The 144,179-nt window shown below is 45.3% G+C and overlaps 1 protein-coding gene and 3 long non-coding RNA genes across 4 annotated transcripts; 2 read left to right on the forward strand and 2 right to left on the reverse strand.

Annotated features, from left to right (window-relative positions):
- The first annotated feature begins 29,345 nt into the window (after positions 1 to 29,345).
- Positions 29,346 to 39,676, forward strand: LOC125939981 (uncharacterized). The gene is made up of 3 exons (XR_007463221.1): positions 29,346 to 29,441; positions 29,610 to 29,693; positions 39,602 to 39,676. It is a non-coding gene; the product is annotated as an uncharacterized LOC125939981 (long non-coding RNA).
- Positions 39,677 to 47,506: 7,830 nt separating this feature from the next.
- On the reverse strand, positions 47,507 to 81,548 carry LOC125939980 (uncharacterized). The gene is made up of 3 exons (XR_007463220.1): positions 81,500 to 81,548; positions 53,809 to 54,955; positions 47,507 to 48,077 (listed from the first exon to the last, which is right to left on the reverse strand). It is a non-coding gene; the product is annotated as an uncharacterized LOC125939980 (long non-coding RNA).
- On the reverse strand, positions 65,001 to 72,312 carry LOC125939979 (uncharacterized). Its single transcript, XR_007463218.1, has 2 exons — positions 71,650 to 72,312; positions 65,001 to 66,349 (listed from the first exon to the last, which is right to left on the reverse strand). It is a non-coding gene; the product is annotated as an uncharacterized LOC125939979 (long non-coding RNA).
- A 24,670-nt stretch (positions 81,549 to 106,218) lies between the features above and the next one.
- Positions 106,219 to 107,712, forward strand: LOC119465235 (putative nuclease HARBI1). Its single transcript, XM_049655278.1, has 3 exons — positions 106,219 to 106,289; positions 106,456 to 106,624; positions 107,320 to 107,712. Exons 1-3 carry the CDS (start codon positions 106,219 to 106,221, stop codon positions 107,710 to 107,712), a joined length of 633 nt encoding a protein of 210 aa, XP_049511235.1.
- Positions 107,713 to 144,179: the final 36,467 nt, after the last annotated feature.

Here is a 144,179-nt window from a genome sequence, read left to right on the forward strand (position 1 = left end):
CTCAAGCTCTGCTTGGTACATCCGATGAAAAACATCTGCGAAAAAATTGGATGGCAGAAGATGGCTTAGCCTTACAGCTCCCAAAAGTAACATATCTAAGCCGAGAGCATCGCCTACGTAACAAAAGCCACGGTGGTAAAGCTGATGAGTTAGATGACAGTAGTGCAACTGCTAAAGAAAGGAGGCTTATGGAAAGGTTACGTGTACTACTTTCATTGAAAGGACCAAGTGAGAAGACACCAAATGCTAAAGGGCATGACGCCAATACGCGGATGACTCTTGGGTCATTATGCGCTCTATGCCAATTGTTTACTGTCTACAACACATCAGCTATGTGTACACCTGGAATATAAAGATACGATGTACAGACACGATGTTAAAGTGCAACGCAATCAACCACTGCAATGGTCAAGGAAATGATGAAGATATCTGCACATATTGGGTGCCAGGCGTATCCTGTATGCACGCTGGCTTAGGGTAACCACTATAAGGACGCCGTTTTCGCAATCAAAATTACTTCTAGTCCGTAAGTCTCTGTCAAGCAGTCTGTGATTTTCGCCTTCACCTCTCATCATGGTGTTAGATGTTGGAATAGCATGGTGTGGTGGATGTTGGAATAAAAGTGATTCTGACTCTGCTATCAGATATTATTGCACTAAGTAACCACGTGGAAAACATTTCGGATGAGATTACACTATAGTTATCGCACAACTTAATACGAACGTGTAGGTGCCCCGCTATGGTATATGACGATAAATGGGTCGATCATGCTTTCTAGTTAGTCGCCGCTTTGCAAGTAACACAGAACGTTGCGTAAACGTTGCCTGTTTGTAACAAATGCCAGGCAACGTTAAACAGCCAACCTCAACGTTGAATGTACGTTGCCAGCTGTACGTTCAAGTGATGTCACAAATAAATGTCACAGCAACATCCCAACACTAACGTTGTGTCAACGTTGCTTGTGAACATCAATTGAACGTGTAAATGGTATCAATGTAGCAACGTTGCAAAACAGCACCTTCCCAGAACATTGCCGGATGTCACCAATCTTGGCATTAATGTGATGCCAGGCTGCTGTAGCATTTCGCATGTGTACGTTCGTGCAATTATAAGATATTTTCATTTTTAACTGAACATTCATATTTATCATGCAGTGACGTATGGAGCTGTATAGTGGTTATGCAGTAATACATTCTAAGGAACACCATGTTAAATTATGTTTTTTGTTCTTCTCCACAGATAAGATCTGCTACAAGTTATAATAATAAATAGCATAAGCATTCGCATGACGAAAATGCTAATTGTTGCAACGGTTTGCGTATAGTAGACAAAGTTACGCATAAAAGTATTCCCTTCTTTCGCACTAAATGCACAAGCCCTTGCGACTGCTTGCACGCCACATGCCACAGCAGTAGCCATCATGAATAGGCACAAGCCTCATGATACCAGTTGCATAAAAATAACGAACGCATCCACACTGCACAGTGGATACACACAGAACATATCTTGTCTATATGAAAAACAGTGCATTTTTTCAGTTCACGTATCGTTTACATTATGGAAACGGCACTAGAGCAAATGACTATAGGCCACCAATACGGCTGCAAACACATTGTACACCACCGCACATTTCTACCACACACCACATAGGACACATGCATGCTGCAGAGACATGTATTTTTTAGGAGAAATGTTCGCCAGCCGCCCGATAAACACAGAAGGCACGGACGACAGGTGCGCAACCCGATCACATTCAACACAGCGACACGAAAGGAAATGCGGACGATACGGGTGTAATCTGCGCCACACGAGCTATCAACCGTCGTGTATTTGATCCTTTCCGACTGAAACAGTCACAACGCGCACGAAAACATCGCATACTGCACACGTGTACCTCCGATATCGCGTCAACAATTCCTCAGGCTACAATTCACGTTGACGACATCAGAAAGTTATTTAAAACAAAGTGGCCGCGTAGAAAAAGTAGGCAGCATCACCAAACCTCATGGATTAGCTTAGAGACAGCTTCGAGACAGCCCAAACCGTTCAAATCACGCCACAGCGCCGGCTTGATAAGAATAACCATGGAATAACGTAAGCTGATCTCGAAGGCCATGCTTTTGCTGGCTGCAGACGTCTTAAGCAAATCAAAGGTAAAAATACGTGCTATAATTTTTTCTACGCTAAACTATAGTGTAAAATATAGGTTGTTCTATGGGTATTTTGTGTCGCAACAACTATACGTAGTTGGGTGCAACCCGGCTCAAAATTTTAGCATGTGAGTGCACCGGTAATACTTTTGGCATCACAGAGGCCACATCAGTCTCACAAGTATGCAGGCGGCGCTGTTGTTTTTCCTCCGTGTTCTGTGATGGCGTTCGTATGTGCGTGGTGCAGCGAGGCGTTTGCTCGATCGGGTGTTTTTGTGTTTGCTGCAATGAAGTGGGTCGCAGTTAGCGTGCACAGAAGTGCCTGAAGATACCTTGTGTCATGCTGCAAACTCGCCGTATGCGTGGCGCGCCAGGCAAATGTGGACCAACGCTTTTATGCCGTGGAGTGCGGCCCCTTTGTTCTCGGTGTGGAAAGTTGGGTGGACGTCGCAAAGAAATAATGTGTGTTAGCACGCCTCAGCTCGTCCACTACGCAGCGGCGTGTATGCGGGGAGTAACGTCGTCGACGCAGCACCGGCAACTTGGAGAGCGCTTTGCGAACTCGTCGTACCATTCAAAAGGTAAGTAATCGTGCTGGCTAACTACACGCGTATTGTGCGAGCTTCTCCTGTGTGAATAGCTTGCGCGAACGTAGGAAGTAGAAGTCCCGCGACAACAGCGGAACCTGTGCTGATGCTTGCTGAACGGTGGTTGTCAGCACTTAGTTACGCAAGTTTATTGCTTCGATGCGAAATTGAAAATCTTGATAATCGTTTTCTTCCGATGAGAAATATAACGTTCGGAAATAATCGTGTTCATCATGTGCGCGCTGTGCGTGATCTCCCGCTTTTCTGCTGAAGTTGCATAATAACGACTCATTTGCCTCTTCACCGATTCCTATTCCAATTACGTTTCCTCGCCTTAAATGCTTCGACGTTGTAAATAATCTCTGCGTACGAAGTCTTCGGCTAACGACAGTTTTAGAGAAAAAAATGTAAGCAATCACAGTTTGCTACTAGTACAACTTACTTTTAAAGACAAGATGTTTTGACATACCTTCATCATCATCGTCATCAGCCAATATTTTATGTCCACAGGAGGACGAAGGCCTCCCCCTGCGATCTCCAATTACCCCTGTCTTGCGCTAGCGTATTCCAACTTGCGCCTGCAAATTTCCTAACTTCATCATCCCATCTGGTTTTCTGCCGACCTCGACTGCGCTTCCCTTCTCTTGGTATCCATTCTGTAACCCTAATGGTCCACCGGTTATCCATCCTACGCATTACATGGCCTGCCCAGCTCCATTTCTTCCGCTTAATGTCAACTATAATATCGGCTATACCCGTTTGTTCTGTGATCCACACCGCTCTCTTCCTGTCTCTTAACGTTAGTCCTAAGATTTTTCGTTCCATCGCTCTTTGCGCGGTCCTTAACTTGTTCTCGAGCTTCTTTGTTAATCTCCAAGTTTCTGCCCCATATGTTAGCACCGGTAGACTGCAATGATTGTACACTTTTCTTTTCAACGACAGTGGTAAGCTCCCAGTCAGGATTTGGGAATGCCTGCCGTTTGCACTCCAACCCAATTTTATTCTTCTGTAAATTTCTTGCTCGTGATCAGGGTCCCCTGTGAGTAATTGACCTTGATAAAAGTACTCCTTTACAGACTCAAGAGGCTGACTGGCGATCCTAAATTATTGTTCCCTTGCCAGGCTATTGAACATTATCTTTGTCTTCTGCATATTCATCTTCAACCCAATTCTTACACTTTCTCGATTAAGGTCCTCAATCATTTGTTGTAATTCGTCTCCATTGTTGCTGAATAGGACAATGTCATCTGTAAACCGAAGGTTGCTGAGATGTTCACCGTTGATCCTCGCTCCTAAGCCTTCCCAGTCTAAGAGCTTGAATACTTCTGCTAAGGATGCAGTGAATAGCATTGGAGAGATTGTGTCTCCTTGGCTGACCCCTTTCTTGATAGGTATCTTTCTACTTTTCTTGTGGAGAACCAAGGTAGCTGTGGAATCCTTGTAGATGTTTGCTAAGATATTCACGTATGCCTCCTGTACTCCTTGATTACGCAATGCCTCTATGACTGCTGGTATCTCTACTGAATCAAATGCGTTTTCATAATCTATGAAAGCCATGTAGAGAGGTTGATTGTACTCCGCAGATTTCTCGATTACCTCATTTATGACATGGATATGATCCGTCGTAGAATATCCCTTCCTGAAGCCAGCCTGTTTTCTTGGTTGGCTGAAGTCAAGTGTTGCCCTGATTCTATTGGAAATTATCTTGAAGAATACCTTATATTAGTGAATACCTTATAAGGTATACCTTATACCTAACTAAACGTGACAGGGGAAAGTTGCTTAAACTGAGTCATGAAAAAAATGAATTGTTTTGTAAACAAACATTTCTTTGCTATGTGCTGTTGCTGCGTGTCATTAGTTTTACTGTGATGAAAGGGTCCCCATTATCATGACATTCATGAGTGACTTTTAGTTTGTGCTATGTTGCCACCCTTCACTAATGCAAACATTGTTCTCGTGACTACTTTTAGATGCTCCATGCATGTGTAGACAATTTGACAGCTATAAAGCTATGTGCCACTGCTATAAGTTAACACCGAACTTATTTTATGGTTACGAGGCTTTGACCCACAACAGTGCCCACATTACAGAGGAGCCAACAGACCCCTTGGCTATGCCTGCCGTAGCGCAACATGTAATCTGGATGGTCAAGTCAGGTATGTATGTAGTGTACGTGTTCCAAGATGTAGCATCTCAGTATCATTCGTGTCTAAGTTAATCGACATTACTAATTAACACAGCTCACTAAATAGGTGAAATATTTATGCAACTTGCTGTTTGTGTTCATAGCTGTTATGCGCACCTTATCGTGTTCTATATAAAACTAGACCTAAGATGTCCTGATGTTAAGTATTTTTTCTTGCATCAATCGCTTGGCTGCAAGTTACATTTTAATTTTGCTTAGTACACACTCTATTCATCACTTTTTATTTTGGTTGTCTTGTTTTGAAACTGTTTCCTATGCTGAGGTTTTATTTCCGAGTTGGTTGAATTATCCGAAAGATTGAAATAACAGTGGCAGAATAAAAGCAGGTATTTTTGTTTATCCGAGGTGGTCTGTAATGTTTTCCTGATTGCTCTTGAAGCACAACTCAACCGACACGCATCAACGAGCACCAAGATGTTTAATACTGCCTCAGTGTAAACTGTAAGGAAAATTTGAGTTCGAGAAGTTTTGAAAAATAAAAGTAAAGTAAAGGAAAAGTAAACAGCTTCACACCAAGGGATGCTGTAGAGCTGTTTTTTCAATTTCTTGTTTTTCAAACCTTAGTAGCCGCTGCTCGCATGAGGGGACACTGTAGAGGCTGAATTCACCAAAAGAACGTGCTTATGCATTCGAATAAGTGTTACGTTCCATAGCAATATGTGGTTTCTTGTTTGGACATTGTAGTGCATTCGAAAGTAAAAAGTCAAATTAACCGAGGTCAAGTTACGAAGTGTTGACTGTATATATGTGTCATTTTTTGTTTTATTGTGAAGGTAGCCGACATAAAACTGCCTTTTGCTGTTCTTTTTTTTTCGCTAAGGCGTGCCCCAGCTATGCTCTGATAAAGTGCGGGCTTGCCAAGTGGCATCTTTTCAAAAAAAGCTTACACCATAACATCTTGTACTGCTATAGTGAGGAACCAGAGAACTATGTCATGGAAGTCCACAAAGCTGAGGACTCGCCGAACTAAGATGCAAGTGCTACAACACCAAGTACCTACTCGACATGCCACTCAGGCACTCGACTGATGACAAAACATATATTGTGGAAGTTCCGCAGGCTACAAAAACATTGTGTAGACATATCTGAAGCTGCACATTAGGACTTTAAAAAGGACAATACCCAATAACAGCCCACGCGACACTGCAGTCGACACTACAGTCCGCGTCTACAGTCTACTTCGACTCTATAGCCCACGCGACACTTTATTCCTTGTCTGTCATGCTCACTTCGTCCCGTCCTAGCGCTGTTTGTTCCCGTCCTAATGATGTACCAACCAGCCCAGACCAGCGCACTCTGTCTGGGACTTCATTCACGAGGCATGGATGGACCATTTTTGTGATTTGTCCCTTTCTCCTCTATTTACCCCATTTCCCTACATAGTCAAGCCAGTAGTTTCAATGCACGTACAAATTCATCGTTGAATTGCACTGCAGATGTAGGCAACGACAAAGGAGTCAAGACGACAGACACAGGGCAACTTTTAGCAAAAAGATTTATTTTTGCCGACCCGTGCTTATAGCCGTCAGTCACCACATTGCACATGCGCAATTCGCACAGTTAGGAAGAAAGTTAACTCTTTGTCTGACAAGTGTACAGATGGTGTGCTGATACACAGCCAAGTCGCGAAATCTTTTCAGCCTAAATTATTTCACGTGTTTGTTGATCACCACTTCTGCTGGAGACAGTGCACTGAGCAAACGACGGTGCAGAGTCACACGAACTGCAATGACATTCATGCCTACCGTCACGGACGTTTTCATGACGTTGTATGAGTGTTCTCTCAGCCGGTCATTGATACAGCGTCCGATTTGACCTATGTACTGTTTACCACAAGAAAGTGTGATGCAATAAACCACGTTGCTAACACAGGTGACGAACGAAATTTGGTGTTTTTGTTACATATGTGTGGCGTGCTGTGACAGTTCCTTTGATTACACAATTAGGCAATTCATTGCCGTGCGGACGTGATGACAAACGTGAACGATAATATTTTGAATGGTGTAACAAGAGCGTACACAAAACTGAGGAATGCAAACGCAAACCACGAGAAGTGTCGACGATTATAGCCCCTAGTAAAACTCGCGAAGCTCGCAGGTCTGAAGAAAAGAAAAGATTAGAGGTCGTAAGTGCAGCCATTGTCGAGATTAAATACGGAGATATGTCAGTGGTAGAAGGTAAAGAAGAAGGCAAGAGGGCTACTGTATTGAAACACACGGGTGCGGACACTGTGCTATTAAGGAAACGTTTCGTACTTCCGAAAAGCATGACGGGGCAGGTGAAACCAGTTATATTCGTGGACAGCTCGGTGAGATACCTCCCGGAGGCTAAGATCTATATATTCACACCGTACTATACAGGAATGGTGACAGCGAGGTGCCTAGAAAAACTGCTGCATGACCTGGTCGTGGGAAATATACCAGGACCGAGAGGAGTCTAGGACATGTAGTCGCTCAGTGGACCTTTCCGGTCAAACAGATCTAGGAACTGTAACCACAGTAACACGGATAAAAAAGAAAAGGTGAGCACACATATAATAGTACGGCAACTTGATGTATCCGTGGAAGAGCTGGTAAGTCACCAGAACGCTCAGGTACGTGATGCGCAGGATCGGTGGGAGACCTATGCGAGAAGGGGTCAGCGAAAGTGCAACATACGAGCTGAAAAATGACCTGGTATATAGAAAATTTTGGAGTGAGGGGAAACAACTGATGCAATTGATACTTCTGATACAACATAGAAGAGTCCTAATCGAGAAGGGTCATGTTAACGGGCACAGAAATGGAAGGCAGATAATACCGGGACTAACCAAAACAATATTTTGGCGGGGAGCACACAGGGTGGTAAGTAACGTATTTACTCGATTGTAATGCAACTGCGATTGTAATTCTAGGGATGACTTTTCATTGCGTTCATCAGGAAAACAGTGTTGCCAGGTTTGGCTATATATAGCCAAATTGGGCTACGGGAAAATTTTTTGGCGTCGACTTTGACGAGTTGGCTATGTGGCTATATTTGGGCTACTGAAAATCTGCGACTTGGCTGTGTTTGGGCGATAAGTGGCGCCTTAATCCACGCTCCAGAGGTGGCTGTGATCGTTCAGAAGCAAATCTCGAAGGCTGTGTTTGAGCTGGCTGTGCGTATGTGCGTGCGCGAAATGACCCCTCCCCCCGCACCTTTCCTTCCCTTTATGCACTGTTGTCTGAGCCGGTGGCTTTGATCTTTGATGCACTTAAGCTTACACCCTGCTTCACTGTTAGGCACCCGATCCCCGGGCATCGGGATGAACTTGGGAGTAGTGGGTTTTTCACAGTACACTGTACTAACATGGCTATGTTCAGGAAGGGAGAGCAATAACATAGGGTCGGGGCCATCGGGCGATCGTGGCGCCGACATGAAAGAAGGGAAGCACGGGTGGATGACACGCTCTAGTGTGTTCATGGCCATGTCTTGCGGATGAAGTATGGCGCCAGCACAGCTTTCAACCTACCCCACGTTTCTGGCGCGAAGCTTTACTGCCATTTTGCTTTTCCTGCTAGATGAATTTTTCTTCATGCTTAGATTCGAGATTCATTTCGATAGGTTGAACGTAAGATCGGATCCTCCTCAGGGAGGAGAATCCAAACAAGGGGAAGTGGGCCATGTATAGGAGAACGTATAAAAAAGAATGGGAGCAAGACCCCGAGCCAAAGCTGGGTTCTGGTGCTTTTACTACTAGATGGTTTGCCCGTAACGTCATGGATGCAGATAATCATTTTGCTAATATCGAAAATGTTTGCCATGATTACATCAGTGCACCACGTCACATAAACTTCACCCACCATGTTAGTTTAGCTTGTGAGGTGTCGTACTGCTGGATCGATGACGCGGGCTCCCCGGCCACGGCGGCCGCATTTCGATCAAGGCGAAATGCAGGAACACCCGTGTACTTAGGTGTACGTTAAAGAAACCGAGGTGGCCAAAAATAATCCGGAGTCCCCCACTGCGTCATGCCTCCCAATCATATCGTGGGTTTGGCACGTAAAACCCCAGCAGTTATTAGAGTTTTAGAATAGGGGCCTCAAACTTATTTGGGCACCAAATAAATAGCGTCGAAGCCACTGCGCATGCGCAAGACGGGAACTGTGTGTGGGTTTTACGTCGGGCACGCTAGTTCATCGATTTAGTGGGAGCCCCAAAAGCTGCCCCAAAAGCTTTCGTCAACAAACACGGCGGCGCCCATCGAAGCGGCGGCTCTAACCTAGCAAAAAACTGGGCGCGATTCGTGGTAACGCGTGAAGCTTGTAAGCTAGAAGAAGTGATTGCAGTTATCTCTTTCTATTAACTGACATGTGCAATGGAGATTGATTCGTTATACACCGCTGATTCCGAATTCAATTGTCGATTTCATGGCTCGTAGGCCTATCATGGATTGACTTGGCTGGGTGAAGGTGCGTGAAGTTGTTTACTCAAAACTAAGCGCAACACTCTGGATGCTGCTAATAGGATAAGTTCTAAATTGTAATTAAAGGCGAAAACAGGAAAGGCTAAATTACCTTTCTTATCATAAAATGGTGTATTTTATTTTAATATTTATAACAGTTTTTCTTTGACGCCGTAGTGACGCTGCAAACGCAACACGCTATCCGCAAACGCAAAACGCCTATTCCAAAACTCTTCATTCCTGCATGCCACAATGCTAACACCCGCAAAGCTCTTTGGGGCACCAAGCTTTAGGGGCCCCTATTCTAAAACTTTATTAGTGATTAACATGGTTTGCTTTTTGACAGTAACCGGTTTTCACAGCATTATCACTGTTATCAATTTGTTGTTTACCATTGCTCTTTGTGCGCCGTCGCGGCTTTTAACATTTCGAGCGAGTTAGTTCGGGACGTGCTCTTCGCCGAAAACGACTGCGCGCTTCTTACACTAGTCTGCCAGTGTGCGCAGTAATCTTTTAAAGCTCCGCTTACGCCGATTCAAACAGTGAGTGGCATCTGTTGCCTGTACCTTTTCTTAACGCAAGTTCTCGGCGTGCTAGAGACCTAAGATGGCGGCCAGGTTGATGTAAATTGACACTACATAGGTAGTGTGTGTCCAAGCTAATCCGCGTCAAGCTAATTGAAAAAAAAACAACAAAAAACGAGAAAACAAGATTGGACGATGACACAAATAACTCGAGATATCACAGCGCGAAAGACATGTTTTAGTTCATCAAAAAAGAAGCCGTGAGCACGTCGCCGTCGCAGATCGCTGGATAGCGTAACTTCAACGCTGTAGGCAGAGATAACGTGAGAGATCGATGACGCTGAACATTATTTTGTGTTCACGACAGCTAAAGAGCAGAGTTCGTAGTTAATATTACTGTAAATCACTAAAATAATAACTTAGTACTATCTTTCATAGGGTAAAAGCACCGATTCGCCCTCTGCAGCGAATTGCTGGAACTTAAGATCTTCCGAGCCCAACCAAAAAGTGTTCTGTGCAAGCATGGTGTTGCTGTTGCTGATGTAAAGGGCCGACCGTCATGGCGGCATGGACATTTTGTTACGACGGGTTGTGCAAAAAAAAGGATTGCCGTAGTCGAATGTGAAAATGTATACACAAATAAAATTGCTAATAAAAATGGCTATATTTGGCTACGAAATATTTGCACTTTGTTTGTGCTTGGCTACATTTGGGCTACAACTTCTCTAGCTTTTGGCTACGCCGCCTCTTCGGACCTGGCAACACTGCACCAAAAGCATAAAACCGCGATAGTTACCCAGTCAAAAAATCCGTCAAAGCGTTCTTGTCGGAACGACAGAATTCTTGTCGGCAACGACAAGATTCTTGTTTGCAACGACAGAATTCCTGTTTGCTGCCTTCCGACACCGACAGCAATGCTGTTTGCAACGACAGCATGTCTGTCTGCAGCCTTCCGACACCAACAGCAATGCTGTTTGCAACGACAGCATGCCTGTTTGCTGCCTTCCAACACCGACAGCAATGCTGTTTGCAACGACAGCATTCCGGTTTGCTGCCTTCCGACATCGACAGCAATGCTGTTTGCAACGACAGCAAGCCTGTTTGCTGCCTTACAACACCGACAGCAATGCTGTGTGCGCGATTGACTAGCAGATCGACACTAACGACGGAGCGCCAATATGGCGCCCGCGATTAGAAGGGCACTGCGAAATGCGTGGCGGCGTTGACGCATGTTAGCTAATGCACGCATTTATGAAGGCACGAGGCGACACCAAACCACAGGTGTAAAGTGTATCTTCATGAAATATCGATGCAAGTAGATTGGTATGGTGAGCCATCAATGAAGAAGGAAAGACGTCGCGATGAGTTGCCAAGGAAGCCCTCTCTTCTGCATGGCTCCGGCATTATTTGTAAACGCTGAAAACAGTCGTCCACTCGTGTCAGCTGCGTGAAGACAAGAGCGAGTCTACGGGTGCATGCGCACATGACCAAAGTTGCCTTCTCAGTTGGCCTGCATGCCGGCGTATTTCAGAAGATTTGAGCTACGCGCGCGGCAACTATATGCGAGCACCGGTAAAGAGCGCTGCTTACGCTCCGCGCCGCTAAGACTTCACGCTCTGAGATACTGCAGGGAACTGCGTAGATTTCGCATTTGATAAGCGCGTGTTGCCGAGACGCGAGCGACGCGCTATGAACTCGGCTGCAAAACGACGAAGAGGCCAAGTAGACACGCCAATTTTACCTTGGACACGCTATCACGATCCGCTCAGTCGGCTTTGTAGCGGAGCGAGGGATGCGGTCTTCGTTCCGCTGCCGGTATGAGCGTCGTGCGCAAGCGCAATTATATCTTTCCCGCTAAGCGGTTGTGTGGCATTTGCTAGCATATGCCGGTCTGAGCGGGGCGGATAGCAAGCGCTCAGCTAAAACAGCTGATCGTATGCGCGCTCGATGTTATCGGAAGCGTATGAATGTTTCGTTCGGTGCAAGTTGATCACCGCAGGGAGATTGTATTTTGCTTAACTTTGACTTTGTGCGTAGCTGTCGTGCCCACTCTGCGTGTACGGTGGCAGCGCATTCAAGCTATTTTACACATATCTTTTCTGTCTATGGATATTCCCCTCTTGTAAGAATGAATACAAATTTAATTTCATTTTTTGTCATATAATAAATCAAACACTTTATTGGTGCTTCATAGATTATTACACCAGGGTCTCAATGTAAAAGACTGCAACACGTAGAAGCAGCTGCAGAAAGCATCACACAACACTGCCCAAATGTTTCCTGCTGGAACAGCATAGATTTATGCCATACATGTTCCTCGTTGATTACAGACATGAAAAAGTTTGACCACATTGCACAAAAGCAAATGCATAGGAAAAAAGTGCTTGTAAGATGACAATGTCCCTTCTAGCACTGTGCACAATAGCCACCAAGTGAAGCACAGTGCTAAGACTTGCATGACTTAGTATTGCAACCATACATACTTGCAGTAAAAGTTCCCTTTGTGCTAGTGTGCAAGACACAGTTGACGGCACCATGAAAAAACAAACCGAAAAAAATGCGTAGTATACAGGAAGCGAACATTAAAATAACTTACTAACAGAAGTGAATTTGGATCGCTGCTACAGTCCCCTTTCTAACACTACAAACGCTTCTAATAGGAGTTAACCCTATTGGTTTTCTGCCATGCATGCTCTAAGCAAGTCGAGGCTCACAAATGCATGTTACAAAAATGAAGCAGTACTATTTTCTTAATATTTATTTTTTAATATTCTCCCTCACTGTCGTTTACACAGCATCCAGTCATAGCCTATTAAACTTTCATACCACAACAGCAGCAAAACTGACAAAAGGCATCTTGAATTTTTTTCAAGCAGCTGCTTTTGTCCACCAATGCAACAAAGCTATGCTGTCTTTGCCAAGGCTGAGAGCACAAGTGGCACGTGGTTAGTAACCAATGAGTAGAACAACCAGTAGACATAAAGCAAGAGCTAAGGCCACTTAACCCTTTCGCACCATTCCTTTCACACCGCGCTCAAATGCCAGATGCACATTCAGCCCAAAGCAAGAACAAAACCTATACAAACTGCCAGAGGGACACAGTGTAGAGAGCACTCACTGTCGGACAAGCAGTTTTCTTTTGAAACTTCGGAGGGAACCCTATCTGGACAGAGGGAACAGTTTTGAGAAAGCTAGGGCACAGATTCCGGCTCATTAAAGGTCCTAACAAGTTAGTACGACAACATTGCGATCACATCAAGCCCAGCACTTTGAGACACAACATAGAAGATTGAGCGATATAGGATAACAGCTGTACGCTAATCATGAGCAGCGTGCCATCCCATGTACATTTGGGATACTAGCAGATAACCCCACGTCATTGGAAGCCGCTCAGGAACACTGGAGCCTCTCAGGAAGCTGGAACACCAGTGACCAAGCTAGACATCGCAGTACTGTCCCTTATCCTGCAATTGTGGATACAGAGCGGAACACGACTGCAGCGTCATGACCACAGTGGGAATGACGCCCTCGAAATCACTACCGCAACTCCATCCTAGAAGGGAGGGAAGTGTGTACAAGCAACGCACCACTGCTCCTCAGCTGGAGGAAGTTTCACCAGTGCAGCAGAAACGGGAAGCGACCCCAACCCGAGTCAAGTTCCAAGAATCCTGTGAGGATCTGTGAAGTGAAGTGTCAAATCCTTGAAAACCACCAACTGATGCTTCAACTGTGGAACAGATGTATCTCTCTTAAGGGACACTGAATACTATCATTCACAAACACCTGATGTTCCGCAATGTCAGTGCATACTAGATTTCAAGACAACTGGCAGTCTTTGATTGGCACAGTAGACTGCAAACTAGCATAAAGCTTGAAGAATATTGTGACAGGAAAGGTTTTGTGACAGGTTTATTTGCCAGGTCATCACCTATGCCAAGATGTGGGTGAATCATTTATAAAAGTTACACTTGCCTAAACAATGAACACATATGGAAGCTTCACAACACAAGAAGTTTCGAGCAACTCAGTCGGCAGGTGAACTCATGGTCATGGGTTGTTGCGCGGATAGATGTAGCATCATTTTGATTTCCTCCCTAGTAGCGAGACTAGCTGAGCAAGTACACGAGTAGTGAGCAAGTACAGCTGTGAGGTTCTCCAACGTGTAGATAGTGCACTTAGGAAGAAACGGCCCTGCTTAAATACCATGGGGGTTCTCTTCATCCAGGAAAATATGTGTGCACATACAGTGCACCCCACCAGGGGCGTAGCTAGAAATTTTTTTCGGGGGGGGGTTCACCGACCCGACCGGGAGGGGGGGGGGGGCAAGCGTCAGCTTGTCTCTACGTGCCGTGATCGATCATAAATTTCGGTAATTTGAGCAGACTCTAGACAGGCATATCGAACATGGGACCCCTCCCCCCCCCCCACCGCGTGCGCGTGTGCTTGTGACGAAATTAAGTAAAAAAATGTCGCAGTTTCGCCTGAAAGGCGAAGCATCAATTGCGATAGCACATTAGCAGAGAGCTATTCGGGTAGGGATAGTAGATTGATCGGCTGCATAGACTTGGACACATTCGCTTACTAACTGAATTAACAAGCGTGGTGTCAGCGCGCACAAGCAAACATGAATAGATCACACTCTATTACCGCAGACAACCACTTCTCAAATGCTGGCAGCAAGCGCAGCCGCCGCAGCGAGCGAAGGTTCGTGCGGTCTATCGCTTCAATGGAAACTGAGCGGCGAATGTACGGCGCATACAAAGGTCAGAGCCGTGTGGAGATCGTTTGCAAGATACGGTGCGCGCGACAACACTGGCAGCCTGTCCAGGCACAAAGTACAAGGCAAAGTAGAAGCCCCCCCCCCCTCCCTCCCGCGCTGCCTTCCCGTTTTCCTCCTTTCGCGTGGGAGATTGCGTTCACACATACGGCGCGCGGCGACGATTTTATCGCCCTTGGACTTTATACGGAACCTCACGGCGACGACGACGGCAGAAATCCGCTTGAAGTGTCCATATAATCGCAATAAAAGTAAAGTAAGCGCAGTAAAATACTGTAAGTACGACAGGTACAGTGGGCGTTTGGATAAACGGCCTCTCATCGCTCCACTGAATGGACCAGTCTTCGAAAACGCATCGTTGACACGACCCGCCCTATCGGAGAAGACATCGTCAATCGTTAATCTCCGTTAAGCGTAGATGGCGTCGTCCTCGTCGGGGCGAAGTGCGTTTCACAAGTCAATGACGGCTATACACGTGAAAAAACACGTGTGGCCAGGCTATACCTACTCACATAGCAATAGCTTGTTCGCTGCGTCTTTGCGCTAGAAAACTTAAATACGCGCAAAACGCGTAATGCTTTTTTTTTCGAAGCTTTCGTCGCTCTGCCCCCTCAAACGAGTGTTGCATTTCCTGCTGCTATAGTGCATAGGCCGCTGTGTCTTCCGCTGTGTGCGAGCGGGCAGCCGTCATTTGCCTTCACGTCAACAGATTCAGAATTGTACTGAATATTTCACCGCAGAGCATAGATATGGCATGTGTACGCAGTTGTAAGTATAGTACGTGCAACTCATTTCTGCTTCACTTACGCCGGCGCGAACAGGAAGCGGCCTCGTACCTCACAGAAGCTCGACCGATCGGTACACTAGTGATGCAGGAATGAACTCCGGTCTTGTTCAGTGCATAGTGCACATAATCAATTTCTCAGGACGCGTGATCTCCGACGAGAACTGTCAGTGTATGCAACAAGAGTTTACTTACGCTGTACTGCGCACTGCAGTAATCCATGCTTGTCGGCTGTCTGTTTCGTGCATTCTGTTGCGAGTCGGTGGAATGTCACTGCTGGCATCAAACCCTTCGTGTGTACATTGCTGGTTTGGGATTCAACAACACAACAGCAACTACCAGCCTTCCGCAGGGGCGCAATCGCAAACAAGAGTCGTTTCGCGCACTGACTAAGATACTGCGCGAGCGCGACCTCACCGGCACCTGAAGGGAAGCGGCGGAAATGTATACCCGCGAATCTTTCCGCCAGGGGAGAAACGAGCGCTAGTGTTTAAGGCGAAACTTTACCAGCGGCCATGTATAGTCGGTAAAGTTCTCTTTTCTCGCATCCAGTGTTACCGCCCGAACTCTGCTGAGTGCGCCGCTTCCTCCCAATGCGAAGTCGCCCCCTTGAAATACGCTGCCTGCACGTACTGCTGGGTAGTTCGTTTTGTGTGTTCATCAGCCCACTTTAATAAGACTCGATGGCTGCGCCGAAACGCCGTAAGGTAACGCTTGATGATTATTTCACGAAAGGTGACGCTCTTCCTAGCGCACACTCGACAACTGGCGAAAAAGCTACAGCCGCCGAAGAAACAGTTCCCAGCTGTAGTTCTGCACAGCCTGAATACGACTCGTGTGCCGAAAGAACTTCTGAGAGCCTATCGGAGCATGATGCGTGCAAGGAAACCACGATACCTGACAACGACATTGGTCTTTACGTTGTTAACGGGCCAAGACGCCAGGACTTGCAGGACGACGAGACTAGACGACGTTTGCTAATGACGCCATGGAAACCAGGTGCTAACTACAGCTTTCCCTCAGTTAGTAAGCGCAAACTGAAGTTCCAACCACACTGGCAAGAAATGTTTTCCTGGCTGGTGTATTCCAAATATCAGGAGGGAGCCCTCTGCAAGACATGTGTGCTTTTTGGAAAAGAAAGTTCAGGCAAGGGTACTCACCAAGTTCTTGGTGCGTTGGTCCTCTCTCCGTTCACACGTTGGAAGAACGCGCTCGAAAATTTCAGAAGCCACAACGAGTGTGACTACCACAAGGCGGCCGCTCTATACGCGACGAATTTTCTAGAAGCACTCAAAGGCGAGTCAGTTGCTGAAAAGATGGAGTCCTCAGCCCAAGCACAAAGGGAATTAAACAGAAAAAAGCTGATCTCCATAATAGACACTGTTATCTTCTGTGGGCGACAAGGTATACCTTTGAGGGGACATCGAGACGCCGGGCCTCTTTCTCTTGAGGAGCCCGCTGAAAATGACGGCAATTTCCGTGCTTTGTTACGGTTCAAGGTCCGCAGTGGCGACACCGCGCTGCACTTGGAATCAGCTGCCGGCAACGCGACCTATCTGAGTCCACAGATTCAGAATGAAATATTGGCAGCAGCAGGAAATTTCGTCCAGGACGAAATCGTAAGGAAGGTCAACTCTGCAAAGTGCTTTGCACTGCTTGCGGACGAAACCACGGATATTTCAGGTGATGATTGCATTCACGATGTTGTTAAATATAGTTGCACTGGATAATGCGTTGTATATGTATTTTTAAGCTACATAAGGCTTACGTTTTGGCTTACATTTCCATCGAGATTTTGAGTGCATCCACAATGAACAAACGCATAGCCCCTAAACTTCTGAATAGACAAAACTTGCATTTGAAGCATGTTTCATTATTAAATGTCGTTTACAATTGCCAGCGCCGCTATGTGAGGCGACGTAAGTGTAGTTTGTGCACAATTACGCGGGTTAGAATTGCAATTGAGGATAGTGTATCACAGAAGCCGGCATACCGAATGTGTGACGTAGATTGAACAAAGAAAAGCTCATACGAGTCACAATTACATTCCTGATACACCGCACGCACTTACGGAAAACATCTCGCGCGACTACATGTAACAGTGGATCAATTATTGTTTTGTGGATTAATCCTTTGAATGTTTACAAAAAAGCAACCTAAAATAAAAAAACAACGCAGATCCTACGATGAACACCTTTGTGTAGTGGAATAGTTGTGTGCGCTTGCGCGGGCGAGCACAAAGACGTAGGCGGTTTGATAGCTAGACAGATAGATACGCTCAATGTACAGTCGCCGCAGAAAAACAACGCCACAAGTCACAGATGAGCAGAGCAACAAAATCACGAATATTGTTGGAAATTTTGGCACTAGGATGGGCTACTTTTTGCCGGCCACTCCCGCTTTAACAGGTATATCGCATCTGCTACTCTCTTCTTGTCATACTGGGTATGGGGAATCAGACTCGCAGTGTCGCGATTTTCCAGCTGCGGTGTTCGCCACTTGTGCTAATCATTTTCTGTCAGGACTGAACCTTTGGCATGCCAAAAAATGCTTCGCATTTAAAATGACAGGCAGTGCCATTGTAAAATCCGTTGATCAATGGGCAGTAATTTAATGCTCCCATTAAACTACACAAGTGTTCTTGCGTTCAACACACCGTCCGAAGAAAGCCAATACGAATAGATCCGACGACATCGTATTGCAAGAGAGCGTGGTTGGTTGTTGAACTTTTTTCTTTGTCAAGGTGCTTCCTCACTTGACGCAGAAGACAGTGATCGTCAAAATAACAACTCCACGACTACTTTTCTTGCAGGTGCCGAACAGATGTCGATTTGCCTCCGCTACATATTTGACGGACAGTTGCGAGAGGAATTTTTCGCCTTCATTCAAGTCACCAACCTATCTGGGCAAAGCCTCGCATCAACAATCCTGACAGCCCTCGCGATCAAAGGCGTTGGCGTATGATATATGTGTGGACAAGGCTACGATGGAGCAGCAAATATGGCGGGCCGCTTCAATGGCGTCCAAGCTGTAATTCAGAGGGAGCACCCTATGGCATTATACGTTCACTGTGCCAGCCACTCGTTGAACCTCGCAACATGTCATTCCTGTAGCGTCCCTGAAATCCGTAACACATTGGTGTATTGCAGGAGGTGTGCACATTTTTTAGGAAATCTGCCACAAAGTCAGCTCTGCTAAAGGAAAAAATCAGTGAGCTATGTTCAGGAGTACATAGGCAACGGCTTCATTCATTATGCGAAACACGTTGGGTAGAGCGTCACGAGGCTGTGCAAACGTTCGTGGAGCTTCTCAATCCAATTGTTTCAGCCCTTGAAACTCTTCAGGATGGAGCTCCCGGTGACGCATCCGCAAAAGCACACCAATTTGTCACCTGTGTTTTGACTTCCACTTTCATTGTCAGTGTACACATCGCCGCCAAAGTACTCGCGTTAACGCTTCCGCTTTCGAGATTGCTTCAGTCTAGCTCACTGGACCTGGCCGCCGCCTTGATGTATGTCGACGACGTTGAGTCTGCGGTGCTCCAGATGCGGGAGTCTGGCTTTAATGATATATTCGACGCCTCTGTAAAGGCTGCCGAGGCCTCACATGCTGAAATGAGAATGCCGCGGGTCACAGGTAGGCAGCTTCATCGCCATAACGTGCCAGTGGCTAGCGTTCAAGAGCACTTTAGGCTTTCAGTGTTTCTGCCTTTTCTGGACTACCTAATAAGCCAGTTGAATGAGCGGTTTAAAAGGCATCGGCACACCTTGAAGATGCTTTCTTCCCTTCTGCCACAGAATATACCCGAAGCTGCCACCATTCCCATTGCCGAGGAGTTTACAGCTTTGCACTCAAACATAATCTCAGCTTCGGAACTGGCAGTATGGGCTGCGAAATGGAAGAGTGTAAAGCGAGAAACGCCCAACATGTCTGCAATTCAAGCGGTTGCCAATTGCCCAGAGGTATTCTTTCCAAATGTGCACCGTCTTTTAAAGATTCTGGCAACTCTGCCCGTGAGCACAGCTGAAGCCGAGCGCTCTTTTTCATCGCTGAGACGCCTAAAGACGTGCCTGAGAGCTTCAACAACAAATGACAGATTGGTTGCCATCGCGCTTCTAAACATCCACCGTGAAATTCAAGTCCGCCCGGAAGACGTTCTCTCTGTTCTCTACCGGGAACGCAGACGGCTTCAGCTGAATGTGTAGCACGAGCCACAATCGCCTGCTGAAAATCAGACAAGAAAGTTAAGCAAAATTATTCCGGGATTGAGATTTTTCGAACAGTCGTAAAAACACAGTTCTTAATTGTTAATTGTTGGGGTTTAACGTCCCAAAACTACTATGTGATTATGAGGAAGAATAAACATTTTACTGAAATAGCAGACTGTGGTTCTTGCGGGTGAAGCCCCTATTCCAAGGCCCCACTGGCTCTAGCGGCTCGTTCGGCTTGGTCCAAGGTTGCCTGCTGGCTTCCCAGGTCCTGCCGGATATGATTATGAGCGACGCCGTAGTGGAGGGCTCCGGAAATTTCGACCACCTGGGGTTTTTACCATGCACCTAAATCTAAGTAAACGGGCCTCGAGCATTTTCACCTGACCCCATCTAAAATGCGGCTGCCGCATTTGTTGCTTCATTTGTTGCGCATTCTTGCCCAAAACCTCACAGAGTGCCAAAGCCTTGACAAACACCGCGACACGTTTTTCTGTATGCAGCCATGATTCACAGTAAATTACCAAACCAAACGGAAGCGCCCAGGTATGAAATTGTGATAGTAGCACCGGTTTCTTGAATCGTGTCAGCGAGAAGCGACGAGAAAGAAGGGTGGGTAAGGCGGGAGGGGGGGGGGGGTGCGCAAAAAATTTCGGGGGTGTTTGAACCCCCCCCCCCTTGGCTACGCCCCTGTTCAACTGGTATTTCTCGTTTAATTGAAACCCTAAAGGTTTCTAGCAGTGCTGGCCCTGACGGTATTAATTCGAAGTTTTTGAAATGTACATCAGTGTATTCATCATTGATTCTTTGCGAGATTTTCTCACAGTCATAGCAATGTTGCACCATACCAAGTGATTGGAAGGTGGGGAGAGTGGTTCCTTTGCACAAATCAGGTGTTTCTCACTCTCCACTGAACTACAGACCGATATCATTTACCAGTATACCTTGCAAGCTCATGGAACACGTAATCTATTTACATGTGGTATGTTTTCTTGAATCTAACTCATTTTTTTTCTACTTGTCAGCATGGTTTTAGAAAATATATTTCCTGTGAAACGCAACTCCTGTTATTTACAAATGACTTATTCCGCGCTCTTGATAATGGTTTCGTTGTCGACTGTATTTTTCTAGATTTCGCTAAGGCATTTGATTCAGTCTCACATCAGCTACTCTTTCTTAAGCTTGACAGTTTGAACCTCGATGCCAACGTCCTAGGTTGGATTAAATGTTTTCTTTCTAACCGCTTTCAATACGTTTCGGCTAATGGTCATGATTCTTCTTTCGCTTTATTTACATCGGGGGTACCTCAGGGGTCGGTTTTAGGACCGCTACTCTTTCTCATATATATCAATGATCCTCTTACCCAAGTTTCTTCTTCTATAAAACTGTTTGCTGATGATTGTGTAATATGTCGCATAATTTCTAACTCCTGTGACCGTACTGCATTACAGACTGACCTTGATAGTATTTCCCGCTGGTGTTCTGATTGGCTAATGAAACTTAAAGGGACCCTGAAACAATTTTGACGATTTTGTACGAATGTACTGAGTCGTTAGAGTAGGTCCTTCTGATCATTAATTGACGCATCTAAGCGCTCCACGTAAAGCGTGTAATTTATTATAAGGTTTTAAAAATGTACATCGCTACCGATTGCAGCACGCCAAGCGGCTGATTTTTGTGCCCAGATGACGCGATTTGCCCAGAATACGTCACTGGGCCAACTATCCGATTGGCTGCCCAGGGCGCGTCATCGATCATTTTTCCAACATTATGGTTGTCACAGACCCCGTGATCGAGGCGCAGACGCCGGACCAAATTCCAAAGCCGACTTAGCTTCCGAAAATAATCCCACGAAAGCAAGGACAATTAAGAGTGGGCCCTCTGGTGCGCCAGCGAACGCCGGTTGCTGTCCAAAGACCGAGTCAGAGCCCAGAGTTGTCAAAACACAACAAAATATATTCTTCACACAAGGCAGTTACACACACACTTGCACACTTAGGCTAGACACAACACAATACAAATCAGATGGGTATTAACGAACACAAGAAAATAATTCACGACAAACACTAAGAGTCCAACACGTAAAGTACAAAATGAAAAGGAACACTAAGTGTCCAATCGTATTCACCCGTGTTGGTCTTGTCAGACGACCTCGGCGTAGCTCGGGGCAAATCTCGAAGAAGGACTTCTTCCGGAAATGCAGACGCTCGATGAACTCGTCGACTATAAGCCCCTTCAAGGGTTGCCAGATTGGGCTATTAATAGCCGAATTGGGCTACTTTTTACGCGGCTTGGCGTCGAAAATTCTGAGTTGGCTACATGGCTATATTTGGGCTATTTTTGTATTAAGGACTTCCAGGGACCACGTCAGCACTGACAAAATTAGGGAACGCTGGTTTATGAAAACAAAAAGCTCACTGCTGCGAAAAAGTAATGTAGGCAATCTCGAAGGCTGTGTTTTTAGGCAATGTCGGCGCTGAGTAGATCGCTGCCGTGTTTACACGTCTTTCCAGCCTAAGCTCTCTTTTTGTTTTGGTTTCGGCGCCATCTGCTGCCGGTTCATGCGTGGTTCAGTAATAGCGTCCTCGATCACCTTGCCCCGGGGTTGCCCCGAAACCAGAATGGTGCGCTGTGCACCGCGGTGGTGGCGCACTGCAGAGGGTCAACATCGAGGACAAAACTGCACCCCGTGCAGATGCTTGCATGCAGCGCCACTTTGCCCCTGGCGCGCAAAACGTGCGCAAAACGCGCGCGCACACGTTTTATTGCTTGCAGGTGCAGAGCATGCGCGGAAAGCACTCGAACCTTGTCAAACTGCGTGCTCCGACATACCTGGTTACAAGCACACACCAATGGATCTTATAATTAATGGCAAGCGACATAATGTGGCGATGAAATGAACGATTTTATGTAGCGTTTTTAGCAACGTACGCGCGGGCAGTCGAGCGTATTGTCAGCAACACAGCGCGGTGCGCTTCCGCGTCCCCCTCCCAGCAATTTCTAGCAGCACAAAGATGGGGAGCCAAATAATCTGCTTACTCCGGTGTCGTCGAGGCGCCTGACGACCCGTTCAACAAACCTGTCCACTTTTCGCCGCTCTTTCACCACATTGTTTTTGGACGAAGTCGATCAGCATGTCCTCTTCGTTGTCAGACGAACTTGAAAAAAGCTCAACGATTGCGGCAACTAGCAGCGCTTCCTTTCTCATTGCCGACATCTCGACTAGTTAACTCCGTCAACTCCGTGCAACCGCAGCTATCGGGCCAGAGCGTGCGCGGTTCCGCAGTCGGCGCGCGTCCCGCAGTGCTTGCTGGGATTTCCACCGCCGATTTTCTCGGTGCGAGACGGGGCAACGGAAAACCGCCCCAACAGGGTGCGCTTCCGGTGATCGAGGATGGTGATCGAGGTGGAGACACATCTTAGGGACATTGAGCAACCTCCCTGTAATCCTGACTATGCATGGGAATATTGCAATAGAACAGAGGGCGGCAGAAAAGGGGGTGGAATTGGTGCATTCATTCATAAAAGTATGAACTGGCAAAGGGTCAAACAGGAATGCAAGGAGCATTTATGGCTAAAAAGGAAAGTTGCAGGAGAGCAGACACTCCTTGGTTTTGTATACCTGTGGACAGGAGCAAATGCCAAAGAGGAAAACAAAAAAATGCTGGAATGCATATCAAGTGACATTAATGAGCTAGGAGAAGGGTGCGAGATTGTTATACTAGGAGATATGAACGCACACATAGAAGACATGGACGGGTACACAGACTCAACAGGCAACATGATGCTGGATATGTGTGAAATGCATGACTTAGTTGTATGCAACAGTACTGAGAAGTGTGAAGGGCACATAACATGGGAGGTAGGGAGCCTGCAGTCGACGATAGATTATGCACTAATGTCACATAGGATGCACGATAGGCTAAATGTAATGAGCATAGATGAATATGGCTCCAGAAGTCTAGGTAGTGATCACAAACGTATTAAGGTGAGTTTTAGAAGGGAAATGAAAGTAGGTAGGAGGCAAGATGAACAACCAGGTGGGATATTTTACTCGGAAAAGCAGCTTGAAATAGCAACCCAGCAAATTGAGGAAGTAATTTCAGAGGATACAAAAACAGAATGGACATAAGCAAATTTAACAGGACTATTTGAGCTAGAGCTTACTAAGGTACGAGTCAGGACAAAAGGGAACAGAAGACGTAAACCCAAGAGCTGGTGGAATGAGGAGGTTAAGAAGGCCATAGAGAAACGCCAGGAAGCATCCAGGGAACTCAGATATTCAAAGCAGAGGGGTGAACCAGAAGCTGATGTAGGCAGAAAATGGAACAACTTCTTAAACTGTAGAAGGGAAGCATCCAATTTGATCAATGAGAAGATCAGAAGAAAGGGGAGCCAATGGTTGTCAGAAGTAAACAAAAAGGATAGAAAAGCAGCGAAGAAATTTTGGAAACATCTCAACTCCTTGAGTAATAAGACTAGCCTAGAGCAGAGGTTTATAGTTACAGCTCAAGGTGTTCGACTAGAGGGAGATGAGGCAATGGAACATATAAGAACAATGATGACAGAAAAATTTAAAGAACGAAACATAGCATGTGCTCAATCAGGTGAGGATGGACTAGTCAGTGCAGTGGCTCCACTGGCACAAAGCGAGTGGGAAAGGGCAGAGAAGAGGGTTCCTAGTACCACGACGACAGGTCCTGACGCCAACCTTTCCCTTTCCCTCAAGAACCACTTATCATCATCATCATCCCAATTATGTTGATAAAGACATTGGGCCCAAAATCTAAGAAAGCATTAAGAGAGGCAGTGAGCAAAATGATAATGGACGGTAAAGCCCCTGACGGGTGGAGACTGAGCAGGATGAGCATGATATATAAGGGAAAGGGGGACAAAGCCGACATAAACAACTACCGTCCCATAACAGTGACGTCAGTGGTTTACAGGGTGGTGATGCAGATTATAAAGGACAGACTGCAGGCATGGGTGGAGAGCGAGGAGGTGCTGGGGGAACTACAAAATGGGTTTCGAAAACAAAGAAGGTTAGAAGATAATCTGTTCTCATTGACACAGTGTATTGAAATAGCAGAAAAGGAACACAGGCCCCTATGGCTTGCCTTTCTGGATATCAAGGGAGCCTATGACAGTGTAATCCAAAAGGATTTGTGGGACATACTGGGCACTCTAGAGGTGGAAGATGGAGTAAGAAATCTTTTAAAAGATGTCTATAAAAGTAACAGGGTGCTTATAAAATGGGAAAACAAGGTATCTGGGCCTATAGAGATACAGCAGGGGCTTAGGCAGGGGTGCCCTCTGTCACCTCTGTTGTTCATGCTGTATTTACAAGGACTAGAGAAAAAATTAGAGAGGAGCGGACTTGGCTTCAACCTTTCCTATTTCAAGCAGGGAGAATGGATTAAACAGTCATTACCAGGACTGATGTATGCAGATGACATTGTACTTATGGCTGACAGCAAGGAAGACTTGCAGAGATTAATGGACATCTGTGGTAAAGAGGGAGATAGCTTAGGTTTGAAGTTTAGTAAAGAAAAATCGGCAGTCATGACTTTTAATGATAATCAGGGCAGCGAGCATAGGATACAGGAGGTTACGCTGGAGGTGGTGGATAAGTACAAATATCTTGGAGTGTGGATAAACAATGGGGCTGAGTACCTAACGGAACATGAAAAATATGTGACGGCTAAAGGTAGCAGAAATGCAGCTGTGATGAAAAATACGGCACTGTGGAATTACAATAGGTACGAAGTGGTGAGAGGGATTTGGAAAGGGGTGATGGTCCCTAGTTTGACTTTCGGCAATGCGGTCCTGTGCATGAGATCAGAGGTTCGAGCAAGGTTGGAAGTTAAGCAGCGAGGGGTAGGTAGACTGGCTCTGGGAGCACACGGAAATACACCAAATCAGGGGGTACAGGGTGACATGGGATGGACGTCATTTGAGGGCAGGGAAGCCAGCAGCAAGATAGAATTTGAGGAGCGATTGAGAGAGATGGCAGAAAAGCGGTGGGCAAGGAGAGTTTTCAGTTATTTGTACATGAGGAATGTTGATACAAAATGGAGGAAGCTGACCAGAAAACTGTCAATCAAATATTTGGACTGCAGGAGGGGTGCAAACCAGGAAACAGCGGTTAAGAAAAAGGTTAAGGAAACAGAGAGGGGTCTGTGGAAAACAGGGATGCAGACGAAATCAGCACTGGGCACATACCGAACTTTCAAGCAAGAAATTGCCAAAGAAAATATCTACGATAATTCTAGGGGAAGCTCTTTGTTGTTTGAAGCCAGGACGGGAGTATTGCGGACTAAGATGTACCGAGTCAAGTACCAAGGTATAGACACGTTGTGCTGTGCGTGTGGAGAAGAAGAGGAAACGGCTGAACACCTCATACTTTTCTGTAAGGGGCTTAACCCTACAGTGCAAGGCAACGGGGCTGATTTTTTCAAAGCATTGGGGTTTAGTGACAGTGAAGGCAAAATAGACTTTAAGCGGGTAGAAATAACCAAACAGAGGTTATCTGATTGGTGGATAAAATTAAGGCAGGGGTGAAATTTCACCCACCACAAAGTACAAATTATGTTAATAGCCATGGCTAGGTGGCGTATGCCACCGCCCGATTTAAAGGGTTCAGCCTCATCCATCCATCCATCCATCCGATGGTCGGTGCGCACCGGTGCGGTTGATCGAGGATGAAAGTGCGCACCAAGGCGCCCCGGTGCGCACCGGTGCGGGTGATCGAGGACGCTAGAGAACCGTTCTCAAAACTAAGCATGGGCGAGTGGGCGAAAAACAGCCGTTCCTATAAGAAGGAATGGGAGGTTACTTTATGCGTATATTTAGTTTTAAAAGCGTCTGGTGGTGCGCGTTGTTTCGGAATGGAGTAAGAAACTCGACAAATTTTCTACCATATTACAAAATTTCCGAAAGTCATTCCGCACTCGAAGGCAACTATTGCATCTGCAAAGCATAAAACCATTCAAAATTTAAAATATTGCAGTTGAGAATGATGATGTTTAAGGTATAGGGTCAAGGTCTTGCGTGAGGCTCCCACATGATCACGAACTTCGGCACAGGCACTGACGCACTTTGTACTTGCGGTGGACGTACTTTGTACTAGGTCGTCGTCTGCCGTTATCTCAAGATCGGTAGCCACGGCACGGTGCGCGTAGAGGACGGTTGCCGTTCCGTCCCCTCTTGCCCTTCTAGTCTTTGGAAACACAAAGATATTGCCGGATCACCGCCTTTATTAAAGAAAGGATAATCGAATGCGCTATAGGAGATTTATTGCGTTTCCTTTTTGCAGAAGAACGCACGTGCGCCATTTTCAGTTAGTGTGACATAGTGACGGTAACGGATGGTGCGCCAGCCTGGTTGAGCCGAGTGTGTCCACGAAGGACGGGTTATCATGTGTGCGGGATCGTTTCCTTTACTATTGTCTGTCCCGATGGGCTGACCACCCGTAAAATGAGTATTTTTTGAACGTGAGAATGCTTTCACTAGGTTTAACAAAAGTGGTTGTCTATGATAAAATAACAGGTAACTGAGCAAGAGGTATTTCCTTTTATTGCGATAGGGTACTCCAAGCGCATTTCTACCGTGGTCGCTGTGAGGTTGTGTCTATAGTCCAAACACTGTAACATCGTCGCCGCGCGCGTACAACACCCTAGTAGAATTACATTCCTTTATTTTTTTTTTCAAGTCACACTGAAGGTAAAGTACACAGTCCCCCTCGGAAATTTGGCAACACACACATTCGTGCCTGCATTCACAGAAACTTACGCACACGTTTTCAGATTGCACGAATCTTGCCAGGGAATCCCTGTTTAAAAATTGCACAGTTCAACGCTTCCATACAAATACCACCTGGGTTATTGCCAGCGCCAAAATCCAGGTGGGCCATTGAAACTGTAAACTTTAATTCACCTCTTCTGCTACAGGACAGCAGGTCGTTCCATTTTTGCACTCAAAGGCGAATTGCAGTCACAACTGTACCTTTTGCGCACGAGGAAAATGCGAGAAGGTTTCAAGTTTTCTCCAGAGTCCATTGTGGTTCTAAGCGGCAGCATTTGCTAACTCAGCATCAAGCTGCTTTCGTGTAAAAAATACAAAATTGAGAGAGAGAAAGAGAGAGAGAGCGGGATAGAAATAACATGCCTATTTTATGAATCAAGCTTAGGAAAGGCATCACTATATTATAAAATGCATTGAGCTCGGGCTGCCTCTTGAGCACTCGATCGTGACCAGCCGAAGCTGATCATAGAGGCTGGAGCTGGCAGTATTTTGCCCGACACTTTAGAAAAATGCCTCGAGTTTCGTCTAGTTTTTTTTAAGCTTCAACAGGGCATCCCTCAGGGTTTCAAATTATGTCCGTTGTTATTCCTAATCTTTGTAAATGATATAGTTAACATACCTGCTTCACCAGAATTGATAATGTCGACGATACGAATCTATTTTTGAAATCACGTGACCTGAGCAATTTGGAACACAGTGTAAAGCACAGTGTCTGAAACTAAAGCACAGTGTCTGAAACAAAATAAGGTACAGCTAAATGCAGCTAAAACAACATACATTATATTCAAGCCACAGAATACACACATAGGGAACTAACCCTTAACTATAACGGAATTGCAACAAGTAAAAAACCAGAAGTTTCTTGGACTGCATGGTGTTTAATGATGAATTAAGCTGGAATGCATATATTAGTCAACTGTGCATAGATTTATCTAAAGGTGTTGGTATTCTGTATAGAATATCTAGAATTCCGCTATAGCTGAAACAGCAGTTGCCTTTTTCATTCTAAGCTTTTCTGCAGGGCTCTGGTGTGCAGAACTACCAAAACTAACTATAAAAGCTAATGCTTCTTCAGAAAACAGTTCTCCGAGCTTGCTGCAACCAGCAAGAAAATTATGCAAATTTGAGGACACCATTATTTGAAAAATACATATACTTCGTGCTGGTCAAATTTTTTACACAAAGCATATATAGTGAAAAATTGTGTGCGCGAAATGAAGCTGTTAGACAACACCATTATCCTATCTGTTAAAACCTGGACCGCACGCAAAGAACACGGATTATGGGAACCATACTTTTATTTGTCAAAATAAAACAACTTGCATATTAAACAAATTAGAACAAAAGGTTAATTTCAACTACCCTGAAAAAGCTTTCAAGCTACAAGTTAAAAAAATGCTAACGCCAGAAAATATACGTTTTCATGGTTAGCACAGAAATGAACATTATGACGATACACCTGCACATAGTTGTGCCATTTTTCATATTGTATCTAAATCTAAATCGTTTTCTGCTTGAACATTAGATCTTACGTTACTGTAGTTAGGCAGTGCAAATTGTATTACATGATATTAACCATACCAATTCTGTATTCACTTTATACATATTGTTGTACTCTATATTTACTTTGTCCAGAGTGGTGGTTTTTCAGTGCCATAGATTTTGTTTCGCATGCTGGATAGGGTACCGTGAAAGTTGCTGATTGATATATTAGTGTATAAATATGAATTCTGTACAAACTGTGTATGAGGGCATTGGGTCCTCTGTCAGGTATTATGCCTTTAGTCCCAACATCCTCTTTATTTTTTCTACAAGGAAACATTCAAACTGAAATGAAAACTGAAAAAATAAAGTCAAATAAAAAAATATCACTTTCACATGTGGTGGCACTGGTGCCTAATGAGCTGATTTCTATATATAAAGGTCTTGGGGCATAATCGGCACTAAAATGGCCTCTCGCTGGCGTGTATGCGCAGGTGATCATTGAAAGTGGACTTCCGCAAGAAGTTCTGAGGGCATAAAGGGCACTGCTATGGCCTCTCGCCTGTGTGAGTGCGCAGATGTCTGTTGAGATTACTCTTACATTGGAAGCTTTGCGGGCACAAAGGGCACTGAAATGGCCTCGCCCCTGTATGAGTGTGCAGGTGTACCTTGAGACTACTCTTATGTGGGAAGCTCCGAGGGCATGAAGGGCACTGAAATGGCCTCTCGCCTGTGTGAGTGCGCAGGTGATCATTCAGTGTGCGCTTTACTGAGAATTTCCGAGGACACAAATGGCATTCAAATGGCCGCTCGCCTGTATGAACCATGGTGTGTGCTTTGAGATTAGATATTATATCAGTCTTATAGTCACAGAAGTCACAGTGGTGGCGGCATCCACGATGTGACTTCTCACTTTCCATCGTTGCAGCTTGAAAGATGGAAGGCCTAGATGCTGCATAAACAAATTAAAACACATTACGAAATGCCAATGAAATAACACAACATAGATACCAATGCTAACAATAACTTTTTTCTTCATTCATGAAGTATTAAGTGTAATATCGGGTCAGACAAACAGAGCACGGCTGGTCGATCATTTCTGGTTTGCCTAATACTATGTGATTACTTGATCAATGAGTCAGTTGGTGAAAATGACACTGTTCTGCCAAGAAAAACCTTTAACAGCAAAAAGATCATAAACTGAGAGACGGAGTTATTAGTGCAAGCTGCTGTTGCAGGGTTTTCAGTTTTCCTTTTTAAGAAATCTGAAGTTCAATGCCAAAACAAGTAGTCCTGTACATAAACCCCTCAGTAAAAAACATAGCTGCTGGCTTCACAAATACACACACTTGGTGTCCCCTTTCTATTCACCCTACAAGAGCAACTGCTTTTTAATTCGAGATGCACCACAGTATATGGCTCCTTAGGTGATGAGAATGCTAGTGTGATGCAGCTTTGAACTCTGACCAGTTACTTTTGGTTGAGTGCGCTATGTTATTACTACTATTTGTGGTTTTATGGCAGGTATTTATTCTCTCCACTATTACTGCATAACTCTGTAAAATTAAATTTCAGTTGGTAGAATGTCCATCATGACATCGCAGCTGTTAGACACATTACTACAACAGGGTTCAAGAGTAGATTGTACACACCTCTGCTTGACATCTCTCCCTAGAATATTTAAAAACACACCAAAGTTTAACGGTCATTACAACTGCATACTGCGGTCTAGGTGTTTATTTCTTTTCAGATACTTTCAGGGCCGTTGCGGAAATTACAGAAAGAAGTGGTAATGCATTCTTGGAAGTGCAGGGAAAACACTAAATAACAAACAATTGCAGAGAAATGCATTGGCGTTTCAGTTAAGTTCTTAAAAAAACATCGCTTTTTGCATTGAAGCACAAAATTAACTGTAATGCCAAGGCAAAGTTCGGGAATTAATATCTTGAAACTGGTGTCATCCTGAGAATTAATTCCAAGTGGATCCGTCTTGCGAACTCCACGGCTACAATTTGTAAATTGCAATATGGGCCATCAGGTAATTAGTTAAAAACTTAATTAGTACATTTTTGGTAATTAGTAGATTATGCGTTTCAATTTATTGTGCAAGTAATGTCCGCCTCTTCGAGTAGACCAGCTCATTAACTAGAATTGGGCTATCTGCCACAGGTAACCTTAAATAAATTTTGAAAGTGTTCGCTGAAACACCCTGTATATATTATTACAGTCAATGTAGCCGCATGAGTGGAAGACGAAGGGGTGTCAGCGGAGAAGACGAGAAAGAGAACGTTTTTGCCCGTCGGAGGCATACCCCGAAGCCTGTTCAATAAACCCCGTTTTTCTCGCGTCGTAACAGTTTTGGTGGAATGTGCCGAGTACTTGAAGCAACGACGGACCCGGAGCCATTTATTTTTCACCGGAGTTGTCGCCTCGCCAGGCTACCACCTTTGCCTGTTAAAATGTTCAACGAAGGAGATGCCCAGAGACCGATGCCTGCCACTCTGGGATCAATGCCTGCTGGTACGTGGCGCTACTACCGAGAACCTCGCGTGTTTGCAGGGAAAGATGTAGATGAGTGGCTCAGGCATTACCAATGAGTAAGCAAGTCCAACGACTGTAACACTACCGACCAACTAACCAACATTGTCTTCGCACTCACCGACACTGCCCCGATGTGATTTGAGAATCACGAGGAATTATTACCGACATGGGAACGTTTTGTACATGAGCTAAAGGAATGCTTCGGTGACGTGGACACAAAAAAGAAATGCACAGAGCACACCCTGGCACAGAGAGCACAGCAACCAGGTGAGACTTGCACTACCTACATCGAGGAGATCTTGAAATTGTGCAAGCAAGCTAACACAAGAATGTCCGAGGAAGACAAGGTCGGGCACCTGCTCAAGGGCATAGTAGAGGATGTGTACAATTTCCTGATCGACAAGGACAGTCTCGCTTCAGTGTCTGATGTCATGAAGCACTGCTGTACGTTCGAGGCACTGAAGATGCGCCGAATAACGCCAAAGTTTGGCCGATTGGCCAATGTTACCACTGTGGCCAGTACCGATATGAGCTCTTCTTTGTCCTGGCAATGACCATAAAACAGATTGTCCGCGAAGAACTGGACAAGCGCAACGAGATGGCATGTCGCCTGCCTGATGTCTCCTTTCCGCAAGCTCCGGCTACTTCTCCACCTTTGAATGCATGGTAACCGTCAGTCAACGTCGCGGATTTATCAGAATACCGACACGCACTGGCATCGAGAAGCCACTACTCTTTGGATAGCCGATTCGAACCTCGCTCTCGTTACCCCGTTCCTCTGGACGCCCCACCTCTGGCAATGCTCCGCATTAAGACCCAATCCTTCGTCCTAGGCATGCTGACGTGTCTGACAGTTCGGAAGACTACCGCAGAAGCCGTCCGCTTCTGTCATGCTACATCTGTGGCTTTCTTGGTCATATATCGTTTTTGTCCTCATCGCCAAATGCCTCAGTATGATCAACTTGCTGCCCGAGCGCCCAACACGCAATGGCCTTCTATGGCGCAATCGCCTTCTAGCAGCAATTTTTGGCAAGGAAACTTCCGGAACTGCTCACCTGCCTCTGACCATAGCGTGACGCCGCCTCCTGTTCCCCGATTGCACCAGTCTCCCTCACCACGGCGTCGTTCAACGTCACCACGGTCGGAAAACTAGAAAGTGCAGCAAATGGAGGTGAGGTCACCAGAGATTCGCTGCTGAAAGATATGCCTCCGCCTGTGTTTATGCTGAAGAACAAAGTGGAAGTCCTTGTTGATGGTGTCTACACTGGCGTTAGTGGACACTGGTGCTGTTGTTTCTGTGAGGAGTCTCACTTTCAAGAGGTTATTAGGACACAAAGTGGTATTTCAATGGAATCAAGTGGCAACATTTTGCGGCGTGAGCTGGGATTCGTTGCAGCCTGTTGGTTTTTGCAAGTACACAAGTGTCACTGGGTGGTAAAGTTTTCACGACTGAATTTACAATTCTGCCCCGCTCCTCACATGATGTTTTATTAGGTATTGATTTCCTACATGCGTGCGGTGCCACCGTTGACTGCCAAACAAGGGAGATGTTTGTGAGTGGCAGCATTTCTTACGAGCTCATGCAGGATGCTCCAAGCGAGGACAGCACATTTCATGCTTATGAGGACACTCTCATGCCTGCTTTGTCAGCTGTGTGTGTGCCGGTGGGCTGCCCTACTACCAATCGTCAGGCCTTTGACGCCACAGTAGAGCCTGAGTATTTACCGTGCATGAAGAATATTTTTCTACCACATTGTCTTTTGTCTGTGGCTCAGCGGCGCCCTAAATTATGGATTGTCAACTTTTCAGCCGAAAACACAGTGGTACCTGCTGGCATGAAGCTTGCTTCCTTCAAAGAGCACAGATCGACGCCAGTCGCCGTGCTCACAGATGCTCTTCATAATGGAGTTGAAGTTTGCTCAGAAGACAAAGATTCTGCCGATGATCAGCAAGTGAATCAGCACGAATGAGCGCCGTACCTTAATGAACGTTCCGACACTTAAACATCTTCGACTTCACCCAGGGGGATAATCCGCCATCCATTCCTGCGTCTCGAACCAAGCACAGAATTAACACGGGGTCAGCGCAGCCTAGTCGACAGAAACCCTATCGAGTATCACCATATCACCTATCGAGTACCACCAAACAAGTTCACGAAATGCTATAGAAAGGAGTAATCCAGGAATCATCCAGTCTGTGGGCTGCTCCAGTTATACTTGTGAAAAAGAAAGATGGTACTTGGAGATTTTGTGTGGACTACCACCGTCTCAATTCCATTACCGAGAAACACATTTACCCTCTTGCAAGGATAGATGATGCATTGGATTGCCTTCATTCGGCATCCTACTTCTGTAGATTTGCGATCGGGGTACTGGCAAATCACAATGCACTCGGCAGACAAAGAAAAGACGGCCTTTATAACCCCAGACGGCCTTTTTGAGTTCAACATCATGCCGTTTGGGTTTTGCAACGCACCCGCGACTTTTGAAAGGATTTATGGACACCATTCTTCGAGGCCTCAAATGAAATATTTGCATGTGTTGAAGAGCTTGCACTTTTGAAGAGCCCAACAGGTGCCTGGAAGTCGTCTTAGACTGCATCGAACACGCCGGCCTAGTACTCAATTCTAAGAAATGTCACTTCGATGAGCGGCAGACATTGCTGCTTGGCCATCTTGTTGACAAGGCCTGACCCACAAAAGACAGCAGCTGTTGAAGAGTTTAAGCTTCCTCTGTCTGTTAAAGAGCTTCATAGCTTCGTAGGCCTCTGCTCGTATTTCCGTCGATTTATACCTGCTTTTGCTGATGTCGCCTAGCCCCTGACCTGTCTTCTGCATAAGGATGCCGTTTTTGAGTGGAATCACGAGTGCGATGCTTCTTTTCGTCAACTGAAATTCTTACTGACGACGGGTCCTATCCTTCGGCATTTCGACCAAACCGCACTGACAGAGACCCACACCGATCGAGCGGCGTGGGGGTCGGTGGAGTCCTTGTTCAGCGATGCGACCGGAAAGAGCACGTCATTGCCTATGCGAGTCGATACGTTAAGTAAGCATGAACACAACTACACCGTTACAGAGGAAGAATGCCTATAGGTCATTTTTGCTGTGCAACGTTTCCACTCATTGTATGGACACCCATTCACAATCGTCACAGATCACCTATCATTGTGCTGGCTCGTCAAACTTCGTGATCCCTCTGGTCGACTCGTGTGCTGAGCTCTATGTCTCCAGGAGTACAACTTCACAGTTTCATACAAGAGTGGTCGCCGACACCCTGACGCTGCCTGCCTTTTGCAAATGCCGCTAAACACGACACTTTGTGATGTGGATAACTTTGACCATTTGATTGCTTCTTTGGCACCTGCATTTCCTGATAAAGAGACCTTTGAGAAGGAGCAGTGAGATTTCAGCTTAGAGCCGCTTTTCAACGCTGCGCATGACTCCACAAAGGGTCGAGGATATTGTGTTCGTGATGGCCTCCTCTACAAAAGGAATTTCGCAACCCCTGGTGCCTGCTTCCTTCTTGTAGTTCTGCAGAAGCTACGCTCCACTATTCTACTGGCCGTGAACGAGGATCCTACCTCCGGACATCTAAGAGCCGCGCGTAAATTCCATCGTGCCCAAGAACGGTTTTACTGGCCCCGAATGAGTCGGTCGACTGAAATGTATGTGGCCAATTGCGCTCAGCGTCAGGCCCACAAACACCTCACTACGACACCAGCCGGCCTTCTACGACCACCGACGCCTCCAAGCTCTCCTTTCGAGCAAGTTGGAATTGACCTCATAGGTCCCTTTCCCCGCTGATCTAAAGGAAACCGTTGGACCATCGTATGTGGCAACCATCTGACCCAATACTGTGAGATGGCTGCTTTGCCATCTGCAACCGCCAGTCAAGCTTCCCGTTTTCTGCTGAATTCGATGATTCTCCGTCACGGCCCTCCTCGAGTCATCATCAGCGACCGTCAGTTTACTGCAGATGTCATAGAAGAGCTTCTACGATGTAGTAGAAGAGCTTTCGCCACTCGACACCGTATCACCCGCAAACAGATGGGCTGACCTAGCGTACCAACCACACACTGGTGAGCGTTGCATCGGACCATAAAAACTGGGATGACATTTTGCCCTTCATTACATGCGCCTTTAACACTGCAAAGCACAAGACTACTGGCTACTTCCCGCCAAAAAAAAGTGCAGTGGGAATGGCATTAAAAGTTTATTGAACATGAACTTTATTAAGCCAAAGATTTGTTAGTGGTGTTTATCACTCTCAAAACCACCCAAAGAACTACAGAAAGAGCGCATTGACGCTGCACTGACGCGTCGCCACGACCGGCGAAACGAACATTGGTAATGCAGCTTCTATTCCAGGCAGAATTATGTCCGCTAGAGTAAAGTGACGCGTAATGTTCACTTTATTAATAACCATGTCCACGGTGAAACGTTTAGCACTAATGAGAGTTCCGATACAAGTTAAGCTCAGCTGCAGTGCATGGCTACCGACGGCGGACAGCGAACCGCGGCTCGGCCATGCTCGCATCGCAGCTGGTGGCACCACAAATATCAGCCTGTTTTCTTCATTGTGTGAAATTATTGCGAGGAGAGGGTAAAGCGGCAACGACGGTAACAAAACATTGCTGCTTGGGAGCATCGGCGGTTCGTTCTGAAGTGCCGTCTGCTACAGATTCGAAATGAACTGGAAAAGGCCTAGTGATGATATCGGTGGCAACTGATTAGCAGCGGCGACGCCAAAGCGTAGCCGCGACCACTCCTCTGTTGCCGAGTGGTCACGTTGCTGTGCCGCAGGGAAACCCTCTGTGCTGTGTGAGAGGCAGATCTCACCGTCAGCCGGCGGTCCCTGAGCTACAGACCGCCAGCCGCAGTTCGCCCGATGCGCACGTGTGCCCACTGGGGTGCCTTAAGTCCCTAGAAAAAATTATCTAGGGACTTTAGGGACGTCGGGTGCGACCATGATTTGATGAAATGGCTGATCGGGGCACCGCGATGCGCACCAGTGCGATTTGCCGAATTTGCCATTATTTTCGTGGACTGGATGTGGCAGGCCAGTGTTGGTGTGGAGCGGGGGGGGGGGGGGGGCGCTTTCCCGGAACAGCACGATTGCAGTTAGCAGTGAGGTTGGGAGCGAGGGGGGGGGGGGGTGGCTCCTGCACGGGTGGGGGCGCTTGCTCGGACTTTTACGGTAGTTGTTTTTTGAGCTATTTACTGTATCATCATCAGCCTATACCCACTGCATTTCTGAAACTGGGTTCTATCGTACATGGTACACATGTGTGCCCCAAATCTAGCACACACAACACAATGGTAAGATGCCGCTGCTGCAGCAATGTTCTGTACATTTTCGTAGTTGTTTCACTGCGATGAATTTTGCTTTGCTAAGCGCGCAGGATGTCATAACCTTCACTGATAAATACCTATAATAAAAGTGAAAAGGGAAATTGATAAAACTAACTAAGCAATAATGCAAACTGGCATAAAAATGATGCCAACTTCACAGAGAAGCTAAGCCCAAAATGTTTCCTTGCAATGCAAGAGCTGGCTCAGCTCAGTGCAAGCAACGCACTCAGCCAATTCTGGAGAATACAACTAATAATCTGTCATAGTATACTATTGTCCTCTTACCCCCCCCCCCCCCAAGAAAAAAAATACAATGGCCACTGCGTGGCTTCATGTAAACTACGTGCAGGATGTTTGTCTGATACTCCATCGTATATCTCATTGGGTAAAGGCTCATTAAAGGGAGTTGCAGGCCCAAAAATCGCATTTTTGTTACAACGTTGATGTTTCTACATTTTGATTCGACAATTATACACCAAAATACATTTCTCGCGTGTAAAAATGTCAAAGCATTTCTCCAGCCAGAAGAGTGCGAACAATGATTCTAATCGAGGCATGGTAGGTGCAGGAGCTTCATATTTTCATTCGCGCTCTGCAGATGGGGCTCACAATTGCAACCATTTCCCACATTGCGAGCCTTCTTGGCGCAATAAAAAAGCATGAGCCCTGGCTGAGTTAACACCAGCTCATTCTTCGCTTTTCACTAGTGCTCAGGCCAAGGCTGTGCTTCCTACAAATGAGAAGCTGATGAATGAAAATTTGCTGCTTCGCTGAATTCACGGCGAACTCCAAAACGCGGCTGAGAATCTCAGCAGCAAGATTTGGGTTGCTGTGCCACAAAACGATTTGCTTCATGCTGTGGCGATAGCCACTTCTACAGACATAGTGCCGTGCAACAAGGGCCAAAGGCTTTGAGGAGCGCGATACCTCTGTAACATGCATGCTCACATTCATGGTACAGGTGCGCCGAATGTTTCGTATGGTTTTGGCATTTTCTTAACAAGTTCAGGTCATTTTGCAGTCCTTTCTGATGCTGTTTCTTGCTTTGTCAGTGATCGTAGCAATACTGCTTGTACTATCAATGGGATAAGCCAGCCAAGAACGGTGGATGAAAGAGTGGCATATATGCAAGTGAAAGGTACGCCTACAAAATCGCGGCACTGGTGTGGTAATCCCGGTCAAGTTATTTTAGGGGGGGATACGTGCACTGGTAGCCGTAGACGCCCGACAGATTGCTGTTGCCCCGTAGACACCCGACATCTCGGGTGCCGAGTCCCAGACCATCTCCCAAAAGTTATCTACCGAAAATACCGTTCCTGGCATATTGAGCTTTTGCAAGAAATTTAGCGGCTGCTTGCGCCTACTTCGAAAGGCTCCATGTGGTCTATGCACCACCAGGGGCTTATATTTTTGTGAATTCACTTATCTTGAAACTCTGCTGATTTCAAAATTTTTTCCAGTTTATACAGATAAGCAGGGTTTTACTGCATCAACAAGAATTAACAATGCAGATTCACCAAACACAGTCATTTATTTAGTGCACTAAAACAGATTCAGCTAACTGAATTTTATTCGAGGCTATAAACAATCAATTACTATAAAGAAACCATCATGTGCGAAAAAATAATGAAAAGACTTGAAAAGAATATTAGCAAAACAAGGTTAAAAAGAACACTCATGTAAAGACCTAGACACAATGAGAACATGAGCCTCACGGAAAAAGAGCACATCTTATGGTGTGCCAAAGAATACCACCAAAGATAAATGTCACACAGACGAAGAAAAATTATGAAGCTACAGCCATGAACAGAAGCACAACATATTCTAAAAATAGAATATGATAATACTGCGAGTGCATTCACTATTTCCCAGTAACATAGATCTGGGTAAACAAAGTGAGGAGCACATGTGTTGACAATGAACTTCAATGGCCACCATCAAAGTACAATATGACATGCAGAGCCGTTGCTGACAGATTCAAAGTCACTGCGTAATAAGTGACCGAGAACGAGAAATCTTGTTGGTTTCACGTTGCACTGAAATTGCTCAAAGCATCAGAAGGAGTACATGAACAACAGCCCTCCGTGTTCCCAGTTTTGTGGCACAGAGGATTTGGCAACGCTCTTCCTCCTACTGTGTACGTTTGATTGATGGCACAACAGCATGTCATGCAATATTGTGCAATGACAAGTACTCTGGATATTACCTACAAGTCTTTCAGTATTGTGTGTTTAGTGTGTGAAAATTTCGCTGAGATAAGCCATTAACCATAGGAAGCTGAAACTATAGCTGTGTTAGATTATCATGTTGGAATAAAATGGAACTTCGTTAAATATTAAGGGCGTTCGAATAGTAAAATTTCTTTATAGAATATCAATACAGTCGACTTCCGTTATTTTGACCTTAATGGGACCAACGACTGGGAGGAACAATCGAATGAGCTGTTCGAAAAAAGCTCTAAAAACAGAACTAAAACTCAAATGGTCACTTTCACTTGTGGTGGCACAGGTGGCTATTTAGCTGGCTTCTATGCAAAAAGGTCTCTGGACATAGGTGGCACTGAAATGGCCTATCGCCGGTGTGGATGAACATGTGATCATTAAATGCGGTCTTATATGAGAAGCTCTGAGGGCATGAAGGACACTTAAATGGCCTCTCCCCTGTGTGAGTGCGCAAGTGTCTATTGAAATTACTCTTATCTGGGAAGCTTCGAGGGCATGAAGGGCACTGAAATGGCCTCTCCCCTGTGTGAGTGCGCAGGTGTACATTCAGTGTGCACTTTAGAGAGAATTTCTGAGGGCACAAATGGCATTCAAATGGCCGCTCGCCCGTATGAACCGTGGTGTGTGCTTTGAGATTAGTCATTATATCAGTCTTATAATCACAGAAGTTACAGTGGTAGCGGCGTCTCTGATATGACTTCTGACTTTTTGTGGTTGCAGCTTGACGGCTGGAAGGCTTCGATGCTGCAAAAACAAATTAAAACAGGTTACAAAATTATGAAGTGGCATTGAGATAACACAATATAGATACCAATGCAAACAATCGCTTTTTTCTTCATTCAAAAAGTATTCAGGGTAATTTTGGGCCAAACCAAACAAAACACGGCTGGTCAATCATTTTTGGTTTGCCTAATATATTTATATGTGATTACTCAATGACCCAGTTGGTGAAATTCACACATATTGTTGCAAAGAAAAAATTGATAGCTAAAAACCTTGCACTCGGACGAACAACGCTTGAAACAGCGAAGCTTGGCGATCGTTGCCCAGCATTTTCCGGAAGTGCGCGCAAACTTTTCATCTTATTACTCATGATGATGATAATTTATTTTTGCACGTCTCAGACTTATGGCCGTCACTACGCGTTGCAACACCGACACTGTGCCGACACCGTGTTCCAAGAGACCCCCTCCGTGAATGCATCTCTAGTTCTCAAAGTGCACAAAACCTCTTCACCTCACAGAGCACGAGTGTACAAGCACGCCAGCTGTGGATGAAGACGACGATGCTTGAACACAATCATACGGTTTGCATAAATGCACGCTCTGCAAGCGTGGCTCTATAGCCTAGTGGTTACGACGCTCGCTTTGAGACCAGGGGTACGCGGGTTTGAATCATGAAAATTTATTTTATTTTCTTGGTAGTGCCTTGCTACTCACCACAAATTATGGCTGGCTTAAACAGCTTCGCTGCTAAAAGATCATAAAGTGAGAGGACAAGTAGTGCAGTATTAATGCAAGCTGCTGATGCAGGGTTTTGAGAAACCTGAAGTTCAATGCCAAAACAAATAGTCCGGTAGATAAGCCCCTCAGTAAAAAACATGGCTGCTAACTTCACAAGAACATACACTTGGTGTCCCCTTTCTATTGGCCATACAAGAGCAACAACTGCTTTTTAATAGAAGATGCAACACCCTATGTGGTTCCTCTGCTGATGAGAGAATGCTAGCACGATACATCTTTGAACTGAGCCCGGTTACTTTTGGTCGAGTGTGCTACATTATTACAACTATTGTGTTGGTTTATTGTCAGGTATTTATTCTCTCCATCATTACTACCACAACAATCTGTAAAATAAAATTTTTCTTGGCAGAATATGCACCATAACGTGGCAGCTGTTCAACACATTACTACAACAAAGTTCTACAGTAAATTGTACACACCTCTGCTTGACATCGAAAACATTTCAAAAACATGCCAACGCTCATTAAAACTGCATACTATGGTCTAGATATTGTTCCAGCAATGCTCTCGTTCACACTATTTGGGCTACATTATTGTGTTATACTTTGTTTTGTTAAGCATGAAAGATGTGAGTAACCTTAACACATTCATAGATAAAAAGTGCGCAATGAAGAAAACAATGACGCTAACTTCACAAGGAGGCTGACCCAGATATACTGTTTTGCTGCACAGGAACTAGTTTAACTCAAGACAAGCAGTGCAAAAACGAGCACACCAATCAAAACCTTGCAGTACTTTTGTTGCTGATGAGCAGCAAAGAGCCAAGCACATGCATGAGTGTACAAAAATGGAAACCACACAGATTATGCAAGACGGCTATAATGAAAACCACAAAGTATGAAAAACCCTGTCTCACTTACTGCTGTGCAAGAACATGGCTGTTTTGCACCAACAAATGCAATAAAATGTGAAATTGCAACACCAAAACAGGAAAGAGAATCTACGGAAAAAAAGGTACCAGTTAGCATAAAAGCGCTTTGCAGCCATATCCCCAACACTGTCGTCTCAACAATAAATATATTTTATGTAGGCACATTTTTCGTATATATACATATATATATCTAAACATTTCATACAGAAAGCAATATCAGAACATGCCATATCCTGTACAACAGAACGTAGATTAAACACTTTCTTGAGTCTGCGCTTAATGCTTCACCGCTGAAAATGCAGAAACGGGGACGATTATTCGAAAAATGCCAAGGAAGGAAACTGTAAAACAGATTAAAAAAACATAATTAAAAATACCTAGCAGGATCACAGCCAAATTTTCAGTGATTTCGTTTCTTTCAAGCAGTTTTATAGTATTCATTGTTTGTGACAAATGAACTTCCAAGTGTGATCGCTCAACGTCTCTTTAGGTACCAAACTACAATAACATGCTAATGATACCGAAAGACTACAAACTACAAGTGCAAGGATGAAAATATCAACAAGAATTAAGAATACACAAACATTTGACTAAACACTGTTATTTTTGCACTCAACAGACTTAGTGAACTGAGCTCTTCGTCAACACTAAGTAATCAATTACTACTATACAGGAATGCCTACATCAAATATAATGAAAAGGCTGAAACAGAATAATAAAAAAGAACTACAAGAAAGATTTAAATGTACCAGAACCTAGAAGGAAGAAATACATGAGCCTAGCAGAACAAAATTAAATCATCCAGGAATCAAAAGTAACATCGCACATTATCAAGACTGTAGACGGTGGGGGTCACAACATGACGCACTTCGTCCACCAGTGACATGCACCTAGAGAAAGAAAGAGGGCAACAAAGTGTTATCAACAATGAACATAATCTCAAGCTTAGTTGCCAGCCCCACAAGCATTGCTACACACAATGCAGTTTTGAACTGCATTTTAATTTTGAGCGAGAAACGTCATTGCAACTAGTTGACGATTTAATGGTGGTTAGTTTTCTCGGTTATTTACTGTAGTATTAGTGTATGCAGCATATGCACCCTGACATTACACCAGCAAGCGTTTTGTTGAAACTGGTGTCTACCATACATGGTGCACATCTCTGCTTCAAATCTAAACAGACAACCAAGCTTAACGGGGAGATGCTGCTGCAGCATTGTTCGTGCACATTTTCATAATTTGAGCTGTTTCAGTACGACACATTTTGTTTTGCTAAGCATAAAAAATATCAATGACCTTAAAAAATGCATTCATAAAGGACATAAACTGAAGATCATGTTAACTTCGCAAATGCTTCAGCTAAATCGGAAATGTTGTCTTGCAGTGCAAGAGCTGGCTCATCTCAGCGCAAGCATCACGCCTAGTTAGTTCTGGAGAATGCCACTAATTCGTTCCATCGACGTCACTCCTTCTTAATCACTACGTCGTCATCATACGGTCATTGTAATGCCATAACGGTCATCACTGATACTAGCGAGTTTCATAGCAAAGAGGGCTGATGCAGGAGACATTGTATGTCACATATCGCTAAAGCAATAAAAATTTTAGAATGACCACAATTGATTCTAAATAACGCCGTCTTCAGCAATATGAGGTGTCGCTACGTTAATACTTCAATCCTAATTGCATTAATGCCAACAGTCATCGTGAGATGGGATTTGTCGAAATTTTTTACATGGCTTATTTACAGGCATATCAAAATGCGTGTGAACATACGATCAACTGAAGAGCTTACAATTGAAGAACGACTACTTTCAGTTGTTTGTGCACCATGACAGTAATGATTAAAGGGACAGCGTGTTCCCAGATGAACATAATGTCAAGTTACAGTTCAAGGAGAGAACTGCGATACTACAGCATTGCACACTGCTGATGATGATAAATGAGGTTTTATGGCACAAGGGCCAATGATGGTCAAAGAGTGCTAAAAATTACATCATGTAGTCTATGATGCGATCAGTGACAAAAGTGCGATACCTCTGTAACATGCATGCTCACATTCATGGTACAGGTGCGCCAAATGTTTCGTATGGTTTTGGCATTTTCTTCAGAAGTTCAGGTCCATCATTTTGCAGTCCTTTCTGATGCTGTTTCTTATCTCGCTTCGTCAGTGGTCGTAGCAACACTGCTTGCATTATCAATGGGATAAGCCAGCCAAGAACGTGGATGAAAGAGTGGCATATATGCAAGTGAAAGGTACGCCTGCAAAATCGCGGCACTGGGGTGATAATCCCAATCGATTTATTTTGGGTGGATACGCGCACTGTTGGCCGTAGACACCCGACAGATCGCTGTTGCCCCGTAGACACCCGACATTTCTGATGCCGAGTCCCAGTCCATATGCCCAAAAGTTATCTACCGAAAATACCGGTCCCGGCATATTGAGCTTTTGCAAGAAATTTAGCGGCTGCTTACGCCTACTTCGAAAAGATCCATGTGGTCTGTGCACCGCCAGGGGTTTATATTTTTGTGAATTCGCTTATCTCGAAACTCCGCTGATTTCGAAATTTTTCCCAGTTTATACAGATAGCAAGGTTTCACTGCATCAACAAGAATACACAATGCAGATTCACCAAACACGGTCATTTATTTAGTGGACTAAAACACATTCAGCTAACTGAATTTTATATGAGGCTATAAACAATCAATTACTATAAAGAAACCGTTATGTGCGAAAAAATAATGAAAAGGCTCGAAAAGAACATTAGCAAAACAAGGTTACAAACACCCACGCAAGGACCTTGAAGCCATGAGAACATGAGCCTCATAGAAAAAGAGCACATCTTATTGCGTGCCAAAGAACACTACCAAGGATAACAGTCACGCAGATGAAGGAAAATTATGAAAGGTACAGCCATGAACAGAAGCACAACATATTCTAAAAATAGAATATGATAATACTGCGAGTGCATTCACTATTTCCCAGTAACATAGATCTGGGTAAACAAAGTGAGGAGCACATGTGTTGACAATGAACTTCAATGGCCACCATCAAAGTACAATATGACATGCAGAGCCGTTGCTGACAGATTCAAAGTCACTGCGTAATAAGTGACCGAGAACGAGAAATCTTGTTGGTTTCACGTTGCACTGAAATTGCTCAAAGCATCAGAAGGAGTACATGAACAACAGCCCTCCGTGTTCCCAGTTTTGTGGCACAGAGGATTTGGCAACGCTCTTCCTCCTACTGTGTACGTTTGATTGATGGCACAACAGCATGTCATGCAATATTGTGCAATGACAAGTACTCTGGATATTACCTACAAGTCTTTCAGTATTGTGTGTTTAGTGTGTGAAAATTTCGCTGAGATAAGCCATTAACCATAGGAAGCTGAAACTATAGCTGTGTTAGATTATCATGTTGGAATAAAATGGAACTTCGTTAAATATTAAGGGTGTTCGAATAGTAAAATTTCTTTATAGAATATCAATACAGTCGACTTCCGTTATTTTGACCTTAATGGGACCAACGACTGGGAGGAACAATCGAATGAGCTGTTCGAAAAAAGCTCTAAAAACAGAACTAAAACTCAAATGGTCACTTTCACTTGGGGTGGCACAGGTGGCTATTTAGCTGGCTTCTATGCAAAAAGGTCTCTGGACATAGGTGGCACTGAAATGGCCTATCGCCGGTGTGGATGAACATGTGATCATTAAATGCGGTCTTATATGAGAAGCTCTGAGGGCATGAAGGACACTTAAATGGCCTCTCCCCTGTGTGAGTGCGCAAGTGTCTATTGAAATTACTCTTATCTGGGAAGCTTCGAGGGCATGAAGGGCACTGAAATGGCCTCTCCCCTGTGTGAGTGCGCAGGTGTACATTCAGTGTGCACTTTAGAGAGAATTTCTGAGGGCACAAATGGCATTCAAATGGCCGCTCGCCCGTATGAACCGTGGTGTGTGCTTTGAGATTAGTCATTATATCAGTCTTATAATCACAGAAGTTACAGTGGTAGCGGCGTCTCTGATATGACTTCTGACTTTTTGTGGTTGCAGCTTGACGGCTGGAAGGCTTCGATGCTGCAAAAACAAATTAAAACAGGTTACAAAATTATGAAGTGGCATTGAGATAACACAATATAGATACCAATGCAAACAATCGCTTTTTTCTTCATTCAAAAAGTATTCAGGGTAATTTTGGGCCAAACCAAACAAAACACGGCTGGTCAATCATTTTTGGTTTGCCTAATATATTTATATGTGATTACTCAATGACCCAGTTGGTGAAATTCACACATATTGTTGCAAAGAAAAAATTGATAGCTAAAAACCTTGCACTCGGACGAACAACGCTTGAAACAGCGAAGCTTGGCGATCGTTGCCCAGCATTTTCCGGAAGTGCGCGCAAACTTTTCATCTTATTACTCCTGATGATGATAATTTATTTTTGCACGTCTCAGACTTATGGCCGTCACTACGCGTTGCAACACCGACACTGTGCCGACACCGTGTTCCAAGAGACCCCCTCCGTGAATGCATCTCTAGTTCTCAAAGTGCACAAAACCTCTTCACCTCACAGAGCACGAGTGTACAAGCACGCCAGCTGTGGATGAAGACGACGATGCTTGAACACAATCATACGGTTTGCATAAATGCACGCTCTGCAAGCGTGGCTCTATAGCCTAGTGGTTACGACGCTCGCTTTGAGACCAGGGGTACGCGGGTTTGAATCATGAAAATTTATTTTATTTTCTTGGTAGTGCCTTGCTACTCACCACAAATTATGGCTGGCTTAAACAGCTTCGCTGCTAAAAGATCATAAAGTGAGAGGACAAGTAGTGCAGTATTAATGCAAGCTGCTGATGCAGGGTTTTGAGAAACCTGAAGTTCAATGCCAAAACAAATAGTCCGGTAGATAAGCCCCTCAGTAAAAAACATGGCTGCTAACTTCACAAGAACATACACTTGGTGTCCCCTTTCTATTGGCCATACCAGAGCAACAACTGCTTTTTAATAGAAGATGCAACACCCTATGTGGTTCCTCTGCTGATGAGAGAATGCTAGCACGATACATCTTTGAACTGAGCCCGGTTACTTTTGGTCGAGTGTGCTACATTATTACAACTATTGTGTTGGTTTATTGTCAGGTATTTATTCTCTCCATCATTACTACCACAACAATCTGTAAAATAAAATTTTTCTTGGCAGAATATGCACCATAACGTGGCAGCTGTTCAACACATTACTACAACAAAGTTCTACAGTAAATTGTACACACCTCTGCTTGACATCGAAAACATTTCAAAAACATGCCAACGCTCATTAAAACTGCATACTATGGTCTTGATATTGTTCCAGCAATGCTCTCGTTCACACTATTTGGGCTACATTATTGTGTTATACTTTGTTTTGTTAAGCATGAAAGATGTGAGTAACCTTAACACATTCATAGATAAAAAGTGCGCAATGAAGAAAACAATGACGCTAACTTCACAAGGAGGCTGACCCAGATATACTGTTTTGCTGCACAGGAACTAGTTTAACTCAAGACAAGCAGTGCAAAAACGAGCACACCAATCAAAACCTTGCAGTACTTTTGTTGCTGATGAGCAGCAAAGAGCCAAGCACATGCATGAGTGTACAAAAATGGAAACCACACAGATTATGCAAGACGGCTATAATGAAAACCACAAAGTATGAAAAACCCTGTCTCACTTACTGCTGTGCAAGAACATGGCTGTTTTGCACCAACAAATGCAATAAAATGTGAAATTGCAACACCAAAACAGGAAAGACAATCTACAGAAAAAAAAGGTACCAGTTAGCATAAAAGCGCTTTGCATCCATATCCCCAACACTGTCGTCTCAACAATACATATATTTTATGTAGGCACATTTTCCGTATATATACATATATATATCTAAACATTTCATACAGAAAGCAATATCAGAACATGCCATATCCTGTACAACAGAACGTAGATTAAACACTTTCTTGAGTCTGCGCTTAATGCTTCACCGCTGAAAATGCAGAAACGGGGACGATTATTCGAAAAATGCCAAGGAAGGAAACTGTAAAACAGATTAAAAAACATAATTAAAAATACCTAGCAGGATCACAGCCAAATTTTCAGTGATTTCGTTTCTTTCAAGCAGTTTTATAGTATTCATTGTTTGTGACAAATGAACTTCCAAGTGTGATCGCTCAACGTCTCTTTAGGTACCAAATATAATAACATGCTAATGATACCGAAAGACTACAAACTACAAGTGCAAGGATGAAAATATCAACAAGAATTAAGAATACACAAACATTTGACTAAACACTGTTATTTTTGCACTCAAACAGACTTAGTGAACTGAGCTCTTCGTCAACACTAAGTAATCAATTACTACTATACAGGAATGCCTACATCAAATATAATGAAAAGGCTGAAACAGAATAATAAAAAAGAACTACAAGAAAGATTTAAATGTACCAGAACCTAGAAGGAAGAAATACATGAGCCTAGCAGAACAAAATTAAATCATCCAGGAATCAAAAGTAACATCGCACATTATCAAGACTGTAGACGGTGGGGGTCACAACATGACGCACTTCGTCCACCAGTGACATGCACCTAGAGAAAGAAAGAGGGCAACAAAGTGTTATCAACAATGAACATAATCTCAAGCTTAGTTGCCAGCCCCACAAGCATTGCTACACACAATGCAGTTTTGAACTGCATTTTAATTTTGAGCGAGAAACGTCATTGCAACTAGTTGACGATTTAATGGTGGTTAGTTTTCTCGGTTATTTACTGTAGTATTAGTGTATGCAGCATATGCACCCTGACATTACACCAGCAAGCGTTTTGTTGAAACTGGTGTCTACCATACATGGTGCACATCTCTGCTTCAAATCTAAACAGACAACCAAGCTTAACGGGGAGATGCTGCTGCAGCATTGTTCGTGCACATTTTCATAATTTGAGCTGTTTCAGTACGACACATTTTGTTTTGCTAAGCATAAAAAATATCAATGACCTTAAAAAATGCATTCATAAAGGACATAAACTGAAGATCATGTTAACTTCGCAAATGCTTCAGCTAAATCGGAAATGTTGTCTTGCAGTGCAAGAGCTGGCTCATCTCAGCGCAAGCATCACGCCTAGTTAGTTCTGGAGAATGCCACTAATTCGTTCCATCGACGTCACTCCTTCTTAATCACTACGTCGTCATCATACGGTCATTGTAATGCCATAACGGTCATCACTGATACTAGCGAGTTTCATAGCAAAGAGGGCTGATGCAGGAGACATTGTATGTCACATATCGCTAAAGCAATAAAAATTTTAGAATGACCACAATTGATTCTAAATAACGCCGTCTTCAGCAATATGAGGTGTCGCTACGTTAATACTTCAATCCTAATTGCATTAATGCCAACAGTCATCGTGAGATGGGATTTGTCGAAATTTTTTACATGGCTTATTTACAGGCATATCAAAATGCGTGTGAACATACGATCAACTGAAGAGCTTACAATTGAAGAACGACTACTTTCAGTTGTTTGTGCACCATGACAGTAATGATTAAAGGGACAGCGTGTTCCCAGATGAACATAATGTCAAGTTACAGTTCAAGGAGAGAACTGCGATACTACAGCATTGCACACTGCTGATGATGATAAATGAGGTTTTATGGCACAAGGGCCAATGATGGTCAAAGAGTGCTAAAAATTACATCATGTAGTCTATGATGCGATCAGTGACAAAAGTGCGATACCTCTGTAACATGCATGCTCACATTCATGGTACAGGTGCGCCAAATGTTTCGTATGGTTTTGGCATTTTCTTCAGAAGTTCAGGTCCATCATTTTGCAGTCCTTTCTGATGCTGTTTCTTATCTCGCTTCGTCAGTGGTCGTAGCAACACTGCTTGCATTATCAATGGGATAAGCCAGCCAAGAACGTGGATGAAAGAGTGGCATATATGCAAGTGAAAGGTACGCCTGCAAAATCGCGGCACTGGGGTGATAATCCCAATCGATTTATTTTGGGTGGATACGCGCACTGTTGGCCGTAGACACCCGACAGATCGCTGTTGCCCCGTAGACACCCGACATTTCTGATGCCGAGTCCCAGTCCATATGCCCAAAAGTTATCTACCGAAAATACCGGTCCCGGCATATTGAGCTTTTGCAAGAAATTTAGCGGCTGCTTACGCCTACTTCGAAAGATCCATGTGGTCTGTGCACCGCCAGGGGTTTATATTTTTGTGAATTCGCTTATCTCGAAACTCCGCTGATTTCGAAATTTTTTCCCAGTTTATACAGATAGCAAGGTTTCACTGCATCAACAAGAATACACAATGCAGATTCACCAAACACGGTCATTTATTTAGTGGACTAAAACACATTCAGCTAACTGAATTTTATATGAGGCTATAAACAATCAATTACTATAAAGAAACCGTTATGTGCGAAAAAATAATGAAAAGGCTCGAAAAGAACATTAGCAAAACAAGGTTACAAACACCCACGCAAGGACCTTGAAGCCATGAGAACATGAGCCTCATAGAAAAAGAGCACATCTTATTGCGTGCCAAAGAACACTACCAAGGATAACAGTCACGCAGATGAAGGAAAATTATGAAAGGTACAGCCATGAACAGAAGCACAACATATTCTAAAAATAGAATATGATAATACTGCGAGTGCATTCACTATTTCCCAGTAACATAGATCTGGGTAAACAAAGTGAGGAGCACATGTGTTGACAATGAACTTCAATGGCCACCATCAAAGTACAATATGACATGCAGAGCCGTTGCTGACAGATTCAAAGTCACTGCGTAATAAGTGACCGAGAACGAGAAATCTTGTTGGTTTCACGTTGCACTGAAATTGCTCAAAGCATCAGAAGGAGTACATGAACAACAGCCCTCCGTGTTCCCAGTTTTGTGGCACAGAGGATTTGGCAACGCTCTTCCTCCTACTGTGTACGTTTGATTGATGGTACAACAGCATGTCATGCAATATTGTGCAATGACAAGTACTCTGGATATTACCTACAAGTCTTTCAGTATTGTGTGTTTAGTGTGTGAAAATTTCGCTGAGATAAGCCATTAACCATAGGAAGCTGAAACTATAGCTGTGTTAGATTATCATGTTGGAATAAAATGGAACTTCGTTAAATATTAAGGGTGTTCGAATAGTAAAATTTCTTTATAGAATATCAATACAGTCGACTTCCGTTATTTTGACCTTAATGGGACCAACGACTGGGAGGAACAATCGAATGAGCTGTTCGAAAAAAGCTCTAAAAACAGAACTAAAACTCAAATGGTCACTTTCACTTGTGGTGGCACAGGTGGCTATTTAGCTGGCTTCTATGCAAAAAGGTCTCTGGACATAGGTGGCACTGAAATGGCCTATCGCCGGTGTGGATGAACATGTGATCATTAAATGCGGTCTTATATGAGAAGCTCTGAGGGCATGAAGGACACTTAAATGGCCTCTCCCCTGTGTGAGTGCGCAAGTGTCTATTGAAATTACTCTTATCTGGGAAGCTTCGAGGGCATGAAGGGCACTGAAATGGCCTCTCCCCTGTGTGAGTGCGCAGGTGTACATTCAGTGTGCACTTTAGAGAGAATTTCTGAGGGCACAAATGGCATTCAAATGGCCGCTCGCCCGTATGAACCGTGGTGTGTGCTTTGAGATTAGTCATTATATCAGTCTTATAATCACAGAAGTTACAGTGGTAGCGGCGTCTCTGATATGACTTCTGACTTTTTGTGGTTGCAGCTTGACGGCTGGAAGGCTTCGATGCTGCAAAAACAAATTAAAACAGGTTACAAAATTATGAAGTGGCATTGAGATAACACAATATAGATACCAATGCAAACAATCGCTTTTTTCTTCATTCAAAAAGTATTCAGGGTAATTTTGGGCCAAACCAAACAAAACACGGCTGGTCAATCATTTTTGGTTTGCCTAATATATTTATATGTGATTACTCAATGACCCAGTTGGTGAAATTCACACATATTGTTGCAAAGAAAAAATTGATAGCTAAAAACCTTGCACTCGGACGAACAACGCTTGAAACAGCGAAGCTTGGCGATCGTTGCCCAGCATTTTCCGGAAGTGCGCGCAAACTTTTCATCTTATTACTCATGATGATGATAATTTATTTTTGCACGTCTCAGACTTATGGCCGTCACTACGCGTTGCAACACCGACACTGTGCCGACACCGTGTTCCAAGAGACCCCCTCCGTGAATGCATCTCTAGTTCTCAAAGTGCACAAAACCTCTTCACCTCACAGAGCACGAGTGTACAAGCACGCCAGCTGTGGATGAAGACGACGATGCTTGAACACAATCATACGGTTTGCATAAATGCACGCTCTGCAAGCGTGGCTCTATAGCCTAGTGGTTACGACGCTCGCTTTGAGACCAGGGGTACGCGGGTTTGAATCATGAAAATTTATTTTATTTTCTTGGTAGTGCCTTGCTACTCACCACAAATTATGGCTGGCTTAAACAGCTTCGCTGCTAAAAGATCATAAAGTGAGAGGACAAGTAGTGCAGTATTAATGCAAGCTGCTGATGCAGGGTTTTGAGAAACCTGAAGTTCAATGCCAAAACAAATAGTCCGGTAGATAAGCCCCTCAGTAAAAAACATGGCTGCTAACTTCACAAGAACATACACTTGGTGTCCCCTTTCTATTGGCCATACAAGAGCAACAACTGCTTTTTAATAGAAGATGCAACACCCTATGTGGTTCCTCTGCTGATGAGAGAATGCTAGCACGATACATCTTTGAACTGAGCCCGGTTACTTTTGGTCGAGTGTGCTACATTATTACAACTATTGTGTTGGTTTATTGTCAGGTATTTATTCTCTCCATCATTACTACCACAACAATCTGTAAAATAAAATTTTTCTTGGCAGAATATGCACCATAACGTGGCAGCTGTTCAACACATTACTACAACAAAGTTCTACAGTAAATTGTACACACCTCTGCTTGACATCGAAAACATTTCAAAAACATGCCAACGCTCATTAAAACTGCATACTATGGTCTAGATATTGTTCCAGCAATGCTCTCGTTCACACTATTTGGGCTACATTATTGTGTTATACTTTGTTTTGTTAAGCATGAAAGATGTGAGTAACCTTAACACATTCATAGATAAAAAGTGCGCAATGAAGAAAACAATGACGCTAACTTCACAAGGAGGCTGACCCAGATATACTGTTTTGCTGCACAGGAACTAGTTTAACTCAAGACAAGCAGTGCAAAAACGAGCACACCAATCAAAACCTTGCAGTACTTTTGTTGCTGATGAGCAGCAAAGAGCCAAGCACATGCATGAGTGTACAAAAATGGAAACCACACAGATTATGCAAGACGGCTATAATGAAAACCACAAAGTATGAAAAACCCTGTCTCACTTACTGCTGTGCAAGAACATGGCTGTTTTGCACCAACAAATGCAATAAAATGTGAAATTGCAACACCAAAACAGGAAAGACAATCTACAGAAAAAAAAGGTACCAGTTAGCATAAAAGCGCTTTGCAGCCATATCCCCAACACTGTCGTCTCAACAATACATATATTTTATGTAGGCACATTTTTCGTATATATACATATATATATCTAAACATTTCATACAGAAAGCAATATCAGAACATGCCATATCCTGTACAACAGAACGTAGATTAAACACTTTCTTGAGTCTGCGCTTAATGCTTCACCGCTGAAAATGCAGAAACGGGGACGATTATTCGAAAAATGCCAAGGAAGGAAACTGTAAAACAGATTAAAAAAACATAATTAAAAATACCTAGCAGGATCACAGCCAAATTTTCAGTGATTTCGTTTCTTTCAAGCAGTTTTATAGTATTCATTGTTTGTGACAAATGAACTTCCAAGTGTGATCGCTCAACGTCTCTTTAGGTACCAAATACAATAACATGCTAATGATACCGAAAGACTACAAACTACAAGTGCAAGGATGAAAATATCAACAAGAATTAAGAATACACAAACATTTGACTAAACACTGTTATTTTTGCACTCAAACAGACTTAGTGAACTGAGCTCTTCGTCAACACTAAGTAATCAATTACTACTATACAGGAATGCCTACATCAAATATAATGAAAAGGCTGAAACAGAATAATAAAAAAGAACTACAAGAAAGATTTAAATGTACCAGAACCTAGAAGGAAGAAATACATGAGCCTAGCAGAACAAAATTAAATCATCCAGGAATCAAAAGTAACATCGCACATTATCAAGACGGTAGACGGTGGGGGTCACAACATGACGCACTTCGTATACCAGTGACACGCACCTAGAGAAAGAAAGAGGGCAACAAAGTGTTATCAACAATGAACAGAATCTCAAGCTTAGTTGCCAGCCCCACAAGCATTGCTACACACAATGCAGTTTTGAACTGCATTTTAATTTTGAGCGAGAAACGTCATTGCAACTAGTTGATGATTTAATGGTGGTTAGTTTTCTCGGTTATTTACTGTAGTATTAGTGTATGCAGCATATGCACCCTGACATTACACCAGCAAGCGTTTTTTTGAAACTGGTGTCTACCATACATGGTGCACATCTCTGCTTCAAATCTAAACAGACAACCAAGCTTAACGGGGAGATGCTGCTGCAGCATTGTTCGTGCACATTTTCATAATTTGAGCTGTTTCAGTACGACACATTTTGTTTTGCTAAGCATAAAAAATATCAATGACCTTAAAAAATGCATTCATAAAGGACATAAACTGAAGATCATGTTAACTTCGCAAATGCTTCAGCTAAATCGGAAATGTTGTCTTGCAGTGCAAGAGCTGGCTCATCTCAGCGCAAGCATCACGCCTAGTTAGTTCTGGAGAATGCCACTAATTCGTTCCATCGACGTCACTCCTTCTTAATCACTACGTCGTCATCATACGGTCATTGTAATGCCATAACGGTCATCACTGATACTAGCGAGTTTCATAGCAAAGAGGGCTGATGCAGGAGACATTGTATGTCACATATCGCTAAAGCAATAAAAATTTTAGAATGACCACAATTGATTCTAAATAACGCCGTCTTCAGCAATATGAGGTGTCGCTACGTTAATACTTCAATCCTAATTGCATTAATGCCAACAGTCATCGTGAGATGGGATTTGTCGAAATTTTTTACATGGCTTATTTACAGGCATATCAAAATGCGTGTGAACATACGATCAACTGAAGAGCTTACAATTGAAGAACGACTACTTTCAGTTGTTTGTGCACCATGACAGTAATGATTAAAGGGACAGCGTGTTCCCAGATGAACATAATGTCAAGTTACAGTTCAAGGAGAGAACTGCGATACTACAGCATTGCACACTGCTGATGATGATAAATGAGGTTTTATGGCACAAGGGCCAATGATGGTCAAAGAGTGCTAAAAATTACATCATGTAGTCTATGATGCGATCAGTGACAAAAGTGCGATACCTCTGTAACATGCATGCTCACATTCATGGTACAGGTGCGCCAAATGTTTCGTATGGTTTTGGCATTTTCTTCAGAAGTTCAGGTCCATCATTTTGCAGTCCTTTCTGATGCTGTTTCTTATCTCGCTTCGTCAGTGGTCGTAGCAACACTGCTTGCATTATCAATGGGATAAGCCAGCCAAGAACGTGGATGAAAGAGTGGCATATATGCAAGTGAAAGGTACGCCTACAAAATCGCGGCACTGGGGTGATAATCCCAATCGATTTATTTTGGGTGGATACGCGCACTGTTGGCCGTAGACACCCGACAGATCGCTGTTGCCCCGTAGACACCCGACATTTCTGGTGCCGAGTCCCAGTCCATATGCCCAAAAGTTATCTACCGAAAATACCGGTCCCGGCATATTGAGCTTTTGCAAGAAATTTAGCGGCTGCTTAGGCCTACTTCGAAAAGATCCATGTGGTCTGTGCACCGCCAGGGGTTTATATTTTTGTGAATTCGCTTATCTCGAAACTCCGCTGATTTCGAAATTTTTCCCAGTTTATACAGATAGCAAGGTTTCACTGCATCAACAAGAATACACAATGCAGATTCACCAAACACGGTCATTTATTTAGTGGACTAAAACACATTCAGCTAACTGAATTTTATATGAGGCTATAAACAATCAATTACTATAAAGAAACCGTTATGTGCGAAAAAATAATGAAAAGGCTCGAAAAGAACATTAGCAAAACAAGGTTACAAACACCCACGCAAGGACCTTGAAGCCATGAGAACATGAGCCTCATAGAAAAAGAGCACATCTTATTGCGTGCCAAAGAACACTACCAAGGATAACAGTCACGCAGATGAAGGAAAATTATGAAAGGTACAGCCATGAACAGAAGCACAACATATTCTAAAAATGGAATATGAAGATATTGCGAGTGCATTCACTATTTCCCAGTAACATAGATCTGGGTAAACAAAGCAGCAAAAGTGTTGACCATGAACTTCAATGGCTAGCATCAAGGCACGATATGACATGCAGAGCCTTCGCCGACAGATTCGAAGTCACTGCGTAATAAATGACCGAGAACGAGAAATCTTGTTGGTTTCATGTTGCACTGAAATTGCTCAAAGCATCAGAAGGGGTACATGGACGACAGTCCTCCCTGTTCACACTTTTCTGGCACAGAGGATTTGGCAACACTCTTCCTCCTACTGTGTACGTCTGATTGATGGCACAACGGCATCTCACGCAATACTGTGCAATGACAAGTACTCTGGATGTTACCTACAAGTCTTTCAGTATTGCGTGTTTAGTGTGTGAAAATTTTGCTGAGATAAGGCCATTGAGTATAGGAAGCTGAAACCATAGCTGTGTTAGATTATCATGTTGGAATGAAATGGAATGCTGGTGAATATTAGGGCGTCCGAATAGTGAAATTTCTTAATAGAATAGAACCAAAATTTTCTACGAGCGATGACGTCTGTTCAAAGAATCACAGCCCCCTAAGCACCACCGATGCTGCTACCAAAGGGCTCACTATCGGGGTCTCTCCATAGGCATCAGGAGTGTGCCTGCTGACAGCTCAAGTCAGAACTACCCGGCGAAAGCTAATTTTATAGCAAAAGCGTTAAAGGCCTCGTGTCGCAGACAATCCGGCATCGGCAGCCAAAAAAATGATCCCGTACCACCCCGACCATGCAGACCCTCCGCGTGGCGCAGAGGCATTAGTAAACTAATTGAACTTCGCAAAGTAAAATGCATCAGAAAAATCGTTAAGTAAAAGGTAATCACAACCTACAGACGTAATAGCGTCGGAATGTAATTTGAATATACGAGAAAACATAATTTTCTTACGCTGAAACTCAAACCCCTTTCCAGCATTTCTACAATCCATACAGCAGCGCACTGCGGTTTGTTCCTTGCCAAAACACCATCCAGATGGCGCTCGTCTCCTCAGCAGCCATGCACGGAGAAGTGGGGAAAAAAATAAGGCTGTGTTTCACTCAAAGACGAAGCTTATGCGTCCTCCACACTTTTAGAATACAAATACCAAAAGTTTGGGCACATAGAAGTTCATGGGCTCTGGCCGTGAACTTCGGCGGGATCGACTTAACTGGAGTTGAATTAACGGAAGTCTACAGTATTCGAGAAAAACAACTGCCAGATATCGTATCTACTATTCTATTTCCAAACAGTGAAATACAGCTTGCATGGAGTCATCTTGGTAAGAAAAAAAAAGGCTTATGGATTGTATTTACATGGCTTAATTACAGATATATCTAAATGCTTGCAACATTGCAAATAGACATGTAGTCCACTGTAGAGCTTGTAAATGTAAACCAACTGCTTCAAGTTACTTTGTGCACTATGACAATTTCAGTAATGAATAAGAGAACAGCATGTCACCAGATGAACTAACGTTCAAGGAGAGAAGTGCAATGCTACAGTACTGCATATTGTTTTAAGCACGAGGTCGCGGGATCGAATCCCGGCCACGGCGGCCGCATTTCGATGGGGGCGAAATGCGAAAACACCCGTGTACTTAGATTTAGGTGCACGTTAAAGAACCCCAGGTGGTCCAAATTTCCGGAGTCCCCCACTACGGCGTGCCCCATAATCAGAACTGGTTTTGGCACGTAAAAACCCCATAATTTTTTTTTATTGTTTTAAGGGGGCAAGACGATGCTGTGACGGGCTGAATAATAAATTTTTCTGCCTACGTTGAAATGACAAATTTGCAGACAGGCTGCCTAAAAGTGAGGCATTCATAATGAACCTCTGGGAACAATTCAGCACAAGTTATATCTGACCTGTGCATTCCCTCAGGAGCTGGTGCAGCAAATGCAGCTCCCCTGAAGAGTCGTTTGGAACAGGTATTCATATTTATTGTTCTCTGTCGATTAAACTCCAATAAGTCACGTCATTCTTTACATAGTAGTCCATATTAAAAACATTCAAATAGTGAACTTTAAAATTGAATACGAATGGAAAAGCAACAACTATTTGATTCGTGTTCGAAATTTTGAATATTTACATGCCCCTAAAATATCTTAAGATGAATTCTCGCATTTTCCAGGTTAAATTGGTGCCCAGTGTTAGGTATGTAGAGTGTAAAGGAATGTGGTGATCCATAGATTACACTGCCACAGTAGAGTCTCCAAAGGGTGATTAATGAAACATCTACACCATGAATATCCAGCCAGAGCCCAAGTGTTTTTTGGATAGGAATTCGAGTATGTTTGGTGATTGGAGCCATTGAGAACAAATCGGTATTTTACGAATGCGTCACAAAAAATTTCGTTTGGGTACGTTACATGCAAGTTTGTCGCATCAAATTACCTGGAAGTCACTTTAAAATGGTTTGGGAGCGAGCTAGTTGGTATAGATAATTCATTTTAAAACGGGGAAAAAAACAGATAAGGGCGCACACAGGACGAGCGCTGGTCCCTAAAATATTCACCTGGTAGATAAAGCTATTTTTAGCCCACATGGCTGTACGCTATAATTGGGTCTGACTGTCGATAAGAAAATATTGCCAAGTAAAATGAGGTGGTGTATAGTGTTCGGGCATACTGCCACTACTGCGAAGTGTAATAGCCTATACCTTCTGTAGTGTTTTGACGTACTTCATATATACCCAGATTACTGACAGCTTGTTAGTCTTGTTATGTAACGCAAGGAGACTTCTGAGCATATGCAGCACAGTATTTTTTTGCCCAAAACTTCTATTAAATATTTGACTTATCTTTTTTTTCTTCATTCATTTCAATATTATATTCGAAATCTCCTATTGGGTATTCGCACACCCCTAGTAATAACTACTATACCCAGAGCTTTATATTTGTCTTACATGACTTTCTAAGCGCTCGCAAAGTGCTCTTGAATGACAAGTAAAATCTCTGATCTAAAATCTCTGACAAAAAACCTCTGAAAGGAGAACTAGCATTGAAAGGTTCACTTTCGCTTGTGATGGCACAGGTGCTTATTGCGGTTGCTTCTCGATGTAAAGGTCTAAGGGCATAAGTGGCACTGAAATGGCCTCTCGCCTGGGTGGATGCGCAGGTGATCATTCAATGTGGAATTATGAGAGAAGCTTAGATGGCATGAAGGACACAGAAATGTCCTCTCCCCTGTGTGAGTGCGCAGGTGTACCTTAAGACTACTCTTTTGTGGGAAGCTCTGAAGGCATGAAAGGCTCTGAAATGGCCTCTCCCCTGTGTGAGTGCGCAGCTGAACATTCAGTGTGGACTTTGACAAGAAGCTTTGAGGGCACAAATGGCATTCAAATGGCTGCTCGCCTGTATCAGTCATGCTGTGTGATTTCAGATGGCGCAGTTAGTCTTATAGTCGCAAAAGTTACAGTGGTGGCGGTGTCCCTGATGCGACTTCTCACTATCCGTAGTTGTAGATTGACAGCTGGAAGGCTTTGATGCTGCATTAACAAATTAAAACAGGTTACCATAGTAATGGTTTTCATTTGAAAACAAAATTGTATTTACAAAACGTCATTGAAATGAAAGAACATATATACCAACGCTAAAGATTGCTTTTGACTTTATTCAAGAAGCATGAAGGATAAATTTGGATCAGACCAAACAGAGCATGGCTGCTCGACCTTTTTTTGATTTGCCCAATATATTTATATGTGATTGCTCAATGATCGAGCTTATAAAATTTCCCCATATTTTCGCCAAGAAAATAGTTTGAGCAGTAAAAAACGGGCAAGTTTGCACTCGGTTGTGCAAAGCTTAGGCACAGCAAAGCTGTCGATTCTCGTCTTACTGGCTGCTACTGCTAGGTATTAACTTGGTTGCTGCTAGGTCGTAACTTGGTTTAACTACGCATGTAGGGAAAGTATTCTTGAGTGATAATTTTTTGAAGGTACCTTCTGCTTCGTGACATTTCACGTGACTAGCGCTGGATGCGTCGGCGCCTACGAGCGACAGCATTCCTGGCATGCCACAAAATCAGGCAGGCTAACCAAGGTTGGCACAGTGTCAATAACGCTGTAGGTTGGCGGCGTCGAACGCGTTGGCAATATTTCGCGTGACTAGCACTGGACGCGTCGGCGCCTACGAGCGCCAGCGTGCCTGCATGGCCGCTACATAAAAAAAAGGTGCGGCCTGCTGCATGGTGCCGAAACGGCCTCTAGGGCCTAGTTCTCCTCGCACCCGCTCTGGCGCCACTGCTCTGGTACAGCTGTTCACGGAGAAGCGCTTTTACAGCCTCGTTGGTACACGCAACAGCTACTCTAAGCAGGCTGTAAACGCATTTTATAAATAACGCATCTTATAGTTGCACATTACAGGTCGAATATTGAAGTCGTTATTAGAAGTGCCGATTACCCGAAATATGTGAAAAGTCTGCCCTAGGGGTGTCAATCTTTCGTAGAGTGGGCCTCAATGAAGGCTGCCCGCTCGACTCACTTGAAATGAAAGTGCTCTATTACGAATAATCGAGAGTGGATTGACATGTTTTGTAGTAAAAGCTACATTGGCCGTATTCTCGCCGTTTTGCTATGGCCGGTGGCCGCACCACGAGCTGAGCCGTTGCCTAGCAACCGCTGCAACTGGCAGGGTTTTTTTCTCTATGGTCTGACCACCCCGCGGTGTCTTACCGGCATCCGACTACGCCGCGAGCAGCGTCTGACACGCGTCTTTTGCCCATCAAACTGCTTCACTAGCAAGGGTCCGGAATGCCAAGCTGGCCGTTCGGCTCGCTAAATGCTTGGACTTGTTGGCTTATAATTTATACCTGGCTTATATCGATGAGGGTATACCTAAGTATAATAATTACAGCTAAATCAAAGGCTAACCAAGTGAAACCAAGACTTAACCAGGCTAAACCAAGCGTTCGCTTTGCATATTCAGGATTAGCCGAGCTAAGCCGCAGCCAATTTTTTCTTCAAGATGAAGCAGTGAGTGATGCAGGTACTGAGGAGGGTGGTCAAAAGATCTCCGACGCCTTTTCTCCTGAAATTTAACCTTTCCTCTATCTCTCTGTTGTCTGCAATCTGACAAGTGCGGCAGGTTAGTAAAGATGCATGACATGAAATCAGTAGCGCGTAAAGAAATGGCAGCAAAATAAGATACGCAGAAAACACAAGTGCTTGTGTGGTGTATGTTTTTTCCTTCTGCCTCCGTTTTTTTTTTTGTACACGCTGCTCATCTTAGATCTTGCCCGTGTTTTTGATGGGCACGTCTCTCCCAACAGCTTCACTCATCCCCGCGCTTGGCATGAAACTCACCTTGTTAACCCTCTCGTGCACCCTCTGTCCCCCAAGAAAAGTTTTGACTACGTGCCTGGACAGTGACTCCCACTTGCTTCCTTTCCCTGACGGCCCTTGGCGAGAAATATTCTTCAGCCCCGCTTCCCGACGCTGTAGATCGCAGAAGAATTCGTGGTACTTCACAGTAGCATGTCTTCTCGCATTCGAGTTGCACAGCAGCACACAACACCTTCGCGGTATCACTACGCTAGAAAAAAACCGTCCACCACACACGCGCACATCAAAGAACCATACTCAAGCACAGGAAACATGAGGCAAGCTGTTCACACACACGATCACACAAAAAAAGCACACGAGAATGCGCACAAAAAAGTACACCAACATGCATAAATCCTGAGGCAACCACATTGTAGCATAAACCGGCATCTGCCTTGCGTACCGGAGCAGTGGCATCCTCACCAAAAACCACTGGCCACAACTGTCAACTCAGCCGAGACTCGCTCGCCCATTGATGGCGACGCGACGCAGCAGGCCGCATCTTTTTTTTATGTAGCGGCCGTGGTTCCTGGCATGCCACCAACGCAGGCAGGCTAACCAAGGTTGGCACAGTGCCAAGAATGCTGTTGCTTGCCAATGCCAAATGCGTTGGTGACATTTCGTGTGACTAGCGCTGGACGCATCGGCGCCTACGAGCGACAGCGTTCCTGGCATGCCACAAACGCAGGCAGGCTAACCAAGGTTGGCACAGTGCCAAGAACGCTGTTGCTTTCCGATGCCGAACGTGTTGGAGGCTAGCCGCTCGATATCAATCAGCCAGCTTCGCTGTGTGTTGAGCTTTGCGCGGACTGGTGCAAGCTTTCGCTTTTTTTTCTCCTGGCTCAGTGCGCCACGGAGAGAAGAGAGGCGAGGGTCGGGAAGGAGCTGGCGAGGAGGAGACCGTGTGCTTATGCACCGCCTTTCTGGTTGCCATGGCTACGGCGCGGCAGTTTCTTGATAAGAACCACAACTTACGGCTGGCTTAAACAGCTTTCCTGTTAAAAAAATCATAGAGCAATCAGAGTGTAGTATTCAGGCAGGAAGCTGCTGCAGGGTTTCAAGTTTTTCTTTTTAGGAAACCTGAAGGTTCAATGCCATAACAAGCAATTTGTAGATAAGCCCCTCAGTATAAAACATATCTTCTGGCTTCACAAATACATACACTTGAGGTATCCCCTTTCTATTGACCATACAAGAGAAACAACTGCTTTTTAATACAAGATGCAACAGAGTATATGGTTCCTCTGCTGATGAGAATGCTAGCACGATACAATTTTGAACTGAGACTGGCTACTTTTGGCCGAGTGTGCTGCGTTACTACCACTATTGTGTTAGTTTAATGGCCAGGTATTTATTCTCTCGGCTATTACTGCAGAGTGTTATTTGTTAGCAGCATATGTATCATGATGTGAGGCTGTTAAGACACAATACAACAGGGTTCTAAGGAAGATTGTAGACATCTCTGCTTCATATCTAGATCACATACCAATGTTTAACGGTCAGTAAATCAGGACATAAATATAGGCTGATGATGACGATGAAATCTTCATAACGTGCACAGCTACATGTGGCAGAATCAATGCTCTTTTTCATATTCATTATTATAGTTATGTTAGTGTGCCATGCTTTCTTTTGTTAGGCACAAAAGACACGAATAACGTCAACAAATATATAGACAAAAAGTGCACAATGAAGCTAACCTTGCAAAAAAGCTGAACAAGATATGTCTCGCACTGCAAGAGCCAGCTCAAGACGAGCAGTTTACAAAATCAGTGCACGAATAAGAGGCTTGCAGTACTCGGGTTTTTCATGAGCAGGAAACGGCTACGCACATGTATGCACGTACACACAAAAAAATAAACACAGATAATGCAAAACACCAATGATGAAAACTATAAAGTATGAAAAACCCTGCCTGAATGCTGTATTAAAACATGGCTCTTCTGAACCAACAAGCGCAGTGCATTTAAAATTGCAACACCAAAACAATAAAAAAGGTAAATAACGGAAAGAAATAAACCCCTTGGCGTACAACTGCTTTGCTGGCATTGCAAAACTGACACCTTGATATTGAATATATTTTATCTATACAGTCAACATCCAATTTTCCGAACTCCCTAGGGGCCACCGAAACGCCTGAAAAAAATGAATGCCTTTTACTGCCTCCCAAGGCCTCAAACCGCCAGAGGCACGTCCGAAATAGCTCTAAAGGCCTGCCAGTACATTTATTAGGCATATCAGTGCTCGTATTGCGAAAGGAGATGGCGGGTGCACGCGTGTATAATTAAAGAATACATACCGTGTCCCATGACAACTGACCCTTTCCATTCATAATATGCTTCACCGCAATACTTCGCATACGCTTCATTGCGTAACACTGCTGTGTTGAGGCGAAGCTGACATTCGGGAACCGACATTATGCAACGCGTCGTAATTTCCGAGCTTCGAAGCAATTGGCAAGGATTACAAAGGCGGAGTAGGCGCCACTGCTAACAGCAGCGAATTGTTTCAATGAAAAACATGGCACCGAACAGCAAGAAGCTTGGTAGCGAATGTCAAAGTACCTATGCTTAGCATTTCTGCGGTGGTGGCTACGGCTGCCACCAGATCTTTATGCGAGCGCCGGTTCAAGGTGGCAAGATAATCGAAATGGCGGCAGTGGTGGCTTCTATTAATGCAGTTTGGGGCCTGCAGCCATAGCAAAAGTCCGGAAAATCGGACGGCGACTTCTTGCGTCTGAAATTTCAGGCGTTCTTATACACAGACTCTATGGGGTATGTGGCGGATGCCGCGATGAAGTCCGAATTGTCGGGCATGTCCGAAAAATCGGGCATCCGGAAAACCGGTAGTTGACTGTAACACTTTTTAATACATATTACACAAGAATGCCATATAGATAACAAGAGTACAAGAGCGTATGCAATTCTGCACAACAGAAAGTATATTAATAACCGCCCAAGCACTCCGTACAAATGGTGAACCAGCGAAGCTGAAACGTGCGGCCCCGGTGTTTATCACTGGGTTATTGGTTACGTCTTTGTGTTTCTTAATGAAGTTACACACACGTTCGGCTGCGACAGAAAGTACGTCACTAACGGTATATGCACGCAGTCCACCGTTGTCGCATTGCTGCTTGCGATTCTTCAAAATTGAATCTGTCCGTCACGTAAGACAATGAATGGCTCATACCGCCTTTAGCAATGGCTCATAGCACCGTAAATGCGGCCTCCCCATTACGACGACAGAAGTGAAATTTTACACTGAACTGGTGAGCGGAAATGAAGCTAGCTGTGGAAGACGACGACAAACGTGGGAGCAGCAGCATGAGAGCGTTCGCTCGGTTGCGCACCTACGAGCCAGCTGTGGAAGAAGACAACGATGCAAGAGCCCTTGCTGATGATGATAGTTTTCAGCGTACAGGCGACAGACGGATTGATCGGCTAACCACGTACATACAGCTTCGCAGTAACAACTGTCTTGAGTCTTTCATTATTGTTTCAGCGATGGGGCTGAAGAAACAAGGGGATGCTTCTTTTAAAGGCACCAAAGACAAGTTATAAAAAGCTGAAAATTTTAAAATACACAGCGAATCACAGCCCAATCATCTGCTAATTCGTTTTTTTAGGTTGTGCAATCAATAATTGTACTGCTTGTAATAAAAATAACTACCAAGTGCAATCACTCAACTTCTGCAGTACCCAACACAACAAAATGCCAATTATACTGAAAGATTACATGCTACTAAAGAAATAATTAAAATATCAACAAGAATTAATGCACAAAGATACATGAAACAGTGCCATTTATTTTCAGAAACAGACTCGGCGAACTCAACTTTTAATGTACATTAAACACACTATTACTATACAGGAGTGCTTACATGCTAAGGTAATGAAAAGGCTGAAACAGAATAACAACAAAAGAACTCCAAGAAATAAGCGAATGTGCTAGAACCTAAAGGGAACACATAACACGAGCTAAGAGAAAAAAGATAAAAGCATATTGTGTACCATTAAAACCACTAGTGAAGTAATCAGCCAGAAAGACGCAGGAAAATTTACAGGATACATCCGCTAACAAAAAAGTAACGTCACATATTCTAAAGATGGTAGACGGTGGGGGCTAGAACACAACATCATCCGTCCACCAGTAGTCTAAGAGAGCACCCTTCAACTGGTCAAAAAAGTCCCTAGCCTCATGGGTGGTGGGAGGGGAGAACATGGGGCTGGTCGTAACAGCTTTGAGTGGGAGGGCATGCCCCCATAGGTTTCGTACCTGCTGTAGCGACTGCCCCGCCCCCCCGCCAACCCAGTTCCTGAGCACCTGTACACAAGTGCAGAATTTGACCAGGATTGGAGCTACATTAAGCGCAGGATTTGAGCGGGGTTTGAACTTTCTGATGCCGCTTATCTCGCTTCGTCAGATGTCGTAGCGACGCTCTGCCTGCATTATCAACGGAATAAGCCAGGCAAGAACGGTGGATGAGAGTGGCATACATGCAAGTGAAAGGCACGCCGACAAAATCACAGCCCTGGGGTGGTATTCCCGGTCAATATATTTTTGGGGAATATGTGCATTGTTGGCCATAGACGCCTAACAGAACACTGTTGCCCTGTAGACACCCGACATTTTGGGTGCCGAGTCCCAGAGCATCTCCCAAAAGTTATCTACCGAAAATACGGCTCCCGGTATATTGAGCTTTTGCAAGAAATTTAGCGGCTGCTTACGCCTATTTCTATATTTTTCGCGGTTATACAGATTTTTCGTGGTTTATACAAACAAAGTACATTCACCAAACACGGTGAATTTAGTTAAACTTATTTAGTTAGAAACAGTTTTAGCTAACTGAATTTTTATGAGTCTATAAACAATTACTGTAAAGAAACATGTGCGAGAAAATAATGAGAGGCTTGAGAAGAATAACAGGAAAACAAGGTTACATAGAACACCTACATAAGTACCTAGAAGCAATGAGAACATGAGCCTCATAGAAAAAGAGCACATCTTATTGTGTGCCAAAGAACACTACCAAAGATAAGTCACACAGATGAAGGAAAATTATGAAAGGTACAGCCATGAACAGAAGCACAACATATTCTAACAATGGAATATGAAGATACTGCGAGTGCATTCCCTATTTCCCAGTAACATAGATCTGGGTAAACAATGTGAACAGTACAAGTGTTGACCATGAACTTCAATGACTAGCATCAAGGCACGATATGATATGCAGAGCCGTTACTGACAGATTCATAGTCACTGCGTAATAAATGACCGAGAACAAGAAATCTTGGTTTCATGTTGCACTGAAATTGCTCAAAGCATCAGAAGGAGTACATGAACAACAGTCCTCCCTGTTCACACTTTTCTGGCACAGAGGATTTGGCAACACTCTTCCTCCTACTGTGTACATCTGATTGATGGCACAACGGCATCTCACGCAATACTGCGCAATGACAAGTACTCTGGATGTTACTTACAAGTCTTTCAGTATTGCGTGTTTAGTGTGTGAAAATTTTGCTGAGATAAGGCCATTAAGTATAGGAAGCTGAAACCATAGCTGTGTTGTGTCATGTTGGAATGAAATGGAACGTTGGTGAATATTAGGGGTGTCCGAATAGTGAAATTTGTTAATCGGATAGAATACAAATACAGTCGACTTCCATAATTTCGATCTTGACGGGACGATTGGGAGGACTGATCGAATGAGCTGTTCGAAAAAAGCTCTAAAAACAGAACCAGCACTCAAATGGTCACCCTCACTTGTGGCCACACAGGTGCCTAATGAGCTGCCTTCTATGTGTAAAGGCCTCTGGACATTGTTGGCACTGATATGGCCTCTCGCCTGTGTGGATGCGCAGGTGATCATTCAATGTGGACTTATGAGAGTAGCTTAGATGGCATGAAGGACACTGAAATGGCCTCTCCCCTGTGTGAGTGCGCCGGTGTACGTTAAGATTAGTCTTTTGCTTGAAGCTCCGAGGGCATGAAGGGCACTGAAATGGCCTCTCCCCAGTGTGAGTGCGGATGTGCACCTTAAGACCACTCTTATCTGGGAATCTCCGAGGGCATGAAGGGCACTGAAATGGCCTCTCCCCTGTGTGAGTGCGCAGGTGAACATTCAGTGTGCACTTTAGAGAGAATTTCTGAGGGCACAAATGGCATTCAAATGGCCGCTCGCCCGTATGAACCGTGGTGTGTGCTTTGAGATTAGCCATTATATCAGTCTTATAGTCACAGAAGTTACAGTGGTAGCGGCGTCCCTCATATGACTTCTCACTTTTTATAGTGGCAGCTTGATGGCTGGAAGGCTTCGATGCTGCAAAAACAAATTAAAACAGGTTACGAAATTATGAAGTGGCATTGAGATAACACAACTTAGATACTAATGCAAACTATCGCTTTTTTCTTTATTCAAGAAGTATTCAGGGTAATTTCGGGTCAGACCAAACAGAGCACGGCTGGTCGATCATTTTGGTTTGCCTTATATATTTTTTGTGATTACTCAATGACCCATTTGGTGAAATTCACACATATTGTTGCGAAGAAAAAAATTAACAGCAAAAAGATCATAAATTGAGAGGATGGGTAGTGTAGTATTAGTGCACGCTGATGATGCAGGATTTTGAGAAACCTGAAGTTCAATGCCAAAACAAGTAGTCTGGTAGATAAGCCCCTCAGTAAAAAACATAGCTACTAACTTCACAAGAACATACACTTGGTGTCCCCTTTCAATTGACCATACAAGAGCAACACCTGCTTTTTAAAACAAGATGCAACACCGTATGTGGTTACTCTGCTGATGAGAGAATGCTAGCATGATACAACTTTCAACTGAAACCGGTTACTTTTGATTGAGTGTGCTACATTATTACCACTATTGTGTTGGTTTATTGGCAGGTATTTATTCTCTCCATCATTACTGCCACAACAATCTGCAAAATGAAATTTTTCTTGGCAGAATATGCACCATAACGTGGCAGCTGTTAAACACATTACTACAACAAAGTTCTACAGTAAATTGTACACACCTCTGCTTGACATCGAAAACATTTCGAAAACATGCCAACGTTCATTAAAACTGCATACTATGGTCTAGATATTGTTCCAGCTATGCTCTCGTTCACACTATTTGGGCTACATTATTATGTTATACTTTGTTTTCTTAAGCATGAAAGATGTGAGTAACCTTAACACATTCATAGATAAAAAGTGCGCAATGAAGAAAACCATGTTGCTAACTTCACAAGAGGCTGACCCAGATATACTGTTTTGCTGCACAGGAACTAGTTTAGCTCAAGACAAGCCGTGCACAAAACGAGCACGCAAATCAAAACCTTGCAGTACTTTAGTTGCTGATGAGCAGCAAAGAGCCAAGCACATGCATGAGTGTACAAAAATGGAAACCACATTGATTATGCAAATCAGCAATAATGAAAACCACAAAGTATGAAAAACCCTCTCCCTGACTGCTGTGCAAGAACAAGGCTGCTTTGCACCAACAAATGCAATAAAATGTGAAATCGCAACACCAAAACAGGAAAGACAATCTACGGGGGAAAAAACGGTACCAGTTAGCATAAAAGCGCTTAGCAGCCATAGCCCCAGCACTGTCGTCTCAACAATAAATACATTTTATGTAGGCACATTTTTCGTGTATATATATATATAAACGTTTCATCCAAAAAGCAATATCAATACATGCTATATCCTGTACAACAGAACGTAGAATAAACACTTTCTTGAATCTGCAATTAATGCTTCACCGCAGATGAAGAAACAGGGATGATTCTTTGAAGAGTGCCAAGGAAGACAAACTGTAAAAAAATATTAAATAAAACGGAATTAAAAATCACCTAGCAGGATCACAGCCCAATTTTCACTGATCTCGTTTCTTTCATGCAGTTTTATAACATGTTATTGTTTGTGACAAGTGAACTTTCAAGTGTGATCGCTCAACTTCTCTTTGGGTACCAAACACAATAAGATGCTAATGATACCGAAAGACTACAAACTACAAGTGCAAGGATGAAACTATCAACAAAAATAAGAACGCAAACATTCACTAAACACTGCTATTTTTGCACTGAAACAGACTTAATGAACTGAATTCTTAGTCAACATTGAGTACTCAATTACTACTATAAAGGAATGCTTAAATCAAACATAATGAAAAGCCTGAAACAAAATCATAACATGCAGAAAACGTTACAATGCACAGCCACGAATAAAAAATAACATTGCATATTATTAAGATGGTAGACGATGGGGGTCACAACATGACACACACTTTGAGAAAGAGGGCAACAAAGTGTTATCAACAATGAACAGAATCTCAAGCATAGTTGCCAGCCCCACAAGCATTGCTGCACGCAATGCAGTTTTGAACTGCACTTTAATTTTGAGCAAGAAACCTGATTGGAACTAGTTCATGACTTAATGGTGGTTAGGTCTCTAGGTCATTTGCTGTATAACACACAGCAAAGTAATATTTTTGTGTGCAGCCTATGAACGCTGACATTGCACATGTTAGCGTTTTTCTGAAACTGGGTTCTACTCACATTGTACAGATCTCTGCCTCAAATCTAAACAGACAACCAAGCTTAATGGTGAGATGCTGCTGCAGCATTGCACGTGTACGCTTTCACAATTTGAGCTGTTTCACTATAACACATTTTGTTTTGCCAAGCACAAAAGATGTCAATGACCTTAACAAATGCATTCATAAATGACGTAAAGTGAAGAAGATCATGTGAACTTGGCAAAGGCTTCAGCTAAACCAGAAATGTCTGACCGTGCAAGAGCTGGCTCATCTCAGCGCAAGCATCACACCCAGTTAGTTCTGGAAAATGCCACTAATTCGTTCCATCGACGTTATTCCTTCATCATTACGTCGTCATCATACGGTCATTGTAATGCCATGATGGTCATGGCTGATACTAGCAAGCGAGTTTCATAGCAAAGACAGCCGATCCAGGAGACATTGTATGTCACATATAGCTAAAGCAATGAAACTTTCAGAATGACCACAATCGCTTCTAAATAAAGCTGGTCTTCAGCAATATGAGGTGTCACCACGTTACACCGTGGTCACTACGTTGCTTCAACCCTAATTGCATTAATGCCAACAGTCAACATGAGATGGGCAATTCTGTCGAAATTTCTTACATGGCATATTTACAGGCATAGCAAAATCATGTAATATGGATGGCCAATGAACATACGATCAACTGAGAAGCTTACAAATGAAGGACAATTACTTTCAGTTGTCTTGTGCACCCTGACAACGACAGTAATGATTAAAGGGACAGTGTGTTCCCAGATGAACGTAATGTCAAGTTACAGTTGAAGGAGAGAACTGCGATACTACAGCATTGCACATTGCAGGTAATGATAAATGAGGTTTTATGGCACAAGGGTCAATGATGGTCAAAGAGTGCCAAAATTATATCATGTAGTCTATGATGCGATCAGTGACAAAAGTGCGATACCTCTGTAACATGCATGCTCACATTCGTGGTACAGGTGCGCGGAATGTTTCGTATGGTTTTGGCATTCTCTTAACAAGTTCAGGTCCATCATTTTGCAGCCCTTTCTGATGCTCTTTCTTATCTTGCTTCGTCAGTTGTTGTAGCAACACTGCGCTTGTATTATCAATGGGATAAGCCAGCCAAGAACAGTGGATGAATAGAGTGGCATATATGCAAGTGAAAGGTACGCCTACAAAACCACGGCACTGGGGTGGTGGTTCCGGTCGATTTATTTTGGGAGGATACGTGCACTGTTGGCCGTAGACGCCCGACAGATCACTGTTGCCCCGTAGACACCCGACATTTCGGGTGCCGAGTCCCAGACCATCTCCCAAAAGTTATCTACCGAAAATACCGCTCCCGGCATATTGAGCTTTTGCAACAAATTTAGCGGCTGCTTATGCCTACTTCGAAAGGCTCCATGTGGTCTATGCACTGCCAGGGGCTTATATTTTTGTGAATTCGCTTATCTAGAAACTCCGCTGATTTCGAAAATTTTCCCAGTTTATACAGATAGAAGGGTTTTACTACATCAACAAGAATACACAATGCAGATTCACCAAACACGGTCATTTATTTAGTGGACTAAAACACATTCAGCTAACTGAATTTTATATGAGGCTATAAACAATCAATTTCTATAAAGAAACGTTATGTGTGAAAAAGTAAAAAGAAGGCTCGAAAAGAATATTAGCAAAACAAGGTTAAAAAGAACACCCACGTAAGGACATGGAAGCAATGAGAACGTGAGCCTCACAGAAAAAGAGCACATCTTATTGTGTGCCAAAGAACACTACTAAAGATAACAGTCACACAGATGCAGGAAAATTATGAAAGGTACAGCCATGTACAGAAGCACAACATATTCTAAAAATGGAATATGAAGATATTGCAAGTGCATTACCTATTTCCCAGTAACATAGATCTGGGTAAACAAAGTGAGAAGCACAAGTTTTGACCATGAACGTAAATGACTAGAATCAAGGCACGATATGACATGCAGAGCCGTTGCTGACAGATTCGAAGTCACTGCGTAATAAATGACTGAGAACGAGAAATCTTGTTGGTTTCATGTTGCACTGTTATTGCTGAAAGCATCAGAAGGGGTACATGAACAACAGTCCTCCCTGTTCACTTTTCTGGCCCAGAGAATTCCTCAGGACTTGGCAACACTCTTCCATCTACTGTGTACATAAGATTGATGGCAATAAGACATCTCATGCAATACTGTGCATTGACAAGTACTCTGGATGTAACCTCCATGTGTGTGCACATTTTGCTGACACAAGCCATTGACACAAGCTTTTTGCTTGTGACAAAAAATGACATAAGCCATTTTGCTGACACAAGCTCACTCTAGGAAGCTGTAACCATAGCTGTGTTAAATAATCATGTTGGAATGAAATGGGTGGTTGGTGAATGTTAGGGGTGTCCGAATAGTGAAATTTCTTAACAGAATACAAATACAGTCGACTTCCGTAATTACGACCTTGATGGGGCTGACGACTGGGAGGACCAATCGAATGAGCTGTTCAAAAAAAGCTCTAAAATCAGAACTAGCACTCAAATGGCCACTTTCAAATGTGGTTGCACCGGTGCTTACTGAGCTGTTTTCTATGTACAAAGGTCTCGTGGCACAGGGTGCACTGAAATTTCCTCTCGCCTGTGTGGATGCGCAGGTGATCATTCAATGTGGACTTATGAGAGAAGCTTAGATGGCATGAAGGACACTGAAATGGCCTCTCCCCTGTGTGAGTGCGCAGGTGTATCTTAAGAGTACTCTTTTGTGGGAAGCTCCGAGGGCATGAAGGGCATTGAAATGGCCTCTCCCCTGTGTGAGTGCGCAGGTGAACATTCAGTGTGCACTTTAGAGAGAATTTCTGAGGGCACAAATGGCATTCAAATGGCCGCTCGCCCGTATGAACCGTAGTGTGCGCTTTGAGATTAGATATTTTATCAGTCTTATAATCACAGAAGTTACAGTCGTAGCGGCGTCCCTGATATGACTTCTCACTTTTTGTAGTGGCAGCTTGACGGCTGGAAGGCTTCGATGCTGCAAAAACAAATTAAAACAGGTTACGAAATTATGAAGTGGCATTGAGATAACACAACATAGATACTTATGCAAACAATCGCTTTTTTCTTCATTCAAGAAGTGTTCAGGGTAATTTCGGGTCAGACCAAAGAAAGCATGGCGGGTCGATCATTTTGGTTTGCCTTACATATTTTTTGTGATTACTCAATGACCCAGTTGGCGAAATTCGCACATATTGTTGCGAAGAAAAAAATTAATAGCAGAAAGATCATAAAGTGAGAGGATGGGTAGTGTAGTATTAGTGCACGCTGATGATGCAGGATTTTGAGAAACCTGAAGTTCAATGCCAAAACAAGTAGTCTGGTAGATAAGCCCCTCAGTAAAAAACATAGCTACTAACTTCACAAGAACATACACTTGGTGTCCCCTTTCAATTGACCATACAAGAGCAACAACTGCTGTTTAACACAAGATGCAACACCGTATGTGGTTCCTCTGCTGATGAGAGAATGCTAGCACGATACAACTTTGAACTGAAACCGGTTACTTTTGATCGAGTGTGCTACATTATTACCACTATGGTGTTGGTTTATTGGCAGGTATTTATTATCTCCATCATTACTGCCACAACAATCTGCAAAATGAAATTTTTCTTGGCAGAATATGCACATAACATGGCAGCTATTAAACACAATACAACAAAGTTCTACAGTAAATAGTACACACCTCTGCTTGACATCAAAAACGTTTCAAAAACATGCCAACGTTCATTAAAACTGCATACTGTGGTCTAGATATTGTTCCAGCAATGCTCTCATTCACACTATTTATTTGGGCTATATTATTGTGTTATACAGTATAGACCACTTATAACGTAACTGCTTATAGTGCAGGACCGGATATAGTGCGGTCTTTTCAGATTCCCATTAATTTTCCCATAGCACTAGATGTATACACGTATCGCTTACAGTGCAGTTGCGGGAAACGAAATACCGGTTACAGTGCGGCTGCCTGGGAGTGCGGAAGTCAGCGGAGACGGCGAACGCTCCCCTCAAACGGGCGCCCCAAGGAGTGCTCGAGGAAGAGAGACGAAGTGGAGGAGAAGGGCACGTGGTGCGAATGAACAGCCAGTGAGGCTGAAACCAGAATCTTGAGTGCGAGTCGTAAAATATCACGGCGCGCAATGCGAGTGAGGGCCATGAAACTGCCAACGCCGGCCAACGCTCACTTCACGATAAGGGAGTAAACGAAATTTCAGGGAGCGAGTGGCGCCGGCACGGCACGGCGAAGGGCGCACGCGGAGACTGTGGAATGTGAGGGAGGAGGGCGGCAGGGAAGCGGATTTCACCTCGGCAACTATGCTGCTTCGGTGGCTCCCCTCGCCCTCCCTCGTAGCTCCCTCACTTTCGACTGTCACCGTGCGCGCCCGCCGCCGTGCAGGCACCGCCGTTCCAGCCGGGCCAGGCGCCAGCTCCCAGAAGTTTTGTTTTCTGCCGCTATCGGGAAGCGGGCGTTTGCCGGCGTGGGCAGTTTCGTTGGCCGGCCTGGGACAGCGCCGCTGCTTCCCTCTGCGCCGTAGCCGCAGCGTGCAAGGTCAACACATTACTAGAAAGTAGAGGAAGCATAAAGGAGAAAGAAGGGTTCACTGCCATTTTCTACACGTGGCTACAGTAGCGTGGCTGAGACGTCGGCATGTACACGCATGTTCCGGCGCAATGCAGAATCGGCGACCTTGCCATTTGAGAGAGGGTGAAATTTCCGCCACGTTTTTTTTATTTATTTCTTTTTTTGTGTTGTTCGCGCACGACATTGAAGGGTCTCTCCTAAACTTTTACTCTAAGGCGGTGCTAGAGCAATGCCGGTCAGAGGCGCCGCTGCGCGATTTGGTTCGAATCAACGAGATTCAACTGTAAATTGAATGCAAGCGTTCCAGCCGCATTCCTCGACTGTCGCGTAGGCGTGGCGGCTCGGTGCACATGTTTTGCATATGTGCGGGCCTTGAAAATTGTTGCTTTGGTTATAGTGCGGTACCGCTCATAGTGCGGATATTCGCGACTCCGGCGACTTACGTTATAAGCGGTCTACACTGTACTTTGTTTTGTTAAGCATAAAAGATGTGAGTAACCTTATCACACTCATAGATAAAAAGCGCGGAATGAAGAAAACAATGATGCTAACTTCACAAGGAGGCTGACCCAGATATACTGTTTTGCTGCACAGGAACTAGTTTAACTCAAGACAAGCCGTGCACAAAACGAGCACGCAAATAAAAACATTGCAGTACTTTGGTTGCTGATGAGCAGCAAAGAGCCAAGCACTTGCATGTGTGTACAAAAATGGAAACCACACAGATTATGCAAGACGGCAATAATGAAAACCACAAAGTATGAAAAACCCTGTCTCACTGACTGCTGTGCAAGAAAAAGGCTGTTTTGCACCAACAAATGCAATAAAATGTGAAATCGCAACACCAAAACAGGAAAGGCAATCTACGGAGAAAAAAACGGTACCAGTTAGCATAAAAGCGCTTTGCAGTCTTCTCAACAATAAATATACTTTATGTACACACATTTTTCTGATATATATATATATAAAACATGTTTCATAAAAAAGCAATATCAAAACATGCAATATCCTGTACAACAGAACGTAGAATAAACACTTTCTTGAATCTACAATTAATGCTTCACCGCAGATGCAGAAACAGGGATGATTCTTTGAAGAGTGCCAAGGAAGACAAACTGTAAAAAAATATTTAAAAAACAGAATTAAAGATCACCTAGCAGGATCACAGCGCAATTTTCAGTGATCTCGTTTCTTTCATGCAGTTTTATAACATGCTATTGTTTGTGACAAGTGAACTTTCAAGTGTGATCGCTCAACTTCTCTTTGGGTACCAAACACAATAAGATGCTAATGATACCGAAAGACTACAAACTACAAGTGCAAGGATGAAACTATCAACAAAAATTAAGAACGCACAAACATTCACTAAACACTGCTATTTTTGCACTGAAACAGACTTAATGAACTGAAATCATAGTCAACATTGAGTACTCAATTACTACTATAAAGGAATGCTTAAATCAAACATAATGAAAAGCCTGAAACAAAATAATAATTAAAAAAAAACGCTACGGAAGGGACCAGTAACAAAGATGCAGAAAACGTTACAATGTACAGCACGAATAAAAAATAACATTAATTTTTTTCTTGCGCTAAGTACAGTAGGACGCCACAGGGATGAAACGGACACTGGATATGAAGCGGACACGAAGTGACACACGGAAGCGCAAACTACCAACTGGTTTATTGTCAGATCATTATACAGTATTTAAAGCACACAGCGCCATATTGCGACTGCGTGAACTATGATTACAGCAGAAACACTCGGATCACGTACGCACGTTTCTGGTTGTTATGATTCTAACAGTGCATTCTGTGTGTGTATGCATTCTTTGCATAGGTGATTTAGGCTTTTGTTAGCATGATTGAAGGCTGTGCGCAGTTGTCTTTTTCTTCTTCTATTTCTAAAGCCTCTCGTATTTCCCTAGTTATTTTGTCTTTTTCTTTAGCGACGACTGTCGTCTTGTCAAAGTAAGCTGTACATTTGCACGTTCTACAATGCATGGCGAGATTGCTGGAAGCGGCTACTTGTTCGCATGCGTACCGATGTTCTCTGAGCCTGTCGTTCAGACAGCGTCCCGTCTGGCCCACGTATACCTTACCGCATTTTAGCGGAATCTTGTACACGACGTTATTTTCACAGGTTACATATTTTAGTGCGTGTGTTACGCTACATGGTCCTTGCGCTTTTTTGTCCTTGCGCTTACTTTGACAAGACGACAGTAGTCGCTAAAGAAAAAGACAAAATAACTAAGGAAATACGAGAGGCTTTAGAAATAGAAGAAGAAAAAGACAGATGCGTGAGCACGCCTTCAATCATGCTAACAAAAGCCAAAATCACCTACGCAAAGAATGCATACAAACACAGAATGCACTGTTAGAATCATAACAACCAGAAACGTGCGTACGTGATCCGAGTGTTTCCGTTGTAATCATAGTTCACGCAGTCGCAATATGGCACTGTGTGCTTTAAATACTGTATAATGATGTGACAATAAACCAGTTGGTAGTTTGTGCTCCCGTGTGTCACTTCGTGTCCGCTTCATATCCAGTCTCCGTTTCATCCCTGTGGCGTCCTACTGTACTTAGCGCAAGAAAAAATTAATGCACACCAACTAGCCAAATTTAGAGCTCTTCTAAATGTTATTTCGTGTACATTGGGCTTCAACGTTAATAACATCCCGGGTTTTCAGCGGGTAGACTATCTCGTCCAAAACATTGCAGAAGCAAGACTCAGAACACGGATCCTCACCTACGCACTTTCGAATGGGTTATCCACCCCAGTATTGTCTCAGCTTTTTGAAAAAATGGCACCATCTGAGAAGACGTTAAGGCGCCTGTGCAAGATTCTTCGAGCAGAAATGTGGAGGCAAATACGTTTTTAGGCACCACATCGTCGCCGTCTGTGAATCAGCGCTGGATCCTCGGCATACAAGAACGATGAAAAGGTATTTATAGGATCTAGCTGAAGAAAGAGCGGAAGTGATGTGGAAATCATGCTCCATAGCTCTACCCAGGAAGGAGAAAAAATGTAGTACGGCCGAGGAAAATAGTGTGATCAACCTCACAAAGCAAGATCTTCCTCAGCAAGTCCTGCAGGTTCTACGGAAAGGACCGAAATATGCAGTGCAACCGAAAGTGACACACACAGAGTACTTAGGAATTGTGCGAAGCGTCGCGGACAGGGCCCCAGAGCAAGAAAATGGCACGTGTACACAGGAAGCGGCAAAAGCAGGGGAAAAGAAGGACTTTCGTGACCAAAGAATGATCGGCACCAGAAAGGTCGTAACGTTTTTTAAAAACGAAAACCTCAAGCTCCTACTTTCGAACAAAACAAGCGCCTTCAGAGTACTGAATGCCAAAGACTACAAAACCTTAGGAATGCAAGCTATCTTGAAAAACTCCAAGAAGAGCAATGTAGAAAGCAAGAAAATAGGGCAGCTAAAGAAAAGGACAGAGAAAGAATGTTATGACATGGGACTCGCCAAACTAGCAAAGAACCTCAAAGAATGCAACACATTGACTCTTCGGCCATTCTTCTCGGTCAAGACCCATAAGGAGGGCCACCCGTTCAGAACAATAGTTGAAGATAAAGGAAGCTGGCAACGGGCCCTCGCTATCTAAAAACCTGTCTCTCTGCTCTACCGGTCGACGACCCGTTCAAAATAAATAACTCGCAGCAAGTCCTTGATTTCCTGGAAAAGTCCCCGCCAATACAGTGTTTTTCAATCGATGTCACAGAAGTGTATTACAACATACCGAAGAATAACGCAGTGAAGACAGTCGAAGATTGTGTCGACTTATATGGTTGGGCAAAATTTCAAGACGTTTGCAAATGTTCTCTGGTCAATTTTTATTGCGATAGCAATTATATGGACACTCCAAAGCAGATTTCTGCCGTCGCCGTTGCCGTCGCCATGAGGTTCCGTATGACGTCAATGGAGATGAAATCGTCGCCGTGCGCCGCCGAACGCTGTATGTGCGAGTGAAAGGGCACGAGGGACGCGCGCTTTCACGGGGAGGGAACCCACGGCGGAGAACAAACGCGCGTTCTGCGCCGTGCTCCCTTAAGGGCTGCAGAAGTAGGCGTCTCTTTCCTCCTCTACAATCACCATATATGTAGAGCAAACGCGCCTTCTTCCGACGCACGAAAGGCTGTGGGGGGAGGGGGAGGGAAGAGAAGCAGCGACGTTTAGCTGCGGCACCAAGTGCCTATTTATATCAGAGGCTCCGGCAACAGTCACCAATGCCGCACGCATTTTGTGCGAACGCGGGCAAAACGCCGACGGCGTCGACAACAGTTCTGCGTGTTGCCAGTGCTGCTGCATGTCCAAGTTTAAACAGCTGATAAATCTACTATCATTACTCCGTATAGCTCTCTACAAATTTGCTATCGCAATTGATGCTTCGCCTTTCAGGTGAAACTGCGACAACTTTTTTATACCTCCTGAGAACGCACCTAAATTCCGCTTTTATGAAGGGGAAATTTTCGCCCAGAAAGAAGGAATCGCCATAGGGTCGTGCTTAGCCCCTGTGTTGTCCGATTTATTTCTTGCGGCTGGTAACAGACGACTGACAGAAACGCTCAAGGACACTAGTGTAACACGTTCTTTCAGACATGTAGATGATTATCTTGTATGCACCGAATACAGCAGACTTTGTGCTACGACTGTCAAGAGTGTGTTAAACATGTTCCAAGAGGCACACAGCGGCCTCTCTTTCTCGCACGAACAACTACCAAAAGACTCGAGAATACAGTTTCTGGACCTTAAAATAAGCCTAACACAAGGTCACACATGTTGGTCATATAAAACGAGAGGCGAAAAACAAATCTTGCGCTACGACTTGAGCCATTCAAAGGTTATAAAAAGAGGAATAGCTAAATCGGCTATCGAACAGGCAATTAAGAAGTCCTGCATTCACGCAGTCGCAGATAGCCTCAGCACACAGATTAACAGACTAAAGAAAAGTGGATACCCCGACAACATGATCGTGCAAATTGGAGAGCAAATGATTACGCAAATCACCCGGCCGAAAATGCGAGACAGGAATAACAAGTACAAACATAAGCGAGTTGTTATTGTCCCTCACGTTCACAACCTCTCACACTGCCTAAAAAGGTGGCAGAAAGGCACGACGTAAAAGTGCTATTTTCAGCACCGATCAAGTTAAGAGGGCTTTGCAAGAAAGTGAATTCAGAGAACAAAAAAGCGCAAGGACCATGTAGCGTAACACACACACAAAAATACGTAACCTGTGAAAATAACATCGTGTACAAGATTCCGCTAAAATGCGGTAAGGTATACGTGGGCCAGACGGGACGCTGTCTGAACGACAGGCTCAGAGAACATCGGTACCCATGCGAACAAGTAGCCGCTTCCAGCAATCTCGCCATGCATTGTAGAACGTGCAAATGTACAGCTTACTTTGACAAGACGACAGTCGTCGCTAAAGACAAAATAACTAGGGAAATACGAGAGGCTTTAGAAATAGAAGAAGAAAAAGACAACTGCGCATGCCTTCAATCATGCTAACAAAAGCCGAAATCACCTACGCAAAGAATGCATACACACACAGAATACACACGCAGAAACGTGCGTACGTGATCCGAGTGTTTCTGCTGTAATCATAGTTCACGCAGTCGCAATATGGCGCTGTGTGCTTTAAATACTGTATAATGATCTGACAATAAACCAGTTGGTAGTTTGCGCTCCCGTGTGTCACTTCGTGTCCGCTTCATATCCAGTGTCCGTTTCATCCCTGTGGCATCCCACTGTACTTAGAGCAAGAAAAAATTAATGCACACCAACTAGCCCAATTCATAGCTCTTCTAAAAAATAACATTGCATATTATCAAGATGGTAGACGGTGGGGGTCACAACATGACGCACTTCGTCCACCAGTGACAAGCACCTAGAAAGAGGGCAACAAAGTGTTATCAACAATGAACAGAACCTCAAGCTTAGTTGCCAGCCCCACAAGCATTGTTACATGCAATGCAGTTTTGAACTGCACATTAATTTTGAGCAAGAAACCTGATTGCAACTAGTTCATGACTTAATGGTTATTTGCTGTATAACACACAGCGAATTAATATTTGTGTGTGCAGCATATGCACGCTGACATTGCGCCTGTTAGTGTTTTTCTTAAACGGGTTCTACTCACAATGTACTCATCTCTGCCTCAAATCTAAACAGACAACCAAGCTCAATGGCCAGATGCTGCTGCAACATTGTTCGTGTAAGTTTTCAAAACTTGAGCTGTTTCAATATGACACATTTTGTTTTTCTAAGCAGAAAACATGTAATGACCTTAACAAATGTATTCATAAATGATGTAACCTGAAGAACATCATGCTACCTTGGCAAAGGCTTCAGCTAAACCAGAAATGTTGTCTTGCAGTGCAAGAGCTGGCTCATCTCAGTGCAAGCATCACACTTAGTTCTGGAGATCGCCACTAATTCGTTTCATTGACATCACTCCTTTGTCATCACTATGTCATCATAGGGTCATTGTAATGCCATGATGGTCATGGCTGATACTAGCGAGCGACTTTCATAGCAAAGAGGGCCGATCCAGGAGACAGTATATGTCACCATATAGCTAAAGCAATGAAACTTTCAGAATGACCACAATCGCTTCTAAATAAAGCCGTCTTCAGCAATACGAGGTGTCGCTACGTTACACTGTGATCATTACGTTGCTTCAATTCTAATTGCATTAATGCCAACAGTCATCGTGAGATGGGAATTCTGTCGAAAATTTTTACATGGCTTATTTACAGGCATAGCAAAATCATGTAATATGGATGGCCAATGAACATACGATCAACTGAGAAGCTTACAAATGAAGGACAATTACTTTCAGTTGTCTTGTGCACCATGACAACGACAGTAATGATTAAAGGGACAGTGTGTTCATAGATGAACGTAATGTCAAGTTATAGTTCAAGGAGAGAACTGCGATACTACAACATTGCACACTGCTGATGATGATAAATGATGTTTTATGACACAAGAGCCAATGATGGTCAAAGAGTGCTAAAAATAACATCATGTAGTCTATGATGCGATCAGTGACAAAAGTGCAATACCTCTGTAACATGCATGCTCACATTCGTGGTACAGGTGCGCCAAACGTTTTGTATTGACACGTATACATGTTTATGTTTCACCGGTGACCGCTTTCCACCGGCTAACAAGTGTTAAACGTTATCGCTCGGCGCAGGACGCGCCTGCATCGGAAGCTTCTCGAACGTTATCGATGCTTCTATCCTTCGTCTGTGGTCACCGACACTCATGTAATCTGACTGTATGAGCGACGCGAATTGTCTAGAACTTTCTGGAAGACACGCGGGCATCAGGGATTAATCTGGAACCTTCGATGACTCAGGTATAAAAGCCGACGCGTTTCGCTGCTGGTCAGATTTTCTACGATCGCCGACTGTGTTCGCCGTTATCGTTGTGCTTTGAGTGTACCTTGCTTTTGTGGGCACAGGTTAGCCCAATAAACAACCAGTTTCGTCGTACACAGTTTTACGACTGTTTTCTTCAGCGTCACTACTACGTGACAGTATGGTTTTGGCAGTTTCTTAAGAAGTTCAGGTCCATCATTTTGTAGCCCTTTCTGATGTTGTTTCTTATCTCACTTCGTCAGTGGTGTAGCGACACTCTGCTATATGTATTATCAATGCGATAAGCCAGCCAAGAACGGTGGATGAATAGAGTGGCATATATGCAAGTGAAAGGTACGCCTACAAAATCGCGGCACTGGGGTTGTAATCCCGGTCGATTTATTTTGGGGGATACGCACACTGTTGGCCGTAGATGCCCGACAGATCGCTGTTGCCCCGTAGACACCCGACATTTTGGGTGCCGAGTCCCAGAACATCTCCCAAAAGTTATCTACCAAAAATACCGCTCCCGCCATATTGAGCTTTTGCAAAAAATTTAGCGGCTGCTTACGCCTACTTCGAAAGGCTCCATGTGGTTTATGCACAGCCACGGGCATATATTTTTGTGAATTTGCTTATCTCAAAATTCTGCTGATTTCGAAATTTTTGCCGGTTGTTGGGATATGGGGGGAATGCCATCGGGTCTCTGCCTCGGCACACCGAGCCCCGCGGTTGGCGCATGCCTGCGCATCCACCGCGGTCCGCTACAAGCTCGAGGAAACAATAGACGACAACCACGTGTACAGACATTTATTACGACTGCAACTAACACTTCGAGCAGGCCAGCTAGCTATAGTTGACATCGCTGAGGGTTCCCTGGAAGAGAATAATACACTAGGTAAAGAAGGGCTTCCAACTTACCAACTGGGGAATACGGGCGTGCGGCGTTTGCCGTGGCAAGAATGCGGTTGACTAACCACGTGCGGGAATACGGGAGCGGCGGCGGAGACTTCTGCCACCGCCGCTTGCTGGGGACCAAAGAGCCCTGGACGATGTCAGCGGGATCTCACGTGACCCACCCGGTGGCGCTGATAGCGCTTGCAATTCCCGTGCACCGCCTGCAGAAGGAAAGTTTCCCCTCTCCCAACTCTCCTTGGGTGCATGCGCCTGACGCGACGTTCGCTGCGCATGCGGCGGTCATGGGACCTGAGGATTCCCACATCCCTCCACCCTTAAATGTTGCCCTACGGCGGAGAAATCGCTGGAACAACGGCATTGACAAAGTATCCGGGCAGATGCAATGGTAAACTCTGGCAGCAAATTGCAGAATCCACGTTGATCAGTTCTGTGTGGCGGCCGCCCAGATATGGCAGCTGTCACAGTGGTTGACGATGACAGGGGCTGAAGATGGCTTGCCCTCAAGATGCGCGTCGCGATGTCCACTCGGGAACAGCGGGTCAGGACTTTCTCGAAGCAGGTGCGCGTGCCGGCACGATGAACCTCGCACTGACGCATCCTCGTGGGAGTATATGATGGTGGGCCTCCCTCAACAGGGAGGGGCCTCCCCTGCAATTTGAGGCCGAAACAGCAGGCAGGGACGTGGACGATGGCAGATAGCAAGTCCAGGCGGCTTCACTCGTTCTGCAAAGTCGCTCAAACGCACTCCACAAACACTTAGAATTAAGGCAGTACAGGCTGCCACAGCGTCAGCGGTCTGACACGATGCTGAACCACTCATCTACAACTGCCCCTTTCTATTCATAATATTGACACAGTGGTGGGGCTTCCGTACCGCGGGACGGCGCGCGCAAATGTCGGCGCCATGAAAGACGATGAAGCGCGTAACCTGCTCGTTCTTCTTCTGGCCCGCCATTAAAGAGAAGCGTCTATTTTTTTCAAGACTCCTCTTCGATCTACGTTACATTTTTCTGGTGGAGGTGCGGGGTACATGCTACCGTTTCCAGATCGAACCCCGTCTACAAGCCCAGTACGAAGTCCGGTTGAGCTGACTCCTGTTCACGTACAGACAAGCCGTCGACTTCAAGGACTGCCACCTGAGTACGAGCCTCTACCCAACCGAGTCAAAAGAATGAGTACATCAGTTCCATCTTCTTCCTCAGCCGCACCGATCGAGGTCGTCCTTAACCAGCCGCTAATCCCCAAATCCTTCCATGGGGACACCTTCGAGGATGTTGAGGACTGGCTCGATCACTTTGGGCGTGTCGCAGAATTCAACGGCTGGACTCCGGAGCACAAGCCACGCAATTCCTACTTTGCCCTCGAGGACTATGCGTGGACATGGTTTAGAACTGTGAGGCGGTCTTATCAACATGGGACGAATTCCGACGGCAGCTAATCATATATGCCAGCCCCGATCACAAGGAGTGAGCTGAATCTGCAATTCAGACGAGAGTACAGCGGTCGAACGAAAGCATCGCAATGTTTGTCGAAGATATGTGCCAACTTTTCCGACAAGAGGATCCGTCCATGCCGGAAGAAAAGAAGCTCAGGCACTTGATGCGCGGTGTCAAGCAAGAGTTATTCAGTGGCCTAATACGCAACCCACCAAAGACCGTTGCAGAGTTTCTCGCGGAAGCCATATCAATGGAAAAGGCACTGCAGCAGCGAACAAGGCTGTACAACCGCGACGTGTCGACCCTATCGTGTGACCCTCTCGCTAGACCTTTTGACAATACCGACGCCTTGCGGGAGCTCAATAGGCTTGTTGTTCAAGAAGAGCTCCAAAAGCTTCAGGTGGCTCTGGCATCGGTACCGTGACTCGCTCTGGCTGAGGTCATCCGGGAGGAAATCAGGCAGGCAGTCCAAGTCCCAGAGCGAAGCGAGACAGCACAGCCCGAGACACAGCAGCCACAGCCTCACATGTCGTATGCGGAAGTAGCGCGAAGTTCGTTGTCCCCGACTTTTCACGGTATGAGCGACGTCTCGGACTTTCATGGTGTGCGCACCGTGGAACAGGCAACTGGCGACTTCAGGCCTCGCCGCACGCCATTCATGGCTGAAGCACGACAACCCCGCAAGAGCGACGTATGGCGCACTGCAGACCGGAGGCCCTTGTGTTTTCATTCTGGTTAAGCCGATCACCTCTACAGGGCGTGTCCTTACCGCCGAGCTGGGCTCCGTGGATTTTCACTGAATGCACCGTGCCCGCGCAACGGCGAACGCCCCCTGGAGATTGAAGCCTACCTCGCGGACGCCAGGACCTTGTTTGCCCCACGATTCCGTGACACCCGGTCACCGTCACCCGCCTGACACAGGTCTTCCAGCCACCTCTTCATGCCGAGTGCAACAAGGCATCGCTCACCCAGCCCTGCTTCCCGGGAAAACTGAGTCCAGCGACCTGCGGTGGTGAGGTCGCTGACGTTGCGAACACTGAAGATCCTCCACTACGACGACCGAGATATGACGCAATTGAGACACAGAGAAATCAGTGCAGTTCGGTGTCAGTATCTTGCGACGTACCAGTTACCACAGATGACCACGAAGTCACGGCATTGATCGACACGGGTGCAGACATGTCTGTTATGAGCCAGAATCTAGCGCGTATACTGAACAAAGTTTCAACGCAATGGGCCGGAACTCAGATTCGTACTGCAGGAGGGCACCTCATAACTCCAATGGGCCAGTGCACGGCACGAGTCAACATTCGCGCCTTCACATACATCGGCGACTTCGTCATTCTTCCTGAATGTTCAAAGGACCTTATACTCGGCATGGATTTCCTTCAGGCAAACGGTGCCATCATCGACCTGCAAGAGTCTAGAGTCAGCTTTGCTACTACACAAGCCATAGCGAACAGTAATGACAACGACCGTGACATCGCGCTTCACGTTGCCGACGATCACGTCACGTTGCCACCCAAGAGAAGCGTGCTTACCCTTGTCCGATGCGACATGGAGGACAACGCCGAAGGAATTGCTGAGGCAAACATCCCCCTGCTTCTTGAGCGCCACCACATTTGCATAGCCAGAGGGCTTCTTCAGGTGCGAAACAGATGTTCAGCCATGTTCCTAACAAACTTTAGCAACAAGTATCGGCATGTACCACGAGGAACGACAATCGCATTTCTTCGCGAAATCATTGATGTTACTGACATTGGCACATTGGAAATCGCATCGTCTCAACAATCTGAGTTACCCAGCCTAAAAGAACGGATTCACGTTAACGCTGCTCTGCCAGACCATCAGAAAGACCGTCTACTCAGTCTCGTGAATGAATTTGCCGAGTGTTTTTTAACGTTGTCCAAAGTACGGCGCACGTCCATCAAAAAGCACCGCATTATTACGGACGAATCCGCACGTCCTGTTCGCCAGCATCCTTACAGAGTGTCTCCAGTGGAAAGGGAAGCGATCAAGCAGCAGGCGAAAGAGATGCTCCAAGACGTGATCCAGCCGTCCACAAGCCCGTGGGCCTCCCCTGTAGTGTTAGTCAGAAAGAAAGACAACACACTACGTTTCTGTGTAGATTGCAGAAAGTTGAACCGTGTCAACAAGCGCGATGTTTATCCATTGCCACGCATCGACGACGCATTGGATCGTCTACAACATGCCAAGTTTTTTTCTTCGTTGGATCTCAAATCCGGGTATTGGCAAATCGAAATTGATGAACAGGATCATGAAAAAACAGCGTTTGTGACACCTGACGGGCTTTATGAGTTCAAAGTTCTCCCCTTCGGTCTCTATTCCGCACCTGCCACCTTTCAGCAGATGATGGATACCGTGCTTGCTCAACTGAAATGGCAAACCTGCCTCGTATACTTGGACGTCGTCGTCGTGTTTTCGAGCACGTTTGACGAACATCTCGCACGACTTGAGAGCGTCCTCGCTGCGATCTGTACTGACGACCTCACCATCAAGCCTGAAAAATGCTACTTCAGGTTCCAAGAGCTCAAATTTCTTGGCCATGTTGTTGGTCCTAAAGGCGTCCGACCAGACCCCGATAAGTTAGCTGCCGTCGCCGAGTTTTCACCACCAACAGACAAGAAGGCTGTCCAACGCTTCCTTGGTTTGTGCGCCTATTATAGACGCTTCGTCGAGGGATTCTCGAGAATTGCTGAGCCTCTGACATGGCTTACAAGCGACAATGTGCCTTTCCTTTGGGCGGACAAGCAGCAGCAGTTCTTCAATGAATTACGCCAGCGTTTGGAAACTGCCACAAAACTTGCTCATTTCGACGAAAACGCAGACACAGAAATCCTTACTGACCAGCAATGTGGGTCTCGGTGCAGTTCTTGTGCAGTGGCAAGATGGTGCGGAACGTACTATTGCTTATGCAAGCCGCAGTCTCACCAAGGCTGAGAAAAACTACTCAACCACCTAAAAGAATGCTTAGCGGTTGTGTGGGCAATTAGTAAGTTCCGACCCTACTTGTACGGTAGACCCTTTAAGGCTGTCAGCGATCACCATGCCCTCTGCTGGCTTGCCAACCTCAAGGATTCTTCAGGCAGACTAGCCCGCTGGAGCCTGCACTTACAAGAGTACGACGTTACCGTTGTCTACCGATCTGGAAGGAAGCACAGCGACGCTGACTGTTTGTCACGCACACCACTCCCTACGACATCATCGGACCCTGACCATGACTTGCCATTTGTCGGCGTTGTCGACACCGTAAAAATGGCTGAGCACCAGTGCGCTGACCCTGAGCTGCTGCCACTGATCGAGCACCTTAAAGGAGTTGAAACTGTTTTACCTCGCTCGCTCGTTCGCGGCTTATCATCGTACTCTTTGCACGACAACGTCCTTTACAGGAAAAACTGCGGAAGCGGTCCAAATACGTACCTCCTTGTCGTGCCGTCGGCATTATGCCAAGACATTTTGCAAGTCTGCCATGATGAGCCATGCGCGGGACACCTGGGATTCGCCAAGACATTATCAAGGATACGACAGAAGTATTACTGGCCCCGGCTTTTTTCTTCTGTGCAACGGTACATGAAGACCTGCCGCAATTGTCAGCACCGCCAAGAAACCTTCAGTTAAACCGGCCAGCTTTCTACACCCTGTGGACCCTCCTCAAGCACCGTTCCAACAAATAGGAATGGATCTACTTGGTCCATTTCCAGTGACCTCTTCGCGCAACAGATGGATAGTCATCGCTATCGACTACTTAACCCGGCACGCCGAAACGGAAGCTATTCCGCAAGCAAACTCATATGAAGTGGCCAAGTTCTTCGTCCGGCACATCGTCATACGACACGGTGCACCGTCTGTTCTCATCACCGATCGCGGTATGGCATTTACAGCCGAACTTATGCAGGACATTCTCCAACTGACGCATAGCTCTCACCGCAAGAGCAATGTGTATCATCCTCAAACAAATGGATTAACGGAACGACTGAACAGAACGCTGGCTGATATGCTTTCCATGTATATCGACGTGCAGCACAAGACGTGGGACGAGATTTTTCCCTATGTCACATTCGCCTATAACACTGCTGTGCAGGAGACCACACAGTTTACGCCGTTTGAACTTGTATACGGGCGCCACGTCATGTCAACACTTGAGGCCATGCTACCTGTGGCTTATAATAGCCCAACCAGCGAACATGTGGAAGAGTTCATTCAAAATGCCGAAGCAGCACGCCAGCTTGCTCGGCATCGTATCCAGAGCCAACAGCATACCGACGCTCTTCGATACAACCAGAGTCGTCGCGACGTCCATTACAATACTGGCAACTGCATGTGGGTCTGGACGCGCATCCGTCACCGTGGATTTTCGGAAAAGTTGCTCCGCCGGTATTTTGGTCCCTACAAGGTTACACACCGCCTCAGTGACGTAACCTACGAAGTCGTCCCCTGCAGTTCTGACCCCGATTCACTCCGTCGTCGTCCCCGCGCTGAAGTTGTTCATGTAGTGCGCATGAAACCAAACCATGCGCATACGTGAACGTCCCGATGCACCTTAGAAGCTTCATTTCTTGCCGTCAACTTCGCTGACAGGACTTTTGACGCGACCGAGACGGTCGCTTTTCGCATGGGGGGCAGTTTACACAGTGGTGGGGCTTCCGCACCGCGGGACAGCGCGCGCAAAGGTCGGCGCCATGAAAGACGATGAAGCGCGTAACCTGCTCATTCTTCTTCTGGCCCGCCATTAAAGAGAAGCGTCTATTTTTTTCAAGACTCCTCTTCGATGTACGTTACGATATGCTTCACCACAATACTTTGCGTATGCTTCACCGCATAACACTGCTGTGTTGAGGCGAAGCTGACTTTCGGGAACCGGCATTATGGAGCGCATCGTGTTTTCCGAGCTTTGAAGCCACTGGCAAGGATTACAAATGTGGAGTAGGCACCACTGCTAACAGCAGCAATTTTTTCAATGAAAAACACGGCACCGAACAGCAAGAAGCTTGGTAGCGAACATTGAAGTAGCTATGCCTAGCGTATCCGCGGCGGTGGCTATGGCTGCCACTGGATCTGCGTGCGAGAGCGCCTGTTCGAGGCAGCTAGGCGGCAGTGGTGGCTTCTATTAATGCAGTTCCGGGCCTGCGGTCATAGCAAAATGTCCGGAAAATCGGACGGCGATTTCTCACTTCTGAAATTCGAAACAACAGAATTCTAAGAAATAAGCGAACGTGCTAGAACCTAGAGGGAACACATGCACGAGCTAACAGAAAAAAAAAGCATATTGTGTACCATAAAACCCACATGTGAAGGAATCAGCCAGAAAGATGCAGGAACGTTTACAGGATTCACCCACTAACAAAAAGTAACGTCACATAATCTAAAGATGGCAGACGGTGGGGGCTAGAGCATATCGTCCTCCGTGCACCGTGACACACACCTAGAGAGAGAAAGAAGGCAACAACATGTTATCAATGAACAGAATCACTAAGCATAGTTATCAGCCCCACAAATATTGCTATGTATACAAAATGTAGTTTCCAATTGCATTTGAATTTGAGCAAGCTACATTATTACAACTAGCTTGTGGTTTAACTCTTTCCGTACCGCACGCATTGGGCAAGGTTAGCCCTATATGAATGGTTTGAAACGCCGCTTTCGAGACCTTCCGTGCCACTCACGGGCATACTGCGCTATCGGACATGAAGGAGGAGAACTATATTTTAGTTTTCTAAGCAGTTCTTTTTTTTTCTCGCAATGCGGTAATTTTTAAACGCGCTCCAACGTTTCGCGATCGTCAAAACAGAACGCAAAAATGTCCGGTTCTGGAAACGGTCCGCGCGCTTTGGGAGATCGCAGATATCACGGTGCCGCTGCCTCTGGGGATGATCTTATCGATACATCGAATAGTAGCGAGTCAGAGGATGCTGAGTTTTCATTTGACTCTGAGTTTGAAAGCAACGACGGCGCAAACCAGCCCAGAACATCGGCGGCCGCAGCCCGGCACACCCAACTGTAGTGCTTGCAGTTAAATTTTTGTAGCGAAATACCTGTTTAATGAAAAATTTTGATTTTTTCGGAGATAGTGCCTACAGGCAGCAATACATTTTGCATATTTCATAATCTTCGTAACATATTTTTCTAAGTAGACACAAGCGTGTCTTTACAAACTTTGTTAAATTTTATCGCACAATCGTGATTTTAACAATTTATATGTTTTTATGACATACATCTCGTTAATAAAACTTCTATGCATGAAAAGTGCATTCATTTTGCTTTCTGTTTATGTTATTACATTAAATATTGAGTGGAGTAGTTCCTTCAGAAAAACCATCTGCTGTAACATACAAAAAACACCTATTTTCACCATGGTAGAGAAAGAGTTAATGGTGGTTATTTTTTTTTCTGAGCTAGTTATGGTATGTTGCACAGCAAAGTAAAATTTACGACAGTGCACCTGTTACAGTGATTTTATGAAACTGGGTTATACTGCACATGGTACACATAGCAGCATCTTTGAATATGCATGCAGTGTCTGGCACCCCTTCACAATGTATAATATCGAGAAGCCAGAGTGTATACGGCTAAGAACAGCTTGATACATCCAGTGGCATAGCCAGAAATTTATGTCGAGGTGAGGGTTCTCCATGGCCACTGCCACTCCTCCCACTCCTTCAACCTCTTTCTATATATATATATATATACACAGTTAGAATTCGATCGAATCAAATCTGATTTTAGCAAGTTCCCAATCTAATGAAGCAATTTACATTCCCCAGTAGGTACCCATAGTGTTCACTATTGTCATCAACCCGAATTCACGAAATTAATGGCTACCAAACCCACTTTAATGAAGCTTTTCCCTGAAATTATTAAAGTAAAAAAACGTCAATTTCTCTCTAATTTTGACACAGACGGGTTTTTCTTCGAGCCTGCGCTCTAACACTGTCACGTTAAAACATCTGGGCACCCTAGTCACGGTCTTTGCGCCCGTGTCTTTGCATATCGGCAGCCTGTCATAGCTTCACGTGACTTCACGAACCTGGGCCTGCATCGCAGATTGCACAAGCAATTCAGGCCGCGCTTGCGGACTTTTCACACTCACAGGCGTGGGTTAGCGGCAAATGCAATGCCGCAGTAGCTTTTGGGTGTCGCTACTAAAATTTCCAACGGAGAAGCGATCTCATTCGGCGCTCCGACGTCATGTGCTAGCGTGCTGCATACTTCCACGTGCCACTACTAGAAGGTGAGAGCTGCGCGTTGACCTCTGATGCAATGGTACATTCGGGGATCCGGGATTTGCACAATTTTGACAAAAAGGTTCGGTCCTGTGTAATGGCTGCACCTCGTCAAAATTGTGAAAAAAAGTGCAGCCCTTACATGAGTCTATACAGTATGTTGATGAGCTAGCTTGTACTTGACTTGGAAAACGAACAGTGCTAAAAATGGGATTAAGCAAAAACAAGACGGAGCACGGTCCTGTCTGTTATTGTTTAGTCTTGTTTATAGCACCGTTCGTTTTTCGAAACATTTATATATACAGCAGCATTTACGAACCCATTGTTGCCAACGATTTGCAGATATATTCTGACAATGCTCGAGAGAATGTATTTTCCTACCACAATATTCCCGTCCACAAAGTAGCCGAACAATGTATTGTTAACATTGAACAGCTTTGCTTTTACCCCTACAAACCCCATTGCTCGTTTTTGTAGATTTCGATGGTAGCAAGGGCTCTTAAATGGCAACAATACGTTCCCTCTCGACGGCTAGGTGCAAGGTCGGAAACCACGAGGACAACAAGTTTTCCCAGAAATTCTAAATCCTTTGAGCTCATGCTTCTTCCCATCAGGGACCGCACTTAAGAGGGAGGAAAAGAGTCTATGGAAGAAAGTACCGTATTTACTCGATTCTAACGCGCACCCATTTCCCGTGACAAAAAAAAAAAAACGTCCTGTATAGTTTCGCGCACATCATGCTTTCAGACAGAAATACAACTTTCTCTCATTTGGAAAAACAAATATTTACTCCCGATGCACTAAAGGTGAATAAAAACGTCGCAGTTTCACACAAAAGGCGTAGCATCGATTGTGATAGCACATTAGTAGACCGTTACACGAAGTAAGGATAGCAGTTTTATCGGCCGTATAAACTTGCAAACATTCGCTTACTAAATAAATTAACAAGCACGGTGTCGCGCGTGCAAGCAAACATGAATACATCTCGCTCGTTGACCACGGAAACTCGCTGTCAAAACGCTGGACTCTGAAGTGACGAAGCGCGGCGAGCGAATTGACCTTCGTGTTAGCAATACCTCTCGCTTCAACACGACCTATAAGTGGCGAAAACAACGCGCGCGGCGGACTCCCCCTGTCGCACATCGCTTTCAAGATAGGGCCAAGGCAATCGTATCGCTGAAGTGGATCATCGCAGAATACGTCCTGCTTCAGTCCACTGAAACCCTTCCGCGTTGCTTTGCTGTCGAAAATCCTCTGCTTGCTCTAGTCTCGCACGCAAGTTTCGGATTCTCCGAACGCCCGTGATGCAGCCCGATTTCCGTCCGTCTCCACACACATGATCACTTTCCTTTCAAATGTGGCATCATGATGAACTCGGCATTTCAGGCTGATAGAGCAGACGCAGAAAACGGGAAGACCGACGGTAGACTAATGCCTAAGCACACTTACTGCTGCACATGGAGGAAGGTATGGCAAGCAGGTTAGAGTGTAGCTAGGCTTGAAGCGCGTGCGAGAAGGCCATCTAGAAATGCCGACGGCTATATGGTAATGCAGGCTTAGGGTAGCACTTGATTCTAACGCACACGCAATTTTTGGACCTGTTTTATTGGAAAAAATGTGTGCATTAGATTCGAGTAAGTACGGTAAGTTCTTGGTCAGAAAACGCCAAACAGTCGGGCAAGACAGCAAACTTGGATTTTTGCAAATGGTCAATAAAAATTCGCTGTTTATGCTTTTTTCGTGAACGGAAAAAGAACTGACGTTTCCTTTAATCATCACTTGACACAGAAAAAAATAAGAAGGAAGGCGCTGGAACAAAGAGAAACATGAGACTGGTTGCAGCCAAGGTAACAGCGGAGATAAGCGTTTCCCAACCAAGTCTTCCAGAGTGGTTCAGGCGTAAGAGGGCATACGGACGAGGGCATTCAATATTTTGCAAGTGGCCCTTTACCGAATCACGCTTCCTGAATTGTGCGCATGCTATATCCTTCTCCATCTAAAACACAGGAGCGAACCTCTGCGCCAGAACTTCAATAGTGTCATATGATGTAACTTTCAGTCACTTTCGGTGACCGGCTGTCCAACTTTGTTTGGAGGGAGCGATCATGGTATCATGGTCTTCATCACGCGATGGATATGATACAAATACTTGATCACATCCAGCAATCGATGAGGCAGACATGCCGAAACAAAGCTGCTTTCAGTGTTAGAAGTCTTTGTCACAATTACAGCATCGGTAGTTCGCAGCAGCTTAATCGCCATAAGCTCTTCTACCTCTAAGACTTTGCTTCCTTGTTTGTTTGTTATATTCTTTACTACATGTGCTTTACTTTTTTTGCTCCCGTGTTTGTAGCTTTGGGACAATGCTTTTTAACAGGGGCATTGACACGTGTATTTATTTATCCTGTTCTCGAGGACTGCGTTTCACCTGTCAACAACTTACTGTTACCACTCAGCGCAAGACACGCCTGCATGATTTGGAACTTAATCAAAGGTTACAGTTGATTCTATCTGTTGTGTCTGTTGTCACCGAATCTTGTGTAATCTGACTATGCACTATGCGAATTGTGTAGTACTTTCTGAAGGCACACAGGCACCAGCGATTATGCTGGAACCTCCGATGAGACATGTATAAAAGCCGACGCACTTGACCCGCGTATCAGATTTCGCCGATCGCCAACTGCGCTCATCCTATCGTTGCGCTTTAAGTGTCACTTGCTTTCCTGGACAAGTGACAGTTGATTTACCAAATGAAAAGTTACTTTCGTGATTCACAGTTTTGCTATACTGTTTCTCACTGTCTCTAAAATGTGACATGGGCCTCAGAACTTTAGAGCGTTCTCTAATCGTCGTGGCGATCCAGCACATTTATTTCCCTCTTCAAACTGACGCTTACAGCTGCAGCCATTGCAGTGAAACACTAGGTTACATGTTCTTCCTTTTGTTAAGCCGTGTTTGTGCTATCCCAGCCTTTTGTTTACACAGGCCGCCTATGTAACTGTGAATGGTATTCTGTACACAGCCTCAATGCAGCAGTCTAGAAAGTTCTCATGGTTGTATTTCTTTGGAGGATTGTGTATCTACTGCCATTGTACATATACAGTAAGACCCCGGCGATACGATTACGGCTGGTACGAATTTCAGAGTGATACAAATGCGTAACATTCCCCAGCCGAAATACACTCCTCTTAATACGAGAAACATCGGCTGTTACGAACGCGTTGCCGTGGAATGTGTGAGCAACGGCAGCGGCGACCGAGCCAGCGGAGCAACCGACACAGACAAGCCAGCGCAGTAGGATCTGGGCGGGATCTATAGTCGCCAAGCAACCGGCTACGTCACACTGTCCGCACGTCGAGCGGACCGGACAACATCACAGCCTAGCTGATGCTTTGACCAGCGAGAAAGAAGACGAGGATTGCGGCAGCAGCCCCGACGGCAAAAGCACTCCCTGCACTCAATGTGCTGAGACGTTCAGTGGCATGTGCAAACATTCGCGAGATCACGTGCGTCCACTTTTACACCTTCCAGAGGGCAACCGTTGACGATTTGGGCATGAAAAAAATGCACACGGTTAGTAGAACCCTGTTGATACGTTTTTCAAGGAACCACCCCCCCCCCCCCAAAAAAAAAAAGAAAGTTGCAGTTTTGCCCGAAAGGTGAAGCATCGACTGCGATAGCAAATTAGTAGACAGCTGTACGAAGTAAGAATAGTAGTTTTATAGGCCATATAACCCTGTAAACATTTACTTATTAACTAAATTAACAAGCACGGTATCACGTACGCACACGTAAACACGAACCCATCTCGCTCGATGACCGCAGGAGCTCGCTGTCGAAACGCTCGAGTAAAAAAAGGCGCGGCAGCAGCAGTGAGCGAATTGACCTTCGCGCTGTCTCTCGCTTCAGAGCAAAGTAAACGTCGAAAACACAGTGCATACTAAGCTATACGGCACTAGGGGTACTTTGTCAACATCGCAGATCGTTTTGAAGATTAGGCCCGCGCGGCCACACACTTAGCACACGTCGCAGATCGCCTTCAAGATATATATATGGCCATGTGACACGGCGCCCGTGCGGTTGTGCCGTATCGGCAACGTGCCGGTCACTTGTTACCACACGTCGGTCACTTGTCGCAACATACAAGCTGGCTGTACCACTAAATTTATGTGACCGCCACATTCAAACGCAACGTAAGATGCAGGAAAATTACAGATTGGCGACGTATCAAGGAGAACTTAATGCATAGAAATCAATGTATGATTTAGGTCGGGACTACAAAAACGTGACGTAGTAGCCGAGAAAACACAGCACAGAGGTACGTATCAATGGGGTTCCACTATTAGGAGTTTTTGCTGCTATAAATAAATTTCATTTTTCTTGATTTTGTGTATGATTTGATGATACGAATTTTGAGTGATACGAATATTTCACACGGCCCCGCGAGATTCGTATTACCGAGATTCTACTGTATTTCACATTCTATTTTGACTATATATTTGTATAATCTTCTTTTCACATTCCTGCTGCTGCCTTTTTAACCTTTTTTGTTTACTCTAAAGCAAAGAGCTGAGAGTTTACCACAAATGCTGAACATCACTTTTACACCTATTTTTCTCTGCTAACTTCTTTAACCTCTGTGACACCTCATGCCGAGGATGACTGCCATGATAGGTTGAGGGCTGATTAGATTGGTTTGACAACTGTTCATTTTACCATCATAAAATCGATAATAGCCAGTCCACTCACGAAATCAGCAGTGGCTGAACATTGTAAAAAAAATATGGTTGTGAACCAATTCTTGAAAGCTGCACCTTTTGAGGTCGCTATAGAGATCAACATGCCCGTGAGATTAGCAAAGATTTTCAGATATACCAACATATGATGATTTTTGTGTTTATGTCTTCTATATCTCTGTACTGTAATGAAATGCGCTATTTATCAAATGCATATTAGCCTGCCAAAAACAGTGGATTGCGAAGATTTGGGGTTTGTATGTTCTCTATGCAGATCCTTCTTCCTATATATTGCGCTTGATATGCAATAAACACTGCTTCTTAGACAACACTGCCTGTCATCTTCACTTCGTCCTGTACGTCGCGCTGGTTTATTTGAGTCGAGCTTCACTGGCATTTTGTTGAAAATGAATGTGAAACAGCGACGTCGGTGTGCAGATGTTGGCTGCAAACGCAGCAAGAGTGATAAAAATGCACTGCACCGGTTACAGCAAGATGAGCAGCTTCGGCAAGACTGGTAAGGTGGCAACCTCCGAGTTTAGTTTAGCGTGTCATTGGTGCCATAACTGTAAGTAGTGCCATGTCTATGTGAACATCTAAAACCAAATTTAAACTGTGCACCATGACGTTCAGAGGGCGGAGCGTTGCAGACACCTCCCCACTCCGCCGTAGCCTCTGCAGTGCAAGCCGTTGAAGAAGGAGCAGGAGCATCGTGAAGGGGATGAAGGGCGACCTTTGAATGCTACTAACTCTACTTTTACTGAACGCATTGAAATACTTTTTGCTGCAAGAGATTTCTAAAATTGTGTGTGTGTGTTTTTTTTTTTCATTTTAAAAGCCTTGCAAGACTTCCATGAAAAGTGTTGCAGGGCCCTTTTAAATGGGTACTGGCATGATATTGCTGACTATTCATTTCTCGCATTCAGTGAAAGTCCTAAACCTCTAATCTCTAGAAAAAATAGTCACAAGCATCAGAGCGCCATTAATAATTTAATATAACAGCTTTTCTACAGCCAGTTTCCGTTTCGTTTCTAGGAGGATACTGTGTCACGACGTCACGGCACCGTATGTGAGAGCAGGACATTGTGACCTTTGACACTCACTCCGGCTCACACGGCTGCCTCGTATCTAATTTTAATTGTGAGGGCTGAAGTAGGAGCGTATCGGACAACTGAACGAGCTGGAGCTGGTGTCAAAATGTCGCAATGTCCTGCTCCCACGTGACCACATACTGTGCTGTGACATCACGACACAGTATCCTCCTAGAAACAAAACTGAAGCTGACTGTAGGAAAGCTATTATATTAAAAGCCGCAGTTTCACCCGAAAGCCAAAGCACCAGTTGCGGTAGCAAATTAGTAGACAGCTATACGAAGGATAGTAGTTTCATCAGCGTGCATAAGCTTGTAAACATTCGCTTACTAACTAAACAAGCAAGGTGTGATGCGTACACAAGCAAACGTGAACATATCTCGCTTGATGACCGCGCAAACTTGCTGTCAAAACGCTGGAGTGAGGAAGCGTAGCAGCAGCAGCGAGCGAATTGACCTTTATGCTGCATCTTGCTTCACGCGAACTAAGCGGCGAAAACACAGTGAACACGAAGCTATCAGCACTCGGCGCGCACTCTGTCCCATCGCAGATTGCTTTACAGAGAGGGCCCACGTGGCCACGCCATACGCAGCCACCGCCGGAGTAGAACACCACCCCACCTCCCTCCGATGCCTTGTGTGCGATCGAAGATTTAAAAAAAAAAGTTAATTATGGAGTTTTATGTGCCAAAACCACGATCTGATCATGAGACATGCCGTAGTGGGGGACTCCGGAAATTTGGGCCACCTGAAGTTGTTTAACGCGCACCTAAATCTAAGTACACGGGTGTTTTCGCATTTTGCCCCCATCGAATGCGATCGAAGATGCTACGCTTCCTAGAATATGTGGGATCGAGAAGGCAAGCGAACTTCGCCGCGCCGGCTAGGCTGGCCAGCTCATGGCATCCGAGATTGCACTGATGCCAATGCAATCTCGGAGGCCATGCCCAGTTGCCAGCCCGCCCGACGCGGCGCAGAGAGACGGAGAAGTGAACGCACAGCCGGGGCGAGACCCCCATGATCGCACTGGGGAGATCCCCGAGGCCAGGCTGAGCTGCGGTTACCTGCACGGCGCACCGTAGAGACGGAGAGAGGTGAATGCACTAATGTGCGCCATGCGGCGTAGCGGCACAGGCTTGCGCGTGGCCCTTGAGATTGCGCAGGGGAGATTGCGGAGGCCATGCCCAACTCGAAAGCTTGCACGGTGCTCCGTGCAGTAGAAGTGAATGCACTAATCCTTCGCACCACCGCACGTAGCGTGACGCGGCTCACGCAAGAGAGAGGTAAGCGGGGAAGTGTGATAATGAGCTGCTTGTGCGCAGGTACGTAGCTACGCGTGGCAGTGAGAAAGACCAGTGTTGCTCGGCGACGTATTCGACGCGGGGACACGGCCATTTTCAACTGCTGCAGCGAAGGAGTCCCGAAAGCCACGGAAAGCAATGCACTCGGTGCGCAGCGGTCGAGTATTTTTGGGGTTTCAGAAATGAATCTAGTTTGTTATATCCATTGGCAGGACAATTTCAATTCGTTAAAACAAGGCTTTAAATAGATGGACCTACGTGGGATTTCAAGGAAAATGTCATTTACTCCGTTATATTCATTATTTCGTTATATGCCGCTTCGTTATAATGAGGTTCAAGTGTATGCAAAACAAATGTGCTGGAGTGTCCATATATATCGCAATAAAATTATTTACAGTGCTCCGAGGCTTGTGCATATTTCCTATTCGGTCTACAGCTCTAGCACCTAGCGCAAAATATTGTCAAAAATATCATGTCAGTAACCCTTTAAATCAGAAGGCTCAAATAGGTTACTTTGATAGCTATGTAGAATAATAATGGAATATCCTTGTAAACTTGCATAATAGGTTACAAGGATGCTCCACAACCACTGCCACGGCCATGAGCAGAGCCAGACAATACTCCCTGGGGTACTCGTGTACACACACATAAATACCAAAACAAGAAGAGGATGGCAAAAGGCTCACCAATAATTAAACCCCATAACTCCTTGGAATGATAGCTCCCCCCTTGTAAAGAAAAAATAAAAATAATAAATTTGAGCCATTGCACGCCTCCGCACACTGTTTTTTATCCTTCTCCGCATTGCCAGCCTCATGCGCCTCTGTCCCGTTGCCCTTCCACCCCTCCGAATACGAAAGGGCTGCGCCCATAGCTCTGCACCGCGCCACCCTCCGAAACACGAATGGAGCGTGCCAACTGCGCCGATGGGCGTCTTGCGCTGCAGTAGCAAGAAAAATTATCTGGGTATTACCAGCTTGGGTAGTATTGAGTCCTGGCTGTGGTGAAGCGCCTTTCTAGCTCGAGTTTTGCATTGATTCGCACTTTCTTCTGCCCTGTTGCGAGTGCGAAAAGGCTCGTCACTTCTCACAGACCACGCTGCGAGCTGGCCGCAGCGTAGTTTTACGAAAACTGACTCTCCGTGCGCCCTGGGACGTAATGCTGCAAGCAGAAGGAATCAGCGACGCCGATCCAAAGAGACCTATAGTTGGGTACAACTTAAGAAGACAGGAGAAACCCCGCCCAGATGACCAAAGCGCAGCAGCCGACTGCCTCCACGACTGAAGAAATAGTCCCGCTGACGCGACTCTGCCCAACTCAAAGGGCGGGCTGCCATGTTCTCCGTCTGCGGCATCACGGGGCCGTCCGGTTCGTGACGTCCGTCTGGAGTGCGCGCCCATTGGTGGAGGCTCGTGTGCATCCGCCTTTGAGGAGCAAATGCCGCTGTCTTCTAAAGTTGTACCCGACTATAGCTCAGCCTCGAAAAAGCATCACCGTCATTACTGCTGCATCGCGGGCTGCCATGAGCAAGTAGGCCTGAATCCCTACATCAGATCCTACCGTTTTCCTTCAAGGCCTCACGCAGCGGAGCGTCGGGCGCGCTGGATAACTTCACTACCCCACTACAAGCAGCACAGGTTCGAGAATTAAATGTGCTCATCCTTGACCTCAAGCCAACACGTTGAGGCAGGCAGCAAGGCAGTATTAATTACAGCGTGCAAACCTTACCTGAAGTTCAACTTTGTACGCGACTCGCTTCACTTGCCCGATTGACACCGCACTAAAACTTCGCCGCTTATTTCTTGAACGGCGTACACGTATTTGGCGTTGCATAATTTCTTGCCTTTACGCAGCGTGCCACCCCTAAAAAAATCTTCGGCACCCGATGTTCGCTGCAGGCCGTGGTACAACACAACTGAACGTGGCGGATCCATATTGTAAACGTGCTTTCCGAAGCAGACGACCGAGCTTGGTACTACCCAGTTCAGGACAGAGGGCGCTCTTTAGCACCATTTTTCGCAGCGCCCCCTGGGCAAAGCACGAGCCCCATAGCTGGGCTGGCGGAGCGCCGCAAATTTGCCATGCAATAAAGCCAAAACGGCGTTATCGTCCACCGAAACGAAGCGACTGAGTTCGCGTCGCCATGGTCAACAGTGAAGATCGTACTGGAATGACGGCAACGCCGGGACGCTTCATGCCTATTTGTGCCTTTAAAGCCTTTATTTTTGCGTTTACTGCCGCGCATAGCACTGCGTTGACCGCGTGCCTTCGTGACTGCATAGTCACCCTATGATCGCGTCGATAGCGACCACGGTTTCGTCCGCAGTTGCAGCATTTTAATTCAGTAGTATGTGCGTCGGCCGCGCGCCTTCAGAACTGCGATGTCGCCGTCGATGATCGTATCGACAGCGGCAAACAATAGTTTAGTTTTTACTCAGTGCAAAGCTGATGAGGATGAAAAGCACCGTCTACATCGCGATGGGCGGCGACCTGGTGAAAAAATAATGAGATGTGCGCGCGGTAGCGAAAAGCGTCTCAGATGAAGATGCGCGCCACAACTGCGCTGTGAAAAGTCACCAGGCCTTCGCCTCTGCGAGTGCTTATCAGTCACGAGATGACGAGAATTGCAACTTCCACACTGCTTTTATGCAAAATAGAAACAGGATTCTGCTGATTCATTCAGTAAATAAAAACGTGTTGATGTAGAAAGCATTTCTTTATTGTTTTCTTGATACCCTCGATAATTCGGCATACAGTTAATTCGAACATTTTTCCGGTCCCGTGAAATATCAATTAACAAGGTTACCATTGAGGTTACCATCAGAGCCATTCTTGAACGCCGACAGCTGCAACTTGTTACACGCGATCAGAGCATGCAGGAAGCAGTTAAACGAGTCAACACTATCAGCAGCCAGATGAAGGAAGGTGGTGGGGAGGGGTCCTGGCCTCCCCGCCATTATAGTTTTATCACAACAGCTTTTTTTTCATGCAACCTGGTTATAACAATTATCGGTTATAACAATGGAATTCTCGTGGCACTTGATTATTGTTATAAGTGGGTTTGACTGTATTGCTGAGCATTGTCTGCTTTCTCCATGAATTCATAACTTCAAATAGGCAGCAGTGCATTTGGAGAACAATAATATAGCATTTGAGGGAGCCATCTGATTATCAGAATTTATTGTGACGGAGAATATTAGTGTGCCCACTGAGTCTTTCGAAGGCATATCAGATGGATGAGAATTTCTTTTTTTGTGCCTTCACATGAAAGAATATCACAAGAACGTGGCCACTGTCATGCACCACAATCTTACTACAGTCACTTATAACAATATTAAAGTGAAACAAAAATTCCCCTGTTAGATAATTGTTATAACTGGGCTGCATGAAAAAATCAAAATAGGGCGATGGCAGAGCTGCTGTGAGAAAACTATAATAGTGGGGAGGCCAGTGCACCTCCCCACCACCTTCCTCCATCTGGGTGCTGATTGAGTTGACTCGTTTAACTGTTTAACTCTGCTTTCTGCGCGCTCCGATTTGCGTGTAACAAGCCACGGCTGTCGGCGTTCAAGAATGGCACTGCTATAACAACTGCAAAGTGGGGTCACGGGCGTCAAGTGACATGTGAGTTCTGCCAAGGCATCGCTTTGGTGGCCTCAAAAGGGGCCTTTTAAAAAATGCGAGAAGGTTGCCGTGGCAGTCTCACAGCTTGAGAAATCCAGAAGAAACGCTGGGGCGACATCGCCACAAGCATCTCGCCACGCGCTTCTTATATGAGCTTGCCTGAGAAAACCCCATGTCCGTCAGCCTTGCTTGCTTGACGCGAATCTTGCCAACATCCTTATCTCGCGAAGGTCCCTCGCGAAAACGAAGCCCTGAAGCGACTGAATAATCTGCAGGGCCTCCTGCGAGAACAACGCGGAGGCAGCCTGTCCTACCACATCATCGCTGCCGTCGTCACTGTCGCCGTCGCTATCCAATGCGAGCATGTTCGCGACGATCACCTCATCGGTTAGAAGCAGTTCATTTGCAAATCTATAGAAGTGCGCTTTCTTTCCACCGGCAACGTCATGCATTGCTGATGATCAGCGGGCGGATCAACCATCTTCCGTTTCGGCGGCAATTCAAACAAGGCTGCGAAATGGTCGAGACCTCGTGGCCCGGAACGACTTCGATGCAACCAACAAAGACGAGCACGAGCGACTTTATCCGTCAGCAGAAATGCACAGCAAGAGCCGCACCCAGCGCGATCTGCTATCAGCGCAGTTGGCGCGGTACATGCTTGTTTCGGAGGGTGGCGCGGCGTAGAGCTATGGGCGCCGCCCATTCGTATTCGGAGGGGTGGAAGGCCGACGGGAAAGAGGCGCGCGAGGCTGACGATGTGAAGGCTGGAAAACAGCGCACAGCGACGTGCAGCGGCCCAAATTTCTTATTTTCTTTTCAAGGATTTCGCATTCCATTCTCTTTTGGCACGGACACCCAGTAGCCAGACTTCATCATTATAACCAATAATGTGGCTAGGGGCATTGTAGTAAACGGGTTATTTCACCATAGATATACAAAAGTTGAAGGTGCAGAACCTTCTCATTGTTATAACCGATATATCGTTAGAGCCGGTATCGTTATAAGTAGGTTTGACTGTACTACAAATTCCCTTGTAACTTCTGAGATTAGGCTGGAACATTCTGCGAAATGACTTTGCAGTTCAATATTTTGGTTACACATTCTACAGGGCTGTTGGCCTAATCTATGGTATCATGGTGCTGTCTTTTCTGATGTCTGGTCCAAGTCCTTTCATCAGGCGAGTAGCTTTCCCTCTTCATCGAAGAAAGCTACTCGCCTAAAGAAAGGACTTGGAACAGATGGTGCAGCGGTGTGGTCGGTCACCTGTATGATTGCGCAGGTCCTACTTCATGTTGGACTTATCCGAGAAGATCCAAGGGCATGAAGGGCACTGAAATGACCTCTCGCCTGCAAGGGTGCAGAGGTGCTCCATCAGCTTGGGACTTCGTAAGAAGCTCTGAGGGAACGAATGGTATTCAAATGGATGCTCGCCAGGATGGACCTCGAAGTGTGTTTTCATATTACACATCTTACCAGTCTCATAGTCATATAAAGTGACAGTGATGGCGAAGTCCCTGCAGTAACTACTCAACCTCAGCCGTTGATGGAGAAATAGAAGGCCTTGATGCTGCACAGATAAAACAGAAGTGGAATTATGAAATGTTAAGGGAATGATAGAAGGTAGATATTAAAGCTAATGATAAGCATTTTTTTAATTCAAAAACTGTAGGTGATTTCAGGTATGATGGAACAAAGCATGGCTGGTTGAGTTGACCATTTTCATTTGCTCAACAATTTTGTATTTAAATACTCAATGAGCCTATTTGTAAAATCCCCCCATATTTTCTCAAAGAAAGACATTTTCTGAATGGTAAGAAATTATAAAGTGAGAGAACCAGAGTGTTTAAAGATTCTTGTTTGCAACAACCTCCTGAGAACCAGGTCAAAAAGCAGGCAAAGAGCAGGAGATTTCAATGCAACTCGCTTTCTCATCCTCAAACTACAAGTTTGGTGGCCACATATAATACTTACAAAACTTCAGTTATGATTGGCTGGCACTAACACCCCAATCAAATGGCCAAATTTAGTGAAACTTCAATCCAGTGTATTTTGCCTTGCTGAATGTCAGTTTGGCGGCAGGGTGCTACAAAGCAATACCAAGAGTCATTCGGGATTGATCACGATCATCTATGAAACCATACGGCTCGATATGATTCTCAGCATTTTGAGTTTTAGAAATAGATGCAATTAATTTTTGTGAGTGGGCAATTCATTATTTCAGTAAGCAACAGAGCGCAAAAACCAGGACGGATAGGAAGAACGACAGATTCTTGCTATTTGTCCTGGTTTTTGTGCACTGTTGTACACTGAAATTAGAAATAGGTACTGTTTTATTACAAACAAACAAAAAATGCTTATTTACAAGGGCCTATGCAATATAATATGGAAATACTATGACCTTATTAATACATCTAATCATTTTGAACCAATAAAAGCAAGGACCATATCCAAAATCCTGACACTCAAAATGGCTGACTTTGTGGATCATTTGACGGTTGCCCAAAATTTGTTTCAAGCCTGTTTTGGCTTTACCGATCTCACGAGATAGTCCCAACTTTTTATATTATAAAACTGTGGTCCTAGAATTAGTGCCAACTGCCTTGAGTATTCTTTTATTTATTATTGAAGCAGTGAAGTGAGATTACCAAGCACAGCCTCTGGAGATAGCATTCCACAGCAACCATTCTGTCTGACAGCCTGCGATTGACACTAACAGTGAAGCGCACTCACTCAAAGTGTCCCTAAATTTGGCCATCCAACCGGGCTATAACTCGACAACAAATTTATCTCATACGAGACTTCATCAGTGTGTTTCCGATTATCTTTGTTTATTGCATGCAGGACTTTCATAATGTCTTCATAAGTTCAGATCTTAAAGAACGTGGTTTGTCTTTAAGTGGCACCTCGGCATTCTCTGCTAACAGCATATGCGTCAACAACGTGGAGGAAGTGGCGCCAGTGCTGCCGCCGCACATTCCCAGGGGAGCGGGGTGTCGCACCTGCTGGGATACTTTGGGCCTACTGCCCGCCCCATTCTGCCTAGGTAAAATTCCTTTTCTGCCACTGGCCTCCCCGAATTAAATGAAAAGACCGCTGCACAAAAAAAGACCACACACACACATCGACATGAGCTTAATTACATCTAATTCCAGAAGAGGCGATTAATTGCGAATGTTAGAAGAAAGAAAGAGGAGAATCCTGCTGGCCACAACTACGATGACCGACACTTGAACGGCCAGCAAAGGGAGTGCAGTAGCAACTATCAGCACAATTTGCTCTAGTCATCTGCAAGGTAGATCATGAATGCATGCCGCTAGCTGACAGGTTAGATCATTGAGCCCACGGGTCATTAGGGATAGAGCAAGATGTGTATGGTCTTCATCTTTGTCCATAGGCTACCGTGGAGGCATTTTATGTTGAATTCCAATGGCGGAGTCAGAGCAAGTTTTTCTGCTCGTTTCGGAGCAAGTTTGTCCCAATGGCAGAGTGAGGGCGGGAGCAAAGTGTTCCAATGAAAGAGTCGGAGTGGATTCAGAGCGGGAGTCACTCTGTGGAGCAGAAAAAGATGCTCCGCCAAAATCGGCGGAGTGGACCGGAACTCTGCGTGACGTATTTCCTTTACCACGTTTCTCTGCTGGGGGTCGCCACCGGTCGCGACTCGCGAGTTGTGGTGGTAATGGCGGACGACATGAACGACTCGGCTAGTTCGGCAAAGCATGCGGCATTGCTTATGCTACTCGACAGCGACAGCTCCGAGTCGGAAAGCTCAAGTTCCGACACGAGCGATTACTCGGATAGTGACAGCGACGCTGAAACTGCCGCTTAGGAGCGGGAATTGGACAGGATGTTCCGCATTCCCGCGAAGAGGCCCAAAATAGTCGGCTTCATCGAGGACGTCGTGCGGCAGAACTCGGACGATGAGGTAAAGAAAAAAAGAAAGGAAAGCATCATACTCAAGGTTTAACACGTTGCGGTGCTTTCCTTTCTGTTTCTTTTTTTTTTCAGTTCCGAAGGCTCTTCAAGCTAGCTCGACCTGTGGCTGAAAAGTTGATCGCCGAGCTTGCTGCGTCGTCATGTGCCCTTCGAGCACACATGGAGGGGTTCCAGCAAAATCTGCGGAAACGCACATCTTGTCTTTTATCTGGTGAGTTCTCGCCTTTATTTCTATGCACCTGCCAAATGAACAACGATAAATGAAACGCGAGGGCGTGGGATGCCTGCATAAAAATGCATTTGACTGCGAGCTCGTTGCTTGCACTGCAGTGTAGTCTGAAGCTGCTTTTCCGCATGCGTGTTATCCCACTGCACAGGTACACGGCCAACAAAACCTGCATGAGAAACGTGGCAAGCCGGTTCGACTTGTCAGAAAGCTCTGTTCACCGAATCCTCCCTAGAGTAGCCGACTTCCTCCTGACCCTGGGACCATCGTTGATAAAGTTTCCTGCTGACCTGGAGAACCTCACTAGAAGTTTTGAGAAGGTTTGTTGTGATTTTCTTTACCTATAAGGAACAATGATATTGCCCAGCCAAGTTTTATTGATGATATCGCAACATCACTGTGCACGTTTTTTTTTTTTCGTTTTTTTTGCTATTTCAAGCTCTATAATGCACTATGCATTATAGAGCTGGACCTTCATGAAAACGTCATAGCTTGTGATGATAACACTCAGAATTTCTGCCAGTGGTGGACGAAACATTCAACCTAAAGTATCTCCTGGGATCACAGCAAATTCCTTGCATAGGAATGATGCTGCATACTTTGTCATCACCCACAACAGTAGATTTCTGTTCATATTTCCGGGTGTACGATGCGATATAGACCACGTCTGCTTTTGCAAGAAAGTTCTCATTACGTGCTTCAACTCGCTTAAGGGAAGAACATACACAGGCTTTGTTTCTTTTCTCTCACATTTTGTTTAGTAAAAAAAAGAAGTGGATAGTAAAAATCGTAATATGTTGTGTGCACGGCAGTGCATGCTACCTTCAGTACTTCTCAAAGTTGCATTTGGTTTCTTTAACATGAAATAAATGGTGCTGTGCCATGAAGGGTATGCTGTTAATGGGAGTTAATGGGTATGAGCACCAGTATTTCCTGTTAAAACTCATTGCAAATGATCATTTTCTGTTCAGACATGGATGATATCGCTCAATACAAGTGTATGACTTGCTTGCAGGTGTCTGGAATGCCTGATGTTATTGGTTGCATAGATGGATCCTACATCAAGATACAGTGCCCGGACAAGAAGGTTGCTTCAACATATTGTAACAGGCACCACTACCTTTCACTGACACTGCAAGCCGTCTGCGATGACAAAAGACGCTTCCTTGATGCATTCATTGGAAGCTCAAGCAAAATGCATGATTCCCATGTGTTCAGCTTGTCGCCACTTTCAAAGAAAATCTCTGCCGTATGTCAGGGGTCTTTCCATCTTTTAGGGGACGCAGCGTATCCACTGCGGGAATACCTGTTGACACCTTACAGGGATTATGGTGCTTTGACAAAACAGCAAAAAGGATTTAATTATAAGTTTTCAGCCACAAGAGCTGCTCATCAAAAATGCATTTAGCAACCTCAAAAAGCGCTTCAGACAGCTGATGTATCTTGAGCTCCGCACTATTCAGTGGCTCAATAAGTTCATCATAAGCTGCTGCATTCTCCACAACTTGTGCATCGAGTATGGTGATGTAGAGCCAGATGATGATGATGATGAACAAGTACCCAATGATGTACAGTGGCAGAACTGCAGTGATAATCGCATTGACGAATCTGGTGAAGAGCGAGCACTGCGCAGGCTTGGGGAAATTAAGCGCACGAAAGTCTTGGCAAAGTTCCTGTAGAAAAATTGTGGGCACTAAACCATCCTGCTCCAAAGTGTACTTTTCCTCTAGCTTCAAAACACCATAAGCCCTAAATGGATTCTGCTGCAAACTCTTCGTTTCCTTGAGCTTCAAAACACCAAAAGCCACTTTAATAACAGCACTAGGCTTTACGTGCGTAATCATGCAATGATGGTATGACATTCTTTGTAACTCTGTAATTACCTGGATGTAAACGTAAGAACCACTAGCTCCGACGCCGTATTGGAGCTGGTGCATCGAAATAAAGCTGCAGCAAGCTGGTGAATCAAAAAGTCCATGCAGTAGTTGGGGGCTGCGGTATTACTAACGCGCAGCCCCCTTTAAATACACAAGCACACGTTTGGCACTATACACTTTTATTTTAACATGCTGACATTCACACTGGAATTTTTTTATTCGCCCTCAAGGCCAAGAGCACGGCTTAAAGGCATCATTTTTTCGGCGTGTTGCTTCGCTTTTTCTTGGCGAATACTCTCTTTGTATTCTTGCCTCTGTTGGTGGCGCTTCTCTCTTTGCTGTTCCCGTGCAGCTCGTTTTTTTTTCTGTTTCTTGTTGAAGTTTTGACATCTCTTCAAAAAAAACTTTCATCTCAAGCATTCTGGAACCCGAGGGCTTAGGCTTTTTAGCCACGGGTTCCTCTGTAAATGCCTGGCTCGGTGCTAGGCTTGCCGACTCCTGGCTGGTCGACACTTGGCTGGTCGACGCCTGCCTGGTCGACGCTTGGCTGGCCGACGCCTGGCTGGCCAACGCTTGGCTGGCCAACGCCTGGCTGGCTGGCCTCTTCACAGCAACAATGCCAGAGCTGTCCCTCAGCTCTTCGGGCTCGAGGCTGTCGTCTAGCCAGCGTATTCTCGCTATTTCGTCTTCAAACGGCACATCACACGGGGAATTCCCAGATTTCTTATTGTGTGCTGTAGCGCTTCTTTTCCTTCGCATGACCGTTTTATAGCGGCTACAGCACTGCTCACCGGTTTTGGGAATTCCCAGTGCCTCTGATATGTTTGCTGCAATGCGGGCGAACATTGCCTTTTTATTTTTGAATTTTTTCATTGGACCAATATCTGCAAAATACTGCTCATAATAGTCTAGTAACAGTTTGGTTTCTCTGGCTGTCCATTCACAGCTTGTACCTGCAAACAAAAAGTGCATGAGGTAGTTCTAGAGGTGTCACACCTGCATATCCCAAAGAAACAGACTTGAATTCCTTAAATTACTTTACACCAACAATTTATCCCTTGAACCATCTGAACATTCATCGCAGTTATCGACCAGAACTACACGCCACCGCAGACATGATGCATGGTTTAACCCCTTACTTTGCAAGAATAAACACATATAAGTTTTCTTTTTTTCCTCGAACTCTAACCGAATGGAATACTATGATTGAGTCCACTTCCTAATATTGTATTTTCATTGCTCTGTTTGCTTTATCAATCTGATTTTCATTGTATGTACCATATGTCACCCTCCCTGCTTGGACCACGTGTCCGCAGTATTTAATAAATAAAAATATAAAATAAAATGTACTCACAGCGTTGCTCATTCTTTTGGCTGTGTTCCGGCACTGTTGATGGGAAAAACCAAATGAAATATTATTCATTGCGCTGGATTAAAATAGGTGGCATATATGAAGCGACATAACCACAAACAAGTTGTGTTCGGTGACATGTTGCAGTACATTGAACCACCACGTGCATTTCATGCAACTACGTAAGCAATTAGGTTAAGCCATGTCAGACTTCCTAACACACCTTAACAAAACAATAACTCGATGTTTGCTGCGCTACCTCATCTCAACACGAAATTTCGAATTTCATGTAAACATGCACGGTGACGTTCAAGTTAAATATTTGCTCAACACATTACACACGCTCAGCATGATGCAACGTTCCTGATCAGGTGGCTGTTAATCAAAATTTCAGCACTGTCTTACAGTGACGCTTGAGGAAAAGCAATTTGCTGATTTCTCTGGCAATGAGACCAATTTGAAAATTGGATGCACTTACCGTCCTGACCTAGATAACAGTACGACCCCATTTGGCAGCAGAATATGCCCTCACACTGATACCTCTGCTAAAATTTCGTGGGAGACAAATTCTCAGGCACGTGACACTGATTCATTGCTTCTTCGCGACATATAAAGGTAGACAACTGCTTCAGCGCCAAGACGCAGCTTCGTGCAAATACAGCGGCGCCGCGCGCACGTTTACGTTTGGCTGTAAGGACACTATAGTCCGACGTAGCGTAGACACGCGCTCAGCACGGCGACGCTACGACAGCGAAATCGCAGCACTCTATAGTCCAGCGCGAGGCGCGGCCGACGTATCCGGCGTACCCCAGCAGCAGCCGGCATCGAGATGCGAAATGCTGCATTTCGCGCCGGCCTCGTCACCAAAAATGCACCCCGTCCGCGTCTCGTCGAGCAAGTTGGCCTGCTTTTCGCGCCACCGTAACGCGACGAACCTGGCGTCGCCAACCTCCACCGACACTAGATGACGCGCACGCTGCCTCCGATTATAGAGTTGCCTTTACAGCTGTGTTTGTGCAAAAACGTTAATGCGGCGTGGGTGCCCATTCTCCACGGACACACATGCAAATGCACAATACAATGACGGATGCAATGCGTTTGAGTGAAACGAACGTATCAGCAGTAAAGCAACTATATATACGCAATTGAAATAAAGCGTCAACTGTTGAAAGCGCACGTGTTGCGTGGAGACAATCGCTTCACGCAACACGTGCATTGCATTGAACCTGCAGCACAGTGTTCTAGTTGCGAAAACACCTACCATGTTTATCCGCATCCTGTGTGGTCACCATAGGAAGCAAAAGCTGCTGCACGGTTGGCGACATATCCAGTCCGCACTTGAACGGCGCTTAACAGGTGAACAACAACAGGTGAACGGCGCTGAAAAGACAAGTGAGAGGTGCGGCGGTGCTGGGAGCAAACAGCGGAAGGGAATGACAACGCGCAATGTATGCTGGGTAACTCGGCGCCCGAAGGATAGAACTTCCGCTTCCGCCTTGCTCCGGCGGCGCAGGTTGTGTTCCATTCGCGGATTTGGAGGCGTTGCTCTACGCCAGAGTCCAGTGCTCGCTCGCGGAGTCCGTCGGCTGCTCCGGCTCTGCCATTGGAATTCAACATTAAACAGCGATATCTGGCTCTTTTGTACCCTTCCCTAAGGTGAGCTGTGCTTCCTAAAGGTACAGTGTACTAGACTCTTTAAAGGGCTGCAGAAAATAGCACCTATTCCTCTCAACAATCGCTCACTCTCTCTCTCTCGTTCTGGCATGTAAGGAATGTAGAAATCTGGGTACCACTCGCATGTCTGGACTTTTTAGGAAGAAAAGACGCCATGTCAAGTTTCTCTGCCGACACCAGTGCTTGTCTTTACCCTATACTCCGTTCCGTACATAGCAGTCAATGCTGTGGAAGCTAGAGAGACTTCTTGTAGCGGATTCATTTGCACTTGGATATAGTTTGAGATTTCTTTACCACATTTGTGTGCAACTGTGTTTTTTATAGGCTCAGTATTGAATGAAACAAGTTTTAATCCTTAGAAACAAACACACTGTGGTACTATATGGCTGCTAATGCGTTGTTTTAAATCATTTTTATTTTTGTTGTTCCTTTCGGGTTTTTTATTTGCAGCCCATCGTGAGAGGCCTCACATGCTTGCTCGCACGAGCAAACGCTGTTGGCATGCAGTGAAGCATAGATGGAACGTGCGGAATGGTAACTTTTCTTGACCGAACTTCTTGCGTAGCTTCCAGAATGTTGACTGCTATGTATGGAATGGAGTATAGAGAAGGTGAACTCACGCGCATGCATGCACCTACACCCATTTCTAGTTGCACATGGCAGCTCCTTTCTTCACTGAGCCATGTATCTCTCTACATCCCCCTCCTCTCCCGACACCTAGTATCTCTCTTTCTTCAATTCAGGTGATGTAATCAAGTAGAGTCGAACAAAAGATGTCCCTGGCTAAAACGTGTTGGCGAGCTAGTTGGTTTGGATTCATAATACAATGTGCAAGCGCAAGTGGACGAGGACAGAGACAGATAGCTTGTATGTGTTTCTATCTCTGTCCTCATCCGGTAGCGCTTGAACATTGTATCGTGTTCCGAGAGCCAGTGCTTCGACAATGGGCCTCTTCTATTATCTGTTTTTGACAGTCCCGGACTACCCGAGACTGTGCTTTCAGCCAATAAGCGTTGCGTATGCAGTTTTTCGGACAGTCCGGGACTGTCAGAGACGGATAACCGGAGAGGCCCAATGCCACTTGTATTTACCAGGGCAATAACTGCCACAGTACAGTGGCTAGATGGGTACGTGTGCTGTCCACAGGGTGTGAAGAGTAGTTCAGCGCTTCTCCGCTTCATGACGATAAACATGGCACTGCGGTCGGAGGTCTGTCACAAGCGATGCGCGTCGTGTGCTGCTGCGGCCATATTACATTAGAAATGCGGCACATTTACGATCATATTCAAACTGAAAACCGCCTTCACAGTGACATCATAGACAGCTACAAATTTCTGAATGCAGCAGAGCTCTGTCCCTTGCGAAGGTAATGTACTTGACTTTTCCGTCACCTGTTTGTTTCCCCCTTTAAGGTGCAAAACTACAAGAGCCATTCATGCTGTTTAGTTTGGTAAACACGTTAAATTTGAGCCTACGAGGAGACGCACAAATTTTGCATGGACAAAATAGGCCTTCATCGATTCTTCTCAGGCGAGAAAGCGAAAGTTTGCTCTGCGGAACAGATGCAGGAATATGCAGGGGTTGTATGCAAATGGAAATTCGTGCAGGGTGTATTCTTATACCAGGGAATGTGCAACAGAAATGATTTGGCTTGAAGGGATTTAAAATACAATGGCATAAATATTGCTATTCACAAAACTAAAATACTTTGGTTAAATTTCTTTGCTCGTATTGGGGCTATTATGAACGAGACATGCTAGCAGTATAATTTAACAATGTTTTTTGACAAATAAACTTGTGCTTAATGAAAAAAAAATTTTAGATTGTACGATGATGTATGATAAAAGAAGTAGCTTGTAGCGGGCAAAATAATACCTTGGACTGGTGATGATTGTATATATGTATGTATATTTGAATGCAATTATTATTTAGGTAATTCCTCGGTCACACAAGCAAACCAGCAACACCAAGCATTTTTCTGCAGCTATAGCTTCAAATGAAACACTGCACTGCATCACAGCACTCACAATACAAGTAGCATAGCATAAGGTGCTTTTTCTTTTCTGGAGTATGCTCAGCAGCCAAGTTATTGGTCATCACAAGGAAGTGCAGGGAAGCAATATATTACATTGATGATGCTGTTTGTATTCTCGCTTTTATGCTGCTCACAACCGATGACTCCTGAACGCTTCAGCTGGTGAAAGGAAAAAAAAAAAGAAATGCCAGCAACGGGGCATCTGCTGTCGTTTTGTTGTAAACTGCAGCCGCTGCTGCCACTTCAAGCTGAATTTTCCGCACACAGAATAATTTAGTCAGACGTCACTGAGCAGGTTCATTTCTACACTTGTCTACAAAAAATCATTCTTCATCTGTAGAACACGTAACATTTCATTTGCATCCTCTTTGCTTGAAGCCTAAGTAAGTTTAGCTCGCTGTCTCTTCAGGATTATTATAACGGCCGCCGACATCTCGCCGGAGCCTTGCTTGTTCTTTTTCTAGGAATTTTCTTCCAATATATAAGCCGCAAAATCAGGTAGCCATCGAAGAAACAGTGTCACGCATTAGCCACACAAACGTCATCGGAATCTGCCCAATATTCCTACTGGTCATATGCTCGATGATATGTTGTTTGAAGTGGAACTGGCACAAGACCACGGAGTAAAATAAACAGCAGCGCTGACTCCACGGCCGCGCAACGCATTCGCTCAGGACAAACGGTGTACCGCGGACTCCGGGGGTCTAGCTCATGCCTTTGCTCTCTCCCTCCGCTCCTCTTCACGGTTTCGCGCGTGGAAACGACTCAACAGATTGCGTCTATGTGCGCATGCGTTGAGTGGTGGAGGACGGCGGCGCGGAACGAACAGGGAAGCATGCGTAGAGCGTCTGCTAGAAACGCGGGCCCGCGGTCGTCTCAATTTGACAGCAATCAAACCCAAAAATATATGCACACAAATAATAAAAGTACAAATAAACACACGGTACCGCTTTTATGCACGTATGCGAAACATTTTTACATGTCTTCAGAGGAAACAGATGATAAATGATACTGTACAAAAAGACCCCACAACAGAAGTACTTATTTTTCATTCCTGAAAGTCTGCACGGAAGCGAAGGTTCTAAATTTTCGGGTTCCTCGCTTTGTTTACCATGTCTGTAGTAAATGTATTCATGCCTGACGGAACAAGCCATCTTGATAATTGCGCTTGAAGAGACGAGACAGCAGGACAGGAAACGATGAAGTGTTTTGTTCGCGGCTGTAAATCTGGCTGCGGCAAAAGACGGGAGAAGTTCTCGCTCTTCGTGGCACCATCTGATCTGCAGCTACTGCACCAGTGGCGACAAAAAATTCCTTAAAGTAAGCGCCTGCTTAAAGCGAAGGACAAGATATTTGCGCGACACTTTGAGAAGCACCTTATTTCTGATAGGTACTTCAGTGAACACCAATGTAATGTCTTATTAGATGTAAAGAAAAAGCCTCAACTTCGAAAGGGAGCCGTTCCTTCGATTTTTGAGGGGAGCCTGGCGCAAGTCAATAATGCTGAATGCCAGGAGAAACCAGAAGACACCGATGCGGATGGACGGGAGGAACTCAATTTGGCTACAACTACAAACAGTGTAGGCGCCTTTGCTTATCCAGAGACTTGCCGTGATGAAAATTCTAAGCCTTTCCTTCGAGAAGATTCTCTCAGTTGGCAGCCTGGCAAGGATCTCTTAAGCAAAGAGAATAGTTTGAGTGCACCTTCCAAGGAAGAATCTGCCAAAGAAAGCAGCGAAAGCAGCTCCACTGCTCAAAAAGGCAACACACACTCCCTGAGCGCAGATCGAAATTCATTTTCGCGGGACCTCTTTCTTCATCCAGAAAAAAAAGTCAAGCTTCCGCCTTCATGGGGTCACCACAAGGTACGAAAAATTTCAAACTCAAATAGTTGGGTGCTGCTCCCGAAGCAACACGCAGGCTTTTTCATTCTCGAAGCCGCCACTTTATGCGCAGTATCGAACGCTATAGCCACGTAGCCACCGCTGCATGTATGGGGAATTTTATGACTTGCTTATAATAAAGGAAAATTCCTAGGTACAAGGTTATAATATGGTATTAATTTGCAGTTCGATGATAAGCCAGCAAATGTTTATTTTGGAACACAATTCACAAAGAAAGAAACTGCTGTTATCAATTGATGTTGCTAGGCAAAACTTTTTTTTTTCTTTTTCTTTTTGAATAGCACCTAATTTTGCCTACAATTTGCGGACTTGCTATGAAGGAAACAAAATTACCTGTTACAAGGTGAGGCACTCTAATGTGAAACAAGTAGGAGACCAGAATTATTTTCTTTATTAAGGTTGCTAATACCCTTTGTTGACGAGTTTGTTGGGAGCAACTGCTGAAAACGTTCTTAGCATAGATCCGATGCAGATGCCACGGAGAGAAATATTGCGGTTCATTTATACGTGTCCTTCCTGGACATTAAAAAAGAATCATCAGATTTTTCATGCCTCCTCCATTGCAGGTGGACAGGTTTCATGGAACCTGTATTGTCTACAGCACAGTGACAGTTGTGAGTGATAACACAGTTCCTTCTGTAACGAAGTGCATCTATGTCATGGAAGGCCTTCATAGGAAAACATGGTAGAGAATATTGACAAGATAAAGATGTGCAGGGGTGGTTCAAGTGTGAACCCTCAGAGTGCCTACATTGACTCCTTGGGTGTGTGGACGCACAGAAGGTGCGCTATCTACGGGACTGAACAGTGTTCGCACTACAAAAGAGTTGCGGGCACATTGCGTTGCCATGCAATGTGCCAACGGAAAAGAATGCAGACTTCCAGGACTACAGTAGCCTGCGATTAAGAAGCCCAAGTTTGATGTTTTGCGAGGACGGCAAAGGTCCCTCTACAAAAAAGCTTGGTCATCTCGCCGACGGCTGAGAGAGCTTCAAAAGGAACTTAAGTTGTACCAAGAAAGAATGAGCAAGCTAAATGAGGGAGAACAGGAATCACTTCTCCAGCAACTACCTGAAGGTCAACGCCTTGTCACGGAGGAGTGCATAAAAATGGACACATACATTTCGTCAAAAGGCCACCGCTACTCAGACAAGTTTTTGACCATGTGCCTTTTGCTACACAGTCCCGCTGCCTACGACTTTCCGAGGCGAAACGACCTGATGCCCCTTCCTGCAGTGTCTACTGTGAGGAAATACATATCACTTGTGAGACCGGAGTGTGGCTTCGACAGCAAGTTTTTTGAATCCTTCAAGAAAAGACTCCTGAACAAGAAGGACATCCAAAGGCACGGAATGCTTGTATTTCATGAAATCCAGGTGAGCTCATCCTCGCCATTCCTTGCCTGGGACGAACAAGAAGGGTATCAATGCGCCTGATTTTTGTTAGTCACAGCCGTATGAATCCAACAGATAATGAAGACAGTGAAAGCACAGGGGGAAGTTATTTGCAGTTTTTAATTGAAGTGCAGAAATGATAAGCTAAATGGAATTGAAGGTGGACAAAACAACTTGCTGTAGGTGAGAGCCAAAACCACAATCTCCTGCATTGCGCGTACACTGCTCTACGAATTGTGCGAGGCAGCTGTTTCATTGTCCGCATTTTTAGATATTTATGTATGTGTACAAGATCTAGCTCGGGTACTGTTAACTAGCGCCACTCATGGCCATGACGGTTTATGTACGTACAACATCCTTTTGACCGATGGCGTCCTTACGTGAACATTCGGAGCAGGCTTCTGACGAATAAATCCTCCTGCTACCTGAAGGCATCAAACCTCCCGGAGTCAGAATCTTGCTATGAAGGGCACGTGAAGAAAAGGAACCGAGGGGCCAAATTTTGTTAGTCAAAACTATAAGAATTGAACAGATAATGGTAACTAGTCCAATTATAAACTACAGAGCACTAATGGTTAATTAGTTCGGATCTGTACCTACTAAGCAGCAAATGTGCTCCCTCAATGAGCACATTTGTTTCCAAAGCATCTCGGTTCCATTAATAATCAGATGGAAAGCCTATAATTTACGATTCCAGCAACCACATCTATCTATTTTATGTTCTACACGACAACAACCCGCACGATGTATGCTATTTCTTCCAGGTGCGACAAGGCAGAGAGGTAAACGCAAGGACATTCTCCTACATTGGTCAAGTGCAACATCCCGACACCAGTGAACCTCCGCTGGCAGACCATGCTTTGGTCTTCATGTTTGTGCCGTTTGCAGGCAGCTACACGCAGCCTGTCGTATTGCGTCCAAAGGGCCAACCAAGGGTAGGTGCTCATCGTGGCTGGTTCAGAACAAAAGGTTACTGGATTTCTTGAAAGACTTGCGAAAGCAAGAATTAACTGAGAGCACTTTACCAAAGAAACTAAATAAATAACAGGCCTGGAAATAAAGTCCAAACACGATACCATCTTCGCAGCTCGTCATACGCTGTATGTGCGAGTGAAAGTAGCGAGGGTCAGCCAACGATCGCGGCTCAATCTCGCACGCGCGTGCGACGAAGGCGAGACGGACGCATGCCGTCTTCTGTGGCGCGCGAAGCAGGAGGGGGGGGGGGGGGGGGGAGGTGAGGCGAAGGAAGGGCGGTGGGGAGCGTTCTAATCTGGTATGGCGCGCCCGCGCGGGCCTCATCTTCAAAGCGATCTGCGATGTGGACAAAGTTTGCCGATTGCCGGTAGCTTCGTATGCACTGTGCTTTCGACGTTTAGTTCACCTTGAAGCGAGAAATGGCACGAAGGCTGCTGCCGCGCTTACTCACTACAGTGTTTTGACAGCATGTTTCTGCAGTCATCGAGTGAGATGCATTCATGCTTGGTTGTGCGTGCATGACACCGTGCTTGTTAATTTAGTTAGTAAACGAATGTTTACAAGTCTATACGGCCGATAAAACTACTATCCTTACTTAGTATAGCTGTGTACTAATTTGCTACCGCAATCTATGCTTCGCCTTTCAAGCGAAACTGCGACTTTTTAACAACCGCTGCATTAATATTGCTGAGCTTGGTAAACTTCATAGAACGTAGAAGCAGATTTTTCATTTCCGGTCATAAGTTAAAAAAAACTGAGTTATCAAACTTACAACTCTAATACCCTTGTTACACGGGCACCCCTAACCACGGTTAAACTTAACGTCAGTTATTCATTTAACCAAGTTTAACGTCAACCGCAGTCTGCTGGAGTTACACGCGCATTTCTATTCACGGATAACTGTGGCGATGAATACGGCATGCAATTTCGATTTCCACTGGAATTCCAACGCAGTGCCGCACAAATTCCTTTAAAAAAATGAAAAATGAGTACGGCATGAACAGCAGGCATGGCACGCCTGACAACTCGTCAGAAGTTTCGGCGTCTTTTTAAAGATAGCGACACAGCTGGCGTCTCTGTGCAGAACGCTGAAGCGGACGCAGTGTCAACTAACCCTTGCATGTTTTCGCACACATAATTCGTCGTGCAGGTTTTGTTGACTGCATCCTGCACATAGTTCGATTAGCTAGCGTAGGCAGTAACCAGTAAAAGTTGTTCACATTATCGAGCTTCGCCGCACTTCATTCCTTTTGTATGGCCCTTCGTAGGCGGGAACAGTGCCATCGAGCTTGCGTCCTCTCGAAGTAGAGGTGCCCATTCGGAGTATTTCAGCACAGAGCGGCCAGATTATCTCCCCAAATGGTTGTCATGGCGTTCGTATTCATGCCAGGCCAATTCACATGCTTTTAAAAGACCTGCAAAGGACCCACACTGCACTCCGCTAATGTACCGTCCGCCATCTTGACCGTTTGTGAAACGTCGGTTAACCTAAACCGAGATTGCCAAGCTCGGTTTGCAGTGAACCATGGTTAGCGGTCTAACCGGCGTTTCGCCTGCTGTGTAACAGCACTAACAGCGTTTTCTGATAACTGCGGTTGTGTTAACCGTGATTAAGGCTGCCCGTGTAACAAGGGTATAAGTCGGCAATTAAAATTGATACTGCAATTTTGTAAACTGCACCTAATAATACATCTAAAATACAGAAAATTGATGTATTGTAAACTTCTCTGCACTTCGCAAACATTGTAACCATATGTGCGGTGTAAATTTGAACATACATTAACTTTGTCCACTTTATATGCTCTAATGGGTGCAGTTTACAGAAGTACATAGATTGATTTCGACACAGAGCTACAAATTTGTAGACTCCGCAGTTAAATTGCATGAGACTTACCAATTTTTGTTAATTCTTGTATGAATTTGCAGGCCCTGAACAAAAATTTTGTCTCTTGTAGTTACTAAAATTTAGTTCTGTCCAATGTAACATACATTTTTTTAAATCCGTGCAGCCGCTGTCTCAAAAAGCATTTCTGCCTTAACATGTCTGAATATGGAAATGGAAGTTAGCTCACAGCAAAACTGCTTAAGTGTAATGCCGACTGGCTCCCGCAGCCGGTAAATCTGAAACGTGATCTGCAGACAACCGCCCTTCTGAACTATGAATACCGAAGAGAGGATTGGTACAGCTCAATAGAACTAGGATGAAACGTAGTGTAACATGGGTAAATGGACGAGAGAGGTATAACTATATCCACACCGTGCTTAACTTAGCAAAATTTTATTTAGATACAAGATCATGGAATAGCTAGCTGGAACAGTGGAACCGTAGTCCGTCTGCGTCACAACACCGCGCATCAATACCCTTCTGAGCGAGAATACCGAGTAGAAATATTTTTTCTAACATTTTACGATAACCACCAACAACCATCATCATCTGAACACATTTTGTATCGCAAGGAGTAATACAGATATGCGAAGGTAACTAAGTGATTACTAGTTTCTTTAGAAGTGTTTAATAAAAAGAATAGTTAATCACAAATTTTTTTTGGTACTGAAAGTCTAGTTTCAGTAACCGCATGGCTAAGTTTCTATTCTATTGTGGCCAATATGGGCAGCAGGGAGAGAGCGAGATATTAAAGAAAGCAAAGCCCGTGAGGCTACCGAGAACAAAAACCCAGTTTGCTACTGAGGTAGCACTGGGGAGAAGGGGACGTAGAAAGATAAGAGAAATAGAAATTGAGAGGGAGAGAAAAAGTGCCCACGCACACAATCACTACTGCCAGCAGCACGGGATAACAGTTAACAAAAGTACAGATGTAATATTGGCGTTATTGAAGGCAAACTATGTTCGTTATATTTCATAGAGAATAAATGTTGGGCACGGCGAGGGCTCCAGAATGAAGCAGCCTGAACTTTTTATCCTGTTTTCACAGGCTGTGCCATGCTTCAACTTTGGATTATGCCCGAAGTAAGTGCTACGTTTCTACCAGCTACGACAATCATCTTTCGTGGCATTGTTCATCATTGTGCTGCCGTGCCCCGCAGTGTGTGCTGATTTAATGCTGGAGTGCTTTTCATTGTTGTTGATGCTTGCCGGGGATGTTGAGCAACACCCTGGACCTGAAACTGTTGAGAAAATGTTCAGTGAACTCATGAAAGGGCAGAAAACACTAATCGAAGGTATCAGGCAAGTTAAAGAAAATCGGAGTTCTCTTTCCAAACAACTGGAAAAAGTCAATGAAAAGATGCAAGAAATCGAGAACACTTTAACGAATATGCACAAAAACGAAGAATGACTGGACACATTGGTACAGGGAGCTACTATCCGTTCACAGCAAAATAAAATACCAGAGTTGGAAGACTAGAGCCGTTGAAATAATCTTCTCGTATTCGGAATACCCGAAACTGTTAGCGAAACAACAGATGATCTCAAGAAGAAGGTGCTGCAGGATGTCTTCCATGAACGCCTCGGTGTCAAAGTCAACACAGTGGAGCGGTTACATAGACTTGGACAGAAGCGCGTGGGCGAGGTGCGTCCCGTAATCATTAGGTTTTTTCACTACAACAAAAAGATGAATTTATTTGGGAGCTGCAAGAAACTAAAGGGCAGCGACTATTCGTTATCAAATGACTATACCCAGGCGACTTTGCAAAAGCATAAGAGACTGTTGGATAGTGCCAAGCAAGAAAAGGACAGAGGCGCAAAAGTTCGGCTCGAACATGATGGGATTTTCATTGACAAGGAGGCATTCGTCTGGGATGATGAAAACCACTGCCGCATCAAAGCACAGCGGGCGCTCGCAACTGATAGTAAAACAACGTGACAGTGTAGGACGGAAGAACGAAGTTTTACGATAATAAACGTCCATGCACGCAGTCTCCTGAATAAAACTGCTGAACTTGAACACATCATTATGCTTTACCAGCCAGATGTACTCGTAGTTACAGAGACTTGGTTGCGTCCTGAAATTGCTGACAGTGAGATATTACCGTCTACACATAAAATGATTGGAAAGGATCGTGATTCACGTGGTGGTGGTGTCGCACTTATTTTTAAAGAAGAAATCGAATTTGTTCCGTTGAAAGAATGTCCTAACAGAGAGCATACAGTTCAGGGTAAACCTTGGCGATTCTTCCTGTGTCATTGCAGTGGTTTATAGACCTCCCAACGCCCCTCTCATATTTCTTGAATCACTTAAAGACTATCTTTCAACTTATGTATCTGCCAATGCAAGAGTAATCATTGCAGGTGATTTCAATTTGCCGAATGTGCTTTGGGAGTCGCTTGAGGTAGGCACAAGTGATGCACTGTGAGGCTATGCTGGACATCACTTTTAATAATTATCTCACACAAATCGTTAAACATGCAACAAGGATAGGAACAACTATGGAATCAATATTGGACTTGGTTTTTATAAGCAGTTAAATAACTGAATATGACGTGTCGGTTAAAGAAGGGCTCTCTGATCATAAGCTTGTCTTAGTTTCCTTAAAACACCTCAGGCCACCAAAACATGAAAAAAGGCAAACTATTTGTGCTAGAGATTTTTCAAAAGCTGACGATGTAAGTATCTTAGACTATTTGGAAGCGTCCTTAGACTCATTTGATGTGGAGGACGACGTCAATACATTGTGGACTAAGTTTAAACACAATGTCAACTATTGCTTACAAAAATTTGTTCCTCAAAAAAATTAAATAGTCAGAAAGCATAATCTCTGGATAACTCGTGAGATCATCTAATTAAAACGTAATATAAAACGTAGAAAACGCAAGGAGAGAAAAGAATTCCAATGAAATTTCGCACCTTTCTTTGATGCTTAGCATCATCGAAAGAAGCATACTTTTCAGAAAAGCTTACGCAATTTATAAAAACTTCCCCACAGCTTTTTTAGCGTCACCTTTCACCCGCATATGAAAAAAATGAGGTTCATTGAAACGGATGCTTCTTTTATTACTGACCAATCAGAAATCGCCACCAGATGCAATGCTTATTTTCATTCTGTGTTCAGTCTTCCTACTTCGCCTCCGAATACCAGTACAGGAAGGTGTGCACTGCCATCTGACATGCCAAGGGTTGTTTTGTCTGAACAAAGTATATTTTCCCTCCTACTTAATTTAGACACGAAAAAGTCGCCTGGCCCTGATTCTATTCCTAATGAGTTTCTGAGGCGATACGCAGAATCGGTAGCTAAATATTTGTCATATTTAAGGTATCCTTAGAGCAACATTGCTTATCAAATGATTGGCTACAGGCTAGAATAGTACCAGTACACAAATCTGGAAGCAAGCACATTCCTGATAATTATAGACCTATTTCTATCACTTGCACCTGTTGCAAAATACTTGAGCACGTCTTGGCAAAGTGCTTATCTGAACACCTTGAGGACACCAAAAAGCTAGATCCCAATCAACATGGTTTCAGACGGAAGTTATCTACTGTAACCCAACTTGTACAAACACTGCACGATTTTTCTAACGCAATGAACAACAGAGTTCAAGTGGATGCAATTTGCTTAGACATGTCTAAAGCATTTGACCGTGTTCCACATGAAGAGCTTGTTAATAAGCTGTTTGACCTTGGTGTAAACATAAATACTGTGTGTTGGATAAAAGCATACCTCATCAATAGAACTCAGCTTGTGGAAGTAAATGGCGCAATACTGACGTCCTGGGGGTACCCTCAGGTGTCCCTCAGGGGTCTGTGCCATATTATTTTTATGCTACATCAATGACATCGCAGTTTCTATCCCGCCTCATGTTACAGTCCGGCTATTCGTGGATGATTGCTTAATTTACTCGGTTATTATCTCAAAGCAAGAAGACCAGTTCACACTAAATTCTGCATTGAACACTATTGTTCAATGGTGCAAAGCATACAAAATGAAAATTAATTATGCAAGCACTTCATGTATTACAATTACAAATAAAACCAAAAATGCTTTATCCTTTATGAAATGAACAGGCAGTTTTTAACACGAGTCAACCATTTCAAATATTTAGGCGTCACTATATCCTCAAATCTAAACTGGCATACACACATCAATAACTTATGCTCAAACGCCGAATCCAAGTTGTGGTTCATCAGAAGAAAACTGAAGCTTGCTTCCACAAAAGCAAAAGTAACTGCCTATCTCGCGCTGGTACGTCCAACATTGGAATATGCGAGCGTCATATGGGATCCGTATCAGACAAACCAAGTTGATAGGATTAATTTTGAAAAAGTTCAGAGAAGGGTGGCTAGGTTCATTCTATCTAGATATAAATTTACAGATTCAGTGGCTGACATGCTCCGTGAGCTGAACTTACCTTCACTTTCAAACCGAAGAAATGTCGCCAGGCTAAAGTTTTTTTATCTGTTGCTCAATAATCAACCTAAACACAAGCCCCTACTTGAAGCAGCGCTGCTCGCGAGCTGTGCAAACTTCTCACAAAGATCAAATTACACCCATGACAGGCTGAATTACCTCCTTTAAGTACTCTTTCTTTCCAAGAACAATAGCTGAATGGAATGCCTTACCTCAGGACCCCCCCCCTTTTCCAAGCAGATAATCTTCTCAATTTCGAACATTGTTTGTCCCGTTACTTATCCGAATAGAAATTCTTGTCATTTTCTTCTCTTTCTTGTCATGTCTTTCACGGAGGCTCCGAGTATATATATATATATATATACTTTTTGGTCTGAAACCAAGCCTACTGTTGTGAGTGTTGGCCGGTAAATCTGTTGTATTTGCGGCCAGTATCGACATAGCCGCTAGATGATTGTGTTATGATGGCTGTTGGTTTCTAGTTGATTGAACTAGGTTTGTATAAAAGTTTGTACTTGTGGCTGTGTACACTTGTTAAGTTGTATTATCTGCATTCACCCTGTAACGGCCTTACGGCTGACAGTATTATTAAATAAATAAATAAATAAATAAAAATAAATAAATAAAATGTTAGGCTTGTTCTCCTTGCCCTTTCAGCCGCCGTGGTGGCTTAGTGGCTTTGGTGTTGCCCTGCTAACCACGAAGTCGCGGGATCAAATCCCGGCCACGGCGGTTGCATTTCGAAGGGGGTGAAATGCAAAAACCCTTGCGTTCCGTACATTGGTGGCATGTTAAGGATCCCCAGGTGGTCAAAATTAATACGGAATCCCCTTCTACGGTGTGCCTCTTAATCAGATCGTGGCACTTAAAACATCAGGATTTAATTAATTTTTTTTTCACTTTCAGGTATTGAGCTTGGTGGAAATTGTACTCGCGCGGCGCATCGAAGAAGACGAAGAGGGAGATGATCTCCCGACCGGAAGAATGCTGACGTTAGGCTTGTCACCTTGAGTTCGGCTTAGCGCTCTGCGCCAATAAACCTGGCAGAAGTGTCTTTTCCCACATTGTATTTTGGTGCCGAAACGACCCGGGAAGCCATCCAGCGCCTTTGCAACTTACGGCTTCATCTGGGAGAGACATCGGCAGCCAGACCATCATGGAGCGAATCAAGAACAAGTGGACTTCTCGCCGAGCGCACAGCACGAGGATCATTACCGAGGTGAAAGAGATCATTCAATCCGGACAGTTCGACCTTTCTGCCCTTCGTGTCCTGCATAGCCAGTTAAAGGCGACGAAGTCAGAGTTGTCTGTACTCAACGCCAAGTTGGAAACATTCATGACCGACAAGCAAGTCACAGCAGATTATGATTCCGTCATGGAATATGAAGACGCTGCTACCAGCGCTTTGGCCTTGCTCGAGCACAATATCGACATGCTCAAGGTTTCCTCCTCGCCTCCGACAACTCAGTCATCGACTGCATCTGACGGGAACCAAGCGTCTGCCTCCTCGACGAGCATGACACGTTCACAACGTGAGTTTGGAGTGAGGTTACCGAAGTTAGAACTTGTGCGTTTCGACGGAATGATCACCCGATGGCAGCCGTTTTGGGATATGTTTCTTCATTCTGTTCACGAGAACCCACGGCTGTCCAACATGGATTGCTTCGATTACCTGATTTCGCTGCTGGACGGAGCTGCTGCTCAAGCGGTCACCGGAGTCCAAGTGACGGAATGAAGCTACAGCGACGCACTTGGAGTATTGAAGCAGCGGTACGACAACCGCAAGTTGATCGAGCAGAAGCTTTTGGAAAACCTACGAATGCTCGGATCGGTGACATCTTCGAACAACGTTACAGCCTTGCGGAAGTTGCTCGACAACATTCAACTCAACCGACGAGGACTCACAAACCTTGGGGTGAGTGCTTCATCTTACACTTCTATGTTGTGTGAAATACTTCTGAAAGCTATACCTCAAGATATGGTAGTAGAGTATTACAAGCGCGAGAGCATCGAGTCCACTATGCCATCGGTAGGCTCAGGCAACAGTGAGCACTCACCAGAACAGGAGTTAGAGCGCTTGCTGAAATTTCTTCAGCTAGAAGTCGAATGTAGAGAGAAGTGCGCTCAGACTAGAACACCAAGGCTGAATGAAACACGTCCTAAACACAGTCCGAGCTTCAATATGTGGACTCCTGCTGCAAGCGTTCTTCACAACAAGGCAAAAGTATTAACAGAAATATGCTTCTTTTGTTCTGCCTAAAATCACAGGACCGAACGATGCACCAGTGATGTTAGCCTTGAAGACAAATGCAGCATGCTCAGGAAAGATGGTCGATGCTTCAAGTGCACGACGAAGGGACACCTTGCGCGTGACTGTCGTCGCAGGATCCAGTGTACCGCATGCAAGTGTCGTCATGCTTCCACGATGTGCAACGCTGGCGTTAACGAAAGATGGCCTTCTTCAACACCAGAAAAGACGCCGGATGTTGCCGTGCACGTTGCAACAAACGGTACACAGCCTCGACTCGCTACGGAGATCCTCCTCCAGACGTTCCGTGCCTGGCTGACGACTCCGACCCACTACTGTCACGTCCGCAGCGTTTTGGACAATGGCAGTCAGAGAACATTTCTGCGAGATGTCTGTAAGAAGTTCAATTTATCTCCCATACGAGATATGGATCTGGTGATTAGCACGTTCGGACGAGCCCAGTCACAGCTAGCTCAGCGGGCTAAGGTATTCAGCATAACACTTCGGACCCAGCACGAGAATGTATCAGTACAGATAGAAGCAATCGTCGTGCCGTTCATCTGCGAAGAAATGATCAAAGTTCCGCCAGATAACCAGTTGTTCCGTGCCATCGTTGCAGAGGGCAAGCCACTAGCAGATGCAGTCGTTTTCCCTGGCGTAACAGGTGAACCCGGATTGAGTTATTTGATTGGTTCCGACCAGATGTGGAAGCTCATGCCGAATTCAAGTGAGGTGAAATGGGATACCGAAAACCGATCTCTGGTAGCGATCAACACCAACATCGGATGGACTATTCAAGGACCCTTGGCGTTCACAAGCAAAGTTAGTCGGCAAACGAGCAGTCAGATATGTGTTTTATGCGTAGACGCATACGAGAATGAAGAGCTTTCCTTCCCGTTGCAACGATTCTGGGGAATGGAAGTGATTGGTATGGTGGATACGCCATCATCCAAACAAGAAGGAGATGGACGAAGTTTAATGAAACCATCAAATTTCAAGATGGTCGCTATGAAGTATTGCTACCATGGAAATAAACTGGACCTGATACGACACGCAATCACAAAGTTGCACTTTCGCGACTGTATTCGCTGGTTCGAAGGCTTTCGTCGAATGATGAAGCCTTGGAAGCATATGACAAAGCAGTCAGACAGTACAAGAAGGATGGCCATGCGGAGAAGGTCAGGGATGTCCAAACATCACGAGAAAACGTGTGTTACATGCCCCATCATGAAGTCCTTTGCGAGACGTCTACTACTACAAGACTGCACGTTGTTTTCGATGCATCATCGCACGGAACAGGATCATGCAGTCTAAATGAAAGACTTGAAAAGGGACCGAACTTGAACGCTGACCTTCTAAAAATGATAATCAGGTTTTGTTAGTACGTATTTGGACTTGCAGCGGATGTACAGAAGGCATTCCTTCAGATATCCATCAAGGAAGAAGACAGGGATGCGCTTCGTTTCTTGTTGTTTGAGGAAGTTCCCACCAAGAACAAACCGCTTCCACGGCTCGAGGAGATCAGGATGACGCGGGTGCCTTTCAGAACCACTTCGAGTCCGTTTCTCCTATCGGCTACGCTTCAGTATCACTTCAACCACGTAGATTCAAAATACCAAGAAACAGCGGCTCAGCTCAAGGAAAGCTTCTACGTGGACGATTTGGTATTGGGCACTTCAACATCAGAGGAGATATCCCACTTGTATGAAGAAACTAGCAGGGATGAATATGCAGAAATGGTCAACTAATGACGACATGCTGCAACAGACACTGCGGAAAAAAGAAAAAAACATCAACGAGAGAGCATATACTAACGAAAGTATTCGGCCTATACTGGAATACGGAAGAAGACACAATTTGTGTGAACCTTGACCCACTTTTACAGATTATAAACAAAGGAAAGAGCACAAAGCAAACAGTGCTCCAAGCCACATCAAGAATTTTCGACCCGTTGGGGTTTTTGTCTCCATTTACAATCAGAGCCGAAATACTCTTTCAAGAGATACGGAAGCAAGGATTAGATTGAAATGTGTCACTCCTGAAGGCTCTAGAACAGGGGTTCTCAAGCATGTTCGTTCCAGGGAACCCTGCTAAGCTCCATGAAGCGCCAAGGAACCTCCCCCCCCCCCCATTTAACCGAACTAAAATGTCCTAATTACCCGAATGTCGAATTACCCAAGGTATCAAGAAAACAATAAATGAACGCTTACTACGTCAACAGGCTTTTATTTACTGAATGAATTAGCAAATCTTGATTCTATTTTGCACAAGAGCAGTGCGGCACCCGCCGCGGTGGCTCAGTTAGCAAAGGCGTTTCGTGGCTGAGCACGAGGTCACGGGATCGAATCCCGGCCGCGGCGGCCGCATTTCGATGGAGGCGAAATGCAAAAACATTTGCCCGTGTACGTGCTTGCGTTGTAATGCATGTTAAAGAACCGCAGGTGGTCAAAATTAATCCGGAGCCCTCCACTACGGCGTACCTCACAGTCAGAACTGGTTTTGGCACGTAAAACCCTAGAAAGAATAAGAGCAGTGCGGAAACTGAAGTTCTCGTCATCTCATGACTTATTTGAGCTAGCAATGACTTATTTGAGCTAGCAGCGGCGAAGGCCTCGCGACATCCATCGCAGCGCGGCCGCAGCGCGCGTCTTCATCTGAGACATGCTTTTCACTACCGCGCGCACATCCCGATTATTTTTTCGCCAGTGAGCTGGTCGCCAACAAATTGCCCGCCCATCGCGATGTAGCCGGTGCTCTTCATCTTCGACAGCTTTGCACTGAGTCAAAGCGAAACTACTGCTTACCGCAACCGCTGCAGAGAAAACCGCGGCCGTTATTGACGAGATCATGGTCGGCGACCTTGCGGTTCAGAAGGCAGGCGGCCGACGCCATAGCCGACGCACTCACCAAGTCAAAACGAAACTACCGTTTGCTGCAACAAGTGCGCACGAAACCGCGGTCGCTATCGACGCGATCATGGATGGCGACTACGCAGCTGCGAAAGGCACGCAGCCGACGCGCGCACCGTCAAAACGAAACTACTATTTCCCGCAACCGCTGCTGCGGACGAAACTGTGCTGGTTATCGACGCGATCATAGATTGCGATTACGCACTTATGAAGGCACGCGGCTAGCCGCCAACGCGGTGTTACGCGCGGCGATTAACGCAAGAATAAAGGCTTTGAGGTCACAATTAGGCACGAAGAGTTCCGGCGTTGCTGTCAGTCACGTATAGCGTACGATTGCCGCTGAGGACCATACCAATGAGGACTGCATCGCTTCGTTTTTGGACGCTAGCGCCGTTTTAGCTCTTTTGCGGCGCGCACTTGTGGTGCTCCGCGCATCAGTTTTTTTTATTCCTCCGAAGTATAACATCAGTGCGCACGCTATCGGCACCTACCCTATCTACAAACGGGAGAAATGCGCACGGTGGTAAGTCAGAGCCTCCGAGATTCAAGTGCGAAAGCTTAGGCGCGCTGCCCATGGCTGCCCGTTTTCGAAGATTGGGTGGCTACAAGCTGCTTGCGGATTTATTGCGCAGTTCGCGCGTTGCCGTTACGCACTGTGATGTGCTTTTTGACACTCGGGCATAGGTAATTGAGGTTCTGTGCATCAAGCGCACCTCGTGTTCACCGTTTTCGCCACTTGGCGAGCGCGGGACCACGGAAAATTTATCAGTGGCTCGCGGAACCCCGAGCAGGGGCCTGCGGAACCCCCGGGTTCCGCGGAACCCACTTTGAGAACCCATGCTCTAGAAGATGATTGTAACAAGTTTGCTGTGGAGGTTGAAGACATAAGAGGTCTGTCTTAAAAGAGGAGCTCATTGAGCGAAGTCAACACGGACGGAGCTCACTTACAGCTACATGTCTTCCCTGACGCTAGCCCTCAGGCATACGGTGTCGTCGCATACCTAAGGGTTGAAGATAGATCGAGCAACATCTATGTTCAACAACTACTCTCGAAAGCTCGGGTCACTCCCATCAAGAGACTGACGTTACCGCGTCTTGAATTCGTCAAGGCTTGCCTGGACACGTGGCCCGCGACATTCCTACGAGATATTACCAAAATGCGACGAATACTTCTGCTGTATTGATTTGAACATCTGCCTATGCTGGATTCAGTCATCACCTACTAAGTGGAAACCCTTTGTTTGCAATCGAGTAATAAAAATTCAAGACCGCACCGACCCAAGTCGCTGGGGTCACTGCGCTGGGAAACCAACCCAGCCGATTTTTTAACAAGAAGTGTGTCAGCCCAGAGCCTTTGCACAAATTCTTTATGGTGGCTTGGCCCCAAATGGTTAATTACACCCCAACAAACGTGGCCAAAACAAGAAGAGAGGTGCAAGAACTCACCTGAGGTTTTACTCGACGAAAGAAAACCAGCAGAAGAAGTGGTTCTGATGGCACTGAGTAGAACTCCAGAACCTAAATTAGATGTCACCAAATATAGTCGCTGGAAGACTGTCCTTAGTATCACGACTTGGGTGAAGAGGTATATTCACAATTGCCAAGCACCTTCTAATACTAGAAGAGAAGGTCCACTTTCCGCTCAGGAGATTTCAGAAAGCGAAGATACGTGGCTGAGGATTTTAAAAGCACAAAGCTTTGGAAATGAGATTGCTGCACTAACCACGGACAAAGCTCTCGACAAGATGTTGACCATATGAGACCTTCAGCCGTTCATGGATACCAAGGGCATTATCAGGATCAAGACTCGCTTTGACAATGTAGCTGCTTCGGACAATGTAAAATGTCCTGTACTCCTACCTGCAGATCATCGCTGTACGCACCTCATCGTGGACAGCGAACATCCATGCCTTCTTCACAGTGGTGTCAGTGTTACACTCACAGAGTTGCATGAGACGTTTTGGGTAGTGCGTGGTCACCAGTGCGTTAAAAAGGTGCTTGGCCAGTGCGGTGTCTGCGCGAGGTTTTGTCTTAAAGCGGCTGCAGCTCCTACAGCCCCACTTCCGATCAACAGAGTCTCGAGGTCTTATACGTTTCAAGTCACGGGCGTCGACTTCGCTGGTCCAGTGTTTGTGAAAGGAAACGGCTCTGTGAAAACATTCATTGTAATATTTATCTGTGCTGTAATACAAGCAGTTGACTTAGAACTTTCCAGTGCCATGAATGTGATTTCCTTTTTATTGGCCTTTCGTCGATTTATTTCCCGCTGTGGTTTGCCATGTGTAATTTATTCGGACAATGCTATAACGTTTAAAGCAGCCAGTCACGAACTTAAGCTGACATATGGACTTCTAAGTGATGTCTAGGTACAGAACTTTTGTACGTCTAGTAATATCACATGGATGTTCATTGCTGAGCGCACTTCATGGTGGGGAGGATTTTGGGAAAGAATGATTCCAACAGTTAAGAACTCCCTCAGGAAAACACTAGGAAAAGGATGCTTCAGCTTCGAACAGCTCCACACTTTACTAACAGAGGTCGAGGCAGCGATAAATTCTAGACCACTCACATACATTTCTGATGATGCTGCCGAAGCGGATATACTAACTTTACTCCACACTTTTTGTTAGGTAGACGTCTCACTGCCCTTCCACAAGCGCAAGTTAGACAGAACGCAGGAGGTTGCACGGACACACTGCGCGCCTGGAGATGTAGAAAAACTAAATGACTTTTGGCAGCACTGGTATAAAGAATACATCTTGACACTGAGAAGCGCACACAGCAGGTTGCAGAAGCTCGACAACAGTTCAAAGAATGACGACCTTGTCATTATTAGAGATAACAAAGTACCCGTTACGTTTTGGAAATTAGGTAAAGTTATTAAAATCTTTAAGGGGAGCGATGGGTACGTCAAAGCATGCAAAGTCCGACTAGCAGACGACACGGAGCTCATGAGACCGGTTCAACTTCTTTGTCCTCTGGAACTGTGCAAGTGACATTGTTGGCCGCGGGAGATGTTGGAAATCGTGCTCGCGTGGCGCATCGAAGACGAAGAGGGAGATGAGCTCGCGACCGGCAGAATGCTGACGTTAGGCTTGTCACCTTGAGTTCGCCATGTTAGGACGGCTTAGCGCTCTGCGCCAATAAACCTGGCAGAAGTGTCTTTTCCCACAGAGCTTGCAAAGCACTTGTTGGAAGCCATCACCTTACTGGAACAGGCTGGTGCAACAGTGGACGGCGTCGTCTGTGATGGTGCGAGCACGAATCGCTCGCTTTGGCACTACATCGGTGTCTCTGGCAAAGTGGACAACCCTCAATGCCCGTTTCAGCTCCCTCTTGAAGAAGAAACGAGGATCTTTGTCTTTTCCAATGCCCCTCATTTGCTCAAATGCATTCATAACAGCATGTTAAAGAAGAGAGTCTTAAAAGTTGGTGGTGAGCTGATACGGTGGAACGAGTACGCTGCCCTTTTTAACACCGATAACAATGGTACAGGATTTCTGAAAATCTGCCCCAAAATCACATGGTCACATGTAAATCTGAGCCAGAAAGAAAAAATGAGTGAAATATGCCGCACAAGTATTCAGCAATTCAGTTGCAGATGGCTTAAAATACTTGAAAGAGGAAGAACTGCAGGCATTTCAGCAGTGTGATGGCACCATCCACTTCATGAGGCTGATAAATGATATGTTAGATGCCCTAAACAGCAAGCTTCCGTGCTTGGACGGACAAGATATTGCTGTCTTGGAGGGAGCATTTTTTGGATGCATGGGAAAAAGAACTTGCTGACGGGAAAGTATCAAAAGATATGTTTATCAAGAAAAGCACGAGCGAGGGTCTTCGAGTAACACAATACTCAACGGCTTGTGCAGGTATTTATTACCTACATTTAGATTTTCCTATGTTTTGATAAGCAAATTCAATCAAGACCCATTAGAGCAGTTTTTTTGAACCATTCGCCAAGCAGGCGTACAAAATGATCACCCCAACATGCCAACGTTCCTTCAGCTTTATTGCCTTCCTTCTGTACAAAAGCTGATAAAACATCCAGAATGCGGTAACTAAGAAATCAACGAGAGCGCAGAGAAGCCTTGCTTGACTGTCAAAGACATTAAATCAATTTTCGCCTCGGATGAAATACCAGAGGGCAAGATGAGTAACCTGATCACAAAACTAGATGGCCTAATTAAAACAGACCGATGGGAGTGTGAGGATATTTTTCCTGAAACAGAGGATGACCCCGCGATCATCGACTGCGTAAGATACTTTGTTGCTGTGCTTGTGGCGTGAAAACTCCGGCAAAAATCTAATAGTGTGATGTGCAGAGACGCACTTGGTTCCTGTCATATGTAAGAGGCCGCCGGTGGCGCGAAAAAGAAAAGGAGCACGAGAAACACGGGGTTCCGAACGGCGCGAGCGCGCGAGGCGCACGAACCGAGGCATAGTCGAGGGATGAACCGCGCTGTCCGTTGAGTTTCAACGTGGCACCGGGTCAGGAAGGTCGCATCTCCAGCTATGTTCTGGCGACGGGAGACTTGGGGGTCTGGTTGAGTCCGCGACGCTGGCCGTCCAAGGTGTGGCCGTCGACCTCGGCAAGTTCGGGCGAGGCTCCTGGACGGGCTGCAGCTTCTCACGGCAGGACCAGGCACCCCAGAGAGGATCCCCCTTCTGCGGCAGACCGGCACGTTGGAATCTCCTCGGGACGACACGTCGGCACTCCTGAAGAAGTTGCGACGCATCCCGACGCTAGGCCTAGGCAGGTGGGCCTAAGCAACGCCGAACGTCATCGCTGACGAGCTGACAAGCTCATCACCGACGAACCGACGAGCTCACCGCCGAAAAAGAGACAACGCGAGTCGTCAACACCTACGGCAGCAACAACACCCGAATGAACACGACTTGGACCCGACGTGAGGAACGTCAAGTCGGCGGCCCGTAAGAGTACACGTTTTTGATATCGACGCAGCTAGGCCGGGGCCAGGGTGGTCAGACTTTTAAGAACAAAGGCTAGGACTGACCTAGAGACTTTAAGGCTGAGCTAGGCTCCGAAACTGAAATCGAATATTTTCTGGTAGTTTTGCATGTAGTCAGAGCTTGATATTTTCTATTATGTAAGCATTTTTGTGAAGTTATGTGTTTAGTTTGGCGTGCCCTTAGTTTTGAGTTTCAGTTTCAGTGTTGTGTGTTGCGTGCTTCTACCACTCCTGTATATATTAAATCTTCGTTTGCCGTGTCGCCAGTCGTCTCTCTCCTCCATCGAGAGTAGCGCATGCTCGCAACTCTCCGCACTCCCAAGTAAAGGTGACAGTTCCACATTCCAAAAAACTTTTAGAATGTCATTGCCAACAAACCACGCGGCCGGTTAACCTATCCAAACGTGCATATTTATAGATTATTGCACGCGGCCGAGGACTACTTTTCTTCCCATGCAAAGTCGACGAATGTCTACGAAGCAACAATTGACCCATGTGCTGGAGACACATAATCTCAGCTTCCTTTGTGAAGTTCATAAACAAGAAACACTTGCAGGAACTCTGTATTATTATGGTTTAATGAGTATGTGGCAATTTTGCTCGCAAGAAAACTGGGCGACACAGAAAGCATGGCGAGAAAAAAAGAAGCAAGTGGAGCATTTTCGCACTTGACAGATACTATATAAGATGAAAAGAGTGATGAACGTCACCTTTGTATTAAAAACTTCTTTTTGCTGTTGTCCGTCATTGCTCAAGAGCACACCAACTGCCGTTATATCTCCTTACCATTTGCCTAGTTTTTCTTTCCGTCTTGGTTTCCGTAATTCATTTATTTTCTGTTCCTGTGCCTTGTGTATTTCCATGCAGCCCACCTTACAAATACTCTGCATTTGACCTGTACAAAATAAATGAAATAAAATGACACAGACTTGTTTCTTCTGCTAACGTCACTCCGTGAATTGAAAGAGCTATGCGCGCTACAGGCGTCAAGGCAGCGCGGAGCAGACGACAAAACAGATAGGCAAGCAGGAGCCGCTGCTATAGCAACGACAGAGAGACGACCCGCCTCTCCCCTCCACAGTTTTTCCTTATTCGTAGCGCCATCCGGTGAACACACTGTGAAGCAGGAACCAGTGTGGCAGAATGTGTCCCTTCCGGAAGAGCGGATTCGGCGCTCCTGTCTTATCTTACTCCGTGCACAAGACTAATGCGGTTGAAAGATTTTGTCATTGCGATAAACGGCAAGCTCACGTCTCTCGGAAAGTTCTTGGTCTCAATGCATCAAAACCAATGATATTTTCGGCCGTGGCTTGCATGTTTATAGCCAAAGTTACAACTCGGCGCTAAACAAGTGGTGCCCCTCCGGCTTTTGTTTTCTTCTGTGCAGGAATATTTTCACTCGGTCCTGGTGTCTCACGAGCTTGGTAGTCACGAACATCAGCCACAGTCTTCACTTTGCTCTTTAAACGTCTAAGGAAATTACAGGAAAACGGAGAACTATCGTGACTATGAGCGCAGGGCACTGTGGCGTACTGCGAGCGTGTTAATGGACAATATAAATGACCACTCTTGAAGAAACATCGCACTTTTATGCACTATCTCAACATGCGCTTCGTGACAGGCCGCTGACCACAGCGCCGCTCTTGCTCCTATGATGCGTAGAAGCAGTGAACTGTGCCGGTTGGCACACCTACCCATTTAGCCACTGTAGCCCCTGCCTCTCGATGGGAAAGCACAGCCATGAAGCTTTTCTTTTCCCCCCCAACCAACAATAGCAAAATTGAAATAAATTGGTGCGGGTGGTGGTGGATGACGGAAGTCAAAATGTTCAAAATTGAGGGTGTTTAGATGTATTAGCAAGGGAAGGGTGAGGACGATTCTGCCGATTCTTTCAAGTGGAAGCAAACATGGAAAAGAACTTTCATGCAGGCGTCAATCCAGGGGGCCTCATTCTTACGGCGTGCGACCCTGGTGATATAAAGGTGGGGCCTTTTCTTGCCCTGAGTGGCTGGCATTTGTAAGGATGGGGTAGAGGATTTTTGGCTGTAAGAGCTGTCGACGTTTGGCAAGCGATTTGACAAGCGAGATTGTGTTACAGCACAAATACTTTCGGCAGGGCTAATGGGCAACAAGGGCATGGTGCCTATCATGTTTGCTTCAGATGCCATTCTGCATGTAGTTATATGCTGAGACTATCTTAAGGGGCTGGTTGAGTATGAGGCAACATCGCTGGTTTGTAGTAGATGCCATGGCCCCGGACATAGGCAAAAAATATTGATGCAGGGAAAAGGCAGGTGCGCAGGTGTAAACAGGGATATACCTGAAAAGAAGGAAATGGCACCTAAACAGTAGCTACAGCCACACCTTCGTTGCTTCCTCCTCAAGATACCTTCATTGTTCTCTTCCCCGCAACAACATTCTCTTGGCGGGGTGGCTCCGTCCTGGTGCAGGTTAAAGAGCATCAATTAAGGCGGGTACGTAGGGCTTGAGTCTGCCAACGTGAACATCGCTGCGTTTGTCGGCAGGAATTGAAGACTACCCTGCCGGAGCAATCTTGTACCTTCCGTCAGAGAGTTGGCACAAGATCTTGTGCGAACCAGAGTAGCGTGATAGAAGTTTTTCAGACAATTCAATGCAATGCGAAGGTGTCCAGAGGAGCGCAAGAGCACCAGAGGTAAAATGGGCTTCTCGGTGCTGACGATTGTAACGGCAGTTTTGGGAACCTTACGAGACAGTAAGGTGATCGACGACTTTTAAGGACGGGGCAGCCAAGGCAATAGCATCACGGGCTTAAGCGGTTGGGAACTGCAATTCGCAGGGAAGTAACGTGCCTATGAGCAATCTAGGGTCACACCCATACAAAAGGTAGAACGGTGAGAATCCAGTGGTATCATGAGGAGGTGAATTATAAGAAAAGAGAGTGACATCCCAGTCACCATTATTGTCGGAAACGTACATGATAAGCATTTCAGTTAGCGTGCAGTTGAAGCATTCAATGAGGCCATTCGTTTGAGGGTGGTAAGTGGTAGCTACTTTGTGCTCGGTAGCACAAGAGCGGAGCAGATCAACCTTTGAGAGGAAGTAATGGTCACGATTAACTGGCGAGTAACTGGCGAGGGGCGCCGTGCTGCAGGATTGCATCATGGAGTAGAAACTCGGTGACGTCTGTAGCGAGGCTCATTGGAATTACTCATGTGATGGCATATCTTGTTGCATAATCTGTTGCCACTGCAATCCACTTGTTTCCTCTGGTGGAAATAGGAAAAGAGCCAAGCAGGGCGAGCCCCACAGGGAAAAATGGCTCCGAAAAAGTCGTGGGGGCGTCAATAGGTTGAAGAAAACCAGCAGGAGGCAATGCAGGTATCTTCTGGTGCTCACACAGATCGCAAACTGCGACATAACGACAGAGTGATAAATGCCAGGCCAGAAGAAGCGGCGTCTCACGCGATCGTATGTACGACTTACACCCAGATGTCCAGCGGTAGGAGTATTGTCTAGCTGCTGGAGCACGGAGAATCGTAGGTGCCTTGAAATGACTAGCAGGAGCTCGGGGCCATCAGGGTGGATGTTGCAACGATATAATGTTCCATTGCGCAGGGTGAACACTCGGAGTGATGAGTCACTGGGCGCAGAGCTTAGACGGTCTATCAGGGTGCGAAGGGCCGGATCGCGGCGTTGTTCGTCACCGATATGAAGCAAGTCGGAAATGGACAGAATGCAGATGTCCGAGTCAGTATCCACGATGCTCGATGGATCTACAGGATGGCGAGACAGGCAGTCAGCACCTTGATGCAGACGTCCTGATGTATACACGATAGAGAAGGTCTATTCTTGCAGACGTAATAACCAATGCGTGAGTGAGGTGTCCTGTTGGGTCCTTCAAAGAGGAAAGCCAACAAAGGGCGTGGTGACCAGTTACAATGCAGGAACTGCAACTGAACAGGTACAGTCGAAATTTCGCGATCGCCCATACGAGCGCAAGGCATTCACGCTCAGTGATGCAATAAATTCGTTTGGGCACAGCAAGAAGGTGGCTGGCGCAAACAATGACGCAGTCTTGACCTCGCTGGGCAAGAACTGCCCTGATGCAATGACCACTTGCATCTGTGCGTACTTCAGTGGGAGCTGAGGGGGTCAAAACGAGACAGAATCAGCCAAGTTATAAGCTGCTCTATAAGGGTAAAGAAGGCTTTGATTTGCTATGGTCCCCAAGAAACAGGTTCATCCATCTTGAGAAGGCTCGGCGACACACATACAGAAGACAGATCATGCATTGAAACGAATAAGTACTGCGCATGATGACGAAAAAAAGGACGCCTAGTTATCAACGCGGAGTGCCCAGCTAGAATTGCACTTGCGGAGAAAGCGAAGCAAAGGACAGCCGCTCGTGGTATAAACAGCAGCATAGAAATAAGACTAAAGGAGTAGGGCCTCCGTGTTCCCCACTATCATGGCCAAGCAGTCAAACATCATGCACAGATGTAGTAGCGGTAGGACCTGCAAGTCAAAGCGACACAGCAGCAATGCTGGTGCAAATAGAGAAGGAGGAAGAAGAAATAGGGGAATCTAAAGATAGCATTAGACAATCTGCAGCAGCAAATGAGTGCACTCAGATCACAATTTTGAAGAATGGGCATGGGATAGAGCTCGGAGGAAAGCGGCCATGATGGGAGTAACGAAATTTCCCACCCTAAGGCCGCTTGCCCCAACACCTAGCAGTAGCACAGAATCAACCACGAAAACTGACCAACACAAATGCAGAAGAACAGGAAGAATATGCAGAACAGGCAAAAGCAAACCTCCTAGCAGTTGGCATCATTGGCGAAGCTAGAAGGTGCAGAAACGGGGGATAAAGAAAGTGTAGTGGGTGCTGCGAAACCAAAAGCCCACCAGCTGAACCCCCCCCCCCCCCCAAGGGGGAAAACAACAATCCATACCTGCCAGGTCTGTTACAGGTACTCATACAACAACAGGCACAACAACAATAAATCCTACAATCAATTCCTCAGAACATGCAGCCTAACTTCCAATTCAGACCAACTCCAGCATTGACCCATCATGGCAATGGCGTTAAGTGGCTTTGTGGACCGGAAGGCTGAAAACACTGAAACTGTTCCAGACACTGCTTTTTCTTTGCCCCTAATCGATAAAAGATGAAAAATTAAATGGGGCAAGCCCGCACCACCAGAGAGGTAGGGCAGGCGTAAAGCCAATATAAGATAAATGAAAAGGGGTTACCGAAGCAACCCAGTGGAACTGTCGGTCACTCGCAGGATGCGCCACTGAACTCAATGTTGTGTTTGGCCACATCGGGCGGCCATCATCTCTACTGCTTTCGGAGACCAGAGGAATTTCCCCAATACAAGAGTTTCTTCTCTCCCATTATCACCCACCGAACATTGCATCCCAAGGAGCCAAACAGTGCAGTGCTTGTGGAGGCACAAGCCTCAGTGTGTGTTCGTGCTGATATACCGTGCGCACAAATGGACACCTCAAAATACTGCACCGGAAACCAGAAGGTAGTCACAGTGAAATGTGAAGCAAAAGGGAAATCCCTAGTGACTGTGTCAGTGTACATGCACCCCGCGACCAGCTGCCGCCGCTGACGAAGGAATTCTGTGGACTTTGCCTGGGTTGGTGAACTACGAAGAGCTTTCCAGAGCACCAGGCTGGTGACCGGAGGCGACTAATTCTGAGAACCAAGCCTGGGGATATTCAGGAACAACAGCCAGAGGGAGAACGCTTGTGGAGGTGATAGAGACAGCTGGTCTTGAACTGGTCAATGACATCTCTTTTCCCACTAGCACGGCACTTGACGCCAAACAAAAGTACATGACACAGGACTACTCTTGGCCATCCCCGAGCCAAGTCAAAGAGTGGTGCTGTGGTTGCGACCCCATGGGCAGTGACCACTATCCCATCTGGGTGGACCAATTACAGACAACAGTCACAGACAGCACGAGTTAAAGCGATGGATTGGGATGTGTTCAGGCAGCAGCTTGTATAACACCAGATGGTCATCCCGCTCATTTTAAGGCTAGCGAGAGCAGCGAAAGAGGCCACTCACCAGGTGAATGCCCGCGTCAACATGCCAGTACCTGACATGCATCTTATCAACTTTTGGGAAACCAGAGAACGGTTACAGACATTGTACGTGCAGGGGGGGGGGGGGGAGGGGGCAGAAGGTTAAGATCTCCTTGCAATGTGTAACAAGACCACGCAGTAGAGGAGGCACGCCAAGAAACTGTCTAGACTGTTGGCTCGAGCATTGCAAAACGTTCAATGAAAGGACCAGTCTTGCCACACTTCACAGAGCATACAGAGCCATGGAAGGTAAGAACGAGTGCAATACAGTGGCCGGCATCATGCAGGCCATGGGACTCTCTGCTCAAGACTTCGAGAAGCAAGGAGCAGACACCTACTTCCCGTAACCATCTGCCCATCCCCCCGAAGATATTTATGAATGTTTAACCCCGTCCAACAATGAGGGAATTAATTGGCCATTCACACCTGTGGCACTCACCACGGCGCTGCAGCAGATAAAACGCTCACAGTGCTCCTGGTCCTGATGGAGCGACGTGGCAAATGTTTAAGAAACTCGATGAAGATGGCAAGGCAGAACTCTTAGCTACCATTAATGAGATGTGGATGTCGGGTAACATTCCGCAGTAGTGGAAGCACTCGGTGGTGGTCCCTTTACCCAAAACAGGCAAACCAGCAAATGCCATAGGCAACCTGAGGCCAGCGTCATTGACGTCAGTCTTCTGCAAATTATTGGAGAGACTGACAATCAACAACCTGAACTTTGCATATTCGAAGAGAGCGAAGGGGACCCTAACTTTGATGTAGGTCAAACAGGCTTAAGAATGGGCCTTTGTATAGCCAATAGCTTGTACCTAAATGAGGCGAGCGGCAGCCGCCCGGTGGGGTAGAAGCAAAGCACCTGGCACCATGGTGGCTGTCGACCTCAAAAAATCATCCGATATGCTAATCCACGACGCCATTTTGGGGACGATAATGGAAGTGGGTCTTGAGAGCGAATATACAACATAGTGGAAAGCTTTGTGGAGAACCGCACCTTTGAAATTAGAATGGGGGCAACAAACCCGACGCAATTAAAAAACAACATAGGTGTGCCACAAGGGGCCATCCTCTTGCTTACCCTCTTCAACTTTGTGATGAGAGGACTGACCACCCATTTCCAGCAAATAGTACCTGGTGTCAAAAGCACATGTGCTGATGATATTAGAACATGGACCGAGCCAGGGGCCCCCATCAACACAACTGAGGAACACCAGGATGCAAAACAAGAGGCCCTTGTCTCATAAGAGGAATATCTGACCACCACCGTAATGCAACCCTCCCCAGAAAAGACCAAGTTCATTCTTCTTGGGGGCGTACCAGAAGAACAAGACAAGGTGACACTCAAGCCCGGCAGCAAGGATGTTCAACGAGTTCCGCACAGGCAGCTCAGGATCTAGAGAATCCAGAGAGCAAATGAGCCAGAGGGAGCCAACATGGCTCAGAGAACTTGAGAAGCAATGGCACCAAGCCCTGCACCTCATTCGTCGTATTGCGTACCGTCGTGTCGGAGCCGGTATCCGCACTGCGCTTACACCGGTACAAGCGGTGTGAACTGCGAAATCTGGCTACGGTGCAGTCGGCTTCACTCTGACGAAACAACAGGCAGAGAAGCTAGAGCGTCTTCACCAAGAAAGCCCGAGAGCGATTACAAGCCTCCCGAGACACACCAGAGTGGAGGAGCTCTACAAGTTCGCCGGTCTACCCCTGATCAAACCCATTCTCGATTCCTGAAATATAGGAAGTCAGGCAGGCGCTGTCTACTGCAGGACGCAGACTTCTTGAGCTGGATCGACGACGAATTGATGGCGTCCCGCATGCAAACTTTCAGCGTTCAAACTAAAACACCCCCCTGGGAGGATACACAGCTCAGAGGCCCCAAGCCTATTCCACGAATGACTAGTAGGGAACAACACCTCGAGAAGAGGACAGCCACTATATGGGAAGCGGATGAGATGCTAGTGGCGCCAGCCTGCAACGGCTGTGTGGGATCAGGAAGAGGCCTCTTCAACTAAGCGGAAGCTCTACTGGCATACCACATCGAGTTGCACGCAATTAATCTTGCTGTTGAAGCTATAGACAAGGCACTAACTGAAAGAAGAGGTGCCAGATGACACTAGAACAGATACACGGACTCCTTAGAAGCAGTAAAATAATTTTCAGTGCCCCCCAGAAAGGGCACTTGGCCTGACGGCATGAAACAAGTCGCAAGGCGATTCCACCGAGAACGAGGAGTGCAGGTACGGGTGGAATGGACCCCGGAGACACGGGCAATGCAGGCAACAGAGCAGCTCACGCAGCGGCAAGCGCAATTATAAGCAACAGCTCGCACACCTTATGGCCAACCATCGTGCCTGCACAAATTCGAATTGGCATAGAAGAACTGAAGGCGCAGCTTAAACAAGGCAATAAAAGAATTGTGTTGCACCAGATTACTCTAAACCACAGCCCGATCCCGAACAGAATCCCCAGGGGAGACCAAATTTTCATAATTAGGGTGAGAGCTGGGGCTGCGGTAACAGAAGACATTGTGGAATGGTGGCGGTACAAACAGAAAGAAGGAAGCACAAGATGACGACAGTGAGGAAACCACCCAGTTCCAGCCCGTCAACAGCCACTCCTGCGCTACAGGGGCAAAGCCAGACATTAGCCATCTCCTGTGGGAATGCCCGGGCTTTAAAGTACTGCACCAGGGACACTAGCCTGGACGGTTCCACTCTCTTAAAGGGGCCCAGAACCACTTTTTAGCGAAGTGGAGAAAGACATTTGAAATGAAAATAGGCTATTTCAGAATCACTTTACCGCAAAGCGTACTTCAATGCGTTCAGCAGAAGCAGAGTTATCGGCAATCAAACCCGGCCTCCATTGTGCTCCCCTTCGTCCTCCAAAGCCTTGCACTGCGAAGGCTATGGCGGACACGTCACCGTGGCGCACAGTTCAAATTTTCAATTTGGTGCCTACGCCACGCTAAACGTAAGCCCAATTCGGCTGTGCTCAGAGAGCTGCAGTGCGCTTAGCTTAGCCACTGGACTCGTGGCGACACCTCGTGGCGGCCGCGGTGTAGCCAACCGCAGTGACCAATAGCAGCCGCGTATTGGAGTGCGCTTTATGACGAAATAAAGCACACAGAAAAGAGCAAGGATCATGGGGTTTTCGAAACGAGAATGTTTGAGAAAAAGGTGACTTCGCGCTCCGCTTGCGAGCTCCACGAACTGCGTACAACAGCAGAACTTGGCTGACATGTTCGCAACAGTGTATGCTATACGCGGACTGTGTTATTTCACTAAGCACGAGGGATGGTTCAGGGCCCCTTTAATGACTGGATCTGCCCACCAACACACTTAGACGCCCACGCTGTAATCGGCTCCCTCTAGGCGTTTGTATACTATATTGTATTTGTATTAATACCTTTTCCCACATAGGCCTGCGTGGCACCCCTTATAACAAAGATCTTTACTCACTCACTATGGCCAACCCAACCTAAACAGCTGTATGCGTAACAAGGAAGGTAATTGTGCACGATTTTAGATTCTGGTTACTTTTGAGTCTACCATAGTACTTTTCTTTAAGGCAGAGTTGATATATGAGCACTTATAACTTTGTTGCATCTTCAGTTGCAGGAATACCACACAGACACGGCTGCTGGAATGCACTTCAATCTCACATCATCCAATGACACCGCAACCTTGAACATAGTAAGCCACAGCTACATACTTAGCATCGTGCAACACCTTGTCAAATCATGCTGGATAACCTGTGAAGTGACTATACAGTTCAGTTGATAACAACATATGGTCACACTCTGGTGGTGTGAACATGATCACACACTTGCATTCTGGTGCTCCCCAATGCACCAGAATGCCATGAGACTAACTGCACATCCATTAAGATTCCTAGTTCCAATTCTGCTTAAGATCCATCACGTGCACTAAGATGACAACACAGTTACCTGCATTGGTGTGGTATTGTGATGGCATGTTCTCATGTGTCAATTCACACGAGGGGCTTGCACTGCCGCGACTTAAGGCTGCTCTTGTGGAATAAGTTCCGAGGGCAGTAGTGGCATTGACGTGGCTCCTCAACTGTGTGTGCTTGCACATAGTTGCAACAGTCACAATGGTCGAGGCGACTCTGCTGCAACTCCTTGT

Source organism: Dermacentor silvarum, chromosome 9 (genome assembly GCF_013339745.2).
Source record: "Dermacentor silvarum isolate Dsil-2018 chromosome 9, BIME_Dsil_1.4, whole genome shotgun sequence".
NCBI classification, from domain to species: domain Eukaryota; kingdom Metazoa; phylum Arthropoda; class Arachnida; order Ixodida; family Ixodidae; genus Dermacentor; species Dermacentor silvarum.

Coding starts and splice junctions, on each gene's coding strand:
- LOC119465235 (XM_049655278.1), top strand. CDS start 106,219: ATGTGCCCTTCGAGCACACATGGAGGGGTTCCAGCAAAATCTGCGGAA. Junction 106,290..106,455: donor CACATCTTGTCTTTTATCTG/GTGAGTTCTCGC, acceptor CCCACTGCACAG/GTACACGGCCAACAAAACCT. Junction 106,625..107,319: donor TCACTAGAAGTTTTGAGAAG/GTTTGTTGTGAT, acceptor ACTTGCTTGCAG/GTGTCTGGAATGCCTGATGT.